The sequence below is a fragment of the Canis lupus genome, chromosome X, assembly GCF_003254725.2.
Source record: "Canis lupus dingo isolate Sandy chromosome X, ASM325472v2, whole genome shotgun sequence".
Classification (NCBI taxonomy): Eukaryota; Metazoa; Chordata; class Mammalia; order Carnivora; family Canidae; genus Canis; species Canis lupus.
In genome coordinates, this window is record NC_064281.1 from 1,849,800 (window position 1) to 1,993,978 (window position 144,179).

A 144,179-nucleotide genomic window follows, 5' to 3' on the forward strand; every position below is an offset into this window, starting at 1 on the left:
CATCCAAACTTACATTTATATTGGAGCAATTTGGAGAAGGAAGAAAAGGAAAGAAAAAAAAAAAAAAAGAACATTCTTCCAAAACAAAACAAAAAAAAATTGTTTTTGGTTTTCTTCTTTCCTTAGCAAACTGTCGTTGCCGAAGTGATTTTACTTCTTGTTTTCGTTAGCGTCAGCAACTTTTACCCAGAAGGATCTCATCAAAAACATGCCGTATTTCTCTCTTGAGTAAGAGGGGAATCCTCTCTCGAGGATAAAGGGGAATATTCTGTTTCTTTTCTCTGTTGTTTACGATTATTGAGGAAAGTTGTGTTTTCTAAGTTGCATATGCAGAGGAAAATCATCTTTGCCTCTCATCACACCTTGAACACAGGGTGGGATTAATGCAAGGACAGAAAGCAACGTCGTGTATGATATACACACGAGGGGACATTTGTAAAGAAATACGAATCAAGTTCTCGTTAAATTGGACATGTGAGATGGGGTCAAGTGCACAGATGCTCCAAGAATTGCACTGAGCAGAATGCAAGAACTTTACCAAAATGCTGAGGAATCTATAGCATGGGGAGCTTGGCAGAGAAAGCTCACATGAAGGGGTCACCACAAAGGTGGACACAAGGACTGAGCACGGTCCCGTGAGCACTCACAAAGCTGCAGGCTGCCAGTGTGGGGTCCACTTTCTACACAAAGGCAACTCCGGCCCATGAAGCTTCCTTTCCAACCACATCTGCAAACAAGGGACAAAGTGCCTGTCCACAGAGAGACTTCTGAGGGAGGAGAAGAGATGGCTCTTTCTGAAGCGCGTCTACTGCAAAAACATGACAAATACTCTGAAATCGGGACCGTGTGCACAGACACAAACAGCCAGGCCGATGAAGGGATTGGTTCTCAGGACACAGCCAAGCTCCTATCACAACCTGCAAAACATCAACTCCGAGAAGCAGAAGGCAAGCTCGGCGGGGTCAAATTTCAGAGGAAACGGCGAAGGTCCAAGAAAATGGTGTGTGGTGGTGGTTTTGTTCTCATAGATAGAACAGACCCGGCTGAGCCGTAGAAGAAGATTCATGGCATCCAAGAAGACAAGCCTATCCAACCAAAAGAAATCCCAGAAGGAAAAGTCGGGGAACAACTTTGGGAGTTGACACCAAAGACCTGAGTCAACGGTTCAAAGAGGCCCACTGAATTTAAAGAAATCGCAGGTATTCCAGTAATCCCGAACCTTAATTCAAACGACTAAAGTAACCACAACGAAAAAGCCATAGACAAAACATACATAGAACTATAAAATAATTAAAACAAATAAAATTTTAAAATAGTAAGCGATCCCTCAGGTGTGAGCGTGTCTCACTAAACCTTAGGGTGTGAATGTTAAGACCTGGAGTTGTGTGCTAAGTCACATAGGATAGGTTCCGAAAGAGAGTTTGCGGGCTCCAATGCTGGCTGGAGGCTGCCATTTTATAATCTATATTGCATATTATATTATGACTTTTAATATACTAATAATGGAATATAAAAGAATAATATAGCATTGTAATGCATAATTGCAATTTTTAAAAATATTTTCTTTATTTATCCATGAGAGACACCCAGAGAGGCAGAGACACAGGCACAGGGAGAAGCAGGTTCCCTGTGGGGAGCCCAATGTGGGACTCAATCCCAAGACCCCAGGATCACACCCTGAGCCAAAGGTGGATGCTCAACCACTGAGCCACCCAGATGTCCTAACTAAATTTCTATAATCCAAAATTTGTTGGTAAACTCGAAGCTAAATGCTCTGGAGGCCACATATACACCCTGGAAAGTCCTCTGTCGCACGTAATGACTGGATTGTAATCTCCAGTCCAACCATCTGCGTCCTCAAATTTTGCAGATGCTCAGCCCCTTCCCCCAAGCGCATCCCTCACCTTGCCTTCGTTCTTCTGTTTCCTCCATGCCCTGGGTTTTCTCTCCCCCCTTGGCTTCTTCCATCAGGATCTCCCTCTACCTCCTGAGCTGGTAAGCCCAGGGCCAGCAGAGCGAGCAGCAAGGGGAACAAAGATAAATGTAAGATTTGTACCCCAGTGTCTACGTCAGAAAACACACAAGGAAGGTGCTAACACGTCCTGTAGAATCAAACCTAAGGGTTTGTACCATGAGTCCGATGTCCGGTGTTGGCTGTCTCCTCATCTTCCCGTGCTCTCCTCAAAGCATGACAGCCAGAGCGCACACAGATCTCATGCAGGAGGCATGATGAGGAACAACAGGAGTGATGATATGCGGGCTCTGCCCACTGGTAATATGAAGCAGAAATGGCGGTGGGGTAGCGTCCCAAGGGAAAGGAATCTGGACAAGACACAACTCAGAGCATGTAACCACCATTGTCGCCAACCTGCACCTCCAGAAATTCTCAGAAACACAGAGAAGAGCACCAAGAACCAAGGTCTTTCTATTTTGGTTTCCAATGGAAGGACGACGTCTGTTGTGTGGGGAGCTCAGAGTACCTGCATGAGGCTTCCCAAGACCCCATCTGATGGGCTCCCTTCCTGGGCTCTGCAGAGGACTTCCAGGTGACACCATGTGTCGTATAAGCCACTCACGGACCCTACTCTCCTCTTCAACCACCTCCTCTCACACATCAGAAGCCATCCTCAACAAGAGTGACTGTGGCCCCCTCTTCCAGAGGACGGGGTGTGTGTGTGGGGGGCAACACCTACAGATGTTTTTTTGAATGGCACAACGGGGAATCCTACTGGCATCTGTTGAGTGGACACCAGGCACGCTGACCAACACCCCACAGTGCTCAGAACGCCGTCCCATAAAGAGGGGTCCAGTCCCCAACAGTTGTGCCAAAATGGGGAAATCCTAAATGAAATCCATCATGGCGTCTCATCTTCCAACATCTCTTTGGTTCTTCCATGTTTCCCCATTCCTGTGGGTTTTCCTGCCCAAATTCCAGTTATTCATATATATTTGTTGCTGATATTCTTTCTTAGACCTGTGTACCAAGAGGTGACTTGATTGTGGGTTTTACAGCCACCACCTCACGTGGCAAGATCTCCCCTTGTTAACATCTATCTTCATTTTCACCCACATCCTCACTCTCGGCACAGCAACCCACATCCCCCGACCCCACCCTGTGCAATCTGTCTCACAGCTGCCCTTAACTATCCCTGTGGCTTGTAAAGTACGCCGCATTGCATTGCCCTGCAAGTATGTGTTTTTCATTTGTATAAATAGCACTGTGCTATAAATCGCATGCTGTTTCTGAAACACTCAACAAAATTTTTTAAGACCTAATCATGTTGCCGAATTTCCGACTATTCTGCTGTACATCTCCAGGCGGCATGCGTTTACCATATTTTATGAACTTTGCGTGCTGATGGCTACTTTAAGCCACCCTTGATTTCTTAAAGGCAAGAGTAATACGCTAGATGTGTCACTTAGGTCCTTCTGTAGGAATTTCTCCGGGATATACACCTAATAACGGATATTGCTGGGTCATGAGATATCTGCTTCCTTAGCAAAAATCCAAAGTCTGGAACGCTCTTCACAATGGCAATCCCAATCCTGATCACCATCAGGGCAGGAAAGCTCCCATTTTCTCACACTCTGGAGACAACCAGGTGTGTTCTTGTTTTACGTAGTTTACAATCCCAAAGCATACAAAAATGCCTCTTGCTGTTGCTTTAATTTGCAATTCCCTGATCATGGATAGTCATTTGTTAACAGCGTTTACTTTTTTGTTTTGCATTCCCTATTCTTGTACGGTACTCATTTCCAGATGTTTTTGTGATTCATTTGCAAGAGTCCTGCAGAGGAGAATTCCTTTTTTTTTTTTAATTTCAATTTCATAAATAATTTTTTCCATCCTTTCAATGATTCATTAAACTTGTCCATGATGCCCTTGACACAAAGCCTTTGTTTCAATGGAGTAAAATTCCTATTATGATTTTTGCTTTCAGGATGAAAGACATCTTTGTCCACTCCAAGGCCAAAAGGACATTCTCCTTTATTTCATTTTACTTTACTTGATCATCAATATGTAAGAATTTAATCTACGTAGAGGTCATTTTGATGCACTGAGAAGGCATCAGTTTTGCCTAGTTTTGCCTTCCTTCATATAATGAACCAGTTTCTCAAACACTGTCTTTCTAGCAATTTTCCCTTTTCCCTATTAATGCACAAAGTCCTACTTCTCAAGCATTAAAGGGACATAATGAGAAGGTGCTAATTTGGGGGAATTCCCCTGTGTCCCATTTTTCTTGGGCCACCCCAATACCAGTGCCTACATGTTCTTGCTGCTTTGGCATAGAGGGACACCATACTTGTGGGACAAATCCCCACTCTGTGTTTTCCCCACGATGGACTTGGCTTGTCTCAGGTGTGTTTTTCCATGTCCTTAAACTAGTTTAACCATGGCTCAAATGTCGGTATCTTCCTTGGTAGCATATTTGGATTATATGTTGATTTGGGAAAGAATGTTCTTTATGGCAGGTTGGGGGTGCCCCAGAAGGACAGCATGAGAAATAAGCCATGTGTGGGTACATTGTTATGGTGAGTGGTCCCAGGGAGATGAAGAACAGAAGGAGAAAAGGAAAGGAGGAAACACCAGCATCAGGATACATTACAGGTTTGCCCATCACCATGATGGGGGCCCTTTGGGGTGGGACATCCTGCAGAATGTAATGGTTTCCACCATGGATTGTACACTTTCTGCCAAATCCAGGTATTTCCTCCTTTTAAACCCTTCCTTTAGTCTCACCCTATCCCACCCTGGTCCCTTTCTTAGATAATGGTCTGGATGTAGCACACACCACTGAATAGATGAATAGAGAGTTCGGGTAGTTTTAGTTCCCTTTCCCTACAAATCTCCCCTACATCACCAAGTACTGCACGCAACCACATTAAACATGACTTTTTAGCTTTTTAATTTTTATTTATTTTTAAAAAGATTTTATTCATTTATTCATGAGAGATACAGAGAGAGAGAGAAGCAGACACACAGGCAGAGGGAGAAGCATGCAGGGAGCCTGACGTGGGACTCGATCCCGAGTCTCCAGGATCACACCCTGAACCAAAGGCAGGTGCTAAACCGCTGAGCCATCCTGGGGTCCCCTTTTTAGCTTTTTAAATCACTCTGAAATCCTACATCTCCCTCAATACATGAACTTAGGGCATGTTGTCTCCCCTACACTATTCCAAAAACAGCACAAAGATGTAATCTTACTACTACCGTCCCCCTCCAACTAAAGAGGTTCTGAGTAGCTTGTTTTATAAGCATGGCCTTGGCCACAATGGCATCAGCTAAGACCCGAAAAGGAACAGACAGAAAAAGAAAAGCCAGAGCAGAAGGTGACATCCACTGAATTAGGGTGGGTGACCCCTCCCACGTCTACACTCACATGTCTTCCTCAGTAGGATTCACTGATTCCACCTCTTCTCTCTTATGTATACACCTGTTGCCAACACACAGCTGTCTGTGTCTCTAGCACCCGAAACCATCTGGGCACCTTTTAATGTTCCTGTCATCTCTCTCTTTCCTTCCTTCCTCTCGTCTTTCCTTCCTCCATGACCCCACATTGATGAGCCTTCTGACACCTCAGTTGTTTTACAGCTCAAGGCCCCACCTGCCAGTAAAATATTGTACATGAATACTCCAAAACTCAGTGTCCTCTGGCCCAGAAATAGCATAAATCTAAGGTAACCCAAAGAAGGATTTGTACCATCATCACTGGTCCAAACGTGTTTCTTGTTAATGAAAACCATGTCTGTGTGTTGGAGCCATGCAAACCAGAGGTCTCCGTGGTGATCGTAAGAAGGGACACAGTGTGGCTTGTCTTTTCTCTTTCCTAGAATCTCAATAAAAACTCAGTTGTCCTCAATACTCTGCGGATGCACACGTTGTTATTTGTCGCGACCACTTCATCTGCAACGCACGTTTCGCACACACTTCCTGCCTCGTGTGCTATTTCTGCCAGCGCCGGTGCATGCCCACGGAGTCTGCAGAAACTATGCTGGGTGTTTGTCTCTAGCAAAAACAACTTCACCGAAAGCAGGTACGCCTTTCTCACCTGGGCTACGCTCGGGTTAAATCTAGACTTCTGCCTTCCAGGTCATTGTTTTACCAAAACAAAATGTCACAGCCACTGGAAAGCCATTGAATTTATTAATTCAAAATGCTTTCCTTTGCTCAGAGAAATAAAGCCCCACCTGTATAAATAGGAGATGGCCAGGAAAGAACTGTTTACATATTGTCGTAAAGCCTTAAAAATGGTAGGAAGTGACTGTCGTGTTCATTTTTTCAACACAAATTCATATTTAAATCCACAGCAATGGCAGGATGAGTGCGAGCACTTAAACTGATAGGGGTATAATGAAACATTTACTAAATTGCACAGAATATAGTGTCTGGTAGTTACTCTACTCAGTGCCAGAATCATTAAGGGTCCCAAGTGGGCAAGCACGATATGCTTGCAGGGAATGACCAGCTCTTGCAGAAATATAAGTCCAATATATCTTTTTACTCCAACATTAAGAGCTTTGCCAAATCTGGGATAAAAGCCAACCCAAAGAGTTTCGCATTGTTAGCAAAAGAACTATTAGGGCATCCTGGGTAGCTTGACGTATGGTGTCATTTTTCGGGCGTTTTTATAGTGCAGCTTGTTTTCCTGCCAATCCCTTTTCTTTAATGAATGACTCTTAAGTCTCGTATTTGTTAAGATTTGTTTTCTTTAAGTCAATCTTATTTAGGCTTCTTTCTGAGTAAAAGCATATGGGGATCACAGGATAACTGTCCATCTGTCGCAAACAATTTGCAACAATGTCCTTTGTGGATAGCTGCTGGTTTAGCGCACAAGAATACAGGGAGCCCACGAGTACCAGTATGTCCCAAATTTTATATGAGACATACTTACCCTTTCCGCTAATACATTAACCAGTTAATTTAGAATTTGGGGAGAATGATGAATGATTTTTATGTATAAGTAAAAGTTTGGGGGAAAAAAGTAATTTTTACAATATAAGTATGTTCCATGTAAATTTGGGATATACTTCTACTTAAAAATCATCCACTATTTTCAAGTAAAAGTAAATAAATTTTTAAGAACGAGTAACTTTTAAAGTAGAAGTATGTCCCACGTTTCCATTCAAATGTGGGACAACTACTTTAATATTATTCACGATTTACCCAGATTTAAATTTAAGTTGGGACACACTGGTACTTAAGAAGTTAATCATTATTTAACCAAAATTCAAATAGAACAGTATGTCTAGAAAAGTATGTCTCAAAATTCAAATAGAACAGAGCCCCCTATATTTCATCTGGCAAAGTTACATTTATGAAAGCTGAAAGTACTGCTTTTTTGTTGTTGTTGTTTAAGAAGCAGATGATACTATAGAAATACCAGCGCGGTGTTGGGAGACATACTTGAACATTGTTCTTCTGAAGCTACATTTGGAATTCAGACATTACGTTGTCTTAACTCTACGTCACTCCCCATCAGGGACATTCTGCTCCAGAGGGAGGATTAGAAGTCCATGCCAGTCACCAAAAGTGTGACCATCTCATTGTGCAATATGACATTCAGCCACTGAAATTCTCTAGGATAAAGCTCACGAAGAGAAAGAGGATAAAAAAAAAATCTCCTAAGGTGGCAAATGGCTGATCTCATGTGTTTGCACTTAGGTCAAGCCTTACACTCCTGATACCTCCTTTCCTAACCCCTCCCTGCTTTGTATTGCCCTGGAAACTTCTTCCCAAGCCTGTCTCAGGCAAGAGCGGGCTCAGGGCACCATTGTGTTCCATCACTAAAAGATAAAACTAATTGAAAACTCACAGACTAGACCTTAAAAACAAACCCGGTCCTATCCCCACCGATTTAAATTGTGGAAAGTGGCTATTGGTTCTCTACAATTGGATAAGGGGGCTCATCTGGTTCCCAGCACCATCATGGAGCTCGAGACATTTTCGGAGAGGGTGATTCTGTAAGAGTTGCACACACGCATTTTTTGAAAAAACAGGAAGCAGGGTACAGAAGCTTCGTGTCTCCTATATTATTCAACAATCTGTTGTTTTTCATTGAATAAAGTTCTAGAAAGTTTGGCCTCCCGATGAGCGTCCAAAGCTCATGTGTTCTGCAGAGGCAATGAGCCCTGTTGGACTCTGGGCATTGTGGAGGCTCTGGATGCTGGAAGAAATTCTGGATTCTCGCTTGTTTGGCAGACCTGAGCTAGAAACAAATTCAGTCTGGAAAACATGCCCAACAATACCTCTACCTGAGTGGTTCCCATGGGATGATATAAGAGAGAAGGATGTGGAGGCCAACTGGTTCCCAGTGAGCCTGGTCGGCACCACTGCCCATTCAGAGCAGATATATGTGAGGAACCAACGTGGCCAGAGGTCAGCTTGACACAAGCCAGGCACAAATAAGAGTTATATCCATTGTTTCCCAATGTCCTTGGATCCAAACAGACATTAAATTACTTTTCAGCAGATTTCTATGGTGGGTCAAGGAAATGGAATAAGATACGTCTACTCGGTTCTCAACAGAAATGGTGGAAATTGCTTTTGGCATTAGAAGGGCCAGCTTTTTGGAACTCTAACCAATGATAAATAGCAGATTCTTGAATAATGTAGGCAACACAAGGCTTATTAACTCTATGTGTGTATGTGTGACTTGCTAAGAATATAATCGTTAATGGGAAAAAAATGTGGTTTCTGCCTTTATGGGCCTCCAAAGCATTGGAAAGCTACCACTAAAGAGGCATTCTAGGCGACTATAGGATCTACCGTTGATGTTGAGACTATTTATTTACATCCTGTTGTGCTAGCACAGTTCAGGTCTCTGTGCGTCACCTTCCATCTTTACTGTTTCCCATCCATTTGTGACCGCTGAACAGAGAAGAGGACTGCACGGACGGGCACGTTTGACCTCATCAAAGATGACACATCAAAGACGCTGTCGGGGACTGTCCAGAACGAGGCTCAGCCCATTCTGTGAGTGGCTCAATACTACCCGGTTGAAGTTGTGCAAATGGTCTCCGAGCTGTGAAGCGGCTCAGCAGTACTTGGCTCGCAAATAAAGCTGAAAATACGGACCCATTTTCTAACGCTAGATGGAACACTGATATTTGTGCAAATCAGGGAATATTAACTCAGAGTTGAATGTGGTTTTTTACCCTTGAACACAGCTGTTGGCCTTCGTTGAAGGAGGTATACAACAGAGAATAGCCTGAAGCCCCAACACGTGTGGATTTTTATCTCCAATCCCTGTTGCATGGCCCAAATACTACAAAAATAAGAACACATCGTTTAAGCAATGTGTGAAGACTTGCCATGGGACTGAAATAGATTTTTAATTTTTTTTCTATTTTTAAAAAAATTTTAAGTAGGCTCCATGTCCAACATGGGGCTTGACTTCACAACCCTGAGACCCTGAGATCAGGACTCGTATGTTCTACTGACTGAGCCAGCAGGGGCATCCTGACCTAAAACATATTTTAGAAACAAATAATGCTTTCAACTTCTGGCACCTTTCTGCAATAAATTAAAACACATGAGTTTGTCAGATGCCATAGGCACCACCCTATAACCCCAAAATAGATTCTGAAATAATCTGGCTGGAGGCGTTTATGAAATAATGAGCAGACTTTAGATCTGATAGCCATCTTTAAAAAAAAAAGAAAAGAAACCATGAAAACATATGCAAATAACGACTATTCTTCCTCTAATGAGCCAAAATTAAAAAGTACATGGCTCCCGATAACCTGTAATTACCTGGTGGGTAGAAAGAAAAAATGTTGCCAAACAGACACTCAGAATGCATAATTATGTGGATGGAATGTTGGCATAACTGTAATTTTCCAATTATTCGAACTTAAGGGGACTCCTCTACCTGCTTCTGAGAAGTGTAATGAATTGTTTCCCGGCGGTTTCCTTTGGCGTGTGTCATCGCAATGCCTTACACACGGCTGCACGTGCCCCGTGGGGGACACCACGGCTGTTGGGACTGGGTGTTCGATTTAAGTCTTCAATCATGGGGCTCGTGAACAGCACATGAACTGCTACATTTATAGAGGGAGCCCACATGACCACAGCGAGGGATGTGTAGAGCGCAAGATGTCACCTCCGGAAACGCCCCAGACGCACGGGTCTGCCCAGGTGGCCACTCACACCACAGACGGTGGCCGTATTGAACTTGGCTTTGTTGTCAAAGTCCAAACAATGAAGCGTTAACAGAGAATTCCCTCCACTGCCACCTGGTCTGAATGTAGACTTCCCAACCCTTTCTATGGCTCTGAGTCCCACAGATGCATGCTGAAAAATGCAGGTGTGTCCTTTTTAAAACACCCCACAAGCAGACACACTGTATCCAGAATTTGGCAAGTCGCTTTTTCACATGTCCACGTCATAGAAATCTTCCACTGACCCAAAAGAGTGGTCTTTCCATGTTGTGTCTTCTTTTTTATTTTAACCACGACAGCTTATTCTGCATATTGGACGCACTGTGGTTTAGTTTCAAATACTGCCCTAATTTGGTGGTTATTTCTGAAGCCACCGTATCCTTGTTTTCATTAGTTTCTTAGTACTTGCCATAGAGAACAGTAAAACAAACCAAAGGATCTGATAATCCCGCCACAGAGAAATTTCTGTTGCCCTTTTGTTTCAAGAAGTGTTGTGTGCCCACGGCAAGAAAACTCAAGCGTTTGGATGTAACCTCTTCATCATACTTGTTTTGCAAATAGAAGTTGGTAAGAAAAGATAACCAATAGGAGTAGCAGACAACATAAATAAAGATTTCACACACTTAAAAGCAACATGTAAAAGTAACATATAAGAGATGGTCATCTTGGTTCATTTAAAAATGCCACAAATTAAAAAAAAAAAGCCACAAATTAAGGTGAAATAATTTCTGCCTCCAAAATTGGCCCCCCAAATCCCCAATTTTTTTAAGTATGCTATTCTATCAATGATCTGCGGAAAACCCTTAAAAAAAAAAAAAAGATCAGTTGAGTGGAAAGAAAAGGAATATTTTCTGAATATTTTCTGAGGAAGAGCAGAGGCCTTGTCAATGCTTCCCTGTCCCTCCAGGGGACACTAAACCCATCCAGGACCCCTGCTCCTTCTAGCACTTTTACATCCAGTGGTGGCTTGTTCCTACTCTTGAAAACGAGACTGTGCAGTCTTGCAGGATTGTTGGAGCCAAACTGTTGCCAACCTGCAATCAATCATGGCAGAGATGAGTATTTACACTACAGAAATGGGTAAAAGCTGCAAATCTGGGGATTATTTCCCCCCCCCAGGGAAACTGGCTGACCAGCACATGGCTACCATAGACCTTCTACACTGATCTAGCCCTGCAAAGGAGTTTCAAGCGGACGTTGATAATGTTGTGTCTGCAAGGCACAAAGTGGTTTTCACAGTGCGATCAGGATGCTGGTGGTGGTGTGTGGACATGCCCAAAAATCAATGTGGAGTGGAAATCTGGAATACCTCTAGGGAAATAAATTCTTTTTTTTAAAAGATTTTATTTATTCATTCATGAGAGACACAGACAGAGAGAGGCAGAGACATAGGCAGAGGGAGAAGCAGCTCCCTGCGGGGAGCCTGATCCCAGGATTCCAAGGTCACAACCTGAGCCGAAGGCAGATGCTCAACCCCTGAGCCACCCAGGCGTCCTGAGAAAAAAATTCTCAGCTACCAGGAGGTTCTGAAAGTAAGCTAGGAGACCCAATAGCATAAACATAAATTGAGGAGACACATGCCTTCCACCATCAGCTTCTGCTTAGACACAACGCCGAGGGGTAAATCTGGAAATAGGAACATTTGCAATGCGGAAACTCTGCCCACTGCAACCGCCCTGTTGTTCAGAACAATTGCCAAGGACAATAACATTCTCCACAAAATGTGCTAATTTACTTTCTGTCTTTTTTTTTTTTTTAAGATTTCATTTATTTATTTCAGAGAGAAAAAGTGCACACACCGAGGGAAAGGGAGAAGCAGACTCCCTGCTGAGCAGGGACCTCGACTCCATGCTCCATCTCAGGACTCTGAGATCATGACCTGAGCCGAAGGCAGACATTTAACAGCTCAGGCACCACCCAGGCGCCCCTCTACTAATTTACTTTCAAATACTATAGTAACATGGGCAAAGGCACCTCCCAATGCTACACACAGACTGCACTCAAGATATAAAGCGGCTGGCAATAAAAAATGAAATTAATAAAAGTTATTTGGCATTCTTAACCAAAAATAACAAGCAAGCCCCCTGGTAGGGGATCATTGGCCAAGTTCAGAAGTGGAAGGAATGGTGAAGAGTGATTTATAATGACTTCTTTATAACATTGGCTCCACAACGGGACTCCACTTGAGAGCGTGTATTTCAAGAAACGAGAAGCTAACTACAGGGTTGACAGACTCACAGAAGCAAATGGAGTCTGGAGTCAGACTTGGGTACAGTGGGAAGCTGGAATGTGGAAAACAGCAAGTCTTCTATAAACAGGGAAAAAAACAGACTCAGGAAAAAGCAGGGAAAAGAAAAAAAAGAGAGAGAGCCAAAGCAAAGGTCCTGTGGCAGGAGTTGCTATAGGATGTTCTAAATGAGTAAAGAGGCTGGGGAATTTGGATCTGAGTGACCAGAGAAGACAAACAGGGAGTCTGACTTGCTGGAGAGCAGATCACGGACAGCTTTCCACATGTTGTGAGGATATTGTCTTTTGCTTGGAGTGCAATGGGGAGCCATTCCAGGGTCTTGAGCAGAAAGACATGCACGGAAAGTTGCCATCACTAATGAGTAAATGGGAGTGCAGGGCAGCTAACTCACCTGCCCCCTTGGCTCCAAGGACATTCAAACCTGGACTCAAACCCACGTCTCTGACTAATAAGTCTCAGGTTCATCCAACCACCCAGCCTGACTCCTTCTGCTTCTGATTCCCCACACTGGTCTCGTAAATATTTTCAGTTTTGCAAGAGATCTAACGTTGGTGATATTTAGCAGGAAGTCCAAGGTGGAATCAGAGGTAGGAAATAGCATCCACCGAAAACCACCTTTTGCATGCCCACTGCGAAATGGAGATTCCACGTGAGGATCTTCCACACGGCTTTTCATCTTACTTAGTTCCTTGCCCGGGGCACTTTCTATCTCATTGCACAAACGTGTTTGCAATTTTTCTACCTGGTGTCTCTAGTTCCATCCAACTGGAAGGCTGCACGGGTCAAGCTCACACGCTCGGACTGGTGCGTCAACACGACACGTCCTAGCTTTCAAAGTGTGAGGATTCAGACTCTTGCTCTGGCATCAAGATCAATCTTGTTGTAAACGTGGAAGGGAAGCAACTTTCTCTCTGCTTTGCTTTGTTAGCAACCCTCAAATGCTCCCCAATATCAAATATTCTCAAGATTGTGGTTTTCCAAAAACTCCAGTCAAGAAATGGGCAGAAGACACGAACAGACATTTATCTAAAGGAAGACCTACATGTGGCCGACAGATACACGAAAAAATGCTCCACATCACTTATCATCAGGAAAACACAAATCAAAACCATAATGAGATTATGATGCGTTGTTTGCAAAGAAGTCATTTTTATTTTCTTTGCAATACTTCCTCTTTAATAGTCACCTTGGTTGCAAAAATGTGCGCATTTCCTCGTGTTGGAAGCAAGTAAAGCAGAAGCAGAGCAGGGTTCTTGATGTAACTGAGCCCCAAAACGAAACCCAAGAGCCAACTGTGTGTAGCGAGGGGTTGACCTTAACAACGGACTTATTGGAAGCTCTGGAGGTAAAACCAGTGAAAGGTGAGAGTAAAATCAGGAAACTTTAGGGTTTCTTTAGGGAAATCCCAGGGTTTCTCTGTGAGATCCACAGCCTCTGTCATTAGCCAAGAGTATTTTTTAATAGGAAGTCTGAGCAAAAACAATAGAAAAGTCTTACCTATGGTTCCATATAGTTTAAGACAATTGTAGAGTCTACCTGGCAATGATCAAAATAGATATTGATAAAGTCTTGTGAATTTATACGTGGCTAAGTAGGTTTTATTTCTGTGCTATGCTTAAGATGGAGGTGCGCGGTCTAGAACTATACTATTATTCCTTAATAGTACATTATTTACAATATTAATTAAATATTATGCTACATATATAATACTGAAAACTGTTTTTAAATAATTATTTTTTTAAGATTTTATTTATTTATTCATAGACACAGAGAGAGAGGCAGAGACACAGGCAGAGGGAGAAGCAGGCTCCATGCAAGGAGCCCAATGTGGGACACAATCCCGGGTCTCCAGGATCACACCCCAGGCTAAAGGCAGTGCTAAACTGCTGAGCCACCTGGGCTGCCCTAAAGAGTTTTTTTAAAAGATTTATGTATTCATTTTAGAGAAGGAGGGAGGAGCAGAGGGAGAGAAAGAATCTCAAACAGACTCCGTGCTGAGTCTGAAGCCTGACACGAGACTCAATCTCATGACCCTGAGACCATGCCCTGAGCTGAAATCAAGACTGGGACACTCAACCCACTGAACCCCCCAGGAGCCCCTTAAAGAATGTTCTTAAGGTCAAGTTTCAGTGAAGACCAATGGATAGAAAAGAAGAATCACCAAATGAGATCAAAGAAGGAAAATAAAAGTACGGGCTTCAGATACAGTTGGATGGATAGTATTTTAGGGTCTTCACCACTGACCAGGATGGGCTGGATTCTTAAGCCACAAAATCCAAACCTCTGCTTTGAAATAGTTAAGAGAAACACATGGAAAGCTGTCAGTACCTCTTTCTCCTTGGAAAAAAGAACACACCAGGGTATCAAGAACTCTAAGCCCCTTTGCAGATCCTCAACAAGGATTAGGGTAGGTTTGTGCAGGGGCTTGCTGCCCCCATCTACAGCCGCCAAAAGCTGACAAAGATATTCCACCATTAGGAAGGGAAATCTGTCCAACTGGATTCCCAAAGCAGACTGTAAAACGTAATGGCAATATCCAACGACCATGGCAATTTTGACCCAAAGTTGTAAAAAAAAAAAAAAAAAAAGAGAGAGAAAGAGAAAAGTTTAAAAAGCTGGACCAACTTTCTGTCAAAGTCCAAATTTACAGAGATTAGGAATAAGAGTTTCAGAAAAGAAAATATTACATAATAACGGATCATTAATAACTGCCCTGTAAGATGCTCATATATTGGCCAGAAGGCTGGAGTGTGCCATATGGGATAATGGGAATGAAAAATAAAATGGATTCCAGTTTTTGATTCAGAGATGTCATGGGAAAGGTTTCTTCTCCGCCCCGGTTGGCTTTCAATCCCTCCTTAATCACCAATACTAAACTCCAATTTAACATGGAAAAGTAGAGATTCAGAGCAGGAAACTATGGTTCGCGTAGGAAACTATTTTTCTAACTCTAAGCAAGATGCAAGAGTGGGTCATACATTCAATTTCGTGGGTTCCCAGTAGTCCTAAAATAATGATTTTAGATAAAACGATTCTCTATTTAGACATGAATAAAGACGTATTTGAGAACACTATTTCTACAGGATTAGTATCAGAAGTTAGAAGTGTCTTGCTTGCTCACCTTTGGCTTCAGGTGTGTTTGTGTGTGTGTGGGTTCTGGATAGTTCTGCCCAATACACCACAGTGAGGGTTTGAAATCATGGCTCAGAGGATCTCGTGATAAGCCCCAATGATGTTTAAGATTGTATTCTGTGGCTACGAGTTAAAAACAAAAAGATTAAAAAAAAACTGAAAAGATAAGAAACAAGTGTTGGCAAGGACGTGGAGAAAAAGGAGCCCTCGTGCACTGTTGGTGGGAATGCAAAGTGGTATAGCCGCTCCAGCATGGAGGTTCCTCAAAAAGTTAAAAATACAATTACCATATAATTCAGTGATTCCACTACTGGCTATTTACCCCAAGAAAACAAAGCACAAATGCAAAAATATATATATACCTGTATGTTTATGGCAGCATTTACGTACAAGAGTCAGGATACAGAAACAACCCGAGCGTCCATCCATAGATGAATGGATAAAGAAGAGGTGGTGTCTGTATACAACGGAGCATTACTCAGCCATCAGGAAGGAGGAGATCTTGCCATCTGAGAGAACGTGGACGGACCTAGAAGTCCATTTCACGTATGTTAAGGGAAATAAGTCCGACACAGAAAAATACTGCGACTGCACTCATATGTGGAATTTAAACAGGTAAATAATGAAACAACCCCAAAAATGCAGAAAGAGGCCCATGAAAGCAGAGAACTCACTGGTGGTTGCCAGAGAGGAAGGTAGGAGATGGATAAAATGGGAGAAAGGGAGTGGAAGAAACAGGTGTGCAGCTACGGAGTAGGTCACGGGGATAAAAGGTACAGCCCGGGGAATATAGTCAAAGGTATTGCAATAGCGTTGCACGGGGAACGGATGGTACTTACACATGTGGCGAGCACCATAGCGTTAATGTACAGGCAAGTCGAAGCGCTACTTTGTACACCAGAACGTAATATAACATCGTGTGTCAACTATCCTCAAATACATTAAAAAAAAAAAAAAAAGATTAGATCCTGAAAGAAGCACAGATTTCCCAAATTCGATCTGCAGAGGCGGCTCCCCTTTGGAACGGGGATGGTGTACAGTTGGGTTGGAGAGACAAAGGAACCCAAAAGAAAAGAAAACGCATCTAACCATCTGTCGACGGTGACATGGGTATTTCCAGGGCATTATGACGCATCCCTCGTCGTGCCAAATTTGCCGCCCATCCTGGCCTTTCAGACATCTGGGCCATTATTCATCCTCAGCAGAAGTCGACACAGTGCAGAATAACCGCAAGAACTCCATTTTCTGCAGGGCGGGTGACCTTTGTCCACTTCGCACTTACTGGAGTGACCTCGCGTCTTCATCTTGGCCTTTTGCGGCGCACCCCCCCAACCCCTTTTCCCAGGCCCTGATTTTAAGCAGCCTGCACACAGATTCTGATTCATTATGAAGAATTGTTTTCCAGCCAGTGGCTTTCTGAGACATTGCTCCCCAGGGTGCCGTAAGGGCTGACTTTGCACCGGGCTCGGAGCCAGATGCTTATAACGAGATACGAAAGCCCGAGTCTTTTCTCCATTATGTCCTTGAGAACTAAGATCGTTTCGGGTGAAATTCAAGACCCGGGCGGGCAGGTCCCCGTGTTGGCCAATTTTTGGCTGGAGGACACACAGAGAGATGGGGAGTTGTTGCTCGTTGGGCATGAAGTCCGGGTTCTGCGAGATGATTATGTTTCAGAGATGTGCCGTCCCCAACCGGGCCTGTAGTTAGCTACCCCGGAAAGTGCGCTGAACATTCTGTTGACAGCAGATTTCCTATCATGTGTTCTTTACCATAATAATAATAATAATAAAAATAATAATAAAAGTTCATCTCAGCTTATAACCTCAGAGGGTTTATAAGACAGTTTCTTGCATGCACTTCTGGAAGGCGATTTGCCTGTTAAAACAGACGCTCAGATCGGCGGACCCAGTAGGGCTTAAGTAGATCATAGTTTTCTGCCTAAAGCAAAAGCAAAGCGTCAAACTTCAAATTCTCCCAAGAATAGTCACTGTAGGTCTACAGTGTTCAACTTTTGTGCAACGTTTTCATCAGAAGGAACACAGAGAATCTGGTTCTTTGGTTTCTTCAATGAGGGTCTTATTCACTTTTTATGGAAACGTCACATGGTTCCTCGGAGTGAGCAGGAACCAGATGGAGCTTAAAGCTGGGCCGGGCGATGGATTCACAGGGAGGCCTCCAAGGAAGAACTGAGTCTTTCGCGGGCTCACTTCTACGATCTCTAAAGTGGACAGACACCAGCCTTTGCAGGGTTTGTAAGTGCTGGAGGGACGGCTGGATCATGTGACAGCCCCATCTTTAGTTCTTTGAGGAGCCTCCATACTGTTTTTCCAGAGCGGCTGTGCCAGAGTGCATTCCCGCCAACCGTGCCCGAGGGTTCCGATTTCTTCCCATCCGCGCCAACACCTGCTGTCCTCTCTCGTCTCTTTGATGGCAGCCATTCTAGCAAGGGTGACGGGACGTCTCACTGTGGTTTCAGTTTGCATTTCAACGAGACACCTGACCTCCTGTTCACAACAGCCACGATATGCCAAAAATGAGCGGATAAAGATTGGTTACATACATACAAATGTCTACCTTAACATTTTGGGGACAAGGTTGAGATTTTTTTAAACAAAAATGCAAAAGGATGGTGGCTTCCAAGGAAGTAAGAGACCTGCATGAACAGAATATGTGCTTTGAAAAAAAAAAAAAAAAGGAAAAACCCTATGAGAGCATCTAAAAAGGGCAAGGACTTACTCCCCAGATAATTTCTCTCCGTCCTTCAAGAACCCTCTGGTTTTCCCCCCAAAATACATGCACATACACACTACACCGTCTCCCAAACCACAATGTCACCACATAAGCACCTAGTCTAGAAATTCTGGAGCATTCCTTGCTCACAAGGTTTGGAATCAGACCCCATAGTTGTTCCTGAAAGATTCCCTCTTCCAAGGGATTTCCATGAGGAGGGGAGGACAAGCTCCATCAGCAGGTGAACAGGCTCCTGTGTGACCATCTGTTTGTTGAGATGTTCTGCTACGTGGCTGCAGCAAGTGCAGTCACCATTACCACTGATTCCGGGTTGACCTGAGTGACGAAGGCAGGACGTTTTTGGCAAGCAGCAGGTGGTTTGCAGAGCCAGGTGTCAAGCTAGGTGAGTAAAGAGAACGTGCAAACAACTTATTTATTGATAATGATAATGGCAGCACATTTTTAACTCGCTGCAAAGGCGATATGCCAGGTCACCCTTGGGCACTAGATGAGAATCTGGCCAAGGATGGCCTGAGCAACAAATTCGGCTCCTGAACTGTGTTTTTTTTTTTTTTTAAGATTTATTTATTTATTTATTTATTTATTTATTTATTTATTTATGATAGACATAGAGAGAGAGAGAGAGGCAGAGACACAGGAGGAGGGAGAAGCAGGCTCCATGCCGGGAGCCCGACATGGGACTCGATCCCGGGATTCCAGGATCAAGCCCTGGACCAAAGGCAGGGGCCAAACCGCTGAGCCACCCAGAGATCCCTGTTTTTGTTTTAATAAAACTTTATTGGAACACAGCACGTTCATTTACAGATTGTCTAGGGAAGCTTTTGTGCTGAGACCTGGTGTGTCCTGCAACATTGAAAAAAATGACACAATAATAACACATTGTGTATCATATACTTGAAACTTGCTTAGAAGAAAGAATTTGAAAGTTCTCAGCACAGGGCACCTGGGCGGCTCTGTGGTTGAACATCTGCCTTGGCTCAGGTCCCGGGACCGAGTCTCACGTCAGGTTCCCCGCAGGGAGCCTGCTTCTCCCTCTGCTTATGTCTTTCATGAATAAATAAAAAACATCCTAAAAATAAAAAAAAACAAATTCTCATCAGAAGCAAAAATATGTTTACGACTCTATGTGGTGATAGATTCTGACTACGTTTATGGTGGTGATCGTTTTGCAATATACAGAGATATCCAATCATTATTGTACGTCCAAAACTAATATATCATGTCAATTATACCAATAGTAAACTAGAAGTTAAATTTAAAAAGAGACACTGCTGACTCTTGAACTAGATGAACCCAGAAAAGCTTGCCTTATAACCAAAGAAGCAGACCAGAGTCAAGTGTCTTAAAAGATACAAAGTTTTTATTAAACAAACCTGGAATGAATAGTATTATTACATAAATTAGGCAGCAGTAAAATTTTCCTAGGGTATATATATATACAAATCACAGTGATTTTCATTGTGCAAGAATTGAAAGAATTAGCAAGACTTTTTTTTTTTTTTTTCCACATGAGAAGCTGGGATGACCCCACAGGGCTCCCAGTGCTGGCTCGCCGGGGCGCACCGCACCTGCAAAGGCACTCCATCTCGCATCTGCGGCATCCCACGGCCACCCGGGGGCCCCCGACACGTGCACGGGTGACCCGGCCAGGCTGCCCGTAGCACAGCGCAAGGAAGAAGGAAGCTACGACCGCTCTGCAGAACTGAAAAACCATCTCAGAGGACGAGACGCCCTGAGTGTCAGAAGGCTTGAAATCCCATCTGCTAACACACACACACACACACACGCATAATGACTTTTCCTTTAAGTTAACAGTCGTGTCCACCAGGGAAGAGCCAACGAAAGCGTCACAGAATGCGTTACAACAGGACAATTGACAGGAAACCATTACAGCACGTTTGCCTTTGACTGTGTAGGACCTTCCCTTGGATGCAAGCCCATGGGGTCTGCAAAGCAAACTTGACAGGGAAACGTGACGCTTGGTGATATCACCCCTCCTGCACTCCACCCCCATCAAGACACACATGCACACACGCACACACACATCAAACTACCCAAATACATTATTGACACAACCGTTCATGTGCTTGTCTTCTCGGTTTTGGTAAGTGGACACCGTCCACTGACGGTGAAGCAAAGACAAGGCCTTCTCATCTCCGTAAGAAACGGGGACACGCGGCACAATACCCAGGACCCGCCCAACGCCGATAAAACCCATACTCTCGGTGGATGGACCTCCGGGAAAAAGAACTCAGGCATCATCACGTTCTAAATCTGCACCGCGGGAGCCGTCAGGGGCTTCTGAGAATGCACATCATTTGAGGATGTCAAATCAATTGGTTGGGGGAACAACAACAAAAAATCCAACCAAGTATTTTTCCTGCACTACAGTAACCAAGAAATGTCAGAACAAGAATGTCGATGTTGTCGTGGGATTGGACACAGACTGAAGCACTCCCCGGGGCGGGCAACCCTCAGTGCTAGCGAGTGGGGGCTCTGGGGCCTTCAGTTTATGGCGTGGAGCCATAGTTTCACAGTTAAATTGGTCCAAGATCTAGAGGCAGCGTAGGTCATACACAGAAATGGCAAACGCATCCCACACATCCCACGTTCCCACGACGGCCCAGCGGTACCAGCGATCCTGTCGTTGGTGACCAGGGAATGAGGCCTTGAGTGTAGAGCACAGAATGAAACAGAACGCTGTACCAGGTGCTCACGGACAGATGGGTGAGGGGGTGGTGGGAAGAGGATGTGAGCCGGGCACATCCATCGATCTCATTGCCGGGCTTTCTTGCGACGCATCGACAGGTCAACAGCAGAAATCGCGATGCCCGCATTGGCCTAGCAGATACGTTTCTGCCCGGCAGGACCCTCACGTGTGTTCTGCAAGAGCTGGAAGTCACCCAACGCAAATGGAGGATATGCTGTACGGCCGGTGGTGATTTAATTTCCTTCTTAGCTCTGCAGACCGTGTGTCCAACCGGGTTAGTGACAATCCCCTTGGAAAAACAGCACCCGCCCCAACACGCTTCTTCGCAAGACATGCGTTTCCTGAGGAATTTCTTTTTAATGGTACGTGTATTTGAGAAAAATATTGCCAACTCATAAAATTGCATAGAACAAAAGGAGTCTGTAGCTTTTCCCCGATGCGAATTTTGCGAATGTTTCCATGACGTTTCTTCTCGTGACTTCTGCGCACGGATGTTTGACCAGATACCTGAAAATTGAAGTGTCCCCACCCGAATAAAGTATTTCTCAATTATATATGGTGAGGGTCCCATGTGTTTGGGACTCATTTTGACTGAATCAGTCTTTGCATTACGTCACTCTGTGTAATTTAACAGTCCGGCCACGGGCAGTTAACACACGGCATGTGCCACTTTGAATATTGAAATGGCAAAGACTGAGTTTAACACCATCTGGTATTCTTGGAATCCCCTTTAATTTTTAATTTGTTTTGCATGGCGGATGGCTGATGACAATGTTTTTAAAGAACTGTGTGATCTGTGCATTCCAATGTTGGCGTTTTGTGTGTCTGTGTGTGTGCGTATCTGTCCAAAATTAAGGCAATGTATTTCATGCTTCCTTGAGGCTATTTTCATATCCTATATTAAATCCGGGACGGTGAGAATTAAACCTGAAAATATGCGTATGGGTCAATGTGTATCTATGTACAACGTTTTACCGTGTTCAAAAAGGTGTTTCATTTATTTTAATTTTTTGAAGCACGGGGCTCCAAGATAATAATAATTTACTTTTACAAGTCAGAGGACACGAGATCTTTGCTTTCCCTCATGGGTTTGTATCTCAGTGCATAGGTCACTTTGCTGACTTAGCCTTGAAAGAGCCAATGATCAGTTAAGAAACTTCATGGTGAACGTATAGCCGGTTCTGGCACCCGACTTAATGCAAACAGCATGGGCATTGCTCAGTACAGGCTAAAAAACACTGTTCTGTTGGAACATCCAGACAGCACGCCTTGTGAAAATAATTTTTCTTTGAATTATACATTATAAAGAGTTTATTTTACTAAATCTTGTCGTCACTCTGATCTTATTGGATTTGGATTTGAAGAGCAGCTCACGCATGAGAAAGGAGGAGATACCGAGTGGCTTCGATTTCAGGGTCTTGTAAAGCTTGGATGACTGCGTGTGTTCATCACCTCATCTTCCGGCACACAGAGCCCCGGCCTTCCAACTTGAGAGCAGTATCTGCTCAAAGCTGCTAAACGACTGGATGGCCATCGACATTTTGCTGCTTAAACCCACGTGTGACTCTCCCCCCACGGCGGCTCTCTGCTTCCGTAGATGTGCTTGCAGAAGAGAGGTAGGAAAGCTCACACGGAAAGAAAAGGCCTTCCCAGGCCCAGCATTGGAAAACAACGTGTATGATGGTGAAGAATCCACGAGGTGACTCAAGAACGTGGGAGCTGGAGACACCTTGAGAGGGTCCACAGTCTTTCGTCTTCCTGCATCCAAGTGCACCAACATATCTCCCAGGGCATGCACATGCTGACTTTTCTGGACCCAGCATGGGAGAAGAAAGGGTATGCAAGGGGTCTTGGAGGTCTGTGTGGGTGTCCCTCTGCAGTTGTTGAAGGGTCTGGTGCCTACTAGAAAGTCATCGTTGACACCTACTACCAGGCACGTCACAGGTGTGAGCAGCTCTGTTTGTCCAGCTGAGTCACGGTGAGCAGAGGATGGGCAACCGCTTGAGATTCACACAGCAAAGTTCAGAATGAGGAAGAGAAGCACAAGACAGAAGCCAATGGATCATGGAAAGCACGGACCTCTAGTCCACGCGCCGTTTTCTGGGAAGACGCACATCTAGCAACACGCTCCCTGGAGCCCAGTCCACAACTACCTTTCATTAAGTCAATCCCAAGGGGAAAACACAGTGCAGGGTGCTCGTCGTGGTGTCTTCACGATCAGGTCCAGAGAGGAAAACATAGAATCCCAGCCCTGAGAAGTCTCTACAGGGCCGCCCTACCTATGATAAGACCAGAGTGTGCAAACTAGTCAAACGCTCTCAAACTGAACATTTATGGGGACAGGAACAAGAGAGGTTAATTTTAACGACGCTGAGAGCTTACATCCTATAGCTCATTGGTGTCTTACTTTTTCCCACAGTGAAAGTTAGAAGAAAACCTTGGCATGAAGGTCATCCATGCCACTGAGGCAACATGGAAAGTCCTTTGTTAGCTTCTGCATTTTGTTTAAGCTAGAACTCAACTGGATTTTAAGAGGAAGCCACCCGTCCCCTACCCTCACAACGGAATATGAAATTTCTGGATATAATGCAGGAAATTTCTGAACCGCGTTCAATTCCTTGAAGAACGTTAATGGCTATTGGCTATTCTAAGACTCAAATTCGAATTGATAGGTCCTCCTCTTCCCCTTTTGGCTTCAAGACCTAAAGTCACTAGACATGAAGTACTAAAGACATGGGATGTGGACCACCCCACGATGTTTTCTCCACAAACTACAAAACGCACAGAAGATGATAAAAAATACAACACGTCCTATCTGTTGCAGCTATTGTCGCCAAGAAACACAGATCTGGAAAGGGCAATTTGGAAAATAATCACAGGCTCTGCTGAGTATGAAGATTTACATCACGGCACAATTCCTGTGCACCAGTCATATGGTCTTTTTACACCCGCACACACACACGCACACGCACGCACACGCCACCTGTGGTTATAACTGAACGCGCTCCATTTAAACTTATAAAGTTAAGTCTATGAGGAAAACCAAGATATCACAGTAGGTTCATCACACTAAGAGATAAGATAAAATCTACAACGAAACAATTTTCCAAAATGTCCTACTGTGCAGTAGATTTCCAGTTGCTTAAAGATGCTTAATTTCCAGTTGCTTAAATAATGCCAGGTCCATGACTTTGTACGGATCTCCAGTCTCTTTATATACATCCTGACGTACAGAATTCGGAAATGTCTTTATCCCACGGACATGACCCTTCTTCAGGACTCGTGTGCAGCTCTTTGTCCCCGGCAGGCTTCAAGCCATCCTGTGTGCCACATGAAATAAGAGAAAGGACTTTGTTAGTTTTCAGAATGACAGGGTACGTTTTGTCATAATCATACTCATAACTCAAAAACGACTCAATAAAACACACACACAAGAAGAAACTTTCCATTGAAATTCTTGCAAAGACCCACAAGCAGGAATTCCAAGGGAAGGGAGATGCTTAATAAAATAATTAAGCTGTGGGGCGCCTGGGTGGTGCACCGGGTTTAGCATCCGACTCTTGATTTCAGATCTCGGGATCGTTAGATTGAGCCCTACCTACATCGGGCTCCACGGTCAGTGAGGGGTGTCCTTGAGAGTCTTTCTCCTTCTCCCTCTGCCCTTCTCTCTCTAAATAAGTAAATAAATCTCTAATAAAAAAATTAAGCAGTATTTTAACGGTGGGTCTCAAATGTGATATGATGGCATCATGCATACGACTATCCCATGCTCATCTATGCTAAGAGAAGACATTAGATGGATTGCACAAGCAAAACCAGGTTCTGCTCGATGTGCTTTGCTGCAGACCCTTCCAGCTCGACAGAAAACATTCCATTATGAAGCCAAATAAAAGCCAAAGTGTGAGGTCTTTCCATGCCAGGTGTGCTAACAGTGCTCCAAGGGCTGAAGAGATGTGAGAATTCACTTTCCAAAGACAAGTGTCTTTCCCTCCTCGGCTCTGGAGGGCAGTGATGAAGCTGCACTTGTGTCTCATCACTGGGAGACATTTTTTGCTTCATGAAGGAATACCTTCCTGCACGGGCGGTTGCGCCTGGGCACTTGGTGCTGAAAACTCAGGGCTCTGTGTGTCGTCCCTCGACCCCACCACCGTGTACAAAACGCTGAGAACACATGAAAATGTTAACATGTCCAGCTGCTCGAGGATGAGACTGGGATCCAATGTTGTGGAATAAACAGATCAGGGAAATGATTTCTTGATTTCCCAAGGTTCGCCAAGGAGGTCATCGCAGTGTCCCCACTACTGGCCCAAGTACGTCCACAATGATTCCAGGTGCAAAAAAGAAAATGCCGTTTGTGCATCCGTTCCCAAGGACATGCCCCACCTGGAGAAGTTATTCCTATGTGCAGAAATGAGCTTTATGAAAGGTAGCTGGACCAGCTGGGGGCATGATTCTCAACCGTGAATAGAAAACTATCCACTGAATACATGACAAAACCCATCGGACAGCAGCTCTGTGTTTCCCTAAGTCAACTAAACAGTGTGTCGTTTACAAAAAGGCCCCAGCCTCTGACTATCAATGATGAGTCTTCCACCAGAAAGCAATCCACGTCTTCCAATCATTGGAAGATGCCTGAATAAAAGTAATTCATAAAATATTATGGGCAAATCACTCAAAATTGAAGCAAGCGAACAGAACACACACACACAAAAAAACAAAACCAAACTTAGAAACATCTTTTGTCTTTAAAACTCATGAACTGGACTTCACTAGCTTTGCAGAAATTGGAAAAGCTAAAAAGAGTCTTCATTTTAAGAGCACCTCAGGAGAACGATGATTATGTGTCGAAAAGACTAAAACCCATCGAGCAGATGTGTTCCTTTCTCATCCACACAGCCATCTCTTTCTCTTATTAATTTTTTTCTACTATGTTTTAACTTTTAGGCAGGTTTCCTCTCAGTATTGGCGTGGCAATACCAGCCCAGAGCGGGGTTCTGGTGGCACCATGCCTGCCTCCCCGCCAGGGTTCTATAGTGCTATCGTCTGCACACGGTATTGACCAATTATTCCTCCCACTCCTCATAAGTGCTGTTGGGGAGATAAACACAGGAAAAAGCAAGAAAAGTCACGGGTAGACATATCATCGGCAATATGCTCACGAGAAGGAAAACCTGATTTAGGTGGTATATGTAACCAAGCTCCTCATGGAATGGGAGTAACTGAAAGATCTTTACTACCCACATTGAAAAATCCTTCAAAGCCATACGTAGATGCCAGACACATAGAGTCATAGACTTTCAAAGGTTCAAAGAAATGAGAGACTCAAAAATCCATTGTTTTCAATGTCAAATCGAGCTTAGAAAATTCCATACAACGTGTTCCTGGGCAGCATGAGGCCGGAGGCAATGCTGTCTTGGCCGCACTGCCCACCTTGAGTAACACACTCCGGAGCGTTGAGGCTGCCGCCAAGAAGGCCTCCATCTTGCTCTGCCCCACTGCTCCTGTCCCAGTGGATGAGGAATGCACCACTCGGCCAACGCAACATCCCCTTGACATGGGGACACTCAACCTCCCTGATGCGTAATTATTTTTTTTAATATTTTATTTATTTATGACAGATACAGAGAGAGAGAGAGAGAGGCAGAGACACAGGCAGAGGGAGAAGCAGGCTCCATGCACCGGGAGCCCGATGTGGGATTCGATCCCGGGTCTCCAGGATCACGCCCTGGGCCAAAGGCAGGCGCCAAACTGCTGCGCCACCCAGGGATCCCGATGTGTAATTATTGAAACAAAAGATATACCTTCCAGATGTGGGTCCTGCCCTCAGAAATTCTTGAAGACTTCCAAGTCTTTTGGAGACACTGGAGGGGCCGTGTTCCAGTCATTCTCGGGGTATGCTTCAAAGTTGGAGGTATCACCCTCGCCGCACAGCTTGGGCACGATGGGGGGCTGCGGGACCAGGGCAAGACACAAAGGCACAGTTAGGAAGCAATGTCGCTTCCAACGTTGCACACCTGGGTGGGACGTGCATCCCTTCATGTCTATGCCTTTACATAAAAGTGGAAATGATGGGGGGAGGCACAAAAAAACCAAAGCTGAATTCCCTTGGTTTATGAACGCAGAAAGCTTCGAATCAGAGACACTGCAAATAAAGTATCCGTCAACGGTGCAGGATGAGGAATGAAGGAACGAAGGATGGTGGCCAACACTTGCTTTTTTTTTTAAGACTTGAGACCCACCCAGATGACCTGTGAATGCAGATTCCCAGGCCTTCCCAGGTCTGAGTGATTCTGATGTAGCTAGTCCAGCGGCCAGGGTTTGGAAAATCCCAGAAACATGTCAAGAACAACGGGTGCCAGTTTCAGTATCACTGACACCAAGCCTCAATCCTGTATCAGTAATACGAGGTCACCGGCATTGACAAAGAGGTTGGCCAAAGTTTTCCATAGAGGGCCAGTCAGGAAATATTTTTGATTTTGCAGGCTGTCGAATTTCTGTGGGGACTACTCAGCTCTGCCTCGGTGGGGGGGGGAAAGCAGCCTCAGACGACATGTAAATGAATGGAGGTGGCCACGTGCTAATAAAACTTTATTTATAAAAATTAGCAAGAGGCTTTGGGAGGAAATAGAACAAGGGAGTAATTCTTGGTAATGCAGACCTCCTAATATAGATTTGGTTTTTAAACACTGAAAATGTATTATTTATTCAATTAAAAAAATAAATCATTTAATACAAAAAAAATTTAAAAGTTAAAAGCAGCTTATTGAGACATTAGTGGTCCAGGCTGAACCCAAGATTCTGGGCTAGGGGTCCAGAAAGGCATTAGCATTTCTCAAGTCTTCCCACTGACTCTAAAAAGTGCAAAGTTGAGAATGTCACTATTGACGACTCCTGTCAAAGATAAATTTCAGTTCCGGGTCGCCTGGGTGACTTAGTCAAGCGGCCGACTCCTGATTTGGGCTCAGGTCACTATCTCAGGGTCATGAGTTCGAGGTTCAAAGCGCGCCCCTTGATTGGCTCCACATTCACTGAGGAGTCGGCTCGGGATTCTCCCTCTGTCTGCCTCTCACCCCACTCATGCGCACATACTCTTCCTCTAAAATAAATAAATAAACACATCTTTTAAAATATATTTATATTTACATAGTCCGTTCAAAGAACGGTGATCTAGAAAGCATTCTCCATCTAATCCACCACCATCACTGCACGATATCCGTAACTGCTGGGTGAACACCTAATCTGTGTTATGCCATCTATCATTCCCCATTAGAAGTTGGTGGGATGGGACTTTTCCCGGTCATAGTTCCAGTGAGGGACAGAGCCAAGACTAAAAAAGAAAAATCTGATGGAAAAATCTTAACTGGTTACCTCTAGATGTTTCTGTAGCACTAAGATTTCCTCTAAAAAGGGATCTTGGCTTATTGACGATTTGAGATGATCAGTTGTATTCCCCAAATTAATTATGTACCAGCCATAAATAAATGAGTCACAGAGTCAGGCTCTGCCCCTCGCTGAAGACAGGTAAAGGATGCTGAGTCACCCGTCGCCCGCGAACGTATGTTGTACCTTCAGTTTCCTTTGTGGGACCGCCTCCCAATCCACAGTTCGGAACCACCGGTGTCGCTTCACGTCATCTGCTCCATTCTTCAAAAGAAACAGGCATCATCAGGAGACAGAATTTTCACGGGACAGCAAAGAAAATATTCCAGGTAATCTCTACCTTGCTTAGTATAGCACCAAAAAAAAAAAAAAAAAAGAAGAAGAAGAAAAAGAAAAAAGAAAAAAGGGCTATGTTTTGATTAATTAATTATCCCTAGGCCGTGAGCTAGGGGGAGATGTATAAGTGAAGGAAATGAAGCTGTTTGTGTTCAGTTTGCTTTCATTCATAGTAGAAACAAATCTGGTCATTACTACTGTGAACTGCACATAAGGGTAAGACTACGGCTCAGGCTCTTGAGATAAAACGGGACAGACACATGGTCATTTCTGCATCTGCCACCTATTTTCATGTGGACCGTTTTCTTTGATATTTAGAGTCCTCATCATATAGACACGGAAACCGAGGTTCACTAAATGATATAATTGGCTCAGGGCTGCGAAGCTAGTCAGTCACATGAGTAGGACTCAAATCCACGATGTGCAACTTTAGAGATCGTAACAGCTACCCAGCAGTACCTTCCAGTTACTTTATCAGTGTATTCGCGTCACAGTGACGATGTGTTAGGGTCTGTCTGCTTCATTCTCAAGTGTGACGCCAACCGCCAACTTGCAGGGGGCATCATGGTCTCTGAAAACCCTTCCCAAGTGTTCAGCCTCCGACTCTACCCTTCTTCCCCGTTTTTATGGCCCTTGCAGTGACTTTTTTAATCGATTAAATGTTGGGAGTTTTTAAGATAGAAACACATGAATTCTGTGACACAGGAAGAAGCCAATGGATCTGAATGTAACATTAAGTTTGCGAAATATCTCCTGGAACCTGTGAAGAACTTATTTGGAAATAGGGTGTTTGCAAATGTAAGTGAAGGGTCTGCGATGAGCTTGTCCTGGACGAGGGCGGCCCTACATCCAACGACAGGGGTCCTTGTAAGATGCAGAAGAGGAGCCGCAGACATGGAGGAGTCACATGAGGATGGAGGCAGAGATGGGAAGGATGTGGCCACCAGCCCAGGGACGCCTGGGGCCCCAGACACTGGAAGAGGCAGGCGGGACCCGCCCTGGAGCCCCTGCCCTGGACCTCAGGGGTCCTGCCCAACTTGGATCTCAGACTCTGGTCCTTTGTTATAGCAGCTACAAAACACGCATATGAGCTATCACACCGTTTATGCAACCATCCTTAAATATATTCCCGTCCACATGAGAAGTCTGTGAAAATCATACATGACGTACACATTCTCAAATGATTCATTCACACACAAACGTGCACACCCATGTTTACGGCACTATTCACAACAACCCAAGTGTCCATCAACAGATGGATGGGTAAGCACGACGGGCTCCACCCATGGAGTAGGACACTGCCATGAAAAGGAACGAAGCTCTGACACCTGCTACCACGTGGACGGACCCTGAAAACGTGATGCTCAGTATGAGGAGCCACACATAAAACGTTTCCTTAAAAAAAATAAATAAATAAATAAAAAAGTTGCCTTATGGTGTAATTCATTTACGTGAAAGCCCAGAAGAGGAATTCCACAGAGACAGAAAGTAGATTAGCGGTTGCTCAGGGCAGAAAGGACGGAAGGATCGGGTAACAATACTTAAGGCTATGGGATTTCTTTTTGACATGAAGGAAATGTTGTTTAACATCGACTGTGGGGATGCTTGCACAACTCTGCAAACGTATTAAAGCCGTTGGACTGCACCCTTTCAATGGGGAGGGTTGTACGGTATGTGGTTTATTTGTAGGTCAATAATGTGATTTGAAAAATCGAAATAAATAAGCAAAATACTGACGTCTTTCAGATCATCGGTGAGTTGTGTAATCGTTTGGAGAGAAGAGGGGATGACCAGTTGGATAGACCCAGTTGGATTTCGCCTACCCAGACCCCCAGATTGGAAATTTGGCCCATAATTAAACACGATCACCGTGACTTTGTTTCTATAAATAGGAATGTATGGTGCCAGGTAATGAGTGTGTCTAGCGGGCGATACACATGGAAACAAACACTGACCTTCATGTTTCCGAGGCGCCTGGTTCTGTCAACAACAAGCAATTTCCTAATGAGGTCTCTGTTTGGAGGAAGGAGACAAGAAGAAGACGCGTCTTGATAAGGACCCAAGCAAACACAGCATGTCAACAGCAATAAAATCCGCCCAGCACGTTATGCATTTGGAGAGAGGATCGATTTTTCACTTTGCCTCAGCATTTTCCAGCAATGGTTTCTTCACCAATACTGGTGTCTAAATAATTTACACAAAGCTGGGCTGGCTACACAGAGGGACAGAGCGAAGGGGGAAAGGTGCATTAAATCTTTGGGCAGAAAATGAGCCTTTCAATAGAACACGCGGGAAAATGATGTGCCCGCCCCGAGCATGGCGACATTTCACTTAAAATATACCTATGAGGCTGTCCCCAAAGGGAAGACATCTGCTTTTTTTTTTTTTTAATTATTTATTTATGATAGTCACAGAGAGAGAGAGAGAGAGAGAGAGGCAGAGACATAGGCAGAGGGAGAAGCAGGCTCCATGCAGGGAGCCCGATGTGGGATTCGATCCCGGGTCTCCAGGATCACGCCCTGGGCCAAAGGCAGGCGCCAAACCGCTGCGCCACCCAGGGATCCCAGACATCTGCTTTTAACAAAGTAAATGGCCATGCTTTGCCCTAAAGGTCTACTTATTTATGGGATCCTGGCTGTTCGCTGCTTGCTCTCCCACAGCATACAAACTTCTGTGAGTCCCCTGAACTCTGCGGTTCCACTCAATTCTTCCTCCTAAATAGCAGGCCGTGTCGGAATACAGGCCAATTAGGATCAGGCCAGGCCTATTAGGATTTGACGTTTAAGATGAGCGTCAAGACTTTCAGAAGACAGGCTACTTGTAAGAATAAAAGGTAAGGAAATAAAAAGTGTGTGTGTGTGTGTTTGTGCATTTGCACATAATCTATTGGATACATTATGTATCATAATATCTAGACACTTCAAATAGAAACTGAAATCCCTCAGACCAATTGAAAGACCCATGGCCCAGCCTCAAAAAGACCCATGACACGACTTCTCATAATTCAGATATACCATGTGCCCCGGGGTCAGGTGCACACGCCCAGACTCACCCCAAGGCACAGGCATGGGCTGTGAAGGCAGGAAGGCTGAGATCCCAAGGCCCGTGGCGATAGATGCGAAGGTCCAGGGTCCCAAGACCCTTGGGTGCCTCATGTCTAGACTGTGAATCACCAAGCAGCACTCTCCTCAAACAATCCCAAATTAATGCATTTTTTTCCTCCTTCTCTTTCCCTACTATTTGCACTCCTGCTGGCCATGTCAGGGCATACACTTAAAGCTGTCCATACTGGGGTTGTAAATAAATGAAGTTTTACTTAAAATATAAAATCACAGTCTTACAAGACGTTATGGTTCTGAAAACAAAGGTAATGGGACTAAAGGGGCCGTCCCATATGGCAAAGCCATGTAGGAACTCTGGAAGTGTGTGAACTCTGGGCGTGCCTGGAATCCTGGGATGGGCTCCGTGTCCGCTGGCGATCCCCCGGTTCGCGGAGCCTGAAATTCTACATCGTGTTCACCGCCCTGCCTGGCTTGTCTCCGGCCGCTCCGAGACACGGAGAAACACTGGTTAGGTATTTGTTCTACCGCGATGGCAACAAGCCCTAAAGCTTTTCTGTCCTTTCAACTGTTTAGTGTTGAATAATTTTGTGTTATAAATAATCTCAGAGTCAATGGAAAGAGACATGTGCCTGGGCAGGAAGGTGACACAGTCAGACGCCAAGCTCGTGTGAGCCAACAACAGGGGCCGGTGAGAAACGGAGTCACAGTTCTACCGTCGTGGCGCCCAACGGCAACGGTCTGGATATGCGAGACTCATCAGGGTCCTGCTTCTCAGCCAACTCATGGAGACCTCCCGATTGTGTGAAGCAGTCAAGTTTTCTCAACCGCCATCTGTAGTCAGCAATGCACCCAAGGATCCCAGCTCACGTTACCCGGAGCAAGCGCAGCAACAGCAACATCTAAGCCACACGTGTGTACTGTGGCCTGGATCCCACCAGGGTGCGTCCATACCAAGGGAGTACAGGTCTACGCCCCCCTACCTGCCCCAAGATTAATCCAGAATTTCAGGGCTCAATGGTAACCGCCAGCTGGCAGATCCGCCAATGGAAATAGGTAGATTTTAATCCAAGCAAACCACTGGGAAATTGTTGGCATATACACGAGTAAATGTTTAAAAAGTCCACATGACATCATGTCACTCAACTCTAATTGGATTTGGACCCCAGGGGGAGAAATGCTCTATAATATTTTTCACTTCTTTCTAGAGAAAATAAGCTTTGGACTGCTTCATGTCCCTTTGCACCTCGCCGTCTTGCCATTCACCGGACAAGAGCCCTCCCTTCCGGATGCTTCTTTTTTTTTTTTTTTTTCGGATGCTTCTTTTTAAATGGAATCTCCTTCCCTTGCTCGTCTTCTAAAACTTGCCTAGTGTGTCAAACAACACAATTTTGGCCCAAGCAACCCCGAGAGACACTGCCTTCTCCTTGGACGGTGAGCCTCTGGGTGGAGCAAAACGGCCTCTGCCACAAGGAAAAGCAACCAGATGCAGCCAGTGGTCCCAGCAGCTGACCCAGTGTCATGAAATAAGTTTTCTCTGGACTCGCCTCCTACAGGTGGCTTTAAAACATAGCAAAGGGGGCACCTGGGTGGCTCAGTGGTTGAGCATCTGCGTTTGGCTCAGATCGTGATCCTGAGGTCTTGGGATCGAGTCCCGCATCAGGCTCCCCACAGGGATCCTGCTTCTCCCTCTGCCTGTGTCTCTGCCTCTCTGTGTCTCTCTTGAATAAGCTATTTAAAAAAAAAATAAGTAAATAAAAATAAAAAATAGCAAAAAGAGAGAAAAGTTTCGTTGTTGAGTGAACAAAATGACCCCACTTGGGATCAGCAGGGCTTGATACACCCAGCACGTCACCTGGGAAATGCACTGAAAGAACGAGAAACCATGGAGCAAAAAAAAAAAAAAAATGTCTACCAGGTGACCAGATGGACGAAGATAACTAGACTGCCAAAAGCATTCTTAAATTTTGAAAACTTTAGGTTTTCTCCCCACTGTTACCACAAATGTAATGAACTGCATACCCTACGCTAACATTGAAACCATCGAGAAGTTCTCATAGCAGGTGTTCATCAGTCCCCATGTCAGCATGAAAAAGGAATTTAAGAATGAAAATAATTTAAGACGGAGGAAAAAGATAGACCTGCTAAAGCCATCAACCCTCCTGCCAAATGCAAAACTAGCGAGAGGGGGCGGGGAGGAGGGGATGTGGAGGGGGATGGACCCTTTTCATCAAATAGCCAAACGGCTCTCTTACTAAATATGATTAACAGATGCCTCGATTGGCTAATTGTAAATGTCATTTCTCTCAAAAGGCATAAAATCTGGCCAAGAGTCACGAAAACGTTAAGTCTCATTACCGTAGAATAACGACAACCTCTTCCCTTTCTGTGGAAAGATGATGGCCCAAAAGACGAGAGGCACAGCGCGGTCAGAAGGTGATCTACCGTCCCGCTCGGCGGACGCCTGCCCTGTGATGTCTGGTCTGTGATTTTAAAAATAAACACCCCCCCCCCTCCGCCCCGGGTGAGGAGGGAAATGGTTTACTTACTTCACACTGAAATCCAAATGTCTGGGGAAATCTATTTTGCCTGCAAGAATTTTTTGGTAAATGCCAAATGGGTTGTCATCAAAAAACGGAGGAAACCTGTAAGAAAAATAAATATCTATTTTTAGTGGAGAGTAAGCATGGAAAAATCTCTGCCTCGCAGCGAGTACTATTTCCGCTCCAAGCGGGCAAGGCATTCAAAACCTCACCCCCTTCAGACCACGAATAAAGTTCTTTATATTCTTTTTTTTTTTTTTTACATTCTTTATATTCTTCATCCGTACGGCAGAATGGAGTACCTAGCAGGTGCTTAGGAAATGTGAGCAGATCAAACGGAAGAGGACGGGTAACACTGTGCCCTATTTTTCTTTTATTTTTTGGTTCAAGTAGACTACACCTCTATAGCCGCCAGCCTCTGAATCTCCATTCACATAGGTCGCATTAGGGAGCTGGGTGAGGGCAAGGCTGCTTCCTAAATTCTACCTTTTAGGCCACAAAGATCCAGCAAACTGCAGCCGGCACCCCGGTTTCGTAAATAAAGCTTTATTGGAAACGCGGCTGTGCTCATTCACTTACGTATCGTCATCTACGGCAGAGTTATCATAAATAAAAATCGCAGTCCTGGCACAGAAACCAACAGACGTACCTTCTCTACTATCTTGAAACACAAGAAAAAAAATCTGAAATACACTGAATAAGAAATATACTCAAAACTGCAAAGAGCAAAAAAAAAAAAAAAGAAAAAGAAAAGAAAAGAAAGAAGAAGAAGAAGAAGAAGAAAATATAGAAGTAAATCAATAAATATATGCCAGGGACCTACCTATGTGCCCTGAGGCACACATTGTACTTTTGATATTTGCTTGGAGTGATGAGGGCAAAGAATCGCAACTCAAAAGGAATGCTTTGGAAGTAGAACTGAAATAAGCCCTGGAAATAGGTTATAAAATGGAGTTTTCGTGGGGCACCTGGGTGGCTTAGTCGGTTAAGTGTCCGACTCTCGGTATTAGCTCAGGTCACGATCTCAGGGTCGTGAGATCTCGCCCCAAGTCGGGCTCCACGCTCAGCACAGTCTGCTCGATATTCTCTCTCTCTTCTTGTGCTCTAATCATATAAAATCTTTAAAAAAACCCCAAAACATAGAGTTTTCATATGACATCTTGATGGAAGATGGCAACTTTCAATAGGCAAAAAAAAAAAAAAAAAAAATTCCGGTTGATTTCAAATCAATTTCCAAATAAATAAATAAATAAACAAATAACGAGAATATGGGGAGTGCAATGGTGGTCTTCAAAAAGATATATCTATGTTCTCACCCTGACAGTCTATGAACATCAGCCTCTTTGGAGAAAGAGTCTTTGCAGACGTAACTAAGTGAAAGATCCTGGGATGAGCTCATCCTGGAATAGGACGGCCCTACAGCCAACGATAGGGGTGCTTGTAAGAGACCAAAGAGGAGATGCAGACGCAGAGGAGGAGCCACATGAGGACGGAGGCGGAGACGGAGGGATGCGGCCACCAGCCCTGGGGACGCCTGGGGCCCTAGACGCTGGAAGAGGAGCTCAGATGTCTGGTCTCCAGAGCTGGGACAGGATGGATTCCTATTGTGAGCCACCGTGTTTTTAGCCATTTGTCCTGCCAGCTACTGGTATATGCAGTCTACACACACCGTACAAAGAAGTAAATGTGAAGTACGCCATGTGTGATAAAGGCGCGCCACAACCTTCTTCTCGCGTGACATTTCAGCTCCTCAGGGACACACTTGGGTGTGAGCACAGGCTCGGTGCTGAGAAGGCCGCAGCCGGATCTCTGAGCCACTGCATATTCGGGTTCCGTAACTACAACTTACTTTGGCCACTGGTGCTTGTAGAGCTACGAGCTACCGCGTCCTGAGAACCTGCCCAGGCCAGGCTGGAGAGGGAAGGTCTCTATGGACACAGAGACTCATCCGGTCCTCGCTGACCAGCTACACCTTCACGTTCATAGCTCCCGAGTCAACCGTCCCTGGTGGACCAGACGCCCTTTCCAACAATGGCTGGGGGAGTCGGGACTCCTTTCTCGGGTAGCGGCTCCGCCTGAGGACGCCCGGCTGTGTGATCTCACTGGGGAAATGGGCACGTTCACAAACGGCACGTTAAACACCAGGAGGGAGTGTGTCATCCATCCCTACCAACATTTATGGACAATTATTAAACAAAGTGTTCTCAGGAAGCAGGCGTTACAGGACTGTATCATGGGGAAGGTATGTGAGCGGTAGTTTAACGAGCGGAAAAAAATGTAATAAATGAGCAGTACCAAACCTTGCCCGAAGGAAGGAACGGAGGGAACGGGGATCTGAGAACGAGCCCTGCCGCAGGCCTGTGGAAAGCACCCTGAGAAATCCTCCAATCTGTCTGGGGTCCAACACGATACTTCCAGTTCTTAATTAAGCTCTGAGTGCGTGTTACGTAAGGAACCTAAAGTTGTCTATGGTGCCAGCGGCGCTCTGAAGGGCCATCTTCTCACTAGCATGAAGGAAGGTCAAGAGTTTCCTCTTCCAGCTTCATGCCAGTTTTGCTGCTTTTCCCATCATCTCCCCGTGATGGCTTTCACATATCCGCTCTACCCACCTACACCTTCCAGTAGAACGGAATGGTCCAGAAAGAGGCGCCGCGGTCGCGGTAACATCATGCTCCTGAGCACTGTCCTGGACAACCACAGAAAGGACTGGCCCTGGAAGGCGGGCACTTTGGACGCGGGTTTGAGGAAAAGAAGAAAGAGTTCTTGGACAGAAAACAGAACGGAGAGGTGGCACCAGTTCTGGGTACTTGACTTCTTCCTCAGAGAACCCCTTCCCTGGTACGTGCGCACAAAACGTGCAATGTGTCCTTCAGAAACAGTGGCCAGGACAAAGAGCCAGGCCGTGCAAGGGTTGGGGGCAGAGCAGAGAGTAAGAAAGAGTCCCAGGGGCACCTGTTGCAAGCGTGACGGCCGTGATGCTCCCTCTCACGGGAATCCTGGGGCTCCACAAGTCTCTTTCAGGAGCTTCGTGAGAGCTTTCCTTCTGACTACAGGTCTGAATGTGGATGCATTTATTTTTTATACACCTCCAGCAACCGCGGTCTGGTTGGTGTGTGTGCAGGACACCTCCAGCTGCTGCCAGGGAAACGTCCCAAGGGCAGGAGGGGAAGCAGCTGGAGGGGACATCAAGGAAATTCAGAAGTGGTCCAGGGGGCCGCGGAGTGTGCCAGGAATGGAGAGGGAGTCAAGGAACTCCCAGGAAGGATCGACTAGGCTTGTGGGACGTGCACGCTCTCGAGTCTCTCAAGAAATCCCTCCAGGAAGCCTGGACCCCCTCCTACTGGAAACGTCAAAAATGGAAATACGTTCCAGTGAACACACGGGGCTCTGCCTCGTAAGAAATGCAAAGGTCAGGTCATGGTGTTTTGGTTGCGAGTGAGTTTTAACAATTCATCATCAATTATTCTAGAAACAGAGCCTCATGATATATTAGATACTATTTATCTTAAATGCTATTGCTAGAAGAAATGTGCTAAAATTCTAGTAGAATATTAGAAATATCCTATTTCCTAATGTTCTATACAGCCTATTCTAATATTTGAATGGATTATATCCTAAAAATATTCTAATCATTTTAATAATTGCTTTTACAAAGTAATCCTAACGTATTTACTCCATCCTAATATTATACTCTAATTTAATTAGATTTTATTCTATTTTAATTCCAATATTTTGTTATATTCTATCAATATTATTTTTCAAACTTGTATTTAGTAATAATATCTCACATTATTCTATATGTAGAATATATTTACTAGAACGTACCCCAGTAATACCGAGAAAACAGGGCAGCCCGGGTGGCTCAGCGGTTTAGCGCCGCCTTCAGCCCAGGGCGTGATCCTGGAGACCTGGGATCGAGTCCCACATCGAGCTCCCTGCATGGAGTGTGCTTCTCCCTCTGCCTGGGTCTCTGCCTGTCTCTCTCTGTGTCTCTCATGAATAAAAAACAAACAAACAAACAAACAAACAAACAAACAAAAAAAAACGAGAAAACAAAGCCAGGGAACCTCAGCTACGAAGCCCTGGCCGCCAGGGTTGATTTACCGTTAATCAATGCTGACCTCTAGTGGTCAATAACATTAAGGAAGGGAAATGTGCTGCTGGGCATGCGAGGGGACTCGCCTGAATGCGGGCACATAAATATTCACAACTGTGGTATCTTCTCCATAGATGGACAATGCCTGATTCATTTTAACCTTCCGCTCTCCTTGGGATTTCACGGGCTGGGGTGTCTACTGAAAAATCTGGTTCCGTGTGATTTGCCAGACACTCTGGGTTAAGAGTAATGGAAAATACAAGAGAACAGATAGATGATGGATGAAGGGACAGATGGATGGATATCTGGATAAATACTTAGGCAGACAGAATAGATACATGATAGATAGATGGGGGAGTGGGTGGATGGGTGGATAAGTAGACATAGGGATTGATGGATGGATGCATGGATGGATGGATGGATGATGGACAGATGGATCAATAAATATACAGACAGGTGCACAGAATAGATATGATAGATGGGAGAGTGGGTGGATGGATAGATAGATGGTGGATAAGTAGATATAGGGATGGATGGATGGATGGATGGATGGATGGATAAATATATAGACAGACATGTAGACAGGATATATGACACATGGGTGACTGGGTAGATGGATGGATAGACGGATGGATAGATAGATGGTGGATGGGTAGATAAGTACATAGACATAGGGATAGGTGGATGGATGGATAGATAGAAAGGATGGATGGATGGATGGATGGATAGATAGATAGACAAGTAGAGACAAGAAAGACACATGATGGATGCCTGGATGGATGGATGGATGGATGGGCAGATGGATCAACAAATATACAGACAGACAGGTACACAGAATAGATATGATAGATGGGAGAGTAGGTGGATGGATGGATAGATGGTGGATGGGTAGATAAGTACATACATATAGGGATAGATGGATGGATGGATGGACAGAAAGGATGGATGGATGGATGGATGGATGGATGGATGGATGGACAAGTAGAGAGAATAAATAGACACAATGGATGCGTGGAGGGAGGGAGGGATGGATGGGCAGATAGGTAGGTAGGTAGGTGATGGATGGATGGATAGAAGGATCGATGGATGGACAAGGAGAAAGGCAGATGGATGGACAGATATGATAGATACAGAGAGGTGATAAGAGACGACAGACACATAGATGAGAGCTAACATGATAGATGCACGGGTAGAGAGTTAATAAATAAATAGAAAAATAAATACACATTTTCACAACACTCCATTCTGGCCACACTCTCAGTGCAGAAATAGGTCTGTTTCCATCATTATTTCCAACTGAAAGGCAAGATTTCTGGGCAAACCCTCTGCTCTTGCCCTGCAGGGAATCAGGTGTGGAAGAGAATGTGGCTTCGGGTGCAACTGGGGATAAACTCGGAGCGTCTACCAAGCTCGGCAGCGGGAAAGAAGTGAGCTGAAGGAGGTCACACAGGAGGAGGACAGGAGGACAGGAGGAGGCAGCGGGCGTCCCTCGCACGCAGGTGCCTGTGGGCTGCCCCGTCCGAGAAGGGCGTTCCTGCCACAGGGCCAGGAGGAGTCCCCACGTCCACGTCCTCTACGCGGGGGAGGCTTGGGAGAGGAACTTCCCGCGTGTGCGGTGCCTACACCTGGAGTGTTTGATCCCGGTGCCACGGGAACACGCGGTTCTAGGAGCACGGGACGGAGGCCCACGCTGATCCTCCACGGGGGCCCTACTCACCCCGAGTGCATCTCAAATATCAGGATGCCGAGCGCCCACCAGTCGACGGCCCTCCCGTGGCCTTTGCTCTGGATGACTTCGGGGGCCAGGTACTCGGGCGTTCCACAGAGGGTCCACGTCCTGGGGACAGAGAAGGGCGTGCACACACGTTAGCGGTGCTTGGCGAGCGCACGGCCCGGGAGCGCTGAACATGATGACGACATCGGTGACCACACGGTGCCCACCCGCTCCCGTGGACACACGTGGAGGGCATGTGCCCTTACAAACACCCGTTAGCCCCAACAACCGAAGGCACATCCTTGCCCTCACAGCCGCCCGCCGTTGCTGCTGCTCACCACTGTTGCTCCAACGCAAAAACGCCGCATGACCCGCTTTCCTATGAAACGACATGGAAAGTCACGCAAGCGTCCACCCACAGGACCCCTCCACGCGCAAGGCAGGCCCGTCCTCCGGAGCAAAGGCGAAAAAGCTACTGCCAGCTGTCCTGCCCACCTGCTCCTGCAAAGCGTGGGCGTTTGCTGCGATACTGCGGGTTCCTGGTCATTTTAATCTCACCGGTGGCTCCTAGAATCCGTATGTGAAGGGACATAGTTGGTGTTTCAAGGGGGCAGGGGGCTTTTGGAGGGTTGTCTCTGCAGAGGAGCGGAGACTTGCCCAAAAGGTAGCTTGTAGCCTAGAAGACAGCAGGCTGCAAGTAGGGGATGCTGAGCGCCCCCCAAACCGGACCCAGCTTGGATGGTGGAGCTTCTCGTGGTCGGCTGTGCCGGGTTTTACTCTGGTCACCCCTTCCCTGTGCTCGCTCTCACATCTTTTCCCCAACAGGTGAAAATGCCCTGCCTTTCCTCTTGTCCTCGTAAGGGAATTCTCCTTATACCGAAAAAGAGGCACCACGTTTAATCAAAATTCACAGATGTGTCACGTTTCTGCTGAGATCTCCAAATTTTATGCTCTATGGAAAAACGCAAGACCGAGTGTCTTCATTTTCTCCTGGTGTACATGCCTCAGCATGGAGGGGTTTGCTATGAAAACTCATTTGTATAAAATATTAAAAAAAAAAAAAAAGGTACAGAGTTGGGGCACCTGAGTGGTTCACCGGTTGAGCGTCTCCCTTTGGCTCAGGTCATGACCCCGACATCCCAGGATCGAGTCCCACATCGGGCTCCCCTGCATGGAGCCTGCTTCTCCCTCTGCCTGTGTCTCTACCTCTCTGTGTCTCTCATGAATAATTAAGTAAAATCTTAAAAAAAAAAAAAAAAAAGTACACACTTCCAGGTAGAGATGACTAAGTCCTGAGATGGAATAAGACTATTTCACGTTTGAAGTCTACCGAGAGGACAGACCTTTTGTGTCCTCACCGTCCGAAAAGAATGGGAGCCAGGTGAGACGATGGGATGTGTCCCTTCACTTGGGAGCGGTCATCCCACCATGACCTGTAGTAAATCACACTATATACCTTCTATACGATTCTTATTTGTCGATCATACCTCATTATGGGTGCGGTTAAAAAAAAAAACACATACGGACACGGACACGCACGGAGGGAAGACCCGTGGGGGCACAGGGATGGTGTCTACACTCTGGGAACCGCATGAGGTGACCTGAAGCCAGGCCGGAGGCTCAGGGCAGACCCTTCTCTTGGGAGCCTTTGTGGGACCAGAGCCCTGCAAGCACCTCATTCCGGAGCTCTGGCTTCGAGAATCGCGGGAGAGTACCGTTGCCCGAAGCTCCTTGGTCAGGGTGCTGCTGCGGGACCCTGGGAAGGGCATGGACAGCGCACGCCACCACGCACATGCCTCCCCCTCCCCTTGGAGCACCTGTGGGCTCGGCCGCACACGTTCTGTATGGAACGTGAGCGAACCGACAGCGGGGAATGTGGAAATACAACCCTGGAGGCCAAGAGGACGGCCAGACAGACCCCCACGCCGGCCTCTTTAGTGACTGCCCAGGCCCTGGCCCGCTGACACTCTAAGGACACAGGACGCCGGGTCTCTAAGGTGGGCAGCGGCGGCTCACAGAGAGGCTGCTACGGGGCTTCCGTGAGTGCCAAGTTGGGACCCTCCTTGTGGCTTTGCTCCCTGGTTACCAGGAAAGAAACGGTCAAACGTGGAGACCACCCCACACCCGTCGGGACGGCCGTTAAAAACCCAGGAGCGTCGGCGAGGATGTGGAGGGCAGGGATCCCTCGGGCACTGCAAGCGGATGAGGCAAGGAAACCAAGACAGGGGGGTGAGGAGCTACTGGCACACCCACGGTCAGACCAGCGTGACTCACAATGGCCAAGAGGCAGGTGCCACCCAAGTGCCCATCAGCGGGTGAATGGATAAAGGAAATGCAGTCCCTTCACACAATGGACCATGATTCAGCCTGAAAAAGGCAAAAACCCCATAACACCTGCTACCATATGGGTGAACCTCGAGGACACGATGCTGAGTGACTGAAGCCAGACCCAGGAAGACAAACACTGTATGATGTCACATGTATGGAGCCCCCAGAGCAGCGAAAGGCAGAGACAGAGGGCAGGTGGCAGCTCCAGGGGCTGGGGAGGCCACTGAACAGGGACAGAGCGTCGCTTGGGGAGGATGCGGAGTTCTGCAGGTGGATGGTGCGTCTAGTGAACCGTGTGCCTGAAAACGGTGAAGACGGTCAATTTTATACCAAGTACCTTTTGCAACAATCTTTATAAAAAGTGCAGAGACGGAGGAGACCCGGCGCAGAGGGGTGTCCTCCAAGGAAGAGAGATGCAAGAAGCGTCTGATAAGGTGGCGGGAAGGCAAGCGGGATCTCAGCAGGGGCTGGGCAGAGGCTGGGTTTGGAAAGGGCCTGGGAAATTGTGACCAGAGAGAGACAGCTGCGTGCGGTTGGGGCTCTCCCGCCAGGGAGTGTCACGTGCGGTTCTCCACTTGGCACCTGACACCCTGGGCACACCTGCAGGCCACCTGCGCCCATCTTGCCAACTGAGGGGGGCCCTTCATGCGGGAGTCCCCGGCCGGTGGCGCGCCCAGGGTTGCCTGAAGCTGGCTGGAAATCGAGTTCCCAGCTCCTATTAGAAGCAGGTGGAGGTGGCCGCGGGTCACCGTAGGCATCAGGTACATCAGGTCTCCACTTGCGTTTGGAAAGGTGAGTCTTTCAAGCCCCGTCCTCGGGTCAGGGGCACAGGCGGAAGGCTGTTACGACGTTCCAGTTCCTAAGCTGCGTCGGGTAGCCCGATGCGTCTTCCTTCCTGCAAACGGCCCCCAGTGCTGCGTGGACGTGCAGCGAGGTGTGGGTGGCTACAGGGCTTCGGGCTGCGGGAGACACGGGAAGATGAGACGACCAGCCCCGGGCGTTACGCAGAGCCTGCGGCGCAGCCTGTGAATTATCCATGCTGCCGGTCTTATCTCCTCCTGCTCACTCAGCTCACGAGAGCAGGCCAGGTGACACCAGTCTGCTCACTGCTACCAGCACCACCGTGACGGGGTAGGAGACCACATGAACCACAGAGGGACGGGACTCTGCAAGGGACCGATGTCCACATGCTCGTGTGTTCTGAACCTCCCATTGCCTCCTGGGGCGTCTGTCCAGCGGTGAACTGTGTTCCTCCAAAAGTCCTAAACCCCAGAGCCTAAGAATGTGATCTCATTCGGAAACAGGGTCTCACAGATGTAATTAAGATGACGTCATATTGGGTCAAGATGCTAACCCAGTAACTGGTGTCCCTGTAAGGAGACAGGGGACAGAGACCTCTCTCCACACTGCGAGGCCATCCAAAGATCAGCAGGAATCCTCATCCAGGACCCAAGCTGCCCGGCACGTAGACCTTGGACTTCCAGCCCCCAGACCTGTGACAAATCAACTGCCTATAAGGTTGTCAATCCTCTCAGATTAGAACCCCAGGCTCCTGACCTCATTGAACCTCAATTACCTCTCAAAAGCACTATCTCCAAATACGGTCACCTTGGGAGGGTTGAAGCTTCAACACAGGAATTTTGGAGGGACGTAATTCAGCCCATAGCAGTGGTGATGGTGGTGATGATGGTGATGCTGGTAATGGTGATGCTGGCGATGACAGTGCTGATGGTGGTGATGGTGGTGATGGTGATGATGGTGATCATGATGGTGATGGCGGTGGTGACGGTAATGGTGAGGATGGTGAGGATGGTGATGATGGTGATTATGCTCGTTAGGTTGGTGATGGTGGTGCTGATGGTTGATAGTGATGATGGAGAGGATAAAGTCGGAAGCACCTTATGTCTACTCAATGCTTACTATGTGCCAGGAACTCTTCTAAGGATGTACTTCCCAATGAGCAGATCCACCCATTCTTACAATACTACAGAGTGGGAACAATTCTCACTTCACTGATGGCTCCTCTCTTCACTCCTAATCCCTCCTCTAAGGGACTTCCATTAATAGAGGCTGAGGGTGAAAATGAAGGTGTGGGGTCGACGAACACTGTTGCAAAGCACAAGCAGACAGGCTGCGTTGAGGACAGCATGGCGAAATGGCCCTGGCTACTTCTATTCTACTTCTGACTCCACAATTTGAGTACATCAGGTACCTGGTATATGTGAATTCAACTGGGTCTGGCTCCTTTCAGTCATGGTAATTGCTCTCAAGGTTCAGTGATGCTGTGGTTTTCTTATTTTTTGCAGCTGAACAACCATCCACGGTATGACTATACCTTCTGGTCAGTTTTAACCAGCTCACACAGCACATGGTCTTAGTTCAGGGGTCAGTAAACTTTCTGTGGAAATGGCCAGGTGGAGAATATATTGAAAAGATAATATAATTTCATTGTGTAGAAAGTAAATTGGTATTAAGAGGTATGCACTGGGGCACCCCGGGGGGCTCAGCGGTTTAGCGGCGCCTTCAGTCCAGGGCATGATCCTGGAGACCTGGGATCTAGTCCCACACCCCACATCGGGCTCCCTGCATGGAGCCTGCTTCTCCCTCTGTCTGTGTCTCTGCCTCTTTCTCTCTCTCTCTCTCTCATGAATAAATAAAATTTTTTAAAAAAGAGGTATGCACTGCTGTCCACAACAGCCAAAATATGGAAAAAGCCCAGATGCCCACTGATAGACAAATGCATAAAGAAGATGTGGTCTATATATGCAATGCAATATTACTCAGCCATCGAAAAGAATGAAATCTCGCCATTTGCAATGCCATGGATGCAACAGAAGGTGTTCTGCTAAGTGAAATAAATCAGTGAAGAAAGACAAATACCATATGATTCCACTCAGATGTGGAATTTGAGAAAGAAAACAGATGAACGTAGGGGAAGGGAAAATAAACTAGGATGAAACCAGAGAGGGAGGCAAACCATGAGGGTCTCTTAGCTCTAGGGAACAAACTGAGGGTCGCTGGAGGGGAGGGGAGTGGAGGGATGGGGTGCCTGGGTGATGGGCAAGAAGGAGGGCACATGATGTGATGAGCGCTGCCGGTTATACGCAACTGCTGGATCACTAAATTCTACCCCTGAAACTAAAAATATACTGTATGTTCATTAAATTGAATTGAAATTTTTTTTAAAGGTATGCATTGCCAAGCACCACTCTCTTGGTCTACGTACTCCTAAGACCCTCACTTATTTATTTATTTATTTATCCCCTCACTTATTTTATAAATAAAGTTTTATTGGCACACCGCCGCAATTCATTCATTTACATATTGTCTCTGGACATCTGGTCTCTGCTGCAGACACAGGACTCTGCTCCTGTAGCATGAGAGCTGCTGTAGACAAGACGTAAACAAACTATGCGAACATGTTCTAATAAAACTTTATTTATAAAACCACAAGCGGTGGGCCAGATCTCAAGGGCCTCTGTTTGCTGAGTCCTGGTGTAGAGAAAAGAACTAGAGAGAGGGATGGATTTCAAAGCCAGGCTTTCATCTAACACTCAAGCTTTTATAGTTTCAGTTTTCATTTCCCTGAAACAGAGGCCCTCACCAGTTTCACAGTTTAAGCTGAGCTTCACCTCTGGCGGGTTTTCTAACAGGTTAACACATTGCAACCCACACCTCAGGCCAGAACATTTCAACTCCAGGGTCACGTACCCAGATCAGCTGTGTGCAGCACAGCAAGCACTTGCTGCTGCGAATCAGTGCAATAGGTAGGTGAGAGCTTTAGGGTAAGCAAAGAGGTACAAGAATAATTCACAAAAGATACGTAAGAACTCATGGTCTTAAATACAACTAGTAAGGTCTGGAGTCATTGTTTGCTCTTCTGTTGAAAATAAAAATGTGTATTTTTAATTCTGTCCCCCCCGCAGAATTCTCTTAGAAGCAATGAAACCCCCACAGCAAAGGGTATCCCTGGGGTGGGGGAAGTTTTTAAATTACTATTTCCCACCAAAAGGGTCCAGAGTTCCTTAAAGAAGTGGCCGACAGCAGGGTAGAGAGGAGACGTGAACAGGGATCCGGGGGACTTTTCTCTAGACAATGAAAGCAAGGACGTTCTCCAAGCCAGTGAGATTCTGGCAAAACGGTACAGAGGGCAGCTTGAAGGGGCCATTGTTGCTTATTTAATTATTTATTTATTTTTAAGATTTTATTTATTTATTCACGAGAGACACAGAGAGAGAGGCGGAGACACAGGCAGAGGGAGCAGCAGGCTCCATGCAGGGAGCCTGATGCGGGACTCGATCCCAGAATACGCCCTGAACCAAAGGCAGATGCTCAACCGCTGAGCCACCCTGGTGCCCCTGTTGCTTTTTTAATTGAGACAAAATTCACAGAACATAAAATCTGCCATTTTACTTTTTAATTTTTTTTAAGTTTATCTCTTTTTTAAAGTAATCTCTATATCCAACAAGAGGCTCAAACTCATGACCCTGAGTTCAAGGGCTACCCTCTTCCAGCTGAGCCAGGCAGGCACCCCGAAATTTCCCATTTTAAAGCAAGCAAAGAATAATTTATAAAAATAAATAAATAAATAAAGCAAGCAAAGATAAGCTTTACAGGGAAGAAAAAGACATTTTTCAGACATGGGGGAAATCTGAATATTCACTGGGTCTTCAATGATCTTAAAAAATTTTTCCTTTTATTCTGTAAGATGTGATAATGGCACAGATGTTATTTTATTTTTAAATCATTATTTGTTAGAGAGAGCGTGGTATGCACTTGCTTTAAAAATAATACAAGGGAAAAAAATAAAAATAATACAAGGAACAAAAATGTGGGAGAGGCAAAAAGTCAAGTGAGGTGACAAAGCTTTGATGCCTACTGAATCTGGGCTTTAAGGTAAATTCTTCTCTCTGCTTTTGTGGCTGTTTGGGAATATTAAGTAACAATTGCAAAAAATTGGCTACAATGTTATTTATCCCTAGCAAGAGGCTAGGCACGAAAATCCAAAGGACAGTATTCAATGTTACATTTAAATTTTAAAAACTGAAATAGAATAACTAAATGAAATGTATTGGTATTTTTGTTTTAATCATTTTAGAAAATGAAAAATAATAATCCTAGGGGCACCCGGGTGGCTCAGTTGGTTAAGCGTCTGCCTTCGGCTCAATTCATGATCTCAGGGTCCTAGAATCAAGTGCCCCATCGGGATCCCTGCTCAGAAGGGAGTCTGCTTCTTTCTCTGCCCTCCCCTGTTCATGCCTGTCCTCTCTCTCCAAAATACATAAAATCTTAAAAAAAAAAAAAGGATCCTAGCATGTCCCTTATTCTGTTACACAGTCTACCTGCATAACAGAATGTGTGTGTGCCAGTCACTTTCATACAATGAAAGGAAATATCACTGTAATTACACAAGAGTTCCGTAAGATTACGTTAGAAGAGGAAAAATCCATCCATTATTGAGAACCGAGGGAAAGCATGAAAACTGCAGTCACCGTGAGCCAGCGAGCATACAATTCGATTCGTACGTTAGGAAGAATTTCGCAGCACCTCACTGTAAGCCACGCCGTAAAAAAAAAAAAAAAAAGGGAGAAACATGCTTTCTTGAATTACGTGTTCCAAAACATTATTGGGGATGAAACTCTGTTTGGTTCCATGTCTTTTGGTGATCCCTGGGGACATTTCTTCCCATATTTGAGCAAAAGTCAGGTCAGCTGTCTGAATACCGAACCGGAAGACAGACCATGAGCACCACGTCACCAGAGCTGGCCCAGAAGGGAAATACCTCTTCCGGCAAACCAACAAACACACGTAGAAAAAAATAAAGGGGGAGAAATGATTTTGCAATCTAAGCCCATGACTAAAAACATAAACATCTTTGAAAAAGCAACGTATCAAAAAATAAAATAAAATGAAAAAAATTTTTAGAAGCAACATACCACGATGGTAATGAGGCCTTTTTTTCCAAAATTCCACATCGTATGTTAATTGCTTGATGTAGAAAGTCACCAACATGCATTTAATCTGCTGCGTTAACAGCAGAGGAACATGGCTACCCACACTTAAAATCAAGTGAATTTGTGGAATATTTGATGTGTAGTTGGCTTGAATCAGACTTCCAAATAAAATGACTTAGAAGGGACGCCTGAGTGGCTCAGTGGTTGAGCATCTGCCTTCGACTCAGGGCATGATTCTGGGTCCTGGGATCGAGTCCCACATCGGGCTCCCTGCATGGAGCCTGCTTCTCCCTCTGCCTGTGTCTCTGCCTCTCTCTCTCTCTCTGTGTCTCTCATGAATAAATAAATAAAATCCTTTTTATAATAAATAAATAGACTTAAAAAGAAGAAAAGTAAATGTACCATATACCACATGCTGTCAATAGGGGGCAGCCTCCATGTTATAAACCAATTATTCTGTGTTAATAGGGTCTTCATAGGTCTATGTGAAAGTACTTCATTTTTATGTGCTTTATTCTTAGATATGACATAGAATTATATAACGGAAAATCAGATTGAATTTAACTGCCTCACAAAGTGTTCCTGGGATGGCCCCTTTCTTAATAACTGTCAGAGAAGAATCCTTTACTACAAAACTGCATCCTCCACACAATCAAGTTTCTCATAAATGCAGATGTTTCCATAATACAAGGAATAGAATTATGTTAGCCAATCCCACATTATCAAGAAATGGAACAACACAAGTGTATTGTCTTTCTCTTTTAAGTTCTTATTTTTAAGTAATCTCTATACCCAGCGTGGGGCTCAAACTCACGACCCTGAGACCAAGACCAAAGCTGAGATCAAGAGTTAGATGCTTAGGGACGCCTGGGTAGCTCAGCAGCAGAGCGTCTGCCTTTGGCTCACGGTGTGACCCCACGGTCCTGGGATCGAGTCCCACATCAGGTTCCCCATAGGGAGCCTGTTTCTCCCTCTGCCTGTGTCTGTGCCTTTCTCTCTGTGTCTCTCATGAACAAATAAATAAAATCTTTTTAAAAAAATCTAGAATTATGTTCAAAAGCGAATCTTTAGACACCAAGAGAAGCAAGACTTCTGGCTTATATGAATGGGATTGAAAATATTATGGTTTCCCTGTATTCTCTATGTAAGGGCTGCATTGTTCCTAATGGAGGGAATATGCTCCTTGTAAACTGCGGCCCTGAAAGACCCACGAACATCAACACACACCAGCTGTGCAAGCACACCAGCCTCACGGAAGCTGGATGCTGTATTTTTATACATTATATATCGCATAATTGCACATATTGGCTGTAAATGTTTTCCCAGGGAAATGAGGCACTCTCGACCATCGGGCGGAGTACGCTAAAAAGGCGTTTTACGCCCAACTCCATTAGGATTTCATTTTATGGGGCTGCTCTTGATGAGATCGATGCCGGTGCAAAGGAGGCTGAGAATGTTTGTTCCGGTGAGTGGGCCATTAGAGACCTAAGGACAGAACTCAGCTGACCCATAAATACTCGGCACAGCGGATATCCCATGCCTTCATTTCCACTGAAAAACACTGGAACTGATTATCTACTTGCTCAGCCAGAGGACTTTCTCCTTGTTTGGTTACTGTCAGAAATAAAAACCAAGATACAAAGTCATTTTCAAAAGACCCCAAGGTGACCTTGTGCATCATCCCTTCTTGTCAAAGATGATGAACTGATCATATGCACCTCTACCCCCTCCCAAAAGGCAAAATGAATGACAGAAAGGAAGCTCTCAAAAGCTTAAAGCATGGGGCGCCCAGGGGTTCTGTCGATGAAGCATTTGCCTTGAGCTCAGGTCATGACCTCAGGGTCCTGGGATCAAGTCTCGCATCGGGCTCCCTGCTTCTCCCTCTCCTCCTGCAACTGCGTCCTGCTTGTGCTCTCTAACTCTTGTTCTTTCTCTTAAATAAATAAAATCTTTAAAAAAAAAAAAAGTATAATGCATGAGGATTCATAGGGGACAAGCAAAATTTTGGAAGCTGCCCCAGGAGTTGGATCCAAAAAACAGAACAGTCTGACCTGCGTATTATAAGTGGTTTTCAGCTAAGAGAGGAAATGAGCTGAGGGGAAGAGGAGAGAGCTTCTTGATGCACAATATACACACACGTATAATCCTGATAAAAAAAGAGTAAGTAACGGGAGATATACCACCGCACACCTGTTGGCGGCTAGTAATGAAAAGGCAAGACGTAAGAGGTGTTGGTGAGGATGTGCAGAAAGGGGAGCCCTCGTGCGCGGCTGGTGGGAATGCACGCTGGTGCAGCCGCTCTGGAGAAAAGTGTAGAGGTTCCTCAAAAGAGTTAAAAATAGAGCTACCCTACAACCCAGCAACTCCACATCTGGGTATTTATGGAAAGAAAACGAAGACGCTACCTTAAATACATACTTGCCTCCCCATATTCCCACCCGGGTGTCCACTGACAGATGAACGGATAGAGAATGTGGTCTCTACGTGCAATGGGCTATCTCGTTCGTCCTTGAAAGAGCAGATCGCGCCATCTGTGACAACCTGGATGGACCTTGAGGCCATTATGTCAAGGAAGAGAAGTCGGGCACGGAAAGTCAAACAGGGCACGACCCCACTTCCACATGGAATCCCCAAACAACCCAACTGGCGGGAACAGGGGGCCGAAGGGTGGCTGCCGGACACGGCGGCAGCGGGGGGCGGGAGGCAGTGACCACTTACTTGTCTACCAATTTCTTGGCGAAGCCGAAGTCGGTGAGCTTGATGTGACCCTCCCTGTCTAGCAGAATGTTCTCGGGCTTCAAGTCCCTGTAGACAATTTCCTTGGAGTGCAGGTACTCAATGGCACAGATGATCTCCGCCGAGTAGAAGAGCCCCGTGCTGCTGGAGAAGCGGCCGCGGTTGCGCAGGTAGCTGAAGAGCTCGCCGCCCGGCACGAACTCCATCAGCATGTAGAGGAAGCGCTCGTCGTGGCACGTCCAGAACCTGCGGGACAGCAGCGCGGGGGGTGGGGAGAGCTGAGCCGGGGAGCCACACCAACGGGCGTCAGCTAGACACAGGGCACAGCGTGGGTAAGGGGGGCATGACGGGTGTCGCGTACACAGACGGGAAGATGCTCATTCGGAGGAACGGGTGCCAAATACACAGATGGGCGGATGTTAAAACCTGCGAGACATAGATGTGAACAGATGGGCTGTGACGTGTATAGACACACGTTCAGGGGCAGCTGGGTTTCTAGGTAGAGGGACAGCTGGGTGGCTCAGTGGTTGAGCATCTGCCTTCAGCTCAGGTCATGATCCCAGAGTCCTGGGATCGAGTCCCACATCGGGCTCCCTGCTCAGCGGGGAGTCTGCTTCTGCCTCCACCCCTCAACCCCTCTTGGGTTCTCTCTCACACATATAAATAGTAAATAAATAAATAAATAAATAAATAATTATAAAAAAAAGAAAAAATAAATAAATAAAATTTAAAAATAAAAAAATAAAAAGATTTGCGTCTAGGCACACGTTACGGTTCAGGTGGATGTTAACATGCGTGTAGATACCCGTCAGGGTGTAGGTATCCTGGAAAATGCACCAAGGTCTCAGAACGGACAAAAGTAAATACCGTGTTTTCATAACACATTGGCCAAGAGGATGAATTGGGTCCCCCAAGATCGTATGTGGAAGCCCGAACCCCCAGGATTTCACAATGGGATTATATTAGGAGAAAAGGTGTTTGAAAAAAGGGATTAAGGTACAATGAGGTCAGTAGGGTGGGTTCTGATCACATAGGAGTGGGGTCCTTATAGGAAGAGGAGATGAAGACACAAACTCGCACAGAGGGACGATCACGTGAGGACACGGGGAGAACATGGGGTCTCCATGCCAGAAGGCCTCAGGGGGAACCAGCCTCGGCCCTGCCTGGATCTCAGGCTCCCGACCTCCAGGACTATGGGGCATGTGTGTTGTTTAAGGCCCCTGATGTGGGATTTGTCTTGGCAGCCAAAGCAAACTCATACACACTGGACACATCTTTAGGGGATCACACCCAGTTCGGACACCCAGCACTCTAATGAAGACAAAAAACGTACAGTAGGTGAACACCATGCCTCCCAAACACCTGCCGGGAAAAGGTGGCCAGTAAAAATGTCCAACGTAAGATTTCTAAGCAGTGATGGATAGGAGACTTCCCGAGAGAGTCAGAAGAAGCGCATCCTCCTTACGAAGGCGTTCCCGAGCTCTGTTACTGGAAGGAGAGGTGGTGATGGGGAAGGCAGGGGGTGGAGGGGGGGACAAAAGACGCCAGGTCCCGTCTGTATTGGAGAAGTCTTGGCTGAAGGAAATGAAACAAACCCGTAGGGGGATCGGCAGTGATGGAGGAAGAATGTCTTCTCGTCGAGGAGACGTGGGGAGAAGAGAAACGAGCTTTGGAAGCACGGGCTGCGTTTCTGAGAAGATGTAGGAAGCACAAGTTCGCACTTGGTACCATCCCGGCTATGAGACGAGCCCCCGTGAAAGCCACCCCACAGGATGGGGGCGGGGTGCCCAGGTCGATGTTAACCACGGCCACACTATGCTGTCAACGCCGCAAGGCTTCTGGGATCAGGACAGTCTGGTGCTTCCCTGCAGAGCTGACTCCCCATGAGCTGCGTCCATCCGGGCTTCACCAGAAGTACACTTACGCCCCAGAGAACCATCCATCCATCCTTGCAGGAGGATGCTCAGGGCACCTGCTGTACCAGAGGGTCTCACCTGCTGGGATGGGCCATCCCAATAAAGTAAAATAAAGACAAAGCACTGGGGGACACAGTTTGCCATGACATGAAGACTAACTCAAGGGGAAATCATAAAGGGATAATATGCAGAGGTCAGGACACTGTGACACGGGACGCAAGAGAGGACAAAAAATCCCAATCGCAGAAAAGAAAAACTCGGCTATGTCCAAGGAAAGCATTTTAAGAAAGAATGCTTAGTTTGTCCATCACCGTGTTTACAGGCTGGCAAAACCCGGGTTGTACGCAAAAAAGCAGTGGAAACGTGCAGAGCCTTTGCGGTGAGCATGCCATTCGGGAAGGCGCGTACCCGCACGAGGGCTTTGCACAAATGCCGTGCTCTCTCCCAGCTGCTACGAGCAAGGCAACCCCGGGGCTCGTAGGAGGCCCCCGTTTTCACTTACTGAAAGCTCTGATTTCTGTGTCTTGCTTCCCCTTCTCGTCTCTTGTAGCTCAGAAGGCTCAAGACTGGCAGTACTGAGGCATGAACGGATACAGGAAGCAGGAACAGTGTTTTGGGGTTTTTCGTTGCTATGGTCATTTCCTGGAGAAATCTTTTACGGTTACATGACTCACTAGCTAGCTATACTCTTTCTATCACTTAAAGCCCAGAGGAGGGTTTTCTTTCAGCCACATGCTCCATTTCTCGATTAATATGGCAGGAACATTCCTTCCCGTGACGCCTCCATATAAATGCTGAGTATTTCAAATGCATATGGCGGCCACACTCTGCTTTCATGGGGGAGCGTGGACTCCAACAACGACGTCAGCACTCTGGTGGGGTAGTATCGCCTAAGGTCCAAATAACACCAGAGTGCTGAGCTTTTACAATGAACCTCTCTATGTAGTAAGCTGGTGATGTTCTGGATTTCTCTGGAATGGGATGAGTAGCATATTTAGGTGGAACTCACCAGAAAACGTGTTCCAGAATGTTGTCGGGGCAGCCCTGAGCCCTTGTAAAGTCCCCAAATGGTCAAAGTTTTCCAAGTCAGAGCATTACCATTTTCCACTACTTTGTTGAACTCCTTTGAAAAGACAGGAAAATATGCAAAACCCTATGTCCCTACCACTCAAATGCATTAAGGCCGTGCATGCACTCACGCAACACACGCACACACCAATTAGTATGCACCCATTCTTTACATATATTCTATACCCACTCCTATTGCTCCACAGCCTGGGTAATAATCTACACGGATCCCTTCTCAGCTCTTGAGAACAATGCATCCGCCATGTCCCAAAGCAACCTAATTTCACCCTCCAAAGGCGTCGGAGATAATTCACAATGGGGGAGATTAGAACAGGGCCCATCCAGAGTCCAAGGTAAGAAAGGAAAGAGAACTTTCAGCATCCAGCCAAGTGGAATGTGTCAATCCCCAAGACAGTACGGCTGGAGATCAGGAGATGCAGGCTGATCTCAGAGTCTACCACCTGGGTGCCAGATGAGTTGTAATTTCGTCCGTGGAGAGGCTGGGATATAGATAAGCACATAAAAGTTAGGATTTAAAGTTCATCATCCTGCTGCCAATTCCAACACGTGTTGTTCTTTTTCCCCCAAGCCACCAAGTCGTTCTGTGACACCAGCTGGGTGTCCTACGATTTAACTCAGTTCTGACACTGTATACACCTGGAGACAACAGGCGATCCCACAGGGTAAGGGTTAAGCCCTACAACACGCCCCTCAACGCATGCACTTCAGATGCCCATCACAAGTCCAGGTCCTGTGCTTCTGATAGAGCTGCTATAAGGCAGAGGTTCCAAAGACTCCTCCTTGGGTTCCATTAAGCTGGCGGAGGGCCTCACAGAGCTCAGGGCAACATGTTACTCAGGGGATCGCCGGGTTATCATAGAGACATAACTCAGGAACAGCCGGATGGAAGAGATGCAGGAGAAGCTTCCGAGCCTGCTCCAGGTCTACCACTCTTCCCAAATCTCCCCAAATTCACCATCCTGGAAGCTCCCCTATTCTGTCCTTCTGTGGTATCATGGAGGCTTCATCACGTAGGCAAGGATGATTAAATCACTGGCCACAGGATTAACTCAGCCTCCAGCCCCTCTGCCCTCCCTGCCGGCGGCTGCCTATCTACTGTGGGGCCAAGAATTCCAATCTCCCAATTACAGGATTGGTTCCCTTGGCAACCAGCCGGGCCCCAGGGTGTTGTCCAAAGTCACCTCTTTCACATAACAAAAGCCACCTTTGTCTCTCTTATCACTGAGGAAATTCCAAGGGTTTTAGGAGCTCAGTGCCAGGGATGAAGAGCAAACATGCATTTCTTACAAATCACAACATCACGGTGGCAAATGTCACACACACAAACGGCTGAGTGGGGAGAACTAGACCGGTACTTATTTGTTACACGTTTGTTGCACGGATCTCTCAATAAAATCAAACAAAGCATCAACCACAACCCTAAAATAGACTCTCTCTATCAAGCAGGCTGTCAATTCTACGGACACACACATCACATGCATGTGCATGGGTCATCAGCACCCTTGAGAAACAGTGGTTTTCAAATAAAGGGGCTGCACAAGGAATCAAAAACCGAGACTATAGGGCAGCCCGGGTGGCTCAGCGGTTTAGCGCCTGCCTTCCGCCCAGGGCATGATCCTGGAGTCCCAGCATTGAGTCCCACATCAGGCTCCCTGCATGGGGCCTGCTTCTCCCTCTGCCTGTGTCTCTGCCTCTCTCTCTCTCCCTCTTCCCTCTGTGTGTGTTTGGGGGGGGGGGGGGGGGGTTCTCATGAATAAATAAAAATAAAATCTTAAAAAAAAAAAAAGAGAGAGACTATGAAGAAAAAAACAAATTCCTGCGGGTCCCTGGTTCCTCGGCCTTTCTTCAAGCTAAATAAATATCCTAAGGGGAAAAAAAATTCCATGGGCACAAATTTACATTAATAAGACTTTTCTTACATGGAAAGAATGTGAAACGTGTTGCGTGTTATTAATAAAAGCCAAAATATTCAAAGAGGTGCTGAGACGTTACTATTCTGAAAACATCTGAGGCACTAAGTCATTACTTGGGGCTTGTGGGCGGAGCAGAGGAGTCTAGGCGGCCACAGATGAAATAAAATCTGAGTTAAGAAAATGAGAAACAAAGGACTAAAGGCATCAGTCAGTGCGCTAATTAATTCATTCCCATTCATTGCAGGACTCTGCCCCTGGCGCTGAGTCTATAAAAAGCAAAACTGCAAGGGGGCAAGAGAAGGAAGCAGGTTTGTCATGAGTGGTATGAGAGAAGGAGGCATTTCTGGATCTCAAGTCCAGTATATATTAGAGTCTTGCTTGCGCACCAGGGATCAGAAACTAAGGAAACACACTCTATCCACCTCCACACTCACTTGCACTTTGCTTCATTTATGGATAAATTTTGACCAAGGATCCCCTGTGTGCCAGGTACACAGCCCTGTAAAGGGCAGCTCTTGTGCTGACCAGTCCTGAGCCCTGTGGCCTAAGGAGGAAACACAGAATGGCAGTGGGGAGTCAAGAAAGGTGGAGGGAAGGCCCTGCAGACAGGATGCACCTGTGGTCAAAGCAGGCTGGACGTGGGACACTTAAGAAGGTGGGAAATAGAGGCACCAGGCAAACACTGAGATGTGGCAAAGAGCCTGCACTCTATACCACACACAAAGGACACCCCTCCATGGGATCACACTGCAGACACTGGCACAGGCCAGGGCTCATGTCAGAAGGAAGCTCCAGCCTGGTATCCAGAGTGGACACTGAGAAGAAAGCGGGGCATGTGGATGAGCTGCAGTAGCTTCTGTGAAGATGCCACTGAACTGGACAGATCTGGAGATGTGGAGCAGAACTGGAGAGGGCAGGGCCCCGGGCTGGAGTGAACACAGGAGCAAAGAAAAGCAGATGAAAAATGGTGCCCGGTTGCTGGGGATTTACCCCAAATATACAGATGCAATGAAACGCCAGGACACCTGCACCCCGATATTTAGAGCAGCAATGTCCACAATAGCGAAACTGTGGAAGGAGCCTCAGTGTCCATCAAAAGAAGAATGGATAAAGAAGATGTGGTCTCTAGATACAGTGGGATATGACTCAGCCATTAGAAATGACAAATACCCACCATTTGCTTCAACGTGGATGGAACTGGAGGGTATTATGCTGAGGGAAATAAGTCAATCGGAGAAGGACAAACAGTGTATGTTCTCATTCATTTAGGAAATATAAATAATAGTGAAAGGGAATAGAAGGGAAAGGAAAAGAAATGTGTGGGAAATATCAGAAAGGGAGACAGAACATAAAGACTCCTAACTCTGGGAAACGAACTAGGGGTGGTGGAAGGGGAGGAGGGCGGGGGGTGGGGGTGAATGGGTGATGGGCACTGAGGGGGGCACTTGACGGGATGAGCACTGGGTATTATTCTATACATTGGCAAATTGAACACCAATAAAAAATAAATTAAAAAAAAAAAAAGAAAAAGAAAAATGGTGCCCGGGGGGCTGGAAGGACCATCTGGGGAAGTCGAAAGGAAGAAATGATTGGGGATAGGAAGCCAGGAGGAAGGTCAAGAATTCTTGTTTGGACAGAAGGACTGTGAACTGCCTGGGAGGCATCTGAACAGGACAGACCAGGAGTGGGCCTCAAACATCCAGCTCAAGGGGGCAACAGGGGTGAAGCAAGCAGCATGGCTTAGCTGGAGTCGCCAAGTCCAAAACTGGAAGCAAGGTGGTCGTGGTGATGAGAGCAGGATTTCTGGAGCACACGCACACCCGTGCACACACTTGCTCCAACACCAACATCCCAAATATGTCCTCTCAAAAACCCCCACAAGGGATCCCAGTGAAGGTGGGATGGAAACAGAGGGAAGGTATAAAATAAAGAGCAGGTGCATACACACTTTAAGGACACAACAATCCATCTCAGACTGTGCATGGGATGACCTGGTCACGAGGGAGGGTGGGAAGAAGATAGGAGAGTCCTGCGTGAAGCAAGCTGAACAAGGAAAGGAAAAGCAACAAGAGAAAATCTTAAATCCCACCACCAACGGGAGGGAGATAGAATTCGAGACTGAAAATGCACTCGAGCAGTTAGAGCGGGGACTTGAACAGATACTTGCACACCGCATGGTCCTCATCGCGTTAGTATGAGAGCCCGGATGTGGAAGCAATCCAAGTGTCTGGGGGTGGACGGATGGTTGGATGGATGGATGGATGGATGGATGGAAAAATGCATGAGTGCATGGGGAGATGGATAGATAAGTGGATGGATAAGTGGGTGGATGAATGGATGGATGGATGGATGGATGGATGGATGGATGGATGGAAAAATGCATGAGTGCATGTGGAGATGGATAGATAAGTGGATGGATAAGTGGGTGGATGGATGGATGGATGGATGGATGATGATGGAGGAATGGATGGATGGGTAGGTGGATGGATGATGATGATGATGATGGAAGAATGGATGATGGATGATGGATCAGTGGATGGATGTATAGGTGGGTGGATGGATGGATGGATGGATGGATGGATGGATGGACGGATGGGTGGACGGATGGATGGATGGATGGGTGGATGGATGGATGGATGGATGGATAAATAACTGGATGCACTGATGGATGCATGGGTGGCTAGACAGCATATGGCCCATGCATAGAATGGAATACAAGTCAGCCTTGAAAAGGATGTTCTGCACCTGCTTCAATGTGAACGGACCCTGGGGACATGGGGCTGAGTGACGTGAGCCAGACACAGAAGGACAGATGCTAACTGATTCCACGTATATGGGGTCCGTACACGAATCACGTGCATAGAGTCAGAGATGGTGGGGTCAAGGGCTGTGGTGATGGGAATGGGGAGTTACAGCTTCATGGGGTCTAGAACTTCAGTTTGGGATGATGGAAAGCGCTGGACATAACGGTGGGGACGGCTGCACAACAGCGTGAATGTGTCGATGCCACTGAGCTGCCCACTTACAAACGGGTGAGACGGCCAACTGTATGTTTGGGATGAGAGGAGAAAATTAAACTTTTTAAGTGCATTCAAGAGTACGTGTGAACCTACGAAGAGCAAAAAAAGAAACAGGCCGTAGTTTACGGTGACAAGGAACACACGGGACGTTCCGACTCTGGGCCCCCCTGGTCCCTGACCTCAGCGCAGAGTAATGGTTTCTGCTGTTAACACCGAGCACTGTCTCTCCCTTTGCAATGTCTGCGGCGGGGCTCGTCCTCGAAGGTGTTAATTGACTGGAAACGCAAGCTCGCTCATTTAAGGAGTCTCCTAATTTCTCCTGGGGCTACGGTAAGGGTGCGCCTCTGCCCTAAACCATGAACGCGAGAGACCGCCTGCGCGTGTCACCCTATCCGTTCTTGCTCACCTCTTTGTGCAACCTGAGGCTCTGGAACGTTCCTTCTCCTTTTCGACCTGGCTCCGTGGCAACCAGCCCTGCCCCAAGGCGCCCTTGGCAACAGGGGAACAGCTCCACCAATGACATGAGCACGGGCAAAGGGACAGGGACAGCAGACCCAAGGTGGTGGACATGGACACCTATCGTAGCCTAAAGCACAGGCCTGGCTCTGCTCGCATGCAGTGGGTCACCCCGGGCAGGGGCCTGCTGTGGGGTCCGCAGCTGATCATCACTGATGGAGTAATCGAGATCTCGGCTTAGAGGCTGGGCCCAGAAAGGGCGAGCAGGATCGCATGCACGGCCACCTAGAGGTGCATGGAAGGGGCCCAAAAGACATCACCCAGGGAGGGAAGACAGAGGAGCCACCCGGAGAACAGACAAGATCAAACTCCCCAGTCCCGTGAAGGTGCAAACATTCGGGGATCCACATGGACTTGCACGACAACACATTTGCTGAGGGCTGGAGTCAGGAGCAGGGGTTTCTGGCCATGATGTTTGCCCGGGCTCTGGACTCCGTGGCTGCAGGCAACACGTCCTGCTTCGTTACGCAGCCCGGGTGACCTGCACCCTGTTACCTTGGGTTCTCCCAATGCCCTATGAGGGAATGCTCTGCTCTTCTGCTCAAGCTCTGTTGTGCTTTTGCCCCTTGTGACACTTAGTTTGATGGATCAACTGCTCTACGTCCTGGTGCCCGGACATGGGGTCTAACAGGAGTCTCGACGTTGCTGGGAAGGTATAGATATTTGGATGATTGACATCTACTGTCAATCGGCTTTAGGAGAAGCACATGATCTTCCATAATGTAGGTGGACCTCGTCTAGTCGGTTGAGAGCCGTAGGGGAAAAAAATGTAGGCAACTGGGGGGCTGAGTCGGTGAAGCATCTGCCTTCGGCTCAAGTCCTGATGTCAGGGTCCTGGGATCGAGCCCCACATCGGGCTCCCTGCTCTGCAGGAAGTATTCTCTCTCTCTCTCTCTCTCTCTCAAAAATTAATAAAATGTCAAACAACAAGTATCCATCTACACATCATTTATCTATGTACCAGTGTCTCATCTATCTACCCACCCTGTGTGCTTTCCTTTGGTCCATCCATCCATCCATCCATCCATCCATGCATCCATCCATCCATCCATGCATCCATCCATGCATCCATCTACCCATCCATCCATCCATCCACCCATCCATCCATCCATGCATCCATCCATCCATCCATGCATCCATCCATCTATCCATGCATCCATCCATCCATCTACCCATCCATCCATCCATCCATCCATCCATCCATCCATTCATCCATCCATCCACCCACCCACCCATCCATCCATCCACTGTACCCACTATGGATGTATCTATGCAGCTTCCATCAAACCTATGTATTGCTACCTATCGTCTACCTATTGCTCAAGCGCAGAGGTCTGCCACTGAGGACCCTTTCACCCCCTATGACGTTATTTCGTCAAGGTCCAAATATAAACATTTTTGGTTGTCCCCACCGGAGATAGCCTGCTAGTGGCAGTGAGTGGGAGGAGCATGCGGAGGCCATAAACTTTCCTACATGACGCAGAGCTGTCCCACCAGAGAGGATGATGCCAGGGTGGAGAACCCGTGTCCTGAGGTCAAACAGCTCTGGGACACCAACAATTCCTGTACACCCAAAGGGCAAGGAGCAGGCATGGAGAGGCTGGTGTTTGGGCACACCCCAAGCCTGTGTCCCAGGGAAGTCTTGGCTTTGCATCCCAGACAATTACTCAGCTCTTCTAAAATTATCTCCACGGGCTGAGCTGGCCTTCGGAACGGCTCCATCCCCGAAAAGAACATGTTCTCCAATGTGCATTTAATGAGAGCCCTGGCATCTTCTCAAAAATACAACGGCACCGGTTCGCATACTGAACTTAGGATAATACCACCACTGGCGAACTTGCCAAGTCACTCAGCAGCAGCTTCTACCTCCAAATAATCGTTGTTCAGCTCAATACCTGGGATCATCAGCGTTCCTCGTGGCCTCAGGAAATGCCAGCAAGACCCCATCTTTCCAGAGAGTTGGGTGAGGTGACCCCGGTGCACAGCTGGGGGATTAAATGCACTCCTCACAGATGGTCTTTTCCCACAAAAAATGTGCCCTTCATCATGTGGCCCTAAACACCCTGTGGCCCCCATCCAGATACAATGTGGTCTCCATCCTATGTTCACAGAACTTCCAAGACTGATTCCACTTGCTTTTATACACAGTGTTTGGGCCCATCTGATCACTTAAGTGAGGATGCACAGAAAAAAACAACTGCTCGAGGTACATTATACTAAGGTCCACGTGCTCTGGGGGATCTACACTTACCAAGTCACTGAGTAGGTGTAACAGCTGAATTATATCCCCCAAAATTCTCGTGTTGAAGCCCTAACCCCAGGACCTCAGAATGGGACTGTGTTTGGAGGTGGGGTCTTTAGAGAGGGGACGAAGGTATAATGAGGTCAGTAGGGTGGGCCCTGATCCCGTAGGACTGAGGTCCTTAGAAGAAGAGGGGATGAGGACACAGACACGCACAGAGGGATGACCACGTGAGGACACGGGGAAAGCACGGCGTCTAGTATGTGATATAACTTGGGTCCCTATCGGAAAACGAGGGACAGCAAACTACAGAACGTTGGCTTGAGACCCCCCTGCCTTTGGAAGGAACCTGAGATGTGTGATGACCCTTTGGCCGTATCATAAGGGAGTCCACGTCTCCCGGGGACAACTTTGACTTAACATCCTAGCGAGCTAAGGCTCACTTTGGCAGCACATCTACTAAAAACCCTAGCGTGTGAAAGTCCACGTCCGGGACTGCTATCTTGCTTCATCCGAGAGGCATGACTAGAAGCTCTCCTTAGTTCCAGAGGGAAATCTACGTGCAGATTTTTCTTTTTCTGACCGTTGTTCTACCTCGGAACGAATGAGAGAATCACCCGGTGTGTGAGCGGCTCTGAGTCCCCGAATCACTGGCTACTTTTGTGTCCATGACTTGAACCATGAGATGCTACTGACCCCCGCCCTATCAGCACAAAATCACCCACAGCTCCATGAAAGGAAAATAAAACCAAAAATTTTTTTTTTAAAAAAATCAACCGATGGGGATCCCTGGGTGGCTCAGCGGTTTAGCACCACCTTCAGCCCAGGGTGTGATCCTGGAGACACAGGATGGAGTCCCACATCAGGCTCCCTGCATGGAGCCTGCTTCTCCATCTGCCTGTGTCTCTGCCTCTCTCTCTCTCTGGGTCTCTCATGAAATAATAAATAAATAAAATCTTTAAAAAAAATAAAAATAAGTCAGCTGATTCCTTTCTCCCCCTCGTTGCACACACAACAGGTCCCTACTCTGGGTAAGACACCATTTGGAGGAGTCGAGATGCACAGGAAATGTTCCAGAGCCGTGACGGGGTGCTCCTGTCTCTACAGGTGCATCAGAGAAGGGCTGGGGTTGGCCAGGTGTGAGGGGACCCGGAGGGGACACAGAGGAAGGAGGCATTGCAGGAGGGGTGGCCTGTGACAGGTGAGGAAGGGACAACAAGAAGAAACGAGAACAAGATGGCGGAGGGGAGACATGGACACAGGTTGGGAGGCCGCCACATCCAAGAAGGGGTAAGAGAGGCATCTCCGTGCATCCCGTGTCTGGCACCTGGGGGCAGACCAGTCTTAGCATCCCCCAGCAAGAGCATGGGCAGACAGGGATGTCTTCGTTTGGTGCAGGGCACCCCCAACTGGAGATACGCAGCTATCCCCTGGAACCCCAAGGAGCATCCTGCATGAATGAGGTTGAGCAGGGACGGTGGCCCTGATGGGGATGAGGGGAATAGAGTGTCCGGCTGGGCCGTGCATGCCCCTTTGCATGTCCTGCTTGCCCAGGGCCCCAAGGTCTGCGCTGGTCCCAACAGCACCAGTTTCTCCAGAGCCCGGGCCAGCCTGAGTTTCCACCGTGAGCTCATTCCACCCCACCTGGGCTCTCAGAGACGGAATGACCAAACGACCAAGACTCGGCCATGTGGGGAAGGACTCACAGCTTGACCAGGAACGGATGGCTGACTTCCTTGAGCACCGACTTCTCATTGTGGACATGCTGCTCCTGCTTCAGGCGGATGACGTCGGGGATGCTCATCACCTTCAAGGCGAAGAAGTGCTTGGCCGCCTTATCCTTGACCAGCTGCACCCGTCCGAATGTTCCGGTGCCTGGAGTGGGGGAGACAGCACAAGACTTACCCAACGCCACGCGTCTGCTCCAGCAGCTCCCGACCCCAGCAGGCGGCGGGTGACAATATTTTCAAGAAGCTCTGTTCTGGAAGTTTCAGGCGAGGGCTGGTGTGATGCAGACGTCAACAAAGACAACCACTGCCTCTGCAATGTCCTTCAACTGGAGGGGAAGCTGGCCACCGATTCTACAAATGGGTCGTCATGGAGAGCACAAGGAAGGGATGGAAGAGGGCGGGAAAGACTCTTTCCCATGCTCACCAAAAAGGCTCTGTAACACGCGAACCCCTGCTAAAAGCACTGGGTCTTTATTTTAAAATGTGCTACGGAATGGAATCTGGGGCATATACCAACACGATCTGGGAACATAGACCGACGCGGGTAGGAGGGGAAAAGGTGGAGGCTGAGACCACAGTGAAATTTAAAAATTGCAACCATAACACACGTGCAAGGAAATCAAACTATCTTTTGTACCCCGCTGGGACGTTTCCAACCCAAATGCATCCTCTTCCTCCACCGCCGGGCTTTCCTACTCCTCTGAGCCTCAGTGTGGAGGGCACGATGCCTGCTGTCCACCCCTCACCCAGGTTGGCAGCCGCTGAATGCAAATAGGAGAGCAAAGAGCCCAAGGAATTTTATCTGTGGCCAGAGAAGACGTAAAGTACAGGGACACCGAAATGGAAATCTGTACACGTGAGCCTCAAGTCCCTGGTGCCCAAGGAGCTTATAAAGGGCACCCGGGCTTTCCGTCACCATGTAGGCAGCTGCACAGGAAGGGGTCTTCCCAGGGATGAAAGCACGCAAAATGCTCAACACCTGGAGCCCTCTGGTTGGAAAGCCGGCAATGAACGTCCTAGGAGGGAGAAAGGACTCCAGAAGAGCTGGAGAAGGAGAAGGGCCCTGGGATCCCCCAACACAAGCCCACGGCCACGGATGTCCTTTCCTTCTTATGCAGCGTTTGGACCTGGGTACAGTAACGTGAGACACAGCACCATGTCACAGCCAGGCCAAAACACCTTGTTTTAGGGATTTCTATAAATGAGGATTGCCGAGCTGTGAAATAAATCTCCTCGCCTCCGGGGGTGGGGTGGAGGGCGGGAAGGAGGATACCAGGAGTCCACCTTGGCTTTGAAGTGGATTGTGGATCTTTTACCGTAGGAGGAGCAGAGAGGGAGCCGCGAAAACACAGAAAACTCAGTGTTGTGCAAGGAGGAGCGAGCGACGAGGGATGGTAGGCACAGTCACAAAGGGGATTCTCAGTAGAAGGTCATTCGGAAGCACACAAAGAATCGTAAGGGGGTAAGGCAGTGGGGTGTTGGTATGGAATCCAGTCAAAACTAGGAGGCGTGGTGGGGGCAGCGGGGAGACCGTAAAGAGGGTGGACGGGCCAAGCTTCGGGGTCCCCATGCAGACATTGATGTTTCTGCTAGGTGGTGTACACAGCAGGGACCCCGACATCCGTTGCCAGGTTTGGCTTATATTTGATCAAACACATGCCTCGTCGGGCTTCTACTGTTATCTCCCCAGCAGGACAGGTGGAGGGGAGCACACCACAGAAGTCCTGCCACGCCGTCACATCCTCACGAGGGAAAGAAGGCCTTGTGCCTGGCTCGCTCTTCTTGATATCTTGCTCCACTGCCCCCCGAGAAGGAGCCCCTTTGTCACTGGACTGCATTCACTAGATCATACTCTGACTTTCGGCCCTCATGTTTGACCTGCAATGGGATGTTCCTGAGCCTACGTGAAAGACAACCCCAACTACGACTCCGGTTTTTCCACGTGTCTGCCTGCAACGCCTTCCAAGCTCTCTCGGAGTAGCGTCAGCTGTACGGACACAGAAATCCAAATGGGTTACTTATGTCCGGCAGCCAAAACCTGAGCTACCTGGGGCGGACGTGGGCAGGCCCTGGATGCCACAATCAGATTGGGGGCCCACATAGGTCAACAGTCTTGTTCAAGGCAGACAGAAGCAGCACACTGCAATTTTCAGCTCGGACCACATAAATGCACAGAACCCAAGACAACGTTAGCGGTGTTGGTCATAAGTCATCAAGGTGGTGGACGGAATATGGGCAAAACGAACACAGATCTCTCCACTTGGTGTTGGGCGGCTCGCCAATACACACTCCCAGCTCTCAATAACTCCCTCCAGAAAGTAGAAATCTCCTTTTTTTTTTTTTTTTTTTTACTATTGTTGCAGGTGAGGATAGCCATCGGGCCCTCCTCTGCCCAATAAGACACACAACGGATTACTAGTCAGCCATAAAAAAGGAAACATAAGGTTTCCACCATTTGCAATAATATGGATGGGCCTTGAGGTCATTATGCTGAGTGAAATAAGTCAGACAAAGGCAAAGAGAGTATGATCTCACTTGTATATGGACTCTGAAAAGGGGGAAAAAAAAAAAAAAACTCAGAAAAAGTTCAGATTTCTGGTTACCAGAGATGGGGCATGAGATTAGAACAAATGGATGAAAAATAAATAAATAAATAAATAAATAAATACATAAATAAATAAATACATAAATAAATAAAATTTTTAAAAAATTAAAAAAAAAAAGAACAAATGGATGAAGATGGTCAAAAGGTACAAAATTCCAGTTGTAAGATAATTAAGTCCTGGGGCTGGGCTACCATACAACGTGATCACCACAGTTAATGGCTTTATGACATATTTCAAAGTTGCTGAAAGAGTGAATCCTACAAGTTCTCATTACAAGAAAAGGATGTCAACTACACTGCGGTAATAATTTCAAAATACATGTATTTGTCAAGTCATTACGTTGTTCACCTTACACTTAACACAATGCTGTCAACAGTATCTCAGTACAACTGAAAAAAAAAAAAAATGGGGCAGCCCCGGTGGCTCAGCGGTTTAGTGCCGCCTTCAGCCCAGAGCATGATCCTGGAGACCCGGGATCGAGTCCCACGTTGGGCTCCCTGCATGGAGCCTGCTTCTCCCTCTGCCTGTGTCTCTGCCTCTCTCTCTATGTCTCTCTGAGTCTCTCATGAATAAATGAAGAAAATCTTTAAAAAAAATAATAAACTAAAAAAAAAAAAATCTTGACCCCCCCCCACAGGGTTTAAATAAAATGACACATACAAAGCACATCACACAGCATCTCAGTCAAGGTGATGAATGAATTTTCCATCAGTGTAAAATGAAAGTCAGCCTCACAAATGTTCTGTGTGGTGGTGGTTACGTAATGCTATGCGTTTGTGAATAAGGCATCAACGCGAACGCCTAGAATGGATGCATTTTGTTGTGTGTAAACTAGATCTCCAGGACATTAACCGCCACTCCCCCAAATTAGGCTGAGATAGATTTTCTTAAGTAGGCTCCATTAAATAGATTCTCTGCTCCCCATGTGTAATATCATGGATTGGAAGTCCACTTGGCAAATTAGGTCACAAAAGAGGACACGTGGCATTGGAATGACCACCTAGAACCAGAAAGGCCCAGGGTGCACAAAGCTCTCCTCCTTAGAGAACCGCGGGGAAAAGGTTACTGTAAGTGCAGCCGCGACAAAAACGCTCCAGTCAACACACCAACTTCCAAAGTATCGGAGACCGCCATTTTTATTTTCATTTTTTTTTTTTTTTTATATGTTGAAACTGAACGGTAACTTGCGGCAACAAGTTCTGCAGATCAAGTATCTTTTACATCCGTTTGTGATTAATCCCTGGGCACGCGTTAGTTGGTTAAATGTGCAGGTGGATGAATTCATGGATAAGCCAACGACCAAGTCCACATAATGGAAGTAGCAGCAGAACGTCTGTGGCCTACACCAATGGACGTCCTTTGGTAAATGTGGGCAAAGTTAGAGAAACCCACGGAGATGGAGAAGCATGAGTGAGGACAAGATTAAATCCCAGGGTGGCCCCTCAGTCCCGTGTTCCCCGTGGCATAAGCACTTTGGACCCTAAGTACGTCAGATGTCACAGGGAATGCCATAGAGAGCATTTAAAGCACCTCCATATATTTGTAAAGCAAACTATATAAAGTACCTCCACCATGATCCAAGTAAGGTCCACACAGCTGTTTACAGGATCACAGAGAAGCCAGTTCCTGGTTTCATGGATGTCCTTTGATTATGGAAGGTATGATCCCTGGGGGGAGGGCACATGGGGACCCTCCTGTCTATTTTACGTCTTCTGACTCCTAAATTATTAACAGTCACACTAGCTCATGTAAAAATTTCAGAAAAATCATCTCTATCTTACACCCTAGTGGACTATCCTATGTTACCATCTTCAAGAAGCGGTATTACAGGGAGCATGGGTGGCGCAGTTGTTGAGTATCCAACTCTTGGTTTCGGCTCAGATCACCATCTCAGGACGGTGAGGTCATGCCCCACATCGGGCTCTGTGCTTAGTGCACAGTCCGCACTCTGCTTGGGATTCTCTCTCTCCCCCTCTGCCCCTCCCCTTAATCATGCACACACTCTCTCTCTGCAAAAAAAATTTTTAAATCTTAAAAAAAAAAAAAGTAGATGAAAAAGTGTATCGCCTAAGTCCACCGATGTAGGATTTGACCACAGCTATTTGGCCAACGGCATCTGTAAGAAGGTCTCTGGCTCCAAAGGCATCTGTTCCATCTGATGACTTGGAGGTCCAGTGACTGTGAAAGGTGATTGGAGCAGGTCACCTGCCTCCCTTTCTCTTACCTGAGCCTACCTACAGTTTGCCACCATTAAAAAATAAAGCAAAAAAGAAAATAGGAGAGACGGGATCCCAAGCCAGTTGCTATGACTCTTTCCCTCCTGGATAGTTTCCTCCAGGTTACTTTAATTTTCGTTAACTTTTATTTTAGTTGTTTTTTTTTTCTTCACAACACATTCAGTCTACTGCTAAATTTAGTTTAATAAATTCACTGTTTTTTTGACAGCAGCAGAAAGAGGTATTTCCTGTCGTTTCCTATAAAAAGACTCCTCATGATGTCCTTACCACTGTCCCTGTAAAGTTTTTTTTTTTTGAAGATTTTATTTATTTATTATTCATGAGAGACAGAGAGAGAGAGGCAGAGACACAGGCAGAGGGGAAGTGGGCTCCATGCAGGGAGCCCGATGTGGGACTCGATTCCGGGACCGTGGGATCACGCCCTGAGCTCAAGGGAGATGCTCAACCGCTGAGTCACCCGGGCTGCCCCTTCCTGTTAAGTTTTTAAGCAAATGCCATGACAGGTCCATCCTCGCCGGTGTCCCTGAGCCTGACAAGAGTGCTGCTAAGTGCAAAAATGAAGAAAATAGAACGAAATGAAATTCCGTCCTGCTCACACTGCACACTCCCGGACACAGAACTGTGCCTCTCGCCAGCCTCCCTTCATGCAGTTTCCCCACAGACGGGCGCCCCACGATGCCTTCCGCTCTACACGGACAACTACAAACAGACATACACGAACCACAACACACCACAGGACGAAGAGTGCATTGAAATCTAGCACAGGATCTTAAATACCTCATCCACGACCTCCCCTTTTAAATGTTGTTGAGGAGAACAAAGAAGAATAAGGAAAAGGCAATAATAGATCCCAAGAGGAACTAAAGAACCCCTGGCAGGCCAGCCCACACAGATAAGAGTGAGCCACCTCCAGCTGCAATTATATAAAAGTATTCACAGGTAAACAAATAAGGAGCCGAAGGCATTTCTATTTAAACAAAACAGAGATGTGGCGCCTGGGTGGTTGAGTCTGTTTAACGTCTGACTCTTGATTTCACCTCAGGTCTTGATCTCAGGGTCATGAGTGCAAGCCCTACATTGGGTTCCATGCTGGGCGCAGTGCTTAAAAAAATATAAAGGTTAAAAAGTAAACATAGACAAAGACAGGCAGGGATACTGCGTTTGATCTGTGTCTGTATTCAGGACTTCCACCTCCTCCCCAAAGGCACACCCAAAATATAAAATCCCACTTCATTTATTTGTTTAATCTGGATATAAGAATAGGGCTTTATTCTGTGCCAGGGAATGGACTCTCTGACTGGGTCACAAAAAAAAAAAAAACAAAAACAAAAACAAAAAAAAACTGTGTTCCTTGATCCCAGGGCAAGAAGAGTCACAAAAGGAGTTAATGACCGGGGATCCCTGATGACTCAGTAGGTTGAGCTCCTGCCTTCAGCCCAGGGCGTGATCCTGGAGTCCCAGAATCGAGTCCCACATCGGGCTCCCTGCCTGTTTCTCCCTCTCCCTGTGTCTCTGCCTCTCTCGCTCTCTCTGTGTCTCTCATGAATAAATAAATAAAATCTTAAAAAAAAAAAAAGGAGTTAATGACAGATGCACAGTCAGATGATAGCTACTCAGGTCCACAGATAGATGATGGACGGATGGATGGATGCTAGATGGTTGGATAGATAGATGGATAGATGCATAGATGGATGGACAGATGGACAGGTAAATGAATAGATGGACGGATAGATGGAGAGGTGGTTGATGGATAGGTGGGTAGATGGATGGACGGAGAGATGGACAGATAATGAATAGATGGATGGATAGATGGAAAGGTGGATGATGGATAGGTGGGTAGACGGATGGACGGATAGATGGGACAGGTAGATGGATGGATAGATGGAGAGGTGGTTGATGGATAGGTGGGTAGATGGATGGACGGATAGATGGGACAGGTAGATGGATGGATAGATGGAAAAGTGGATGATGGATAGGTGGGTAGATGGATGGATGGAGAGATGGACAGATAAATGAATAGATAGATGGAGAGATGGTTGGATAGATGGATGGATGCATAGATGGAGAGATGGATGCATAGACAGATGGATGGACAGATGGAGAGATGAATGGATGATGATGGCTGGATAGATGGATGGATAGATGGATATGATAAATGAGATAGATAATAGATGAATGAATGGAAAGAAAGATAATAGCTGATGGATGGATGGATGGATGGATGGAGACAGACACATAGACAAACATATAGAGGATAAGCAGATGATTAACATACAGATGGTTGATATAGATACGATGAGATACACGCGATGGATGGATGGGGTGGATGAATGGACAGAAAGACAAGCTAACTGGTAAATAGGTAAATAGATCATAGATGACTGATACATCCATTGGCAGATAACAGATGAGATAAATGAGATGGGTGAGAGATAGGTGGACGGATGTGTAGAAAGATGTTAACTTACAGACAGACAGACACAGAGATACTAACTTACTTGTTAAGCCTATTTCCCAAACAGAAAATAAAACTTCATCAAAACGCATCTGGCAATAACCCGTCATTTCCGACTTTGTGTCCTAACAGCCACAATGGGACAGCAAAACTACTCCCGAGCGTTACGGCACGCCTGGGAAAAGTATCCTGGGACTCAGGGTCTGTTGCTTCCCCGAGAGAAGGGTTCATGTTTCCATCACGTTAACGGCCATCGGAGCAGGGGCAGAGAGCCCAGTCGGCGCAGAGGACGTGCTCTCTGGGTGGGCACAGCCCTTAGACGCTTAACCACATGGAGCCACGGAGAGGATTAAACCCACCCTGGCCTCAGGCCTGACATGCACTCTAGGCTCCACCAATCCTCCGGGGTCTGGACGCCACCTCATCTCACCTGTCATCTGATGAAGGTCACAATTTTGACCCGGGAGCATCCCATGTGCAAAAATAAACCTGTGGAAGACGGAGCCCGTGTCCACCCCACCCTGGAATGGCCTGCACCCAGCACTGCATGCACGTGCGGAATAACAACATCCAAACAACAGCTCTTACAAAATACCAGCTGCCACTGGTGGGAGGGGAAGTGAGAATTGCTCCTGACACGCAAGGACGACACAGCCACGTCTGAGTCAAAGACCCATGTTGTTCGCCATCAACCCCGACCTGCTCCTCTTCCTAAGCTGGGGTGTCTCCTGAATTAGGATGCTTAGTGTGCTCTCGCACGGGCATCCCAGATGCGACGGAAACAGGGCAGGCACGTGCCAGGGGAGGGAGGGAGCGTGCAGGAGGCCTCGTCCCCCTGATATGCACAGGAGACGACAGCCAACAGGTCAGTGGTGGGTGGAAAACCTCCAGGAGCAGAGCTTCCTAGCGGGCCTGCAGCGATGCGGGGAAAGTCGCACGCACGTGGTAGTGCATGCCTTCTTCATGCACAGGGCAGGTGTGGGAAAGGACGCTTCTAAGGAGGCACCCCCAGAAGTGAGCGGAGCCCCCACGCCTGACCCATTGGTGGGTCGGCCACCATGCTCCACCCTGGGTTTCCAGGGAACACGTTCCTTCCTCATCCTTCCACACGGCGTGGCATAGTAAGGTACACAGGGTGACACGGGCGGTCTGTATTGAGGCGTACTGACCACAGACCTTCTTGGGTGACCCACTACGACAGGGTCTGGACTATGCTTCAGATCCAAGACTGCTAAGGATCAGACGTCCGTGTCCATGGACTCAGATGCAGCATTTGTGCATGACAAGGACTTGGAGGCAAATGATACACTCCTAACTCACCAGGTGCTCTAGGTAAGGTGGTCTGAAGGAATTCAGCGGACTCATAACAGGAGGCTCTTGGACTCAGGTGAGTAACCCGGACACCCTGAGAAAGCTGGGGCAAGGGGGGTCCCTTCCCACCAGCACACACCACACGTGCCAGGTGTTGCCAAGCACCCACGTTTACCTGGAACCCCCGGCGGAAAGCTCTCAGGGATCACTTCTCTCCTCCACCCAGCTCATGCATAGACTTTCTATCTCCCAAACTGTCTGGATGGGAGAAATTAGCTCAAAAAGCTTTTAAAGCAAATGAAAAACAGGCGATTCCTAAGGAGGCCAACAGGATGCACTCCGCTGGTCATTAAAACATCCGTCCTCTCTTTATCGTCATAGTTGCTGTTGAAAAGGACGACTCTAGAAAGATCCAGGACGCTACAATGGGTCCTGCGGGGTCACGGGAGAGGACAGATGCGGGACAAAAGGAGATGCATTTCACAGTATGATTTTCATGATTTTTTTAGTGTGTGAACTATGGAAATGTTTCATCTCCATAATAGCAGAGTTTGTATGAAATGGATCCGTTAAGCGAAATGGATGCATTAAGTAATCATTGCAAAATACAGCTGACCCTTGAGAGGGTTAGGGGTGCCGACGCCCCATGCTGTCGAAAATCTGCGTGTGACTTTTCACGCCCCCAAAACATATCTACTAAGAAGCCTACTGTTGACCCGAATCCTTAGTTATAACGATGGGTTCACACATGGCTTATATGTTCTACGTATCACTTACTATATTCTTACCATAAAGTAAGCTACAGGAAAGAAAATGTGATGAATAAAATTGTAGAGAAAACACATTTGCGGTGCCATATTGCATTTTTCGTAAAAAATAATAATAACAAAGACCGTGTATAAGTGACCCCGCGGAGTTCAAACCCGTGTTGTGCAAGAGTCGACTGTAATCACTGCATCACAATGCATGAATTTATCATTGTAAAACTCACTTGTAAAAAAAAAAACAAAAAAAAAAACTCACTTGTTCTCTCTGGCATGTCCCCCTCCTGGTAATATCAGCAAAGATGATAAGCTACAACGTATGAAATAATAAAAGTCTAAAGCATTCAATTCTCCTTCAAATAGCCGAGTTTTAAAGTTATTGTTGGACTCAAGTATAGTCAGATTTCTCTTTTATGGGGAAAAAAGCCTTAAAAAAAAGTGTGCTAATTCCGTGATTTAACATAAAACACGGAACTGGACCCTGGGAATCATATGGCCCCATGAACTACATCTCAATAAGCAAGCGTTACCGACAAAAAGTGTGCTTTGCATAATCTCGTGAAGATTCTTTTTTTTTTTTAATTTTTATTTATTTATGATAGTCACAGAGAGAGAGAGGAAGATTCTTTTTTTAACCTGGAATATTTACTTCAAAGATCAGCTGAAAAGACTGGACCCAGTTCCACTGAGCCCTGGCTGGGAAGGGAGGGTTGTTTTGGGAGTCTGCTCGTCTAGACAGCTCTTTGTTTTTTTTGTTTCGTTTTGTTTTGTTTTTAAACAAGTAACTCCCTCAAAATTGTGCTGAGTCAGGCAATATTCGATTTCACATTATGCTATTTTAAAAGATAAAAATGGAACAGACGTTTTGGAAACACCGCTCTCCTGTTTGCAAATTTTTGACTGAATTATCCTCTCCCCCATCAAAGATACAGAAACGATAACCACGAAGGGAAAAGAAACACAGGAAGTTCCCACCCGCCCCCAGCACTAGCAAATGTCCCACAAGGGAAATGCCTGGAATTCCTGGCTCGGCGTTGGTGTTTCTATAAGCATAAGTATCTGTAGCTCTGGATGTCCCTCGGGTGAGTCTTCATCCAGAACAAAGGTTGGTCTTCACACGTTCCCAATAAAAGCCAGCCAGGATACCAACACAGCCCTAAAAACTGCATCCAGGGAGAGATGGAATGTGTCACGGTAACCCCCGAAACGCCCCCAAAATGAACTGCCCTTTAGGTGAGGGTTTCTCAACCTCTGCAGTGCTGACACGTGAGGCTGGAGGACTCTCTGGGGCAGAGCGTCCTGTGCACTGCAGGGCATTGAGCAGCGTCCCTGGTCTCCACCCTCCACACGCCAGGTTTGGCAACCCCACACCCGATTGTCGCGACCGAAAATATCCCCTGACATTGTTGGATGTTCATGGAGGAGCAGAAACACCAATGGTTGAAAAGCACTGCCGGCTGATTGATAGATGATAGATATACAGATGATTGATGACTGATTGATGATTGAGGATAGATGACGGATGGATGGATGGATGGATGGATGGACACGCAGATGGGAGAGAATCTCTCCCACTAAGGCAGAGTGTCCTCCACTCTGGCACAGCTGGCATCTAGGGTGGTTCTGATGGGGCGTCCTGGGCACCTACCGGCGGGTGCTGAGCACCATCCCTCATCTGCATCCACCAGATGCCCTCATCACGGACCCCACATCTAGCTGTGACAATCAGTAATGCCCAGACATTGCCAAGTGTCCAGAATCAGCCCCCATTAAGAATCACCGCCATCGGGATGCCTGGGTGGCTCAACGGTTGAGCATCTGCCTTCGATTCAGGGCGTGATCCCGGGTCTGGGGATCGAGTCCCACATCGGGCTCCCCACAGGGGAGCCTGCTTCTCCCTCTGCCTGTGTCTCTGCCTCTATGTATCTCTCATTAATACATGAATAAAATATTTTAAAGAATAAAAAGAAGAAGAACCATGACCACATGGAGCATGCACTGCCCAGTAGAACTTTCTGTGGGGCAGGAACCTTTCACATCCTCTGTCCGATGGAGTAGGCTCACATTCATGGGGCAGGGGGAAGAGGGGGTTACTGAGGTTGTAAAATGCAGCTCCTGAGACGGGCTAGTGAGACAATACTATTCCCCTATTCCACGTGGCCAACGGCTACCATATTGGACAGCTTTAAAGTTCCACCAATTCAGCTCACACTCCATTCTTGTATCAAGTGACAACTGCCAAGTTAGAAATATCTAGAAAACTCCATCTTTGACCACAAAGGATTTAGGTAGTCAGGGGGGATGAATACGACCTCAGTCTCTGAATGAAGACCACCTCAGTACAATGAGGCTCGGCATCCTTTCTCCCCCGCTCTCAGTATTTTACCGTGTGTCAGGTGCTCTCCACGACTCCGAAGCCGCAATGAGCAACATAAGGCTGGTTCCTGCGTTCACGGGGTTTAGATACCATCGGACCAGAAAGGCAGACAGCAACCACTAATTATAATAGCTCTAATAACGTTGGTGAGCTCATTTGGGTTTAATGAGCTTATTCAGGTTTGATGACTCGGTGAGAAGAAAAGAATGGAAAGAATGGAACTTGCCTTGGTGTAAGGGTCAGAAGAAGACATGTCCTTTAGAAGAAGTCAGGTTTCAAACAGAAAACTAGAAATTGGGGCAGACAGAAGGCTATTTTGGAGGGCGACTGGAAAGAAGGCCAGAGAACCCGGATTTCGGAGGATGGAAGAAAACACTAGAGAGGACAGCAAGAGAAGGAAGGGATTGCGAAACCTTGGAGTGAGCTGTTCCTGCCGAGGGCAGCAGGAAATCACACGATGACACCGGGAAGTACCTGTGTGGCTCTGGGTTCTGCAGGCTTTTGTTTTGTTTCAAGGATGTCCCTGTCATAGGAGAAGCCGGTGGGAGGAACGGCCAGGGTAGAGGGGGTGCCCTGACACAAACCAAGACAGACGCCAGAGCCAAGGGTGACAAGCAGGGCTGACAGGGAGATGCACAGCCAAGAGGATGAGCAGAGAGAGAGCCAGGAGAGGGAGGGTGGGCAAGACCGCAGGGTGGGGGCACGTGTAGGCATCTACACAGACAGCGACGACACCAACACAGACCAGAAACCCTGGCAGGTGTGCGAGGGGTCTGCAGAGTTGTGTTGTTTGGGGAAAGAAGGTCCAACACTTCCATGTGGCACCCTGTGGACGTGTTGAGGATGGAGGGTGGAGTGGGTTGAACTGTGTCCCCACGTCGTGACCCCTAGTCCTGAGAACATGGAATTATTTGGAAACAGGGTCTTTGTGACCAAGGCAAAGATCTCAAGGAGAGGTCATCGTGCATGAGGGTGGCCCTAAATCCAATGGCAGGTGTCCTTGGATGACAATGGGCTTCCTAGATTTCAGGGAGACATGAAACGGGGAGACATGGACCCCCCACTCCCAACAGGCATTGCTTTGGAGACACACCTTCCAACGCTCACTCAAGGGAAAGGTCTAGACCTGAGCTGTGCACTTGGAAGCCAAGAGCCCCACAGTGATAAGTCAAGTCTCAATCATGAACAAGATCACCCTTTGATTTGGGGGAACTTTGTTCTTTAACGATTCATATTTTCAGCTATCTTCTCGAAACCTGTTTCTCTTTCACTGTCACATCCTATTTTTGTGGATGGGAACAGTGGCTTCTCAAACTTCTCTGAAAACAGAACTCAAACTAAGACTTTTTTTTTTTCTTTTTAAGTGTTTCCCGTGTTCCTCTTTTCGCATTAGTCAGTTTCGGGGGTGGGGGTGGGGCTGAGTTATCGGCTTTTCCTGGGATCACACTTCTTGACTTCTCTTGACGCCTCGCACAGTGTAACCCGCTGATAACCATCGGGTGTGTGGCCTCTTCCCGTGTAAGAAGGAGGTGGAGAGCAGAGAGGGTGACTCAGAGGGTTTCTGTGTGTGTGAGTGGGGCCAGGGGCTCTCACAGCGAGAGCCTCAGGACGGCTCCAGGCTGGGCCCCCAGGAGCTGCGTGCTCCCTCCCCACTTGTGTTTACCCAAACTCGGCATTGAACATCTGCGCTCGGATCCCCAGTTCCTCCTCGGCACCTTGATTACAGTCCTGAACACCCTGACCTTTTCTTAGAGTTATTTGTAGACCAAGCTTCTTGGAAATGGAAACTACATCCCCCAAATCAGCCCTGCAGTTCTCTGCACAAGGGACGTGCTAATGACCGCTTTGCGAGCAGCCTAAATCGTGCCTTGGCACAGTGAACCCAGACCCACGTAGCGGTGGGGGCAACCACACTTGCAAGGGAGCAATGCAATTAGTAGGACTCAATTCTGAACAAAGCGACCACTTCGCTTGGGTGGAGTAAGATGAAAAACAAACACCCAAGCTGCGTGCTTGGGGCACAGTGAGGCATTTCATTCTCCGCAGACTCGCTGGGGGCTCAGGCCTCATCACGAACCCGTCGCTGTGGGTGCTCAATCGAGATCCTCCGAGACTGGGTCTCTGGTTTAGGAGAGCAGATCTCAAACTCCCTGATCTCAAGACTTCTTTGGGCCAGACCTTCAGAAACAGATGGAGGAGGGTAACCAATGCCTGTTTGCTTGTGGGCGTCACTCTCTGGAGAGATAGTAACCATATTAGCAAGGAAAACAGAAATGTCTAAAACACGAGAGTGAGCAAGTTCACCCCGCTGATGGTCAGGGGTCATACAGTCACGGCTCAGGGAACCTCCGGAAAGCACCACACGCCCAGGCAAGGGGGAGAGAGAGACGATGACAAATTCTATTTCATGGTACCATGAACCTAGGCATGACCCCACGGATTCCCCAGAAGGTTCTCCAGGAACCCCGTAGGTCCCCGGGCCCCAGGAGGAGAGCTGCTTTGGTCTCGGTGATGATCGCACTCTGGGAACCCATCTTGCAACCAATAGGCTCTTCCAAGAGGCGTTAATGGAGTATTTTGCACGTGGCACCGTTGTGCAAACATGAAGGGTCTGTATTTGGTAGAAAGGCTTCCATTTGGGGCTCCTAAGGGTTCCCGCTTCCATTTGGGGTTCCTAAGGTTACCACCACGTTTCCTCCAGGACTGAAGGCACCACTGGACAACATGATGAAAATGAGCTTCCCTCCAACCATGTCCCCATCCCCAGGGACATCCAGTTCCCATCACACAAGCCTCCTTCCCAAATGACTACAGCGCTCCTGCGTCTTCCCCCAAGAGGCTCCGGGAGGGAAGGGGTCTGGGGACCCCCAAGGAGATATGTGAGAGTATCCCCGTGTCCCTCGATGAGGGTAAGAATCAATCACTCATCTTCACATGATAGAGGTGAGCCAGAGACGTGGCAAGCACGAGGCGTCCCAACATCAACTGAGAAGACGAGGAGAGGGTCCGTGTGCTACATCCCCTGCTGGAGCCACCCAGCCTATTCTCTACCTCAGCCACATCGTCACGCCAGCCCCATGGCAGCAGCTCCATGACAAGCCAGACCCGTCTGAAAGAACCACTACCCGCCGCCCGCGTGCAAAGTGAAGTTCAACGCCGGAAAAAAAGAAGGTCAACACCGCTGCTTTCTGCACCACTGAGTGATCCCTTGGCCGAACTGCTAATTTTATAAAAAGCCTGCTTTACATTTTTCTATCGCCGCGTGATGCTCGTTACAGGTCACGAGTCTTTTCTATGCTACGGATTAAGGCGTCTGGAATCCCAACCGTGGTGCGTGAGGCTGTTTCTAGAACAAAGACATTCCAGAGAAACAATCTACAAACCAGCTTTGGGAGCAGATCAGGGGACGAGCTGTTCTGCTCACTCATCAAGAACACTGGGCACCAAAGCTTTCGAATGGGAGGTTGCTTTCCTGTCACACAATGTGGCGGTCAGGCTCAGGTCTCAAAATATGTGCCAAAACCTCAAGAATCATAGTGTTTTCAAGCGCCAGGAGGGCTGCCACCCAATCACCAACCCCCCCCCCCCCAAAAAAAGTCCTTTCATTCTATACGGGTGTGTGCACACCTGTGTATGCTTCATTCACTACTGGGTGCACATATCTCACGGGCCCGTGAAGGCAAAAAGGGAAGCACGCCACAGAACAAGGAAGTAGGTTTGCAAATTCCCGAAGGTCGGGAACCCTCACCTGATGATACAGGAGGGGAAGAATCCAGACCACAGGGATGCTTGGGTGGCTCAGCGGTTGAACATCTGCCTTTGGCCCAGGGCATGATCCCAGGGTCCTGCATCCTTGCAGGGAGCCTGCTTCTCCCTCTGCCTGTGTCTCTGCCTCTCTCTGTGTCTCTCATGAATAAATACATAAAATCTTTAAAAAAAAAAAATGCAGAGCGCACAGCCACCTGCAAACTTTCCCACTGATGTTCTGCCGAGAGCATCCCAAGCTCTGCGTGCTTGTCTCTAGTCAACACCTGGACTGCACTCAATCTGTGTTGCAGCATGACTCAACTTTTCCTTTTGAAGGAAGACAAGCCTCCTCGAACCCAGAGCAGTGGTCCCGAAAGGCAGCGCATTCAGGGGCGACGCACTTCTGGAGCGGGTGGCTGCTGCCTTGTGTTCTTCACACTCACTTCCGGGCCTCGTTGGGCAAGGAAGAAGCAATCGAGGTGGGGATGGCGTGGAGGATGAGGGGAGCTGGAGCTGCATGAGCACCAGCTGGGACAGACGGAGTGTGAAGCCCACAAGACAGCACCACCACTTACGAGACTCAACAGGCCACAATCTTACAACGGAGCAGATTCTGAACTCCCAACATGAGGCAGGGTGCCACTGGGCTGGCCCGTAGGTGGTGTGAATGCAGGAAAGGATGGTCATTTCCCAGTTTTCCCCAGGTTTCAGTATTGTTTCTTCCCCAGCTCTAGGCCACACTCAACGCGGCAGCCCGGAATCATGCTCAAAATAAGACAATTAAGAAAAAAAAAAAAAAAAACAGTGAAGAACATAGTATACCTACAGAGGAGCAAGTAACAGAAACCCAAACGGAAGAACACATGTAAAAATCAGAGCCACCAAGGAAGCTGAAAACTCAACAAAAGCCTGTAGAAGGAAAAGTCGGGGAAAGAAATACCAGACAGGCAAGCAGAACAAAGAGCGAAACTGAAAACAGAAATCAATGAAATGGAAAACAGAAAATGGACAGAAGGGAAAGAAAAAAAAAAAATCAAACAAATCAGACACTGGTTGTTTGACAGGATTAACACCACGGATGCTCCCGAATCTGTCATCGAAATAAAATACTGAAGTGTTTCGGGATGGAACAAAGAGAAGCCTTCGTAAGTGGCATCAGCTGATGACCATTATGCCTGAGTATCCAGGGAATAGGCCGTCATTACTGGTTTTATTTATTTTTTAGTCTTTTTTTTTTTGTTTAAGGTTTTATTTATTCATGAGAGAGAGAGAGAGAGGCAGAGACACAGGCAGAGGGAGAAGCAGGCTCCATGCAGGGAGCCCGACATGGGACTCCATCCCGGGACTCCAGGATCACGCCCTGGGCTGCAAGCGGCACTAAACCTCTGAGCCACCCGGACTGCCCACTGGTTTTATTTCTCTATGGGCTCTTATCTTTTTATCTTTTTTATCTTAAGGTGTGATGGTAACGGAATTGATCGCCCAAGAAGAGGGTATTCAAGACAGTTGGCCTTCTTAATGCCCGTGCTGGATTTTTCCGATCTCTGCAGAATGATCTCCTCTGGATTCACCCCCAAGCATTCAGCTGGCTCAGTATCCTTGTAAGGGGCGGCCCCACAACACGCCCACAACGTGAGCACACACAGCCACCCGCGTGCACGCTCCGGGCACAGGCCCAGGCCCGCTCCTGGTGGCCCTCCCCACATTCAGCTCCCGGGGGTGGTGGGGGTGCTCAGGCACTACAAAGAGCTTCTTTCTCCAGAGCCTGAGCTCTTGCCCGGCCACACCCAGCCCCACATCTGCGCAGCCCTTTGTTCTGTGGAGTGGCTCCCAACATAATGATCCAACGAGATGAAATCATCCACCAAATTAATTGTCAACCACTTTAAAAGACCTCTCTGGGGGTTGCCCTGCGAACCTCTTTGATGAGCTGCTTCATCAAACCGACCACCTCAAGACCATGACCATACTGCCTGCTCGTGACACCTGCCCAAGACCAGGAGGCAGAGGGGGTGCGATCACCTGGTGGTGGGACCCAGTGCACGTCAGCAGGGAGGCTGTGGGACGGTTTCCTTCTTCCGTTACCTGCTGGGGAAACCAGTATGGATTTCCAAGGGGGCAACTGGGGCTAATCGAAGCCACCACGGAAGACACTGTAGCCAAGGTTGGTGTCGCTGTCAAATGTGAAACAGCCCAGTGAAGCCGAGTCCGGGATGCGCAGGGTCTATCCTTGGCAGGCTGTCTGCATCCAGAGGGTTGGGGAAGTGCAAAGAGATGTCGGGAAGGTCCCTGGAGGCCCGAGCTGAACTAAGGGGCCTGAAGGATTGCCCAGAGGTGGCCTATAGGAAACTCCCCCATGGGGATATGGAGGATGCAAAGGGCTGGGGGCAGGTCACACACTGGGAATCTGCGCTCAGCCTCCTCAGGGCACGTGGGGAGCAGGAGCAGCTGAGCCACAGGAGGAAGGAATCTGGTCCCTGGAACGCACCACGTCTTCTCCTACTCGACGGTACTGCAAATGCCAACTGGACTCCTATGCGAGTGCCCCGGCGGTGAAGCAAATCCGGTCCAGCCCGCCCGGCATACAATCGGAAGTTCCTCCCCATGAGGAGCTCCCAGAATTACCTGCTTCGAAGGTTTCCTTGTGTCAGTTTTATTATTATTGCACACTCTATCTCGGAAACAAGAGCTGCCAAGTTCACTACACAAAAAAAGTGCCTGTTATCGAGTTAATCTACAAGCTCAAGAGTCCTTGCAAACAGTCCTGTGTCTGTGTTCCTTATCTCGCTCCTCCAGGTGGATACGAGCTCTGCTTCCGGGATGCCATGTGGCAACCCCGACGGAGGGTCACGGCCGCCTGTCTGGCTGTGCATCCGGGGCCGGACGCAAGCCTCCTTCCGGAAGGTAAGGCTGTGTCACCCCAGCTGTGAGCAATCCCATCCCGGGAGCTCCTTGCAACAGGAGACCTGGATCTGCTCACCCAGCACAGCGGACGGGTCGCAGAGACGTGGCGACAAGTCCTCATACAGGGTTCCAGCCCGGCAGGGGAGGGCGCAGGTGTGAGCAGGTCACTTCACTCCCTTAATCCCTTGTCTCCCACATCTCTCTGTGTCGGTCTCTCTCATGCACACACACACTCACACCCAACTTTCAGCCATGCCCATAGCTAATCAGAGCTAGTATCCGTCCTCCAGACGGAAGAGCTTTTTACTGCTAATGCCTTGTCCATTGACGGAAGTCAACGCAGCTGGAGAAGGACACGGGGCACGCAAGCTGGAGCTCCGACCCCACCTCATCCCACCCCCGTCTTAATGCCACTTCTAAAGCGAGGCATGCACAGCACATGACAGAGAGCAGGTGCCATCGACAGAATAACGGACGCCTTCTCCTCAAAGGCGTCAACATCCCAATCCCCAGACCATGTGAGGACGTTAATGTACATGGCAAAGGGGAAATTGAGTTTCCAGGTGCTAATTACAGATGCTAAGTACTTGACTTGAAATAAGGAGATGATCCTTGGTGATGTACATGGGTCCTTCCAAGTGTTAAGAGAGAGCTTGGGGAGAAAAAACCAGAGACATGGCCTCATGAGAAGGATCTGACCCAACTGCTGTCCTAGAAGATGGGTGAAGGCATCCTAAGTCATAGAGGGCCGGCAGCATCTAGAAGATTCAAGGAAAGACTCTCCCTTGGAGCCTCCAAAAGGGAACGCAGCCCTCCTAACCCTTCTTATTAACCCATCAACACCCACCTTCATGCTCCTAACCTGCAGAGTCGTGGGGCTTTAAAAATGCGTGTTGTTTTAAGCCACTAAGTGAGGGGTGATGTGTTAGAGCAGCCGTAGGAGACCAAGATGGGGAGAAAGTCCATGAGAGAGATCATAGCAGGAGAACAAGGAAAGGTGACCTCGCAGTGGGCTCCCTCGGGGACCCTGCCCTGCACCCTGATTCCCTAACTCAGGAGCTAGCACAGGTTCAGGACTGGGGTGGGAGGGGAAGATGCTCAGCAGCCTCAAGACATGCACACCCAGTAAAGTTCAGGTCTACGAAACGGAATAAACTCCAAATCTAAGCAAATAACACCACCACCCGTCCCTGAAATGATGAGCCTGCATGATGCCTGGGAACTGATGGTCATGATGGTGATGGTGATGGTGATGGTGATGGTGATGGTGATGGTGATGGTGAGGACGATGAGGGCGATGCCGGCTGTGGCGAGACATGCTTACTTCCTGGTTGATGCACAAAGGACAGCAGACACAAGTGCTCAAGGCTGACGCTCTCCACTCTCCCCAAAGGCCGGAATAAAACACAACACACACCTGCCAAGCGCTATGGAGAAGCACATCCCGGTGAAGGACCACCTCCACCACTGGGGGCGTCTCAGCCTTTCGCTGACCCCTCCTCAAGGACTGTGTGGGGAAATGCAGGGTTGTGGAGCCAGGACCACACGCACCTTGGAACTATGCCTCATTTAGTGAACCCGGAGACCAGAGCAGGGCTTCTGTCCCAATCACTCAAGCCAGGAACCTGAGCCCCAACCCCATGCACCATGTTGGTTCTTAAATGCTCAGAGCCCCGTCCCCCTGGAAGGATAAGAAAGGCGGGTCATGAAACAGGGGTGAGACATAGGGACAGAAAAAAGATCAGAGGACACTTGCCTTGTTTAGTGACTTCTAAATGGGTGTTGGGTTTCGGTTTGGGGTCACAGGAAAGTGTTAGAAGTGGGCGGTGATGATGGTCGCACAACAGTATGAGTTACTTAATGCCACTCAATTGGTTACAATGGTGAATTCTACGTGGTTATCAGTACAATGAAAATATTCTGGGGCAGCCTGGGTGGCTTAGCGGTTTTAGAGCCGCCTTCAGCCCAGCGCGGGATCCTGGAGACCCGGGATTGAGTCTCACATCGGGCTCCCTGCATGGAGCCGGCTTCTCCCTCTGCCTATGTCTCTGCCCCTCTCTCTCTGTCTCTCATGAATAAATAAATAAAATCTTAAAAAAATATTCTTTAAAAAAATCAAATAGCATTAGAGAGTTGGTGGGGCTGTCCCACCACCCAGAATGGTCACCGGAGGTGACTTCCCAAGACACAGAGGGACCAGGATGCACATACACTACGTCACACAGACATCACAGCAGATGGGATGGAGGGTCGCCCTTCTCGGTGGAGCATGAAGGCGATAGATCCACGTGGTGCACCAGGAAAGCCGCCGGCACATGCGGCATCCCAGAACCAGGAGCTGCACTCACCATGGCTCCCATGTGCAGGGGCTATGCCTTTTCGAGGGATAAAGAATACCCCCGTCCCACGCACAGTTTGGTGAAAGGTGCTACTTGAGTGAACGAAGAACCTTGAGAGCAGTTGCACTCTGCTGGGCACCACTTAAATGCGAGTCCTGACACCTGCAGGTGACGGTTACAAATGAGCGGAGAGAAAGAAAGGGTGGTTGGTGGGTGGTGATGCACAGGAGGAAGGCAGGTGGAGGTGTTGCCAGGATGAGCAGAGGTGGTCCTTACACTAGTACCATAGTCTTCTGTCCTTGGTCATAAAAGGATCCTGCTTTCGGCCCTCCAAGCTGGTCAGCCAAATACACCTGGGGTGACCCTACTGGGTCTTGGCACTACTGGGTCTTGGCAGCTCCCAGGGCATGGAGGTAGCATCCATGCATTCAAAGTCTCACAGGTGTAACGGGCTGAACTGCGTCCCTCCCTCACAGAAAATAACGTTGACGTCCCGATCTCCAGGACCTCCAGACTGTATCTGGAGATGGATTCCTTAAGGTAAAGTGGTGAAGGTAAAACGAGGTCACTGGGGTGTGGCCTGATCCCACAGGACCGGTGTCCTCCCACGGAGAGGAGATTAAGACCCAGTCATGCACAGAGGGAAGACCGTGGGACGACACAGGGAGAAGATGGTGTCTCCACACCAAGCAGAGAGGCGTCAGGAGGAACCAGCCCTGGCCACGCCTGGATCTTGAACTTCCAGCCTCCAGGAGTGGGAGACAATAAATGTCTACTGTTGAAGCCGCCTCATCTCTGGTACTTTGTTTCTCCGAGCAAACCCACAGAACAGGCTACACCCAGTGTAGCCTCATCCATTCCATGACATACTGGTCATAAAAAAGAATGAAGTCCTGACACATACTTACCCTACGGATGAAACTCAAAACACCATCCCGGACGAAGAAACCAGTTGAAAAAAAGGCCCTGTACTGTAGGATCCCACTTATAGGAAATGTCCAGAAGGGGCAAATCCATAGAGAGAGAGTATAGATGGGTGGTTGCCAAGGGCAAAGGGAAAGGGGAGCAGCGGGTGATTGCTTAACGGGTCCAGGGCATTCTTTGGGGGCTGATGCAAGTGTTGGATAGAAGGGATGGTCGCATATGGTGGATGTGCTAAATGCCCCTGAACGGTTCACCGTAAAACAAATTTTACGGGGGCACCTGGGTGGCTCAGCGGTTGAGCTTCTGCCTTCAGCTGAAGCCATGACTTTGGGGTCCTGGGATGGAGTCCCACATCGGGGTCCCCGCAGGGGAGCCCGCTTCTCCCTCTGCCTGTGTCTCTGCCTCTCTCTCTGTGTGTGTCTCACGAATAAATAAATAAAAATCTTTTTTAAAAAAATCAAATAATGATTTTATATTACGTGAATTTCAATGAAAAAGTGTCACGGGCGTCAGAAGTGATGGTGACGGTAGAAAGAATGCCAAAGATAGTAGATAAGCGGTAGGATGTGGGTGGGGGTGTTGAAGGGAAGGTGCTGATGAAGGGTGTGGTGGTGGTGGTGGTGGTGAGCTGGGGTTGGTGAGCCAGATGGGAGGAACCGGAAGGATGTGGAACAGGGAGTAGTGATGAAGGTGGTGACGAGGATCATGATGATGGGATTCGTGACTATGGCCATGGTGGTCATGGCGGCCATGATGATGATGCCGGTGCTGGTGATGAAGACGGTAGAAAGTGGTAAGACATGGGCAAGTGCTGAACAGAAGGCCGTGACAAAGGTGGTGATGACGACGATGATGATGGGGTTGGCGATGGTGGTGATGGTGGTCACGGTCATCACGGTGACGGTGGTGATAATGATGATGGTGACCGTGATGACGATGATGGTTAAGATGGTCAAGATGGTAGAGGAGGTCAAGTGTGAGCAAGTGAGAGGGCGAGGCATTGATAAAGCTGATGGTGTGATCTTCTCTCCCAAACGTGACCCCATCCAGAGCCTTCCTTGTGCCGCCCAATGGTAGAGTCAGCTTCCCGTTGATGCAACCCGCAAACCTTGGGGTCGCCCATGACTGTTGTCTAAGTCTCTGTTATAGACGCAACGTGTGTGTGTGTCCCCTCAACACTCAAGCCTTGAAGGCCCACATCCCAGTGACTGTCTATGGACATGACCCTCTCAGGACGTAATAAAGGTGAAATGAGGTCATGGGGGAGGCGCCCTCATCTAACAGACCACTTACAAGTGTCCTCGCAAGAAGAGGCACCAGGGAACGCACCATCTGTCCTCCGTACGCTTGCACCCAGCTGAGGACACACCACAGGCCCTGCAGGGCAGCTCTTGCGCCTTCGTTTCTCCGCTTGCTCCGCCCTACGCCAGCCACGGCGACCTTCCCAGAGCTTCCAGAACAGGTCCAGTGGGCTCCGAGGTTGCCGTGTGGCTCACGTTCCACAGCAGCAGCTGCACCGGAACCTTATGAGGCATCCAGAGTCTCCGCACCACCACCCTCTCCAGGTAGGAGAGTCGGAACGTCTCCAGGGTGGGGGCTGGCCGTGCGTGTTCCCACCAGCCCTCTAGGGGATGCTGAGGCTGCTCAGGGTTGACAACCAGCCACTCTGCCCAGGGTGTCCCCACGGCTCGCCCTCTCCTCATCAACCTTGGGCCCTATCAGCGTGCCCCTAAACGCCCTCTGCTCCGACCCCCACCAGGCTGCTCCATTCTCCCCCAGACTTCCGACGGCCTTGGAACCAACCAGCAACTGGACATGTCGCACGCAGTACCCACCGTCCCATAAGGGGACGTCAACTGGAGAAGCAGAGCCCCCGTGCGCAGTACCCTAGAGCGTCCCGCGGCCAGAGAGCAACGTGGCGGGCAGTGGTTGCTCAGCGATGTGCAGCGTGAGCAGGGACAACCGCCGACCGACTGCCCGGGGCCCAGGGGTCTCCCAACGTGGGCGACTTAACGGCTTTCCGGGGGCCAAATGGGGACACGCCAAGCGGCCTGCATACAGGAGAGGAAAGAACAGATGGAGGCATGACACACATACACACGACGTCCCCGGGGCCCCGCGCTCCTGGGGGAAGGCAGGACACCTGCCCAAAGACGTGCAGCTGCAGAACAGCCCCACAGACGTGTCTGCCCCACATGGGGCGCCTCATTCCAGGGCAAGAGGCGGGAGCACCGTGGGGGAGGAGGAGGACACAAGGCAGCAGAGGGCCGGGCCGCCCACAGGGTGCACACAGCGCGGACACGGATGGCAGCAGACGCCAGACAGCGTGGCCAGCTCCCCCGTGGGTGGGCATCCTTGCAAAATCAGGGACACGCCTCTACTGTGCCTGGCACCCGGGTGGCTCCGTGCATTAGGCGTCTGCCTCTGGCTCAGGTCATGACCCTAGGGTCTGCAATCGAGCCCCATGCGGGCTCTCCCGCTCCCTCTGCCCGTCGCTCCCCCTGCTTGTGCTCCCTCTTGCTCTCCCTCCCTGTCAACTAAAGACGTTCAGAAAGGAAGAATGAACACCACACATCAAGGCTCAAAGGGTTAAAAGAAGAAAAAAAGAACCGAAAAGGCGAGTCTTCAAATGGCGTGGAGGGTTGTGACACCGTGGTCGCTTGAAGAACCTCGGGGGAAATACAAAGGGAACCAGCCCCACGGTGTCACTCCCAGAGCAAAGGTGGTTTTCAGGGAATTGGTAACACATTAATCTCTCCGAGAGAACACGGTGGTTAGAAGCGTCGTCGGCGCCCCCAGCCACCAACGCTGCTGGCACGCAGGACACGTCTGTGGCACACGTCGCCCCTGCCCGTTTCCTCCAAGGACAAAAGCGGCCTCCCAGGTTGTCCCCAGCCGTGGAGGAACTGCCCCAGGATGCAGACTGGGGAGCACCCTCACGGCACACTGTCCTCACCCGCGTGGGTGACCCAAGGGAGGGCAAGGCGGGTGGCCCTGGGCAGACACGGGGACAAAGGAGGAGTTCCGGAGCGGGACGTCACACCCGCACATGCCCGTGGACTGGATGTCTACACCCACACCCCACCCCACCCCCTGGGTTTCATATGATGAAGCGTCTGCTCCTGTATAACGGGGTTGACATTTGCACGTGGGGCTCTGGGACGTCAGTAGGATGAGGTCATGACAATGGGGTGCCCTGCGATGAAATGGGTCCCCGTGTGACCCCGGCATGTCCTACGTCCCTGCCCGCCTCAGGAGCACACAGCAGGACGGCGGCCCCCTACCAACCAGGGAGAGCGCTCATCAGAACCCATCCCTGCTGGCGTCCTGACCCCACACCCTGAACCCCAGAGCTGTGAAACTCTTGTGTACGAGCCACCCCGTCCGCGGCGCTGTGTCACGGCAGCCCAACGTCGAGCCTGATTCAACATGGTGGCCCTTGGTCCATCCTGGATTTGCCAAAGAGAGCGCCAAGGTGACGCAGACCCGGGGTGCAGGCCTCGCCCGGCTGCTCCCTGTGCAGGAAGCGGATGGGTGCGAGGGAGCAGAAGCACAGGCAGCAGAAGAGCAAGTTGGGGCTGTGTCCCATCCTCGAGCGGGAGGCCACGGATGCCCGTGAACCCTTGGCCCTCCTGGGTTAACCCCAGCTGCGTGCTCTCTGTAGGATCAGGTCGCCCGCAGTAGGGCTGCCACCCCGTGGGGGCTTCAAACGATGCCCTCCCGCTTCTGGAGACCAGATGTCCGAGATGCAGGTGGGCTGGTCCCACCGGACGTAGGTTCAGGCAGAGACTCGCTCCCTCCGGAGGCTCCGGGGAGGGTCCCTCCTGCCTCTTCCGGCGTCCGGGGCTGCAGGCATCCCTGAGCTGGTGCCCACGTCCCTCCCGCCTCTGCCTCCATCCTTACCCCTGTCCTTGGGTTGAAGCTCATCCTATGCAATGGACTTGACCTCAACCCTTAACTAATTGCCTCTCCAAAGAGTCTATTTCCAAATCGGGTCCCATCTGCAGTTCTGAGAGGGAGGACATGAGTTGGGGTGGGAGGGACTCTACCCCCAGGACACTGGCGGACGTGTGCATGTGTTGGCTCATCACGGGCTCCCGCCTCTTGCCTATTTTTTATTCCCGCTTTGCCCCCATCTGGTCTTCCCCATGCCCTTTTTTCTCCAACCCCTTGAGCAAGGAAATGTGGGCTCTGCATCTCCTCATTTTTCCCTTCCCATTGGACCCTCACGCCCTTGGAGATGGCCAGAGAGAAGGAAGCAGCCCTCGTGGGGATGCAGCACACAGAACCGGTAACCCCGTGAAGACACGAAGCACATTCCGGGTCACCGGGGGCTGCGGATGGGGGATGCGGGGTGACCGCTCGTGGGGACGGGGCCTCCTCTGGGCCACGACGAGGACGTTTTGGAAGTCGATGGAGGCGGTGGTCGCACAACTTTCTGAAGGAACGACTTGCAGCTGGAGGGCCTCACTGAAAAGCCGTTTGCTTCCTTGGACATGAATTTTCTAAAAAATGAACAATGTGCAGGACGTCTGCACTCGGGAATACGCTTTTTTCCCCCCAAATTCCATCTGATTTCTGAAGCTCCTGGAAGGCCGTCGAACAGAAACCACTGCTCCCGTGCGTTTGCAGGTTCCGAGCCCGTGAAGGGCGGACCGGATCGAAGGGTGATCTCAAGTTCCTGTGCATTGGGAAGGAACCACTTGCTTCCATTGCTTATGTCTACACGGCGCAGAGCGCCGTTCATTTATGGGCACAGCCCGAGGACAGTGAGTCCGATTCCACTCCTTCTGGAGGCGGATATTTGAGGATAAATAAGAGCCCGGGTCAGATGGAGTGAAATCGGGCCGATTTGGGGGGATGAGGACCTCAGCAGAAAATCCCGTAGGTACGGAGGAAACTGCAAATACTAAGTATTTCAGAAGGAACCGTCTATATGACCAGTTACTGGTTAAGAAAGGGCTCCTCGATCCTGAGGAAATACGACCGCGTGACGCACGACGGTCGATACCTGACTGGTGTCAAGCATAGGCCACTAGCCTGAGCGGACGGACGTCGTTCTGTCCTCGATGAGGGGGCGTCCGCCGCCAGATCAATGCACACGGTGACGCTGCACAGCAGGGCGCCCAGGCACACACGCACAAGCTCCAAGCACGGGGTGGCCCAAATCGGGGAGCAATGGACGCGGCCTGTGCGGCGTCAGGAGGACGACTGTGCAGACGGGGGAGCAGGTCACCACGGAGGCACGCGAGGCATGGATTCCGGGATCCCTAACGCACCCATAATGATTTCAGAACATATTATTAGAACCTTTAACAGCGTCTTGTCGGTCATCAGCAGACGGACCCAAGCGCCGCCCCAGGAACCCGAAACGCAGAGAAGCGGGTTGCGAACCATCTCCTGCGGCTCCCAGCCCACGGCTCCCGAGCCAGGAAATGATCCTTAACCAAGACGCGCCGCCCCGAAGTCGCTTCCCTGCTCTGAGAGGGGCCTTCACCTGTCGTTGCAGCCAGGCCGGCCGGGATTCCTTCCCCATCCACGAACGCCCTGGCGCAGGGGGGCCACCGAGACCACCCGACCCCGCTCCCCGCCTAGGACCTGGGCCTCCCGGTCCCCGTGGAGTCGCCAGGCACCGTGCAGCCGGGTCAGCAGGCCCGAGCCTGCGTGTGCACCTGCTGCGTCCCACCTGCACAACCGCATCGGCCTCGGGGCGGGCGCCAGCGGGACTCGGCAGTCCTGCCCAGCGTCCAGGTGGAAGTGTGGGGTGAAAGGCACAGGAGCGCACGCATGGGTGACGAACGGACAAGTGTCGCAAGCGCACGCACGCGGGTGAAATGTAAATGCACACGTGTGAGCAGCGTGGTCTTGGAGCCGGCCATGTCCTGCTGCCTCAGATCCTTCAGGAAAAAAGCATCCGGACCCCCGGGAGCAAGGGGGGGGGGACCCCGTGGGTCAGACACGGGGCAGGAACGGCTCGGGAGACGGATTAGTCTCCCGGGCTAACTGCTTGTGGTAAACTTGGATCAGTATTGAAGAAAAGGCTGGGATAAAATACGGCGGAAAAGGTCACCAGAGGGGTGCCTGGGTGGCTCCGTGGGTGAGCATCTTGGGGTCTCGGGATTGAGTCCTGCATCGGGCTCCCTGCATGGAGCCTGCTTCTCCCTCTGCCTGTGTCTCTGCCTCTCTCTCTCTCTCTCTGTGTGTCTCTCATGAATAAATAAATAAAATACTAAAAAAAAAGAAAATATCGTCAGAGCTGCAGAGCCGTGCACACACACACGTGCACGCACATGCACCTGGGTCTATGTCCCTCTCTCTCTCACACACACACACACACCTGCAACCTGCAGGTCCAAGCAGGTGAACCTGCGCGCTCCGGCCCTCCCTTCACACCCTGGAAGCCCACAGGAAGTTCTCCTTGCACAAGCAGCATCCTCTTCATCAAGGGAGAGGAATGACACGTGGAAGGAAGGACTCGCCCTCCCCCGCGGGCCCCTCTCGGCTCCCAGGGGCGGCGACATTCTATTTTTAAGGACAAGATGACTGACTGGCTGGCCTGCCCGTGCCCCCCGGGGCAGCGCCCACAGGGGGGCCCCACGTGACTGCAGAACCAGAATAGGTGGTGGCGCCTCCCACCTGCCTGCCCCCACCGCTCTGGCCACCTGGCCCCCCGCCCCGGCACCTACGACAATACACCCGACGATACACCCGTGTGTGTGCCCAAGACAAATACAATCGGCGGTGCTGCGTGCCAAGGGACGGCGGGTCCTGCACCAACTTTCCATTGTTCGCTGCTGGTGTTTCCACCTCGTCCTGGGGCCACCGCTCGGGCTGGGTTTGTGTCCCACCCTGCCGTCCTGTGGAGCAAAGCCAGCTTTTCAGGGAGCCCCGCGTAGGGGGGGGGGGGTTGTAGGCAGACAGACACAGAGACAGGGACACAGCAGGAGGAGGAGGGTGACAGGGAAACAGAAACAGAGAAGCCCACAGAGGCACAGAGGTGCCCCCGCCCCTCGTCTTCCCCAGTGAGGTCTCCTGCAGACCCGCCCCCAGCCAGCTGCACCCCTGCAGGCACACCCCCCTGAAAAAGAGAAGTGTCCCTGTGCACTGGGGGTTGGTTACCGGGCCGCCCGGCTGCGCCTGGGGTCTGAGTAAACCCTAGGCCGTGACCGTGAGCCCGGCTTCCTGCTGCCCTGCCCAGCTTCCTCCTTTGCAAAAGAGGGGGCCGGGGGACCGGGAAAGCCCCCTCTCCCCAGGGACAGCCCTGCCCTGCCCTGCCCCTCCGGGCTGTGCAGCGGGTCCCCTTCCCCATGTGTGTTTCTGGCCCCAAAATCCCGTCCGTCCCAAACCGGGTTAGCAACAAAGAGCTGCTGAGAAGCCACCGCAGGTTGTGCCCACATTCGGAACTGGGCGCCCACCTGGGGTGCGGCTTTGGGGGGATTCAGGGTGGAGGGTGCAGGCAGGGGGCAGGGGGGGGCCGGACACTACGATCGCAGATGTCCCAGCGTGAGCAGCTTCGAAAGCGGAGGACAAAAGGAAAGCAGTGTGTGATTTTTTTTAAAAAATGCCAACTTTCAGACGCCCGGGAGGAGCAGCCCGCAGGGTGTTGGGAGATGGGTGCTGTATGGGGAACGCTGCCCCCCCCCCCGTCCGTGCGCCCCCCCAGGGGACGCCCCGGGACACCTGCCTCGCCAAGCGCGGGGTGAGGTCTGCAGTGTCCGGGAGCGCACGGGGAGGGTGGGCAGGAGGAGCAGGGCAGGTGCCTCTAGGGGCCCCCAGGGCGGGCAGGGCGGGTCCCCAGTACGAGGTGGTCCCCCACCCCCTGGAAGTTGGAGCGCGTCTGGGGCGCACAGAGAGCACAGACAGGGCGGGGGGCGCAGGGCATTTGCACCCCAGGAGACTCCAGGGGCGACGGGCGTTGGGGAGGGTGTCGGGGGCTGGGGAGGGGGGTGAGCGTGCGCGCAGCGGAGTCCCCAAGGTGCGGGGGCGCAGCCCGGCCCTTGGGGGTCCCCCGGAGCGGCCGGGCCCCGCGCGGGCAGGCGGCCCTTTGTCTGCCGCTGCGCCCCTGCGGCCCGCGCCCCGCGCGCCCCACTCACCCACGGTGGCCAGCGTGTCGAAGTCCTGCAGGCGGTAGGCGGGCGGCTCCGGCGAGGGCGCCTCGGGGCTCGGGCAGGGCAAGGGCGCGCCGTCGGGGGCCTCGGCTGCGCGCTCCGGGGGCGCGGGGCCCGGCGCGGCCGCCTTGGCCAGCCCGGGCGCCTCCATGGGGGCGCGCTCCAGCCCGGGGGGCGCGCGGGGCCGGGCTTCCCGGGACGCAGCCTCGGAGGGCGGCGCGGCGGCGGCGGCATCAGCGGCGCCCACCCATGCGCGCCCCCCGCGGCCCGGCGCGACTGTCGGAGCGGCGGGGACAATGGCGGGGCGCGGGGCGGCGCTCGGTGCAGCCGCTGCAGCCGGTGGGAGTCGCCCGCGGCCTCGGGGGGCGGGCCCGGGGGCGCGCTGGGCGGGGGCAGGGGCGGGCGCGGGGGCGCGGCCCGGGCAGGCTGGGGCGTTCATCCCCCGGCCGCCGCCGCTGCGTGCGCGCTGCTGGGGACCCGGGCGGACGCGGCCGGGGCGGGGCCGTGCGCTCTCCCGCCCGCCGACCCGGGAGTCGCCGGCCCCCCCACACACACCCGCGCGCTCCGCCCCCGGATCCCGGAGGGCGGCGTGGAGGAGGCGGCCGCGCCCCCCCGCGCGCTCCAGGGGCGCCCCGCGGAGGGAGGGGGTCCCCGCCCAGCCAGGCTGGACTCCGCGCTCTCCGCGCCCCCGCCCTGGAGGCCGGGAGGCGGGGCGCTCTGGCCACCAGGAGGGCGTGGCTGCAACTAAAGTAAAGTCCAAAAAAAAAAGAAAGAAAGAAAGAAAAACATCCAGTGAACCGGGAGCGAAATGCGCACGGGCCCGGCAGCCGGGTGTAGCCAACAAAACCCCGGGCGGGGTCACCTTCCTGGTCTCTGCGGTGCGCGCGCAGGGGGCACGATGATGCCAACATGCCATTTGGGGAGGGGCGCACGGGCACCCCTCCCGCTGGATCCCTGAGGCTTCCCAAACACCCCTGATCCAGGGCGACCCCTCCAGCGTGCTGCGCACCTTGCTCGGAGTCCACGAGTTTCCCCAAACGCTCATGCTTCCAACCAAAGACAAGCAGACGCAGGTTTAAGATGCAGGACCACGGCCCCCTCCCCGAAACGCAGCGCGCGCAGCTCGGTGGGCCACCGTTTTCCGACACACACACCCAGTTTGGATGAGAAACTCAGGACGCCCCAGATGCATTCGAATTCCAGCCACTCCCGCCGTGTAAGCACGCCCCAGCCCGTGTCGGTCGGGTGTACTCACACCAGAGATGACCAATGCGTATCTGACATTGGAATGTAACTGGACGTCCCGAGTGTTATCGGGCCACCCTGTCCCCAGGCATCCGGTGGACATGCAGGCTGCAAAGGGTTGGCCGTTCCCAGCTGCTGGCCCGGGGACCACACTTTGAGCTGCTGGAGGACACATGGCCTCCCACGTCGCCTCCCTCCTCCTTCAGAGGCGGCTCAGGGACTCAGCCCTTGGAGAGGGTGTCCTGCCCCTGAGTCCTGGGGTTGGCGAGGGAGCGGCCTGCCCAGGAGGCTACACCGCCTCAAAATCACAGCTGAAGTGTGTGATTGCAGACAGCAGGCGTGTGTGCCTGACTCGACCAACGGGGAGGGGGCCACAGGAACCGGGAAGGGGGCTCTGGGTGCTGTCCTGGGGCCTCTGGGCTGTCAGCTTGGGCCCACGCGCCTGTGCTCACGGTGGGTGGCATGTTCCCGGGCATTAGGCCTGCAGTCTTTGCTTGTTGCCAAATCCTGAGCTGGAATGCAAAAAATGCGTGCCCTGAGCAGGCCCCGTGCTCCGCGCTGGAACAAGGAGGCGCTCTGGCCACCAGGCCCTGTGTGGCCCTGTCCTGCTGAGCCACGTTGGAAGGGGGACGACCCAGGATGGTCCCCCCCCCCCGCCCCGGGGTATGTCCACGGCTCCCTTACCACCTGATGCGACTAGGTAACTCTCGCTGTTGGTCAAGCCGAGGTCAAGTAGGGACGTGCTTCCCCCTTGCCATTGCACCCAGGCAGAGAAGGGTTACAGAGAAAGTCAGCATTAAACTCCGGGTTGCAGAGCTGACGGGACTGACGCCTTCCTCCCCCACCCCTGAGACTGACCACATACCTACAGGTGTCGCAACCTGGCCGTACAAAGCAGCTTTCATCTGGAAGGATCATAAACATTCCTCAGGAACCACAGCCTATGACTCGGAAGACAGAACTGAAGAGTCCGTGTCAGGCAGACGTTATAGGGGCATTGCCGCCGTCAGGCTGTGGCATCACGGGTGGCGCGGCGGGCACGATGCACTGAGCTCTGCGATGGGGAAAGAAGAGGGTCTGCGTCGCCCCAGAGGGAACCATGAGGTCAGCACCGTGACCGGTGCAGGTGTCGATGGAGGCAAGAGACACACAAGTTGTGGTCCGAGAAGGTCCGCGGGAATGGATGTGCCTGGTTCAGCTGGAAGGCGAGTGGGTGTACTTGTATATATGCAGGCGTACGAGTGTGTGCGTATGTTGTACGAACAAATACATCCACACACACATACGTATGTACAAGCGTATATGCAAATATATATACAAAACATTGTATATCCAAAAATATAACATATATGCTATATATTATATATACAAAATCTATATACACATACATGTATCTATGTGTGTACATGTGAGTGTATAGATGCTGAGTTAAAACTGAAAAGTATACTGTTACCTGTGCAAGCTTTACAATTGATACATATTTTATATAATATATATGTTATATTGTAATATATTCCAGTATATTCTAATACATTTTATTTTATAATTGATACATATTTTATATAATATATGTGTTATATTGTAATATATTCCGGAATATATATTTTAATACATTTTATTTTACAATTGATACATATTTTATATAATATATATGTTATATTGTAATATATTCCAGAATATATATTCTAATACATTTTATTCTGTATATTCTAAAAGACATGTTCACCTGCCTTCACAGACTTTACAACTTACACATAATTAAAGTATTAGATAAATATAGTCTATATTATACTATAACATTCTGTAATATATTCTAACATTTTATTATATATATTTTAATAAGTTTTATTATAAATCCTAATATATATTCTAAAAGACATGTTCAGCTGCCTTTAGACTTTATAGCTACATATATAATGTGAGATATATATTATATACTATATTGTGACATTCTTTAATACATATCAATATATTTTAATATATTTTTCATGAATTCTAACATATATATTCTAAAAGACATGTTCAACTGCCTTTAGACTACACTTTACAAATATATTAGATATGTATTATATATTATATTATAACATTCTGTAATATATTCTGATATGTTTTCTTATAAATTTTAATGTATATTCTCAGACATGTTCACCCGCCTTCACAGACTCTACAACTTATGTATAATTAAAATATTAGATAAATATAGTCTATATTATACTATAACATTGTGTGATATATTCTAACATTATATATATTTTAATAAGTTTTATTATAAATCCTAATATATATATTCCTAAAGACATGTTCACCTGCCTTCAAAGACTTTACAACTTATGTATAATTAAAATTTTAGATAAACATAGTCTATATTATACTATAACATTTTGTAATATATTCTAACATACATATTTTAATGTTTTATTTTAAATCCTAATATATATATTCTAAAAGACATGTTCAGCTGCCTTTAGACTTTACACCTACATATACAATGTGAGATATATATTATATACTATATTGTAACATTCTTTAATACATATTAATATATTTTAATATATTTTTCATGAATTCTAACATATATATTCTAAAAGACATGTTCAGCTGCCTTTAGACTACACTTTACACACATATTGGATATATATTATATATTACATTCTATAGTATATTCTAATATTTTTTCTTATAAATTTTAATGTATATTCCAAAAGACAGGTTCAGCTGCCTTCAGACTTACAATTCATGTATATAAATATTAGACATCTATATTATATTCTAACATTCTGTAATGCGTATTCTAACATATTTAATTATCAATTCTGACATATAGTTCATGTATATAATATTGGACATCTATATTATATTCTAACACTCTGTAGTGTGTATTCTAATATATTTAAATATAAATTCTGACATATAGATTGTAAAAGAAAAATCCGTGTCAGGCAGGCGTTAGAGGGGCATTACCACCTTCAGGCCACGGTGAGCTGCCTTTACAGACATTACAATTTATAAGGATATATTTGCATATGAAAAATGAACATATATATTTTTTTAAAATTTTATTTATTTGAGAGCGAGAGCACATGAGCAGCAGGTGGGCAGAGGCAGAGGGAGAAGCGGGTGCTCCGCGGAGCAGGGCGCCCGATGCGGGGCTGGGTCCCAAGACCCTGGGATCGTGACCTGAGCTGCAGGCAGGTGCTTTGCCAACAGAACCACGCAGGTGCCTCTACCTACCGCGCGCTGAATACTTGCCCCAGTACTGCCTCGCGGGCAGATAAACCCGTTCTTGGGAATGCACGTGGTGGCTTCCCATACATCCATACGTTGGAAGAGGCCTGCCCAGGGCTTCTGGAAACACATCCTTCCAATGACGGACTCGGCCCAGGAGGCCGTGCTTCCTCACTGGATGCCCAAGGACCTGTCCACTTAGGATTTGGTCTCTGGGGGCAGGCGGGACATTCTCTGGGGTGTTCAGCTGCCCGACGAGGGCTTCTGATTTCACGGCTTCCATCTCCCCGGATCCACCTAACACCCTGCCCGCCTGTGCGCTAGGAACCGAACGGGGCGGCGTCCTGTGGTCCATGTATTGTTCCCGGTGCCTCGGATGCGCGGTGCAAGGCCCGTTATCGGGGCTCGGGGGCCTTGCTGCAGAGCCCATGCACGCCGTCTTACCAAGGGCTGCCCCCGAGGCTGAGCAGCGCGCTCCGTTCCTGGCTGAGCAGCCGTGGCCTTCGCTTTCCTCCCGGTCACGGCCGGGGCACGTGGGGTGGGAATTCCCGGTAACCTTGCTGGTGGGCCACGCTGGCCCACCGGGCTGGGCACCCGGGCCTCCGAGTCGTCAGAGGCGACGAAATGTATTTTATAATTATATGTGCAGCCACCGGCCTCCAGGGCTCGCTCGGTGGGAGTGGGGCTGAGTCACCGCCGTGCACAGCCTGCGGGCACCCGGGGACCGTGTGTTGGCACCTGGCTCTGCACAGGCATTTCATGCGCGTGGAACCCGTCTTCCAAACGCCTCCGACCTCCCTGGTTTCAGCAATGCCCTGACCCAACCCATGTGTTCCAACCAGGTGAGGCCGACCTCGAAATGCCCCGTCTGGTGACGGAGAGCAAGTTTTCACCATGGAGACACCACACACGCAGCTGGCTCCCTGGGTGGGGACGTCGCGAGTTCCAAATGTGCTCACGGCAATTAAGTCATCCCGGGGTAGAAACATGAGTAGTCAAATAATTGCAGATTTAAGTAACATCAGTGAGTCATCAATCCGTAAAATCAAGCAAACCTCCTAGGCTCTCTCTCTCTCTCTCTCTCTCTCTCTCTCTCTCTCCAAATTAGAGTTTGAAAATCTGAACACATCACAAGGCAGACGGACGTGCTTGTTCGTGCGTGGAGCCCTGACTGCTAAAAATAAGGCTTCAAAACGTGCCTATTTACTCTGAGGCTTTTCTTGAGTGATTTCAAAGGAAACCATATAGGAAGCAATGCCCGGGCCAGGCCAGCCTGTAATTAGACTTTGCTGAGTTTACGCTTCACCCAGAATATGTGTTGAGAGCTGTTGGTCCTCAGATGCTGGAGAGGTTTATGGAAAATCTAAGCGGTGACGCTGCATGCTCACAGCCGCAGCATGCTTTGCAAAATGCAAACAGACGCCCTGACCTTATCACTTGGGTCAGATAAGCTTTTCCACTTCTTTTTTGCTCCTGGGCTAGTTAGTCTCTGAAGCTTTTAAGTAACTCAAGACTCTGACACAGTAACATGAGAGAAATTGTCTCAAATAGAGTTGTGTGTGTCTCCAGCCAGAGTAAATAATACACTGGTATCAAACGGTTATCTGGTTTGGATTAAATGCTACTTAGATGCTCACCTTGTAGTACCTTTGAAAATACCAGGAAGCCATCATAGGAAAAAAAAAAAAAAAAAAAAAAAAGCGAAAAAAAAAAAAAAAAGAAAGAAAATGAAAATAAATTCCAGGAAGAGTAGGCGTAAAGGGGAGATAAAAATCAAAAACGGTAAAACTCGGAGAAAATCCCAGGGCTAGGTTTTCAAATAAAAACGTGTGGTTGGAGAAGGATGTTGTAAGCTTGTCAGAAATAGAACCACGGGGGTAAAGAGATGAATAGATCCGACTACCCAAAAATTTAAGAAAGTCATGGAAATATCAAGGAAATTAAAATGCATTGAACAGGAACTGTGCAGGGCGCATAAAACAAACTGCTATCTGGTCGGAGGGCATTAATGCACAATTAATACTCAAAAAAGGGCATAACTGTGGGTCATTCACACAGGTAGAAACAAATATTGTTAATAAGTAGGAAGCAAAGAAATGTATCAAACACCAAAGTGGCAGGTGTCTCTCTCTTTTTTTTTTTTTTTTTAATCCAGCTAATTTTACAAAGAAGAGCTACTCCACGCAGACAAGATAATTCTTACACACTTTTCCCGGTAACGTGCATTCGAGGGAGGCCTTACTGGGCTAGACACGGTCAGATGTTTCGAGTGTTTCCTTTTATACCTGTGAGTTTATTTTTCAAAGCTAAATTTTGGAGAACTTTGACAGCTCTGCGATCAAGGTTAGCTAATGATCGTGGGCTGAATAGTGTCCCCCGAAATTCGTGGGTCGAAGCCCTCACCCCCAGGATTTGAGGGTGGGGCTGTGTTTGGAGGTGGGGTCTTTAAAGGGGGGATTAGGGGGAAATGAGGGCTGTGGGGTGGACTCTGATCCCACAGGAAGGAGGCACGGGTGCCAACGAGGACCCAGCCAGACCATCTATCTGGTTGGAGGAGCCCAAGGAGGGGACACGTTCAGGCCCACTAACCGGGATCTCACCATCCACAGGCATTCTGGGTTGAATTGTGTCTCCAAATTTGTATAAAGGAGTCATCAGCTCCCAGGACCTCAGAATGGAACTATATCTTGGTATAGGGGCTGGAAAGAGGGGATATAAGATAAAATGAAGTCAGTAGGGTAGGCCCTGATCCTATAGGACTGGGGTCCTTGTAAGAAGAGAGGTGAGGGGCACTGTGGGTGGCTCAGAGGTTTAGTGCCTCCTGCAGCCCAGGGTGTGATCCTGGAGACCCGGGATCGAGTCTCACATCAGGCTTCCTGCATGGAGCCTGCTTCTCCCTCTGCCTGTGTCTCTGCCTCTCTCTGTCTCTGTGTCTCTCATGAATAAATAAATAAAATCTTAAAAAAAAAAAAAGAGGAGGTGAGGACAAATTCAAATGTTATCACACACTCTGATCTTTGTTATCTAACAAAACGACCTGTAAAAAAAAAAAAGAATAAAATAAGGTAGGACAATGTCAAAAAGGTTGTGCGTGGATTATGAAAGTCTTTTATTTTTATTTTGCATTTCACATATTTTCTGGTAAGGAGGAAGCAGACCTCAGAGCACAAGAACTGATTATTTCCAAAGGAGATGCAAGTGGAGAGGCGTGGAAACCAGTGTTTGTGAACCGACCGATCAGCTTGAGAGTGGTGTCAGGTCCTGCGGGGAAGCCGTGGTTGTAATTTCATCTTCGTTTCCAGGATGCAGGAATGAGAACGTGTGCGGAGGCTTATCTACCAGCCAGATAGTTTCACTTAGTCACGAGTCCTTATCGGGGCGAGACTCGTAAGGAGGAAACGAGAGGAGTCGTGAGGGATGTGAGGGAGTCAGGGCCACCGAAGGACTCAGGCCTTGACCTTGGTGGAAAAAACCTTGGCTACTCCTGACCCAGGAGAACCAGCATGAGAGCCAGGATTCCAAATCCTCAGAAAAGGAGACTCGTCCCTCACATGGGAACTAGGTTTTCCTGGGATAAAGCCAGGATGTTAAAAATAGTTTCGTGGCGCAGCAGATAAGATCTCGAGGGGTGCGTTTCTCCGGAGGCCAGAGCGCACCTGCCGTCTCCATGCGGTGGAGAGAGCACGGCCTACCTGGTGAGTGTCATGCGTGCACCCGCATGGCCATTTAAAGTCCCTAAAAAGGGGTATTCCTTCTTCACGCCTTCATGGGCAATTAAATTCTGCGTGTGTCAAGACGCGGGTGTAAAAATAAAGTCACAAAGTGTTTCACGAAAACGCAGACTATAAAAGTCTAATCATTTGAAAGGTATAATAATAAGTGCATTTATAAGATATATCTAGTTTATGCTCTCCATAATTTATTAAAAATATGCATCATATATTGTATGTATTATTATATATTTTATAGATCATAGATTAGTATAAAATATTATACGACTCTGCTGCAATGAACCGTATATATTTATATTTTATATTGCAATATATATATTTGTATATATACAAAATGTATATACATTTAGAAAACTCTCATTTCTAAGGAACTACAGGAAAGGCATATTTGTGATTGTGTTGTCTAGGAACAACAGATACATGTTTTTATATACGCATAAATGTATGTATAAAATGTATATATTGCAATATAAAATATATGTATACATAGTAGACGAATGTGTAGAAACATATGTATAAACCTAAGTGTTTGAACATATATACAAATACCTACAAGCCTAAATATGTATAAATCCACGTGTACACATGCTTGTCTCTATTACCTTGTGTGTGTATATAGATATTTCTGTGTGCGTTCATAATCATTTAAAGTACACATAATTTAAAAGTACGTAAGCTAATTTTTTAAAATTTATTTATTTATTCATGAGAGACACACAGAGAGAGGCAGAGACACAGGCAGAGGGAGAAGAAGGCTTCTGCGGGGACCCCGATGTGGGACTTGATCCCGGCGACCCCTCGCGGGAAGGTTCTTGGAGAAGACGGTTCATTGCAGCAGAGTTTCAAATAGCAAAAGCTGGCAGCAAGCTGAATCCACCAAGCAGGGTGCCGGCGGAGATCCCACCACGTGCCAGGTGCTCCCAACGTGGACATTTGGATGAACCAGGAGTAAGGAGACCGAGATCCTCCCATCTCCTAGGGCTCAGATCCCACTGGTGAGCACTGGACAGTGAACATTAAGAGTCAGTAAGAGAATGTCATGTCCTGGCTGCTAGAGCAGAAATAGCAAAGCGGGAGTGTCACGGGGAGGAGAACGTTTGGAACACAATAATTAACCAGTTTTTGCTACATACATATAATTACAGGTATATAAGTATATGCTCGTATTTTATATCACATAATATGTATGTGTGTGCAGAGGTGTGGCATTATTTACATAGAGATGTGAGTGCGTGTGTGCACATCTAGTAGGTCTTACAAATGGGGTGGGATTTGAAGGAGGAGTTGAAAGAGGGACGGGGTTGTGAGTTCCAGCCCCACGTTGGGTGTAGACATTACTGATTACTTAAAAATAAAATCTTGGGATCCCTGGGTGGCGCAGCGGTTTGGCACCTGCCTTTGGCCCGGGGCGCGATCCTGGAGACCCGGGATCGAATCCCACATCGGGCTCCTGGTGCATGGAGCCTGCTTCTCCCTCTGCCTGTGTCTCTGCCTCTCTCTCTCTCTCTGTAACTATCATAAATAAATAAAAAAAAAAAATTAAAAAAAATAAAATAAAATAAAATAAAATAAAATAAAATCTTGAGGGATCCCTGGGTGGCTCAGTGGTTTGGCACCTGCCTTTGGCCCAGGACGTGATCCTGGAGTCCCAGATCGAGTCCCACGTCAGGCTCCCTGCGTGGAGCCTGCTTCTCCCTCTGCCTATGTCTATGCTTCTCTCTGTGTGTGTGTGTGTCTCTCATGAATAAATAAAATCTTAAAGAAAAAGAAATAAAATAAAATAAAATAAAATCTTGAAAAAATTCAGAATGCCCAGTGAAATGTGGATTTCAGATAGACAATGTATATGTATATTATATATAACATATCTGTGATATATAATACATTATATATTAACCATATTATATTGTAATATATTACATAATGTATATTACATAATGTAATATATTCCATTAATGCATGATTAATTAATATATATTTATAATATATTGCACTTTGTATTATATGTTTTATATATTATAGATTAGTATAAAATATGTGTGCATATTTTAGGCTTAATGCCAAGTGAATTTTAATTTCAGATGAACAACACATAATTGTTTTAATATAACTATGTCTCATTCTGTATTGGGGATGTACTCACACTCAACACCCAGCTGAATTTGAATTTCAAATAAACAATGAATAATTCTTTCATTCTACATGTCTCTCATGCAGTATTTGGGACATACTCAGACTAGGCACCCAGTTGAATTTGAATTCGAATGTAGGGCCCATGCGACCTTTGGGATATAACTATGCTGAATCTCGAGATGGATTTTGAATTTCAGATCGACAACAAATCATTACTTATTATAAGTACGTCCTGTTTAATATTTGGGATACATTTATGCTATAATCAACTAGTTGAATCTGAATTTCAAATAGATAATGGGCAGTGGGTGACCCTGTAGGATGCCATCACGGTGGGCAGGTGAGTTTTGCAAACCCCAGGGGTTGTGCACCTGCACGTGGAACCCTGATGGACACTGTGGATTTTGGGTGCTAATGTACTGATATTGGTTCAGTAATGGGAAGGCATGGACCACAGCCACAGTGGATATCGGTAATAGGGGAAACGGGGTGCAGAGACAGGTGGACGTGGGAACCGTCTGTGCATGGTGTTCTGTGCTTCTGAAACCCGAAACTCCTCCAGGCAATGACGTCTATTTATTTTACACAATAAAAAATAAATTGAGGAACGTCCTTCCAAGAGACTATGGCATAGCCATAGAAGTTATATATAAACGAAGGTGATCTGTACATCTGTATTTGTGGGAAAAATCTCAGAGTAATACTGATAAGGAATGCCTTGCCTCAGATGATGTACTTGAGCGATGCAAAAGCATATGGTATTCTCAGGGTTCAGGTATGTTCTTCATGGACCATCCAGAAGGGATCCTGAAACACAGGGCTGTGCAGTGAGGAGGGTAAACCAATTTGAGAGGGGGGAGGGATCACATTACCTCACCTGTGCTCAGTTCGGCTTTCTTTCTTTTTTTTTTAACAAGATTTAAGAAAAAAAAAAATCATGAGAGACACAGAGAGAGAGGCCAAGGGAGAAGCAGGGTCCATGCAGGCAGCCTGACACGGGACTCGATCCCAGGACTCCAGGATCATGCCCTGAGCTGAAGGTAGGCGCTAAACCGCTGAGCCACCCGGGCCACCCTCAGTTCGGCTTTCTGAACAGGAGATGTTCTTTATATCAGTTGTTAAAATACGTTAATTGAAACAATAAAATACAACAGAACACGGTACGATAAAATAAAACAAAACTAAACTATGCTAAAACGAAATGAAACCAAGCACAACAGAAACTAAACTAAAAAGCAAATAAAACAAAATAAAAACAAAACAAAAATGAAGCAGAACAGAATAAAATAAAATAAAACGAAACAAAACAAAATAAAATAATGAAATAAGACAACCTAAAGTAGGGCAGATGAATTGTCTTGGCTGCCTGGAGCAGCAAGGTCATGTGTCGGGGTACCCCGCCTGGGGCCAACTCCAAGACGCGTCAAGGCCCTACAAGACGTGGGGCCTCCCGGGAGGAGGCGGGGAGAGGAAAAGCGGCTCAGAGGGCGCCCCAGCCTGGCCGCTGGCGCTGTCACCTGTTTCCCCGAGAGGCCTTTGGTGCCCAGCAGGGCCGACGGCAATCCCAGCCCCGAAATTCCGTGCAAATCCCATGCAGACACACAGCCAGGACTTGTTCCCTCTGCTCCTACAGTTCGATCCGCATTTGCGGAGCTGACAGAGGCCAAACAAGCAAAGGGAACCCGACATCCGAAAATGAAGCACCTGTGGAAAACTACATATGCCCACATGTGATGGATGGAAAGGTCTCCCCGCTCCAATTTTTTATGGCTTCTTGGGTATAATTAGACCAACCCACGCGGGGCTAAAGATTATGGGTAATGACCATGTCATGCCACTAATTACTGTTTATTTATTATTGAATTTATAAGAACAGTTCTGGTTGTGGGACGATGCCTTGAGATGTGTAAGGAAGAGGAAGAAGAAACCGCGCTGCTGATGTATTCCTGGGGAACGTTCTCGGCTGGTTCTAAAGATAATGCCCAGCGTCGCTCTTGAGCAAGAGTATGAAGGACGCAACACTTTGTTTCCACCAGGTTGGATCTGGGGCTGAGGTCGGGGACAGGAAGTTCACCTGGTACAGCCTTTGACTTGTGGAGGTTTTGTTGGTTCATGCTTGAGCCATAGGATAAGAACTGTGTCCTGGAACATGTCAGGTGCTCGTTGGGAAATAGGCTCTGCGGTGGCACCTTTCACACGCTTGTTTCGGGGTGGGGGTGGGGGGCATGGAGCACTGGAAAGCGGAGTCTCGGTTGATTTGACGCACTCTGACTCTTCCCCCGAATGCGTTCCATCGGTGAGTACAAGTGACATGTGCTCAAGGCAAGGAAGAACCTTGGCCCACCTCCCGGACTTCTCAAAGCCACGGACACCCGGATTTTGCCAACCGATGGCCAACCCCACCCCCATCACTTCCTGCCTTGGATAGCAGACAAACCCCTTGCTGACCTTGCTTTGAAAAGAAGGCATGGCTTGAGGTTTAGGGATTTGGGAGGTATTTCCTTGTTTTTAGGCATTAAAAACACACTTTTAAAGAAAACACGTTTGTTTACTCAGAAATTCATTAACAGTTGTTTAGGGACTTGCTATAGTATTTCTCACATAGGATAGGTAGTAGATGAGCTTATGATCCATGTGTATTTAATGCGTCGTGCTGAATATTTACTCTCCAGTCGTTAGGCCCAAGGTCCCTCAAACTTGACACTACTGACATTTGGGGATAGATAGTTCTTTGCCATAGGGGGTGTCCTGTGCGTTGTAGGGTTTTGAGCAGCATCCCTGGTGTCCACACAGCAGATGCCAGAAGCATCTCCCTACTCCCAGTTGTGATGACCAAAAATGTCTCCTGGCATTACCGGATGGACTGTGGACATGAAAGGGCACGTTCCCTGGTTGAGAACCACTGTCTTAGCACAATTTGTGAATTATATTCAATACAGATCATACACATAATTTATATGAGTGAGTGAGTATATATGTGTGTTTGGATACATGATAGATATCATGAATGGATAGATAGATATGATGGATGGATGGATGGATGGATGAAAAGGTACATATGATGGATGGATAGATATGATGGATGGATGGATGGAAGAATGCAAAGGTATATATGATGGATGGATAGATGAATGATGGATGATGGATGGATGGGTGGATGGGTGGATGATGGATGATGGATGGATGGGTGGATGGATGGATGATGGATGGATGATGGATGGATAGAAAGATAGATATGATGGATGGATGGATGGATGGATGGATGGATGGAAAGGTATATATGATGGATGGATGATGGATGATGGATGATGGATGGATGAAAAGGTATATATGATGGATGGATAGATATGATGGATGGATGGATGGATGGATAGATGGATGATGGATGATGGATGGATGGATATAATGGATAGATGGATGGTTAGATAGATGGATAGATAGGCATGATGGATGGATAGATGAATGGATGGATAGAATGATATGATAGATGGAAAGATAGACATGATACATGGATAGATAGATATGATGGGTGGATGGATGGATGGATAGATGTGGTGGATAGATATTATGGATGGAGAGATGCATAGATATGATATATAGATAGATATGATGGATGGATATATGGAAGGATGTGATGGATAGATAGATAGATAGATATGATGAGTAGATGGGTATGGACGTCATTGAGAGGGAAAGTCAACTTCATCCCATGGAATTCTGGTCTTGTCTATAGAGCGAGACTCCACTAGGATCATGTGTCCAGTGCCTGCCTCTTGGGTGTTGAGATGGTTTGTATCTGCATCCTTGGTGGCTACTCACAGGATTGCTTATCTCAGTGTGGCACAGGTGGAAACATCTATTCATTCTTGTTCATCTGCCTTTTATTGACCTAGAGGTCTTTCCAACACAGGGACATGAAACAAATTGAAAGAGTGTCGCCAAATCCTATGAATAAAGCCACATTGCTGTTTATATTCATTTAATATTTTGTTTAAACGTCTTTTTTTTTTTTTTTTAAAGGAAGAAGCACCATCTGGGTGGCCCAGTCAGTTAAGAGTCTGCCTTCGACTCAGGTCATGATCTTGGGGCCCTAGGGTGGAGCCCCTGCATCTGTGTGGCTGCAGGCTCAGCGGGGAGCTTGCGTGTCCCTTGGCCCCTGCCTCTCCCTCCTACTCTCACTTTCTCTAGCCGTCTCTCAAATAAATAAATAAAATAAAATAAAATAAAATAAAATAAAAAGAAATAAAAGGAAGAAACAGAAGGCTTTCAAGTTCCGCATTGGATAATGGTTATTATGTTGATCATTGCAATAAAGCACTTTTCGGTTATAAAACAATGTATAATTGAAGTCTGCGCCATTTAAGCGGACCTCTATTAAGACGTGGGTGAGTGAGGTGGGTGGTGTGGTCGCTGTGGAATTAACCACTAAAATTAAGACTCCCTCCTTGACTGAAGAAGATCGAATTGAGACATACTGCCATTTTAACCCCGAGTTGAGGCTTTATCCTCTCAATGTTTCTGAGATTATTGTGATTCCAGTCATTCTGCCATTTCTTCGATATTCTTAAAACACGCTCCCATTTTTGTTAACATGAAGAAACATTAATCGTCCCATGGAGGCTGTGTTCCAGGTAACGTGGACACCACCAGATGATGCGGATGCGGCGTTCCAGCCCAGCCCTCCAGTTAACTATTGATTAAACAGAACCAATATTAACGGCTCTCCCTAAAAACGCAATTATTGGAAAAATGATTGCATTTTTAAAAGCTGGGTGGCCAGATTAAGAGAGTCCTTCCCATTCTGAACTTGCATAGAATGATATTCATGAACTAATGGACTTTTATGAAAATGTTCTCCACGTGCTGAAATGATATCTTTTCCTTGAAAGTGTATTTGGTCTCTTCAGTAAAACTGTCTGGAACTAATATTTCATTTCTGGGAACCTTCAAAGCTCATTCAAATTATTTAATAGGCATGAGACTATTTAGGGAAACATTCTGTGATTTCACGAGGCGGCATGACTGTTTTTACATAGAGCAATACATCTGTGAGCTCTGCTCAGACGCACTTACCATATTACAGAAACATATTTCCCAACCCAAATGCATTTCCCAAAGTGCGGCTTGGATGTTTGAGCGGCGTAAAATGTTTCCGACAAATCAGGCGACCGAGAAAGGAAACGTGGAAGCTGTGCACGCTTACGCATGGGACGTCTCAAGTATTTCTGTGCGTTCCGTTTGGAAGGCGTCTCCCGGGTGCCCTGTTGTGTCTGTCTTCTGGCAACCCGTAGGGGAAATTGCACAAATGTTTTATCTCTGGGCGCAAAGATCTGAGGCACGGTGCTTACTGCAGGTGGCTCATTTCCCCTGATTTGGTGCGTGTGAAATCGCTGCTGGCCTCAGCGCTAAGAACCCTGCGGTGGACGAGCCTGCTGCGGGGTGTCCTGTGCACCCTACCAGGCCAAGCCAAGTCTCTGGTCTTCACCCACTGGGCGCCAGAAAGACCCCTCCTCTATAGCTATGACCCCTCCCACCCCGCCCTGCCCCGATATCTCCAGACACTACCAGTATCCCTGGGAGCAGAGCGGCCCCGGGGCTGTGGATCACCGCTCTGGAGAGGTGAGGATCCCATACAAAGTATCTGGAAACCATCAACCGGGATCGTAGCCGGGCTACCCAGGCGCTCCAGGGCAGGTTTCCGAGCTTCCGGCTGGGCTCCTCTCTCCTGCATGGGTCTCCAGGCCGCGGATATTGGGGGCGTGCTTCTGCAAAGAAGAAAACCCCAAGACCCCAATGAGCGCTTGGGCCGAGTCACCCAACTGGGGCTCTCGTGCCTCAGCGGCCCGCGGGCTCCCTGTGTCCCAGGTATTAAGGCTTAACTGGTCACTGGGGAGAGAATGCTGTGATCCACAGCACTGAGGGCATCTGTCCCAGAGCCCTCTGCACCCCCTGCACCCGAGGAACATGAGGGGGTGCACCTCAAATGCCCCCGCCTTCCCCCTACGCGACGGTGACCTTGCCCAACACAGTTATTCCTTATTTTGCTAACATGCCGGGGCCCCACTGCCCGTCTTCCCAAGCGTTCTATGTGGTCCAACCTCTTGGGCCTCCCTCCGCTCTCCGGGTGGGACGCCGCCTCGTGGGGGAGCAGCGCATCATCAAGGCAGCGTTGGCTCAGCTGGGTGTGTGTCCTTGAACACGTGGCCTGGGGCGCCCAGTGGGGGCAAAGAAGGGCCGCCGAGGCGGACAGCCGCACCCACAACCCCATTAGTGCTTCGCCATGGCCGGGACCGTGTTCACACCCAGCATCACGGAGCTGCTGGCCGTGCTACACCTGTCGCTCTAAGTCTGGTGCCGCGGCCTACGTGTGCGGGCTGGGGGCTTCCCGGGCCACCGGCGCTCGGACAGCAGCTGAGCGTCCACCGGGCACCTTGGGCGTGCAGATGGGCTCAGAGCCCGCAGCAGAACGGGTTCGGTCCTGCGTCTTGAGGCAGCACGCGGGATCGGGGGCTCCCATGACCCCCTCTCGGGGTTCCATCCGTTGTGCCGAGTGACTCAGGGAAACTCGTTCACCCCGTGAGATTACCTACAAGGGAACAAAGGATATTAGGATAACCAATCAAGTGCTGGATGAAGAGACTCGCAGAGTGAGGTCTCCAACAAAGAGCTTCTGTCGTCCGGGACCTTGAGGTCGGGCACAGAGGCAGGGGACAGTGTCCCATTGTCTTGGAAGTTCTCAAAACCTGTCCTTTTGGGGTTTTATGGAGGCTTCAATGTGGAGGTACAATTGCTGAAATCGTTGGCCACTGGGGAATAGGCTCAGCCTGCACCCCTCCCCTGCCCCATGCAATGGAAACTTCCATCCCTTTAATCTTGGGGTTGGTTTCCCGGCAACTAGCCTGCCCTTAGGGGCATTCCACAAGTCCCCTTATTGACATGACAAAAGACACCTTCCTATCTCCTCATTTACAAATTCCTAGGGTTTCAGGAGATCTGTGCCAGATGCAGTGGTTGGGGCGGGGAGGGGCGTGGGGACCCAAAGGCCTCTGTTTCTCGAGAGTCCCCACATCACACCACACGAACGGAGTCAAGGATCGGGAGCCACGACCCAGCCTCCGCTTGTCACCTGGCAGCGCTCCCTATTTACTGATCAAACACGAGTAAGAACCAGCAAAGACCAAGCTCCAAAGTCCGGGAACTGAGGGCACGACTTGGGGAAACGCAGTCACGTGGGAAACGCCAGGGAAGGTGCGTTTCTGCCCTACAGTGCTTTGTCCCAGGCTATTTTTAAGTGTCCCTACAGCTTTCCTGGTAAACTGCTTTACGGAGATGTATTTCACGGACCTGTTCAAGGTGACTAAGGGACTGGTGTTTAGCACCTTCACAGATGTGAGGAACCATCCGTGCAGCCCAATCGGGATATTTTTTTTTATCGCCCCAAAAAGAAACCCCACGTCCCCGAGCCCCCAGGCCCCACTCCGAAGCCCCACCAGCCCTAAGCAGCCATTAGTCTGCGCCCTGTTTTCATCGACTTTCCTGTTCCGCGCTTTCGGACGACGAGACATCTGTCGTACGTGGTATTTGGCGACTTGCTGTGTCTCCCCGAGCGTCATGGTTTCGAGGCTCGTACGTGTTTGTAGCAGGTGTCACAATGCGGTTCCTCTTTGCGGCTGAGGACTATTCCATTGTATGCACGGGCCACGCGGTGCCTGTCCATCCACCCGCGGAGGACGCTGCGGTGGTTTCCACCTTTTGACGCGTGGGAATCATCCGCGAGGAGCACGGGTGGACAGGTGTGTGCGTGAACCCGTCTTTCCATTTCCGTTGGGTTGACACCTGGGAGTAGAAGCGATCGCAGTGTGATAGGTTAGCAATCTTTCCTACGACGCTCTGGGAGGCTTCCTATGACCTTTTGCCCCTTGCAGAATTGGAAGAAGACAGGGTCAAGAAGTGATGCCGATAAAATCTATCTCGGTGGCAACGAGGCACTGCTGGCTGTGAGCTCCCGCGTCCTAGGGACAGGACTAATTCCTCTTGTCTGGGGGGACGTGGTGCTCTGGGGGGCATCTTAATAGAGTGCCTGCTTCCTTCCGTTGTGCGCCTGCCAGTGTGTCGAGGGAGGAAGCAGGAAAAGGCAGGGGTCGCGTTTGTGGAGACTGAGAAAGGGAGTCTGGGCATCCGGGAAGGGCAGGGGGTGCAGAAGGTGGTCCTAGGTGTGAGTTCTAGATGCGGGTCGCAGAGGTGACTTACCCATGTGGTTCCAGGTGTGTATTCCAGGTGTGAGTTCTAGGTGTGAGTTGCAGGTGTGAGTTCTAGGTGTGGGTCACGGAGGGGACTTACCCATGTGGTTCCAGGTGCGTATTCCAGGCGCGGGTTACAGGTGTGGGTCACAGGTATGAGTTATGCATGCGGTTCCAGGTGTGTATTCCAGGTGTGAGTTCTAGGTGTGAGTTGCAGGTGTGAGTTCTAGGTGTGGGTTGCAGGTGTGGTTTGATGTGTGGGTGGCAGATCTGACTTACCATGTGGTTCCAGGTGCGAGTTACAGCTGTGGGTCACAGGTATGAGTTATGCATGTGGTTCCAGGTGTGCATTCCAGGTGTGAGTTCTAGGCGTGGGTCGCAGGTATGAGCTATTTTTGTGGTTCCAGGTCTGTGTTACAGGTGTGAGTTCTAGGTGTGGGTTGCAGGTGTGGTTTGATGTGTGGGTGGCAGATCTGACTTACCATGTGGTTCCAGGTGCGAGTTGCAGCTGTGGGTCACAGGTGTGAGTTATGCATGTGGTTCCAGGTATGTATTCCAGGTGTGAGTCCTAGGTGTGGGTTGCAGGTGTGGTTTGATGTGTGGGTGGCAGATCTGACTTACACATGTGGTTCCAGGTGTGCATTCCAGGTGCGAGTTACAGGTGTGGGTCACAGGTATGAGTTATGCATGTGGTTCCAGCTGTGCATTCCAGGTGTGAGTTCTAGGTGTGGGTCGCAGGTATGAGCTATTTTTGTGGTTCCAGGTGTGCATTCCAGGTGCGAGTTACAGGTGTGGGTCACAGGTATGAGTTATGCATGTGGCTCCACGTGTGCATTCCAGGTATGAGTTCTAGGTGTGGGTCGCAGGTGTGGTTTGATGTGTGGGTGGCAGATCTGACTTACACATGTGGTTCCAGGTGTGCATTCCAGGTGCGAGTTACAGGTGTGGGTCACAGGTATGAGTTATGCATGTGGTTCCAGCTGTGCATTCCAGGTGTGAGTTCTAGGTGTGGGTCGCAGGTATGAGCTATTTTTGTGGTTCCAGGTGTGCATTGCAGGTGCAAGTAACAGGTGTGGGTCACAGGTATGAGTTATGCATGTATTTCCAGGTGTGTATTCCAGGTATGAGCTTCAGGTGTGCATTCCAAGTGTGAGTTGTAGGTGTGGGCTGCAGGTGTGGGTTGACATGTGGGTCGCAGGTGTGAGTTACACGTCTGTCTCCAGGTGTGTGCGTTACAGGTGTGCTTCCAGATGTGAGCGCCATGCCATGGGGCAAAGGCACCACCTCACCAACAGCAACTCAGATATCAAGAAGCGGTCCGTTGGGGCAGACTTCCCAGCCGCGTGGCTTCCGTTCCTGCATCCACAAGTCCGCCGCCGCGTGTCCACCTTTGCTGGTGATTCTGGCCCAGACCGGGTGCGTGTGCGTCCAGGACGCTGCTCGGTGGACCCGGTGTGGGCTCCATCCCGCTCCCCGTCCTTTCCCGAGGTTCAGAAGGAGCCATGCGCTCCGAAGTCACAGCCGCAGGGATCCACGCCGACAGCGAAGGGGCGCGGGGTGCACGGGGGGAAAAGGCAAGTGTTGAGGAACAGCCCCGTGCACCAGGCCCCGAGCCCCTGCAGGGAATGCGGTGCCTCCATGGGCTCCACGGCCCGCGAACCAGGGATGGCGGTTCTCACCTTACTGGCCAGCCGGGAGTGGGTGCTCGGGTCACCTGTCGCCCCGAGAGCCGCTGACAGGTCTGGGTCGTGTCTTTCCGGTCTCCAAACAACACTAAACGGGTTATCACTCTGCATCCCTGCAAACGAGCAGTTTGATTTAAGGTCAAACTTAAATTCATTTGGAAGCAATGTTTGTTTCTTGTCCACAAAGGAGCCGCTCCCTGAACCCATCGGACCCGAGCAAGAGGCATGGGTGGCCCGTCCTTCTGGTGATATGCCTGCCTCGGTGCAGTGACCCGGGTGTCTCCAGTTCTGGGTCATGCACTCATGCTCCTGCCTTGAAGTCAGGCCCCCCCGGGCGGGGCAGGCTCAGGTTCCACTCTGCGTCCCTCCCTCCCGGGACTTCCCAACCGTTCCTGCTGCAGGCAAACACCTGGGAGCTTGTTAAAAATAGCCGCACCCCAGGCTAATTCAAATTCCGATTAAGTGGGGTGAGGGCCAGGCTGCCCTGTTTATTTAACGAGCTCCCCGGGTGATTCTGAGGCACAGGGACGCGTTAGAAGCCGCCAAATCAGGCCATCTGCTGTGCTGCTGTGGGTTTCGGTTTTGGGAATACTTCACCATGAAAGGAGCTTCTGGAATAATGGTGTGCCCTTGGGTCACGGACGTCTTGTGTACTCAAACGACAGCGGTTCCTCTGTCGAGGGTACGTTATAGGCTGAATTGGGCGCCCACCCACCCCCCCTCGCCCGAATTTTCTCTGTTGAAGTCCCAGCCTGCAGTAACGCAGAAGGTTGAGACCTTATTTGGAAATAGGGTCATTGCAGATGAAATACGTTAGGATGAGGTCGTCTGGGCCTCCCCTCATGCAACGGGACTGGTGGTCTTATAAAAAGAAGGGCATCGGATCGAGGGATCCACAGGGATCCCTCTTCACAAGAGCAGCCCATGTGAAGATGAAGGAGGAGACGCCCGGCCGGGGAGGGGGATGCATGTGCAAGCCGAGGTGCGCCGAAGGTGCTCTGCAAACCAGCAGCAGGTCACCCGCCGGCCGGCGGCATCTGGGGCCCCAGGCGTCCCTCCCGCGTCTGCCTCCGTCCTCACGGGGCTCCTCCCCTGCATCTGTGTCCTGTCCTCCGTGGCTTCCAAGGACGCCTGTCGTTGGATGTAGGGCCCCCTGGTCCAGGAAGCTCATGTCAAGATCCTTCCCTTATTTGCATCTGCAAACACTCTGCTTCCAAATAAGTTTGTATTTCCAGGTTCCCGGTGGACGCACGCTTTGAGGTGCACCCACTCAACCTCCACCGCGGGGCCACCACCGCAGGCTTCTGCAGGCCGCACCCCAGCTCTTGCACGTTTCTGCCAACGAGGCCGCACACGCTCCCCCGCAGCGCGTCTCCAGGAAAACGCGCGGCCGCTGCCTCAAGCTGACCCATGTCCAACCCTACGTCTTTGACAATTTGGCGACTTTACCTGCACCCGAGCCAACGTGCAAAAGGCTCACACGAGACTCTTCCCTCTGCCGAGTGTTTGTCCCTGCCCGTGGTTTGCAGGGACGGGCTCTAGGGACCGGCAACGACCTTCCTTGACTTTGAAAGGCCCCTGCGCTTGGGAGGAGCGCTGCCGCCCACCGCGGGGGGGGGGGGGGGGGGGGAGGCTTTATTTAGTATCTACATTTTCCGGAGAATCGTGTCACCCCGCCAAGCAATTACACGGTTGTAATACAGATTTCAACGGTTGCTATAATTATGCCAACGGTCTGATCCAAGTGCATAATAAAAGTGCCATTACCAGTCTAATGACTATATAATCAGAGTTTTTTGCAGATAAAAGGGAGCCCATTCTTTGCCGGGGAAGGGAATTTGTGGTGTTTCCCCTGCACCAGCACCGGCATTACAGTGTTGTTTGAATGGCTTGTTGGGGGGGTGGAAGAGGGGTTTCCGTTTGTTTGGGTTGGGTTCTGGCTTTTGGCTTAGGGTCCTGTGCGCTGCTGTATCGACGGGCAGAGCGGAGTGTGGACGGGAAGCTGGGCTCCGGCGCAGGTGCGTCCCCGCTACGACCGGCCTGAGTAGGACGGGCCCTGCAGGGTCCTGTAGGACGTGGCCTGTTTCCGCTGCCCGGCTCAGTACCTAATGCAGTGTTGACAAAGACCTAAAGTGGGGGCAAGCAGTACATAAATGCACGGCGAGCAACAAGCCAATGCGTCCACGAGAGCTGGGACGGGTAGAGGATGCAGGCCCGGCCCTGGAGGCTGTCTCGCCCTCCCTCCTGGAGGCCGGCCCCACAGGTATGGGTGCTCAGGCCGCAGGAGCCTCCCTGGGCTCCGGCAACCCAGGGGATGCACAAGAACTTCCCAAGGAGCCGGCGCCCTGTGTCTGTCACATCCTGGCTACGAGCTGCCCCACCCGCCCCCTTCGAAGCAAGCACGGCCCCTGCACTCTGGCCAATTCCCACTTGGAGTGTCTCCCCGCTTGGGTCCTGATGGTGCAAGAAGAGTCTCTTGGGTCACTTGGCTGAGGGGCGACAGACACTCTGAGTGTGTGGCTGAAGGCCCCACGGCCTCCTGCCCGCTTCCTCGTGCCCGCGAGGGGCTCGGTTGGGGTATTGCCTCCCTGCTACCGCCTCCCTTGCACGGATGTTTCCCCGAAAGCGTCACACAGGGCCCTTCTTGCCAAACGCGCCTGTAGACAAGGTATGAGAATAGCGTGGCCTCCACGCGGGACAAGCGGTTATCTCTTATCCCCGACGTGCCTCGTGTTGACCGAGACGATCGCGCTTCCCAGGGAACATCTTCAAGGCCCACCTTCGGCCGCCGGGTGCGCACGTCACCTGTGTGCAGGAGCCACATGAGACACAAGGAAGCAACAGAGCCAGAACCAAAATAAAATTAAAAATTAGTGACACTTATTGAATAAAATTAATTGATTTTATGATTTTTAAATTTTATTTATTCATGAGAGACACAGAGAGAGAGAGAGAGGGGCAGAGACACAGGCAGAGGGAGAAGCAGCCTGATGTAGGACTCGATCCCAGGACCCCGGGATGATATTATTTGCAAATGGTATTTCCTATATATATATATATAGAAATGAAAACAACTTTGAGATAAAACAGAATTATTAAGAGTTAACTGTCCTTTCTATATGGACTATAATAAAGTCCATTTCCTTTTAATATAGCAGCACAAGAATATTTAATATAATATAATTATATATAATATTATATATCACAATATGTAATCTAATATATAATATATAATATATGATATATCACAATATGTAATCTAATAGTATTGTATTATTGTAACATGATATATTACAATATTAATATATAATATGTAACTATAATATATCAGAATATACATAATATAATAATATATAATATGTAACTATAATATATAGTACATTACAGTGTATTATATAATATATAACATAACATATTGTATATTAAAATATACAATAATATACAATATAGTTATTGCAATATATAATATATGACTATAATAGATTGTATCACAATATTTAATATAAAATTAGATCATCTATAACTATAATATATTGCTCTATAGAATATATAATATGTAATTAAAATATTATTTTATATATTACACATATTATTATATAATTAATTGATATAATAAAAATATGCAATTTATAATAACAATAATGGGATTACTCTACCAAAAGAAATGCCAGAACAAATGAAAAAAAACCACAAAGCTCTTCATTTAATGTCCTGCTGACAGGCGTCACTAAAGAATACCATTCAAGAAAATTTACATATTCAAAGTTTGGAAAATTCAGTAGCATGAAGATGCATGAGGGACACTGAGGGACACTCTCTGTGTCATTTTAACCACAGTTTTTTAGAAACATTTTTTGCAAAGCTTGACAACCTGCCTTTAAAATTTATATGCAGGGGCACCTGGGTGGCTCAGTCAGTAGGGCATGGAACTCTTGATCTCAGGGTCCTGAGTTTGAGCCCCGCGTTGGGTGTAGACTTGACTTTAAAAATAAAAAATTAAAAAAAAAAAAAATAAAATAAAAAATAAAAATAAAAAATTGGGGATCCCTGGGTGGCGCAGCAGTTTGGCACCTGCCTTTGGCCCAGGGCGCAATCCTGGAGACCCGGGATTGAATCCCACGTCGGGCTCCCTGCATGGAGCCTGCTTCTCCCTCTGCCTCTGTCTCTGCCTCTCTCTCTCTCTGTGTGACTATCATAAATAATAAATAAATTAATTAATTAATTAATTAATTAATTAATATAAATAGATTATTTATTAAAAACAAAATAAAAATAAAAAATCTTTAAAATACAAAAAAATTTTAATTTATATGCGAATAGGCAATGCAGCTGATGTAAGTTTGAGGAAGTAAAATCAGGTGGAGACTATTCCTGCCAATATCAGGTTTCCTTCCAAGAAGGAGGATGACTATAGAGTAGCATGGGAGCTGGGATTGAAGACGGGAGGCATTTGGTGTGTGACTGGTCCAAGCCAAAGTAATGATCTGTTCAATATGGTGCTCGGACAATGGGTTATCCAGAGGGAGCAAAACCCAGCTTTAAAGTTCTAAGCTATCCAAGTTAAGCAGTTAGTTATGGAAAACTAAACTTAAGCCCTTTTATTTATTAAAAAATATTTTTAAAAAATATTTCATTCATTTATTTGAGAAGGAGAGAGAGAGCACACAGAAGGAGAGAGGCAGAGGGAGAAGTAGACTATCCGAGGAGCAGGGAGCCTGATGGGGTGCTCGACCCCAGGACCCTGAGATCGTGCCCTGAGCCAAAGGCAGACGCTTAACTGACTGAGTCACCCAACTGCCCCCAAACTTAAACCCTTTTAGGAGAATACGCGAGCATCACAGTAATGACATTGCGTGAACGCCAGATCTCTTCACCCCAGAGACAACCCAAGCAGAAACCACCGAGCAGAGACTGATGCAGTTGACTCCATGAAAACCAAGAAATTGCGTCAAGACTCCAGTAAAAGAATGGGACCATGCGGCATAGGCTGGGAGACTGCATTTGCTACAAAGGATCCACAGAAGGTTAGTGTCCACGGTACATAAAGAACAACTCCCTCGGGGCCCAACTTGAAAAGACCACACAGTTGTAGAAAAATGTGTGAGAGCCTCCAGGGGCATTTCAAAGAAGAGGAAATCGAATTCACCATGAAACAAGTCGGAGTGGCTCAGTGAGTGGTAGTCAGGGGACGAGAAATTAAAACCACATTTGCCATCAAAGCGTAGCAGAGCTGGGCACGCACGTGGGGGAGGGTGGTAACTCTCAGACTCCTGTAGACGTGGACGTTGGTGAAGCTACTTGGGGAAACCATGTGGCGCTACTTAGGAAAGATGAACCATTCTGCTGGCGACTTCCCCTAAAAAAGCCTTACAAGGGAACCCTACACCAAAAAAAACCTCACAGCATTGATGTCCATAGTGGCAAAGGATGGAAAACCATCCAAATGGTCATCGAGAGGGGGGGAAAAAGGTAGTTTAAGTAAAGCACGTGATATCCAGACATTGGAGTAACGGTAAAGACAGGTCGTGAAATTAAGAACAAATGAAGACCGAAAAAAATGGAATTAATGCAATAGGGCTAGGTCCTTCAACAATGTGATTGTCACAGTGTTGGAGATCGTCACGTGGCCGGAGAGAACACGCAGCCTGAGGACACTTATTGAAAGGTAAAAAGCATCCGCACAGTATGGCCTGTAGATTCAAGACGAGGCCCACGTGAGGAAACCGTACGTAAAACCGATTAATGATGAACGTGAATTCAGGATCTATCATCCTTGAGGGGTTGGGAAGGACCCACAAGAAGCTTAGGACGTACGGGGTGTGTGCTTTGCTTTCTCCCTGTTGGCTATTTCTTAGAAATATGGTCCACTCCGTGTTGCATGGAAGGAAAAGGATCCCATGCACGTGACTGCCTTATACCACGTGGCGAGCGTTTGGCCAGCGACTCCGCACATCAGGGCCGTGCAGCAGGAGCCCGGCCAGGACTGAGCACGGGGCAGGCCAGGTGCAGACACGTATCCGTGGAGAAAGAACTTCAGACAAATGGTGATTCACGGCAGAAGAGGTCGAGAGGCGACTTTCTCTCTCTCTCTCTCTCTGTCATGATCTAAGTAACACGTCCCACATGCGACCGGACATCCGTCAAGGGTGTTGAGTTTGATCTTTCTCTAGGGAACGTGTCAACTCGACTTCATGTCACACCCGTAAAGCTCCCCTAAAAACATCTCGGCTTTGTGAATGTGAAAACAATTCGTTGCCTGTTTGGCGAGTGCACGTTTGCAGTAGTTCTGTGGTTTAATGAGATAAACTAAATTTCAGCGACTATCCCAAATGGGGCGAGTTCTGTAGTCTTGGGGGAACATGGGTCCCGAACATTAAAGCCCGGAGAGAGCGCTTCCAATAGGATAAGACTTTAAAGAGATCATCGGTCGACTGCCTCAGTTCTTCCTACTTCTTTGTATGTACTCAGGGTTGAAAATTGACTTTATGGAGTAAAAATAATAATAATAAAAAAAGTGAATTCATTTTTCCCTCTTCCCTTCCCCCGATCTGGTTCCCTTTCTCAATGTTAAAAGCAAAACACCAAAAAATGCACATTTCTGTTCAATCCTCCGGAATCCTAACTCAGAGGTGATCTATCTCTGCCTTTCTTCTCTGTGTGTGTGGGTTTTTTTTCTTTTTCTTTTCTTTTCTTTTCTTTTTTTTTTTTTTTTTGGAACAGTAACTACCACATCCTGTTGACATGGCCTTTATCAGATCTTTCAAATTTGAACCTTTCTCTCCTTATCTTTGCCTCTGTGTCCCGGGTAGGATGGCAAGGGGGGGCGCCCCTGTGCTCACTCCCCATCCCCCTCCCCTGGGTTTCTCCTTAGACTGTAACATGCCCTGAGCGTCGCTTGCATGGGCATTGCTGAGATAACAGGAACATGGTCACGTGACCACCGGCAGGCGCATCTGCTTCCCTCCATGGAAACATGCACCTGGGGCCTCCGGCTCTTGGTCCTGGTAGAAGGAGGCACGCGCTCCACCATCTTCACCAGCTGCCCCTTGATGGTAAAAACGTTGACCTGTGGTGTAGACACAGCTGGCGCTTGCGCTCATGGAGCTCACCACCTACACTGAGGACGGACAGGGGTGGGTGTGCAGTTCTATCCTGCTGCACTAAGTACTGCTCCCAGGTAGGAACAGGGTCCCAGCACTCCCTTCAGGGAGCACTCAAGGGCTCCATCAGATGCAGAATGGGCCGGATGGCACCTGCCTGGTACCATGAGGGCTCCATCAGCTGCAGAATGAGCCAGATGGCACCTGCCAGGTACCGTGAGGACTCCATCAGATGCAGGGGGGCTGGATGGCACCTGCCTGGTACTGTGAGGGCTCCATCAGCTGCAGAATGGGCCGGATGGCACCTGCCAGGTACCATGAGGGTTCCCATCAGATGCAGAATGGGCTGGATGGCACCTGCTTGGTACCGTGAGGACTCCATCAGATGCGGAGGGGGCTGGATGGCACCTGCTGGGTACCGTGAGGGTTCCATCAGACTCAGAATGGGCTGGATGGCACCTGCCAGGTACTGTGAGGGTTCCCATCAGATGCAGAATGGGCTGGATGGCACCTGCTTGGTACCATGAGGACTCCATCAGATGCAGGGGGGCTGGATGGCACCTGCCTGGTACCGTGAGGGCTCCATCAGCTGCAGAATGGGCCGGATGGCACCTGCCAGGTACTGTGAGGGTTCCCATCAGATGCAGAATGGGCTGGATGGCACCTGCTTGGTACCGTGAGGACTCCATCAGATGCAGGGGGGCTGGATGGCACCTGCCTGGTACCGTGAGGGCTCCATCAGCTGCAGAATGGGCCGGATGGCACCTGCCTGGTACCGTGAGGACTCCATCAGATGCGGAGGGAGCCAGATGGCCCCTGCTCGGGGTGGCATCCATCCCATCTGTGTCCCCAGGAGGAATGAACACGGTGACATTTCAAATACCGCAAAAAGCTCTAAGAAACGATGGTAATCTTTCACTTCTTTTGCAATATCACCACTTTTCATTTTTTTCTCTTTTTCGGTGTCTACTCCTCGTCTCCCCAGATTCTTTGTAGGCACTTCAGAGAGGATATTAAACACTCACACACACACACACACACACACATACACACACACACACACGTGTAGGATCCACGCCCAGTGTAGAGCGACTTGAGCTGGAGGCAAACATTGAACCGACTGAGCCCCGCAGGTGCCGCAACACTGTTTCTATGGCAAATTTCAAAACGTCTGCATGGGATGGATTGTGTCCTTCCGGGGCGGTGGGGTGGGAGCCTGTGCTTGAGCTGCCTGGGGTGGGAGCCACCTGGACATCTCTTCACCACCTGTGCCAGGGAGCACCTAACTTCCGGTCTGTCCCTCGGGATGGGCCCCATGAGTCTACCTTCAAATCCTTTGATTCTGGAACATTTTCTCAGACTATCCCATTCATCATTCCCATCCTGTGCTTTCTTTCTCTCTCTCTGTCTCTCTCTCTCTTTTTTTCTTTTTTTCCGAATCTCCTATTTTTCAGATGTCAGTCCAACTAGATGTATCTTCTTTCCCGTTTTCTGTCTTTTTGTGTTACTTCTTTCTTTTTATTCCTGGTTGAGTTGTGTATTTGTCATTCTTTCTCATCGAGACATGGTGTTAATGCCTAGTTTTTGCCTTGCCTTGTATATTCTGAGAGCTCTTCCTTGCACTCCAATTTTTTTTTTATACTGTCCGATTCGTATTTCTTAGCAAATGGCTGGTCTTAATTCTCTGAGAATTATATGTTTTATTTGAAGCTTCTTCTGTTGCTGCTTTGTGTCTTGAACGCCTGGCGATTCCTGGCTATTGATTCTTGGGCCAGAGCCTCCCTGCGTGTGCAAGGATGGTCACCTGTGGACATGAGTACTTGGTGACAACTGACACACCTGACCATTTCTGGGGGAGGGTTTCATATTTTCCCATCTCTGGAACTTTCCTCTTAGGTCCTCATGGAGGAACTCATAACAGAAATGTTTTCTGGATGCCCAGTAGGAGTAGTGGATGGAACATTTCAACATACAACATGCAAACTTTCTTTCTCTTTTTTTTTTTATTAGGGGAAATTCATGACATAAAATTAACCATTGTAAACTGAGTAATTCAGGGGGGAATTTAGTACAAATTAGTACAGTTAGTGTTGGGCAGCTACCCTCTCTGTGGCTCCAGAAAATTTCTATTGCTCAAAAAAACTGGGGATTTAAACTCATTTAAATAATTGCTCCCTGTTCCCCTGATTCTGCTAACGACTAATTACTTTCTCACTCTATGAATTTTCTGGATGTTTCTTTTTATTTTTTTAAAGATTTATTTATTTATTTTTGAGAGAGAGAGAGAGAGAGATTGAGAACAGGAGCAGGGAGAGGGACACAGGGAAAAAACACTCCCCACTGAACATGGAGCTGATTTGAGGCTCCATCTCAGGACCCTGAGTTCATGACCTGAGCTGAAATCAAGAATAGGACATTTAACTGAGTGGGCACCCCAGGACCCCCTCTGGATGCTTCATATAAATGGATTCACGCTCTCTGCTCTCGTGTGTCTGGCTCCTGTCATGGAGTGTTGTGTTTTCAAGGTCCGTTCATGGGGTAGCAGGTGTCAGAGCTTTGTTCCTCTTCATGGCGGGCTCATATTCCATCCATGGATGGACCACATTGTGTTTATCCTTTCATCCACTGATGGACACTAGGGTTGCTTCCACTTCAAGCCCGTTGGGTATAAGGCTGCCCCAAATATGGGTGCATCTGTACTTGAGTCCCCATTTTCCATGCTTTGGGGGTATCAACCCAGGAGTGGTGGGCTTCCGTCCCTTGTCCTTATCTCCAGCAGAGTATCTCACCTTTGCCCTCAGCTCTTCCTGGTGTCCATGAATATGTCCTTGCCCATTTGTCCTTGATTCCAAAGAACACATTCTATGGAGTTTGCCGAAGTTGGAAAGACGTGTTCGCCTGGCTGCAAGGAGCGTGGTAGGGTTTTCATGCAAATCTCCTGCTTTCCTTCCAGGCTCTATCTGCAATTTATGCGATTTCCCAGAGTCCTGGAGCTTGCTTCTTGTTGGCTTCTAGGTTTTAGAATATGGAGGGAGACCAATGAAGGGAGAGAGAGAATAAATGACTGTATTAACCCAATCATATTTAACAGCAACTGTCAATTATTCTGTTTATAAACCTTTATTTCCCACCACTTCCCGTAGTGGAAATGGTCAAGGCTAGTGCAAGGTTATGCGCACCCGAGCATCGGCAAGCCCAGTGCCTGACATCAGCAATCAGAGCGTTTTCCTTAGGGGGATGGGCATCATCCATCCAATGTCAGACTTAATTTGCGTCCAGAAGTCCTAATACTGCTCCTACTCCTCCAGAGGCGCCACGGAGAAAAGAAGAGGAAGGAAACCCAGGTTGCCTGCATGTGTGAGGGAAGAGGAGATAGATGACTTCACAGGAGACTGTCTTAAAATATTGCAAAGGATGAGAATACCCAAGGGTCTGCAACTCCAGAAGAGGGAAGGGCACTTGAGCATGAAGGATACAGAGAAGCCCTAGGATAACAGGCAGCAAGAGTCAAAGGCTCATGCAGAGGGTGGAGAAACAAAAACGGAATTGCACTTAGGCACAGAGGCTCTGGAAATCCCAAATCGACAGGAAATGCTGTCAGCACTTTGAGGGGAAATACCCGGGACTACCATCAGCTCAACAATGCTAGCGGGGGGCTCGAGGCTGGCGGTCTCTTGGATACAGAATGCCTGCCTCAGGGCAGTACGTCCCATGCATTATTGCTCAGAATGTACTGGAAAAAACAGTCTAAGAAAACACAGAGGAAACATAGGGGAGATGCTGTAGTCGGGAAGCAGAGTAGCCACCATGGGAGAGAGAGGTTGGAGGGTTTTCAGGGGAATTCTCAGAATGGCAAAACTAACGCCCCATGCTCAGTGACTGGGGGATTTCATGCAATGCATATAGCTGTATGATATAATAAATTACACAACATAATATAAAATTGTGTATTACAGGACTTATTAATATATTCCCATTTTCCAGCCAGAGGAAGTGAGTCACGGAGAGACTGTCATGTGTTGGAGCTCTCACAAGGGGCTGCCAGGACCCAGACCCATGCCGTTTGGGGATGGAAGTTCCCCCAAAGGACAGCTGTGGGAACATCTTAAAAAACATAAATCCACATGGACCAGGGGTCAGAGGGTCTCGGGAAGCTGTGTTCAAAACACCCCATAGAGGTCCTGATGCGTTTGTGTGTTTAGAAGGGGTTAGCAGTACTATAGTAAGTCGGGAATGATGGTAAGAGAGGCAAGCAGAAAAAAAAAAAAGGCAATGACTAACAATACTGATTAAAAGCAAAAGTGCTGGGGCACCAGGCTGGCTTAGTGGGTGGAGAATGTGAGTCTTGACTTGGGAGTCGTGAGTTTGAGCTCCACCCTGGGCATGGAGCCTACTTAAAAAAATAAAATAAAATAAAAACAGAAGCACTAAAAGCATAAAAAAAAAAATTATAGGGCGTTAGCAAAAACTGCGATGTAGTTATATCAGGAAGGTGGATTCTAAGTGTGTACGTGCATGTGTGTGTGTGTCTTACACACATGCTAGATAAAATAGCATTCGGGTAAGAAATCAAAAACCATCATCTACCAAACAGGAAGCGAATAGACCCCAGCTACACCTAACAAAAAAGAAGAGATCTCTGAGCCAATATGTTATTTCAGAACATAAGACAAAGACCAGAAAAAGCTAAAAAAAAAAAAAAACAAAAACAGAATGTTAACATAGAAGAAGAGAAGACATCCACTGGGGTCCTCTTTAATTTTTTGGACTTTATACAGATTTTAGGGCCACCTGGGTGGCTCAATGGTTGAGTGTTTGCCGTCGGCTCAGGGTGTGATCCCGGGATCCTGGGATCAAGTCCCCCATCGGGGTCCCTTCTCTGTGGGGAGCCTGCTTCTTCCTCTGCCTATGTCTCTGCCTCTCTCTGCATGTCTCTCATGAATAAATGAATAAAATCTAAAAAAAAAGAAAGGAGATCCTAAGGAGACATCCAGGAATGCTGATGTCTCTGTGACGGGGGTTCCAGGAGAACAGGATCATGCTCTGGGGAAAGTGTACTTAGTCCCTAACTTTGACTCCTCAATAGATGATGATTTTCCTTCCTCCCTCCCTTCCTCCCTCCCTTCCTTCCTTCCTTCCTTCCTTCCTTCCTTCCTTCCTTCCTTCCTTCCATCCTTCCTTCCAACAGCAAAGTCAAATAGATAGCCTAGGAGTCTCACTATCACCAAGACTGGATCCTATGGGGGGAAAATTGTCCCGACTCTATGCAAATACATAGTAACTGACTTATGTTTTCCCCCATCTTGTCGCCAAACACAGTGAGTTGTTTCTGGCATGCTCATGCGTGATGGGTGTGGTTTTCATGCTGATTCATACCTGGCCTGCTTTCCGTGCTCAATGATTTTAAGTGTTTCACTTCTTCTCAAGGACAAATCTGCTAAGATCATGAAGAGAAGCCATGTGGTTTTAGGCCCCGCCTTTGAGCTAAAATGCCCTGGGGACATTTGAGGGGAAGTTTCCTGGAGACACTAAGAAAATAGTGAGATGTCTGTCCTGTCCATTTTTAATACTTTTTGGGTTTTTTTTTTAAAGATTTTATTTATTTATTCATGGGACACACACACACACACAGAGAGAGAGAGAAAGAGAGAGAGAGAGGCAGAGACACAGGCAGAGGGAGAAGCAGGCTCCATGCAGGGAGCCCGACGTGGGACTGGATCCCGGGTCTCCAAGATCACGCCCTGGGCTGAAGGCAGCACTAAACCGCTGAGCCACCCGGGCTGTCCCATTTTTAATATAAGGGGTGTATGTGTGTGAGAGAATGAAATGCTTCAAGGTAATGAGCAAGGGAATGAGACAGTCTTGGAAATGTTGTCACGGGTCTCTGCTCGGATATGTTGAGGGCGGTGAGATGTATAGATGAGTCATCCAGGCTTAGAAATTCACCTTCCTCGGGTTGGGTGATTGGTTCAATGTCAATGGAATGGCTCTAAAAGATGTTTCTCTGTTCAAGGAATCATGGTCCAGTGATTGTACAGTCCCCACGTGGTGTTCATCCTGGAAGACCAGGTTGTAATAAATAGTAGTAATAAGAATATAATGATGATGATGATGATGATGATGGCAGGTGGTGCTTAGAGAGTGCATCCTGGGCACATCCCAGGCCCCAGCCTCTAAGCACATACACCTGCAGGACGTGGCCACCTGTTTCTGACCACAGCAGAACAACTTGGAACATAGGAGTCCAGCCCATGGAGACCCTCCCTCAGTATTTCCTGTGTGTGTGTGTGTGTGTGTGTGTGTGTGTGTGTTTCCCTAAAGACATGACCTGTGCCACTTTTGGAGACAAACATTGCCTTCTTTAGATTGTGGCCAAAGCTGTCTGGGCATGTGCCCCTAAGAGACAGATCTACAGGGAGCCTTAGCAGGTTCAGTGCTGTTAAGCAGAGTTGATGGAAATTATGGAAAAAGCCTGTGCAACGGTGACCCTGAATTCCTAGGGCTGGTCATTTATGGTATGGATGAAACTGCTTCACTTTCTAGGCCTTTCTTGGCTAGTTTCCTGCACTTTGGTCTGGGCTTTTTTGTTTGTTACTTAGAAGTGAGGGTCAATGGAAATAGTTTAAATCAAATGGGTTCGTTTTGTAATCGTTCTGGCAAATGCTAAGGAATAGAGGTGCAAATAAAGGAATGGAGCGGGGCTTTCAGATTTCCCATGCACCGTATTTCTATAAATTGTCATTGTTTTATGCGCACACACATGCTCACACAAATGTAACGTTCTACCTATCCATCCATCCTTCCACCATCTATCCATCCTACATTCATCCACCCATTCATCTATCCATTTATCCATCCATCCACCCATCCATCATTTATCCATCCATCAACCCATCCACCTACCCATCCATCCATCCATCCATCCATCCATCCATCCATCCACTCACCTATCCATCTATCTTTCTATCTATCCATCATCCATTCATCCATCCATATCCATCCATCCATCCATCCATCCATCCATCCATCCGTTTATCAATCCAACCATCCATCAACCCATGCACCTACTCATGCATTATCCATCCATCCATCCATCCTCTGTGCTGCATATATATGTGTATTTGGAAGACAAAATTAAGTTTAATATTTCTTTCCTTCTGCTCCTTCACCACTGATTCTGAAAATCCGCCCTGCTTTCCCCAACTCCTGACCCCAAAGATGCATACCCAGCCTCTCATGCGACGGGAAAGAGCATCAAGATTTCCATTTAAGGAGATGTTCTCTTCTTCAAGGCAGATGTGGTCAGAAACATTGTTTATTGTTTATTATTATTTTTTATTGAATGTTTAGATTTTCATCAGACTTTCAGGGTTAGGAAAACTGGCCTTGGAATCCAACCAGTCTGGGGTTAGGTTCTCATCATGTCTGTGTAAGAAACCCTGATTGTTGTGAAACTGGCGCAAGATCCTTTACGTAAAAAGCTTATCACAACGTTTGGCATTTAATGGGTCACCAATGATTAGCACTATAAAAAAGGACAGTAATTAACAGTAGATTTTCTTATGTTCGGTACACTGAAAAGAAATAATAACAAATTTTATATTTGGAACACTGTTTAATAATAGTGAATTTTATGTTTGGTACATTGTATAATAATAATGATGATAGTAAATTTTATATCTGGTACACTGCATAATAGTAATCATGTATTTTACGTATGGTACCTAGGAAATAATAGCAATTTACCAGTCTAAATCTATAAATAAATGTTAATAATAAGCCATTGAGGTGTATTTATGATATGATTTCTGGATTTTTTTGCAGTTCTCTATGTAACGTAATATAAACCAATCCTGTTATGCTGGGTGTTGCAGAATTTGGCATCATTTCTGGTCAGTTGTGGGGAAAACATTGAAAAAAAAAATCTCCCACTGATTTGCAGATGAGCATGAAGAGTGGTGGGAATGTCAGATTATATCAAATGTGATCATCCAAAGTACTCTGTTGCTCAGATCAGCTGTGAGCTCCTTCCTGTTTTTTAAAGAAATGTTTTTAAAGACATTTTTAACAAATGTTAATTAGCATAGGTTATTTACTTTGGGTTTCACAACTGTGGATATTATTGGTTGGTTTTCCCGGTTTCGGGGCTCCTGAATGTCACTGAAACCCACATTTCGCTTATGTGTGGTGATAAAGGAGACTGATTAAACGCTATCTAGTCATTTTAGATAAATACCCTTTGTGTGTGTGTGTGTGTGTGTGTGTGTGTGTGTGTGTTTTAAGTATTTTGTCATTCTTGGAGAGGAAAAAAAATTAAAAAAATAAATAATAATTTAAAAAAATAGATTTTTTTTTTTTAACTATAGGAAACACCTTTTAGGAAATTTAAGGATGTTGTGCCCTGAGCACATTTTCTTTTAAAGTTCATGGAGACTTTAATGTAAAAAAATAAATAAATAAATAAAAGTGGATAATATTTAGAAGTACCAGCATTTGCAGAAAATTAATGTATTTGCTAAGAGACACACCCCTCTTAGGATATCTTAGGATATCAGTTCCCTTGGACATTGGCCTCTAACTTTTGAATATCCAATGTGTCTTTGTCTTTGTCTTTACTGTGTCTTGGACTTTACTGAGGCGTGATTGACATATAACGCTCTATTAGTTCTGTGTGTATAGCATGACGATGCGATATTTGTGCATATTGAGAAGTGATAAAAAAAAAAAGGGAGAGAAGTGATCACTTTAGTAAACGTAGAGAACATCCATCAGCACCCATGGTGACGATTTTCTCTTTCTTGCGACAATCCAATACGTTCATTTCATCATGAACGGCCCGTGAGGGCAAAAGAAAGGACCTTCCTAACAAATTTCCAGAGAGAGAGGATTATTTTTATTTTTCAAAGCTTTATCTGACTTTTACACATAAGACCCATTATTTTTGGGTGGCGATTTGGGTTTCTAGGAACACCGAGCAGAAAGTATGGAGAGTTTACATATGCCCTGTGTCTTCCTACATATGCCCAGTTCATTCTGTTTCTAAACTCTTGCATCACTGTGGTACATTCATTACAATTGACGAGCTCATACTGCTGCCCCGTTATTAACTAAAGTCCCTCGGTGACTCTAGGGTTCACTCTTTCTCTTGTGTGTGCCATGGATTCCCAAAAAATGAGTCTTTCCATCATCTGCCACCATCACTGTATCCTACAAGAACAGTTCTGATGTCCTTTGCTCCATTTTTTTTTTTTAATCCCTCCTTTGACCCCAGGAGCCGTGGCAATCATGGATCTCTCGTTTTAGCTTTGGTTTTAACACTCTTTTTTTTTTTTTAATTTTTTCTTTAAATCTATACAAAAGTGCCCATGAAGCTGAAGCGTGTTCTCGGAATGTTGAGTGGGATGATCTGGTTCCTTAAATCAGTAACATCCGTACACCCTGGGAGGGAGAACAGGAAACACACAGTGTGTGCCGGGGCGTGCGTGCATGCATGCCCCTGCCTTTGTTGGGACAGGACGCTGCCTTCTCGTTGAGGCAGACCTTGGGCTCTTTGCCCAGTGTTGACATTTGTGCCAACGCGGCAGATGGAAATCCTGGCCTTTGCACCAGCCCTGCTGGGCCCAGGTCTGTTGTTGGGGCTGTCACGCCCTCGCGGCATATTGAAATCACACACGACTCCCCCACACTGTCGGGATAAATATGTGGAGGCAAAGTGTGGATGTGCTGGTGTCTCGTACTCCTGCTTTTCAAGCGCACGAGGCAGGGCTTTTTAAAACGCTCTATGCGCACGCGTGTGTTTTAATCGAGGTGAAGTCCACGCAATGCGTGACTCACTGTTTTCACAGGTGCCGCTCAGGGGCATTTAGCACACTCTCTGCAAGATGAGCTACTTGGGAATGGGACAAATATGAGAACTATTTCTATTTATTTTATTGACCAAACAGGAGGAACACAGCCTTGTGGATAGGAAACATACTAATGAACAATGATCCCTGTGTGCCTATGGGATGCGTGCTTGCGAGTGTTGTAAGACTGAGAATAATCACAAAAATGGGACTGCCATGGCTCTGAACTTTGGACCTCACAGAGTCCTCACTTCCTTTTTCTATCAGGCCGACTTGAAATTTCTCATTTTTGCTTGAGGTCCCACCCAGGCCCACACCTTATTTTTCACTATGAAGGATTTTCCTACTTCCATATTTTCTATTTCAGCGAAGATTTTTGGAGGCATGAGCATTAAACGTACATCCCAGCCTGACCCACGTCTGCACCTGCTTTACAAACACAGAACACTGTGGATTTTTGACTGGTAATATGGGGGGTTTTGTGAGATGTTTAATTTGAATTCTATAGGAGAAAGAAAATCTAACAAGAAGACGGAAGGCTACTTGACATTAATTAGGATAATAATGTTTTCTGAACAAAATGCAATCATCTGAACTTCCCAGGGGCAAGCGATGAGGCAGTGTAGGTGTGTGCACATGCCCATATGAAAGTCTGTGTGTGAGCCTCTGTGTGTGTGTGTGTGCATTCCTGTATTGGTGCACGGCATGCATATTGTCATGTACTCACGTACATGCATGTGGTGTGTGTGCCTGCTGTCTGTGTGCAAGTGTGGTGTGTGATGACTGTGTATTTATGTGTGCATCTGTGACGTGCATGTGTGGATTGTGGCGTGTACATGCATATGTGCCATATGCACGTCTATGCACATCTGTTGTATGTGCCATATGCTTGTGTGTGGTGTGCACATATGTATGCAGTATGGGGGATCTATGCGTGTCTGCACATATGTTGGTGTAGGCACATGTGTAGTGTGCAGGTACATTGTGTGGTATGCCTGCACAATTGCGTGTGTTGGCAGCTGACCGATGCTGGATGTATAAGGGAATTTAGAGGTCACTTGTCTAATGAGGTTGTTTTAGTCCAATACAAGCCTTGACATAGTCTCTTCAGGAAGAATGCCTGGTCTTTTTGACGTCCCCGTCTCGTCCCTCAGTGACATCTGGGCTCTGATGGGGGGCTTCGATGCCTTCCAGGAGGTGGAGCCGAGGAGTGTGGGTTACCAGGTGCTGTCTGTGGCTGTCCCAAGTCTGCCTGTCGATGTTCCAGGACTTTCAGGGAGCTGCTGGCACTCTCAGCTGATGTCAGTGGCTAGTGAGCAACGTGGTCTGGCCACGGGCAGATGGCACTTCTGGCTCCGATTGTACCAGAGTTGCACCCTCCGGCGAGTCCCTGCAATACCTTCCACCCCATCCTGGTGCAGTCTGTCCTGTCCCGTGACCTGGCTCTGGGGTCATGCTGCTCCCCCAAAGGGGGGCCGCAGCTTTTTTCTGTGGCTTACCCCTCGCCATCTGCACCATGAAGGACCCTAGTGAGACCAAGATGGGGGTCGGGGAAACTGTGCCCTCTCTCTGCTGAGCAAGTCTGACCACTCAAGGGCAGATGGGAGCTGTGAATAAGCCCAGACCCCAGCTTTTCTCTCTGGGAGCCAAGGAACTGATTGCTGTTTTCAAGGGTGCCCATCATCTGGGAGATTTGCTCCCCTTTGCAAAGAACCAGCCTGTATAGGAGCCAGAGCTGCGTGACCAAAGGACGTCCCACCCTGGAGGAGAAAAAAACAGCAAAGCAGAGAAAACAAATGAACTCAGATTGAAATCCTGGCTAGTTCAGCTCCTCTGGAAGGCACCGTAGCCTCCTCTGCCTCAGTTTCCTTGTCTCTGCAAAGCAGGATGGTTGTGTCACTGTCACAGGGATGGAGGGGCCACACTGAGTGGACTCTCAGGACTCACATGTGTGAGCATTTTAATGCACTGATGGCTGATGGTGGGTTGGACGCTGGGCATTGGCCCATAGGAACAGCTCGTGGAAGGTGCCAGAGGCTCCTCTGTTTGAGAGTGAGATCTAGGTGACTTTGTCTCTAGGGGGCACTTGCAAGCATCTGGAGACAGTGCTGGCAGTCACAACTGGTGCAGGTGTGGACACCTGGCATCTGGTGGAGGGAGACCGTGGACACTGCTCAGCATCTGACGGTGGCCAGGACATCCCCACCTCAGACTGTCATCCAGTCTTGAATGTCAGTTCGTGCTGAGGCTGAGAACACCTGACGTGGCATGAGGGGTTCTAGCTATCATCCATCTATCATATCTACCTATCTCAGCTATCCATCCACTCACTCATCCATCCATCCATCCATTCTATCCTCTATCATCTCTCTATCCATCATGCATTAATTCAATCAATCAATCATCATCATCTACTCATCCAGTCATTCATCCACCCTTCTATTCTATCATCCATCTGTCTATCCATCTGTCATCTATCCATCAATCTAACCATCTATTCTGTGTATGTATCTGTGTATCTATCTACCATCTATGCACCCATCCATCCACCATCCATCCATCTATCCATTCTATGTATCTCTCCACGTATCTATCATCTCTCTCTTTATGTTATTTTACGTAATATATTCTTTTATGAACATTCTTAATGTGTATATATATTTATAAACATAAAAGAAGGTATGCAGAGACACATATATGTAACGATTCCCTCATATGTTTATATGTACTACGTATATACGTATTATAAGTGTATATACGACTCTGAATCAGCAATAACATAATGCGTGTGTGTGTGTGTCCATCTATATGTGGGGACACTCATTCTTTTGTTTGTTTGTTTGTTTTTAGGAAGCTTTACGCCCAACATGGGGCTTGAACTCATGACCCTGATATCAAGAGTTGCGTGCTCTTCCGACTGAACCAGCCAGGCGCCCCTGAAGACTCGTCTTTTGTTTTGTTTTGTTTTTTGAAGACTCGCCTTTTGTTTGTATACATGCATTTTCCATGTATGTAAGTTACACACATATATGCAGATTGAAGAATGTGTACAAAGGAATATATATATATTACATACACACACATCCCATATGGATCTCAGTGATCTCAGTATGCGTGTCTGTGTTCATGGCTGGCTGCTGCTTCGAATCCATAGGAAAACAGTCTCCATGTTCTCATTTATGAGCAAGATAACAAGCACACACAAAGACAAAACTCAGTTCTTTATCTGAAGTTTGTTCCTGGTGTACTGGGCTGTTTCTGTTATACTTCTTTGTATCTAGTGTGCTCCTGGACACTCAGTACTAACTCAAATAATTGCTGGCATGAGAAAATTAATAAATGAAGGGCGTCTACTATTTTTTTAAAGAAGGGGATCCCTGAGTGGCGCAGCGGTTTGGCGCCTGCCTTTGGCCCAAGGCGCGATCCTGGAGACCCATGATCGAATCCCACGTCGGGCTCCCGGTGCATGGAGCCTGCTTCTCCCTCTGCCTATGTCTCTGCCTCTCTCTCTCTCTCTGTGTGTGTGACTATCATAAATAAATAAAAATTAAAAATAAATAAATAAATAAAGGGGATTTGGCAGTCAGGAGTGGTATAGACTACTATCCACTGGATCTTGTTATTATGGATGATTTTCTGTTGACTCTGGTCTGCTGTGCCTTAGCTGTGCGTGTGGGGTAGTTTAGGGATGCAAGAGGTCTGTCAGGGAGGCTCATCGATTTGGGGGTGATCATTATAGAAAGGGGACCAGTCAAGTGGCATCTTTGGTGCCAAACAACCTCGATGCATAAGACTCAAGGTTCTAGAAAGGAGGGAATGTAGCAAGAGCCTGAGACACAGGGCAGGGAATCACCTATTTGCTGACAGATGAGGTTCACATAGAGAGGCATGCGCGCTTCAGTGGCATCATCCCATCCTGAAGGTGGAGACTCACTGGGAGGACGGGGAGCCTGGGCTGGGCTGATGGACTTGCCTTCAGCACAAGCCAAGGAGATGTCTATCACAGACGGTCCTTTTCGTGGGGTCAAGATGGGGTTGCCCATCTGTGATGTGCACTTCCTCATCTTACCATAGCATTGAAGTCTGGTTTGGAATCCAAAAGTTTTATATATATATAGACATTCTTCAATATTCTCTTCATCATAAAAAAAAAAAGATGTAAATTCAGAGAGAAACAACCGGAGCATTTTTTTTTCGGTGTCTGGGAACGTCCATGGGGCTGGCTGTCACCTCTCCCCTCCTTGGTTCAGATTGCATTTGTATGTTAGAGAGCAGAGCGCAAGTACAGGCGTGCGTTCTCTTTGATGGGATTGACTTTAATTGCTCAATACAAAACACTTAGAGCTGGAATTTCAAATCGCTGATAATGAGCAGGGCGTTGTCCTGGAAGACTCCCCGGAAAAATTGTGGTCACTAATGTAGAAGCAGCAGCGAACAGCAAAGCTCATCTGGGAGACTCTCCAGAACTTTCCTCATTAAGAATTTAAAATAGCTTTATGGGAAAGGTGTGGTTCAGAAGCAGAGATACCTGCTTTCAGAATGAAATGGAAAATATAGCCGAGTATTTTGGGGGAAGGACGATTCAAATGAGATTTCATTGCCTTGTATATCAGCTATGAGCTCCCCAAATGAGCTCCTAGAAATGGCTGCATTGCTGTGTTTCAGGTGTCGGGGATCCATGCACTGAGGTCCAAATCTGGCCCGCTGTGCGCTTTTATAAATAAAGTTGTATTGGTACACAGCCATATGCATTCATTTGCATATTGGTACTGTCTATGGCCATTCCCCGTTACAAGGACCGAGTTCGGTACTTTCAAAGGAGATTCAGTGGCTCAGGAAGCCCAAAGTATTTAACTCTTTGGACTCTTCAGAAAACAGTTGACAAACCTCCCTCTATTGATAAACTTGGCTTCCTTTTAGACAGGATCCTCACGTGCCCATGGCTTTAGAGACTTAAGATCATCACTGGGTGCTTGGGTGGCTCAGTTGATTGAGCATCTGCCTTTGGCTCAGGTCATGATCTCAGGGTCCTGAGACTGAGCCTCACATCGGGCTCCCGGCCCAATGGGGCTTTTGCTTCTCCCTCTACCCCTCCCCACCTCTTGCTCTCTCTCTCTCTATCAAATAAATGAATACATAAAATGTTTTAAAAAATAAAATCATCACTTGGAAAAATTTTGTTTCTAATATGTAAAGTTTGAATACTGGTTTTCTTTCTACTGTTTATCAGTAGAGTATGTCACCCCTATTTTTTAAATGATAAAGGAAAACGAAGCAAAGAGATCATTTAAATGTTGGAAGGCCCACATTTTTTGTTTTCTCTGGCTGACTTTACGTTACTCCGCCTAAATTGCCGTCTTTCTAAGAAAGGCTGGCTGAAAATTCCACCCAGAATTTTATGTGTAATCTTCAAATACTGTGAAGTTAATAACTCATTTTGGATTAACCGATAGATTCCATTTTCATCGAAAGACAAAGATGTCAATGAAAGATCCCCAGACATGGTTTTTCTGTTCTTCACTTCTTCCTTCTTCACGTCAATGGGTGGTGGAGACGCCCCAAGACTCCTGGACTCCCACGGAAGCAGACGTTGAGCGATCCCATTTCCCTTTGGTTTAGTTACCGATGGGTGGAAGGGAAATTTCAAAGCCAGGAGAGGAGGACCTGAAAGGAGAGAATCCTTCATCTCCATGCATTTTGATCAAGTCCCTCACTAATTCTCCTGGGGATTCATTACATTCTGATGGTTTGCAAAGTGATTGAGTAACCTAGGTAGCCAAAGAATCTGAGTTTGAAAATGAGCAAAACCACAATAACTCCCTGGATTTTTAACTGCATCTAGGATTGGTTGAGTGTTCTCTCTGAACCCTACTAGCTTTCTCTTTCCTGTTGGTTATTTTAGGTTGGCAGCCCCGAATCAACTGTTGTTGGGATATTGGAAGACGATTGACACATTTTAGAGTGAACTGAGGACCTCAGATACGATTGCCTATCAGGAAAAGTATAAGGCTGAGTTTCAGAACCAATGTCATAGAGCAGGCTTTTTATTTCCTTTTTCCTGCCCAAATTCAAATTGTGATTCTGGACCTACAGGAAAATTATTTTGTCTGTATTTTAGGTAAAATTTAAATCCCAGACATTTGGAAAAATTCCCAAGCCATGTTGACAATGGTCAATGAAACACATATATTTGAGAGAGAAATTCTGAGCATGAGTGAGGGGAAGGTGTGGAGATAGAGGGAGAAGCAGCCTCCCTCCTGAGCAGGGAGCAGCGATGTGTTGCTCCATCCCAGGACCCTGAGGTCATGACCTGAGTTAAAGGCAGACGCTTAACCTAGTGAGCCACCCAGATGCCTTAATGTATTCTTTATATAACATGAAATTGTTCATACCACACCAACATGTCACAGTTTGCTTGTACTACTACATTCGTACCATAGAAGGAATTTTGTCCTCAAACACTTTTTTTTTTCCAATACCTTCCACCCACGTCTTACACCTGCAATGAGATGCCTTCCTAATGCTATGGTCCAATGCGAAGACTGATGGCACCTGTAACACCAATTAAAGCCTGGGTCATGTTAGTGTTCACTGCATGAGGGAATGAGAATCTATTAATTCCATCAATGTGTGGGCTTATTTTCTCAAATAAACATCTTTAAGTAGGAGTTTTCCTTCTTGGAGGACAATAGAGAATCAAAGTACTTGTGTTGCTAACTTTGTTCGAATCTCCAGTTCTATATGCTCCTACTACTCCCAGTGATGGTCTTCCTAAGTGGCCTCGTACTGGTTCAAAGGTTTCACATCTCTAACAAGCACTGGGTGTTCTATAAGAATGATGAATCACTGACCTCTACCTCTGACTAATAATACATTATATGTTAACTAATTGAATTTAAACTAAAAAAAAAAAAAATTCACACCCCTACCTTGTACCCATGGGTCTTAAAAACCAAAGTAACAGTAGGAACATGACATTGTTCTTTATTTTCTTTATTTCCTGTAGTGAGCAGCTCAGTATCCATTATATTCATAATGATCAGCTTCATACAAGCATGTAAATAATACACAGGCTGTCTAATCCGATCAAACAATAAGTACTTTTCGTGAAGAGTTTCCTCCAAGTCCTTGTAAATCAAAACATTCTTCAGACATCATCTCAAATAACCCAACATTTCAGTTGCTGTTCAGATAATCAAAAAGAAAGCACTGTCTACAGACTTACAAATGCAGCAGAAAATGAATGTGTTGGCAGCAGATCTGTTTCATATTACGGAGTCATAATCATGCAGCTTTGTCTGGGGTCTGCAAACCGGAATCAGCCCGCAGGTTTGCTTCCAAAACAGGCATAGAGTAAGACTGGGTCCTGGTTGGGAACACGGGGCACGCTCAAGTTTTGTGATTTGGGGATGGGTTTTAAAAGGAACTGGTTTCAAAGGTGTGGGAAGGACATGGGAAAGCCCAAGGCAAGAGTGCAGGAATCTGAGTCATAAAGAAACATAAAGAAAAAGAGTTGCCACAATCGTGAGGCGTGGATGGGGTGTGTGGGAAGGGGCACCTGGCAGCCAGGGATGCGGCCAATTTCCCTTTTGTCTCTCACTCCTGCCTCCTGCTGCAGTACCCCAGCCTTTTGACAGACTAGAAACCAGAGCTAAGGGAACATATTGATTCACCAAACTCTCCAGAAGCTCAGAGCAGAGTACAGAAAGGTGAACTGAGTCATGATGGGTGAAAAGGCAAGCCGGAGATACCCAGCAGAGATGGTTAGACTTCTTTTCATGGGGATTTTTTTAAAATAAATTTACTTTTATTGGTGTTCAATTTGTCAACATACAGATCACACCCAGTGCTCATCCCATCAAGTGCCCCTCTCAGTGCCTGCCACCCAGTCACCCCCACCCCCCGCCCACCTCCCCTTCCACCACCCCTAGTTCGTTTCCCAGAGTTAGGAGTCTTTCATGTTCTGTCTCCCTTTCTGATATTCCCACTCATTTTTTCTCCTTTCCTCATGGGGATGTTTGATTTTTGTTTGTTTGTTTGTTCACTCACTTTTGTGTGTGTGTCAGAGCAATCTCTCTGTTGAGTTGTGCTTAGAAGTAAAAAATTCATTTATTGGTCATGTTTAATTTTAAAATTGTATTGATTTATTATTTTTTCAAGAGAAAGCATGAGTGAGGGAGGGGCTGAGAGAGAATCTTAAGCAGGCTCCACGCTCAGTGAAGAGCCTGACCCAGGGCTCAATCTCAGGACTCCAAGATCATGACCTGAACTGAAATCAAGAGTCAGATGCTTAACCAACTGAGCCACCCAGGCACCTCAATTTCATTTATTGTTTATCTTTTAAAGATTTTTATTTTTTTAATTTTTATATATTTATTCATGAGAGACACACAGAGAGGAAGAGACACAGGCAAAGGGGAGCTGAATGTGGGACTTGATCCTGGCCAAAAGGCAGATGCTCAACCACTGAACCACTCAAGCATCCTGGAACCTCAATTAAAAATTTTTTTTTCTTAAAAAAGTAATATCTATGCTCAACATGGGGCTCAAACTCACAACCCCCAGATCAAGAGCCACATGCTCTACCAACTGAGCTAGCCAGGCGCCCCCCAGAAGTCAAAATTTAATGCATTCTTATAGAAAGGGTTACCAGTTAACAGCAATGGTCTCAGTAACTACCATTAACTAGGATGCATCCAGTTAGCTACAGTATCAAGTGATTTTATTATTCTTTTCTTAAATCTTGCGGAGATCCACCAAATGTCATGCTGCATGTTTTAACTGTCCCTCTGTATGGACTGATTCTTAAAAAATTTCTTTGAATTCACCTTTTGTTGGATACAGGCTGCTTATTTCATTCGGAGAGTCAGCTTCTCCTGCAGAAGTATCCGACGAGAGGCCGTTCATACAGCTCATTTCGTCAGTGTCACCAATTTGAAGAAATACCAATTTCTTTCCCAGAATCAATTTCCCTTTTCTCTGATATCTTAATATATTCTACCCCTTAAAAGATGAACTTTCAAGATGCTATTATCAGAAGTAAATCACGGATCAATGAAAGGCAACCGATTTTTTCAATAACAATTAGATCTCTTCATGATGCAGTTTCACATTGAGATTTCCTACCTCAATAGTTGCAGCAGTGAAGAATTGCCTCAAATCGTTTTAAAGGTTTGCAGAATGCATTTTCAGGAGCTGAGCTGAAAGAGATTGCATTTTAGAGATTGAGGCATCCTTCGCTATTACGACATTGAGACTTTGAGGGCACGTGTTTTGTGAAATGTTCCCGCATCCCCTAACAAAGGGGTCTGTGCTGTAGTGGTTTGGGAGGCAAGTCCCTATCTTCCCTCTTGGAGAGTCCCAAAATCTTCAGGTATGTAAAGGCGTGAACATGATGCATCTACTTTTGACAATAACTTCAGACATTGAGTATCTTTTCGATTGCTTTGTTTTTAAGAGACAGAGAAGGACTGCATGTGAGCCATAGGAGGATGGGCAGAGGCAGAGAGAGAGAATATTATTAATCAGGCTCCACACTCAGCACACAAGCTCAACACTGGGCTCAATCTCATGACCCCGAGATCACAATTTAAGCCAAAAATCAAGAGTCAGATGCTCAATGGACTGAACCACCCAGGCACCCTGAGTATCTTGATACCCATATGGCTTTATTATAATTACAGTTAGAAAAATTACCTGATGTATTTCAATAGTTACCTTTAAAAAAAACAATCTCTTAGGCTTCTCTTAGGTGGATATGCAATATGATATGGATATGGGATAATTTGAAATCGTTAAGATTTTATTTCCAATCTAGACTTGGTCATTTACTGGGTAAATGAACGCACAAGACGTTTTAAGTTTCTGGGACTTTTTATTCTTCTGCAAAATAGAAATTATCCTTTTAAAAAAAGGGTTGTATTTATTTAATTGAGATTGAAGAGCAAAGGGAGAGCAAGAGAGAATCTCAAGCAAACTCTACTGAGCACAAAGTCCAACATGAGCTCGATTCCAAGACTCTGACATCATGACCTGAGCTGAAATAAGGAGTAGATTGCTTAATCAACTGAGCCACCAAGGTGCCCCAAATGGAAGTTATTCTTTTTTTTTCAGAAGTTATTCTTATTACATATGTTAGTTTTCAGTTTCTCTCTCCGTGTTTAATTATATTGAGATACATATTAATGATGTATATATCATTATTATACATTATTTATTACTAATCTATTCCTCTATGATGTCTGATGTCCTGATAATCCCATAAAGCACATCTTTCATCTTAAGAAGTTGGACTCAGGTCTTATGTTTGTATTTTGCTCGTCTCTCCTTAACATGCTCATGTTTTCCTCTACCTTCTATATCGAATGGAATATCGATATAAATCTGATCGAATGTCCCTCTGTACTAATTCTCTCACCTGTGTTATTTCCAGGTTAGTTTCAATAGACCAATTTTCTCCTAATGATGGACCATATATATATCTACTTTGCCTGTCTACTCATTTTTGGTTGGTGCCAGACATTGTTAATGTTCTAGAATGCAGTCAAAATTTTCAGAAAAAAATTTTTTGAGCTTTGCTTTTTTTTCCCCAAATATTTTATTTTATTTTTAAGATTTTATTCATTTATTCATGAGAGACACAGAGAGAGAGGCAGAGACTCAGGTAGAGGGAGAAGCAGGCTCCCTGTGGGGAGCCTGATGTGGGAATTGATCCCAGGACCCCAGGATTACGACCTGAGCTGAAGGCAGATGCTCAACCACTGAGCCACCCAAGTGTTGTAAAGATTTTATTTTTTAAAGTAATCTCTACATCCAACATGGGGTTCGATCTCATGACTTGCATGCTCTACCAGCTGAGATAGCCCAGGACCCCCGGAGCCTTGCAGAATCAAAGCGCCTTTAGTTGATTGTTTCTGTCTGCACAATACTGAGACAATACTCTTTGGAGTATGCTACCTAATGCCCCAGTACTGCAAGCTTTCTCCTACTCTTACTTGAGAGGAACGTAACTATTCCTGGCCCTGTGAGAGCACCAGAGACTGCTCCCTCTACTCCTTTTAAGGATTCTTTTCCTAGATGAATGCATTTCTTATCCCGAATGTGCTGATTAGTCAGACTGGAAAGAGGATCTTCTGCACATCTTTGTGGTTCTTTTTCTGTGTAGCTGTTATGTCTCCAGTACTCGGCAGACTCCAGCTGAGTCGGTGTCCTCAAACTCCCAAATGCATGCCCTCAACCCTGAACATTGGCCAGGCATTCTCTGGGCTTCTTCCCCTTTTGCTACATCCTATGGAATCTCTCTCTCCAGGCAGTAAGTTGGGGGAGATTGGAGGATCGGCTTATTTGTTTCCACTATCTCAGGGATGACTGTCATAGAGCTGAAAACTTTTTTTCATATATTTTGTCTGTTTTTTACATTTGGTTCTTATTACGCCATCTTGGGTGACTATAAGTTGTCCAAGGCTTGAATGAAATGACCTAAGTAAGGTGGTTGCATGTGGACATTACATAGGAAATGCTATATGTTTCTCATTCATAGTATAGAGATAAGAAATGGATATCTCAGGGCTTTTCTAATTGAGGGAACTTATTTGGTAGTGGGACATTCAGGATGTGAGCTTTCACCTGGTATCTTCTGTGTTTAAATTTTAGGAGTAGAAGAAAAGAGAAAATTCTACGTTGAATTTAAACACAGAAAAACCCATCATTGTGCTAAACATGTAGTGTTTCTTTGTAATATTCCTCTTATACTCAATGAAATGGAAAGATGGTAAGTTCCTTGATTTTTTTGGGGGGGGGGGGCAAAAACCATCGCCCAGCATAGTGTGGGATTTTAGTACGTGTCGGGTAATTAGTGAATATAGACGTTAGTATAGAGTCTGCCCGGGTCTATAAATGTTCAGCCGTTCCTCATCTTCAGCTAATATTTGTAAAAAAGAATTGTAGGATTCTTTCCCTTTCTCATTAAATCATGTTAACTTTGACTCTAGCTCCAGAGGAAAAAGTTCTTAGAATTTTAAAATTTCAAGCATCTTTCCCACGACATACATTTCAGTGAAAGTTTTCTAGGTAGTAAAACAAAATGTATGGATGTGTCACACAATGTGTATTTGAACGTTTGTTTCTGTGAGCTAACCTCTCCAAAGATACATATCTCTTATTGGTTTCTACCTGAGGCTGTTTTAAGCAGAACTGAAGGAATAATTTAGCATTTCGAGAACACCATTTGGTGGAAGGTTAGTTCTCCTCCATGTACCGTGGGAATGGAGCTAAGATGAGATTTTGGAAGAAGTGACAGTGAGATCATCTCTACGAAGCGGTTCAGGGGTGGAGTGATGGGTCTTGCATGCAATGCTGAGGAGAGAAGTTTCTCCAATGGAATTATCATCTTGGGGTGAAAACAAAATACTAGATTGATGGGCCCCTTTAATGCTTATCCAAAGTCTAATGAGATTTCTTTACTCATTGCATTTTTTAGGGATTAAATATTTTTGTTTCTCTCTTTAAAATAAAATTGTACATTTTTCCAGTGTCCGACATGTATTGAGATAACAACCAATTAACATACCCACCTACTGACACAGTTATCATTTGCAAATTTCCTGCATTCAGTACAGTGTTATTGGTTATAGACACCACATTGTGCATTCGATCCTCAGAACTTACACACCCTATGGAATTCAAATTTTGTACCCTTTGCCAACATAGCCCATTTCCATCACCCCTCAGCCTTTGAAAACCACCATTCTATCCTATACTTTTATGTATGCAATATTTTCAGATTCCACATATGAACGGCATCGTGCAGTAGCTGTCCTTCTATGCCCAGCTTATTGCATTTAGCATAACATCCTCCAGGTTCATCCTTGTTGTTGGAAATGGAAGGATTTCCTTCTTTCTTAAGGCTGAATAATAGCCCTTTGTGTATTTAGAGCGTAGTTTCTTTCCACGGTCATCATCTGTTGATAGATCCTTGGTTTCTGTACCGCGACGGTTGTGAATAATGCTGCAGTGAGCATGGGAGTGCAGATACCTCTTTGAGATCCATATTTCATTTCTGTTGGGTATATGCTGGCCGTTATCATTTAAGATGAAGGACCGTCCAAGCAGGATAGGATACCCATGCCAGGGGAGAGTAAGCCAGCCTGCAGGCCCCATCACCTTACCTAGGGAGTAAAGGTGCTAAGGAGGCCAAATTGGTGACCTTTCTTCACACATCTCCAACCTCAAACTTCCTCATGGACAAGTGCAAGGCAAATTCATAGTTTTCAAGATGCTATTTTATGTGGGAAAGGCAATTTGATTTGCCTCAGTGTTCTAAAAGAGGTCATTTATCTTTCCCTGAGAATTGGTTCCCTACTGGCCGTCTGTTTTGTTTCATCTCACCAGACACACGGACGTCAGAGTCATTATCTCGAGAACGGCTTCTGCTCACTGTGGTTTGTTTGAACACGACTGTGATTCCAGAAACCAGACACCAAATAGGATATTAACCTACTTACGAGAAAGGCACCCCTAAAGTGGTGGTTCTCGGACTTTAGGCTGTGTCAGGACCACACAGAACGCTTGTAAAAATGTAGCTTTTGATGCTGTGGGTCTGGGGATTTGCATTTGTCCTAAGGGTTTGTA

The 144,179-nt window shown here is 47.7% G+C and overlaps 1 protein-coding gene across 2 annotated transcripts; it reads right to left on the bottom strand.

Moving 5' to 3' along the window:
* Positions 1-19,634: 19,634 nt before the first annotated feature.
* On the bottom strand, positions 19,635-93,658 carry PRKX (protein kinase X-linked). Of its 2 annotated transcripts, XM_025435735.3 has the most exons (9): positions 93,332-93,658; positions 63,551-63,719; positions 51,131-51,394; positions 40,134-40,253; positions 34,327-34,422; positions 30,674-30,731; positions 28,569-28,646; positions 26,804-26,951; positions 19,635-24,322 (listed from the first exon to the last, which is right to left on the bottom strand). In XM_025435735.3, exons 1-8 carry the CDS (start codon positions 93,495-93,497, stop codon positions 26,826-26,828), a joined length of 1,077 nt encoding a protein of 358 aa, XP_025291520.1. In that variant the 5' UTR covers positions 93,498-93,658; the 3' UTR covers positions 19,635-24,322; positions 26,804-26,825. The 2 variants fall into 2 exon arrangements, with proteins under 2 accessions (XP_025291520.1, XP_035567617.1); XM_035711724.2 differs by lacking the exons at positions 63,551-63,719; positions 93,332-93,658 and adding an exon at positions 53,567-53,718.
* Between the last annotated feature and the right edge of the window lie 50,521 nt (positions 93,659-144,179).

Coding starts and splice junctions, on each gene's coding strand:
- PRKX (XM_025435735.3), bottom strand. CDS start 93,497: ATGGAGGCGCCCGGGCTGGCCAAGGCGGCCGCGCCGGGCCCCGCGCCC. Junction 51,395..63,550: donor CATCCGTTCCTGGTCAAGCT/GTGAGTCCTTCC, acceptor GCTGTCCCGCAG/GTTCTGGACGTGCCACGACG. Junction 30,732..34,326: donor CATTTGGATTTCAGTGTGAA/GTAAGTAAACCA, acceptor TCCTCCAAACAG/AGACCTCATTAGGAAATTGC.